General features: G+C 35.6%; 1 protein-coding gene across 6 annotated transcripts; it reads right to left on the bottom strand.

Annotated features, from left to right (window-relative positions):
* Positions 1 to 3,043: 3,043 nt before the first annotated feature.
* RICTOR (RPTOR independent companion of MTOR complex 2) lies at positions 3,044 to 124,008 on the bottom strand. 6 transcript variants are annotated; one of them, XM_047093281.1, is made up of 39 exons: positions 123,923 to 124,008; positions 123,704 to 123,751; positions 83,996 to 84,093; positions 71,650 to 71,714; positions 70,235 to 70,366; positions 64,437 to 64,500; positions 60,196 to 60,322; positions 55,211 to 55,380; positions 50,615 to 50,682; positions 47,225 to 47,292; positions 46,128 to 46,210; positions 44,636 to 44,723; positions 44,020 to 44,110; positions 43,846 to 43,912; positions 43,620 to 43,700; positions 41,090 to 41,190; positions 38,275 to 38,440; positions 37,871 to 37,972; positions 37,698 to 37,744; positions 36,138 to 36,273; positions 35,548 to 35,747; positions 35,188 to 35,314; positions 34,655 to 34,819; positions 34,384 to 34,460; positions 33,856 to 33,934; positions 28,250 to 28,359; positions 27,672 to 27,759; positions 26,429 to 26,521; positions 25,968 to 26,074; positions 24,621 to 24,850; positions 21,408 to 22,416; positions 21,054 to 21,125; positions 17,721 to 17,898; positions 16,890 to 16,974; positions 15,903 to 16,136; positions 9,866 to 10,021; positions 9,409 to 9,532; positions 7,737 to 7,875; positions 3,044 to 7,622 (listed from the first exon to the last, which is right to left on the bottom strand). In XM_047093281.1, the coding sequence occupies exons 1-39, from the start codon at positions 123,969 to 123,971 to the stop codon at positions 7,548 to 7,550; spliced, it is 5,199 nt and encodes a 1,732-aa protein (XP_046949237.1). In that variant the 5' UTR covers positions 123,972 to 124,008; the 3' UTR covers positions 3,044 to 7,547. The 6 variants fall into 6 exon arrangements, with proteins under 6 accessions (XP_046949237.1, XP_046949251.1, XP_046949244.1 ...); XM_047093295.1 differs by having other exon boundaries at positions 15,903 to 16,022; XM_047093288.1 differs by lacking the exon at positions 21,054 to 21,125.
* Positions 124,009 to 124,280: the final 272 nt, after the last annotated feature.

Genomic DNA, 124,280 nt, shown 5'->3' with positions numbered 1-124,280 from the left:
TATATTCCTGTTATGCTAACATAATGAATAAAGTGCACCCCCATCGTTGGGCATGGTTTAGACATAATTGTAAAAAGCTCTATACAGGGTGGGGAAATTCTGTATTCGCTCAGCAGCGGCTTTGTCTCCTTGAACCAGTATGTACAAGGCACCGGGGGCATAGCGGGCATTCCACACGTGCCCGGTCCTTTCTCTGCCTTCTGCCCATCGGCGCTTTACGTTTATTTACCATGTTTTAAGCAAGCATGTTTAGGAACTCCTCGCTTGCTGTGCCGGAAGCGACAGCGCCTCCGCCTCTGGTACCGAACGCCCTGCACTGTGTCATCGGCACCACACAGCCAAGACTGAGAGCAAAAGACGCACACCTCCAAGTAAGGTGACTGCCAACTGGCCGAAATATACCAGCACAAGCAGGGCTTCTGTTCAGGCTTTTCAACCTTTTCCTTACACTGAACTGAACCTTTTGCTGGAAAACTGGGCATGTATTCCTAACACTGTAAAAATGAGTATCTTGAGTAATCTAACAGCTTTGAGAAGACTTTGGGGGCCAGTATTATCATCACTTAGACTCCTTGCTCCTTTCTCATGCAACTATAAAAGAAATGGCAATGGCAGTGAAGACAGATTTGTAACTAGTGTCTTTCATATGGATTTTCTTTTAAAAATCCACAAGACCTTGAAGTCATTTTTGTTGCAAAAAAGCCTTAATTAAAATATTTCGCAGCTGCATTTTGTGTGTTCTCCACCTCAATGAAATGAAAATCTAACAGTAAGTATAGCCAGTAAGTCACCTCATGAGCTCACTAAAAATGTAAATTTGGGGGTAACACTCCAAACCTCATCAGAATCTCCATGGCTTGAGACCTGAAATATGTGTGTCATCAGCTCCCTTGCAAGCATTTGGATGCACACTCAACCTTGAGAACCATAAAGCAAAATACCAACAGGAAATGTGGGGCTACATAACTTAATGCTTACAATATCACTATGACTGCAGTTTTGGCTATATTCTCCCATGTCCGTAACACCAAACGCGGTCATATTTAAAGCGTTTGTCAATACTACGTGGCGTCTTAACAGCATTGCTTTAAGCAATGTTCTTCAGAAACTTTGAAATTTGTATTCGTGTGTCAGAATTATTAGGATGAAAAAAATACTCCTGGAGAATTTCAAATGACAGAAAAGTATAGTAAGTTTAACAAACCCTTATGTATATCATCAGCCCCACAGCCACTAACCCACGGCTGTTTCAGTCCATCCGTGCCCTTATCCGCCCTCCCTCCTGATTTTTGGAAGTGAATCGTATGATTTCATCTGCAAATATGTGCGTTCCTCTAGATAAGCTCTACTTTTCCTAACATAACCGTAAATACCTTTAAAAAGAACTGTACCTAAAGCCGAATTAGTAACACTTCCTTAGAAATATCAGGGTATTTTGATGGTGGGCAGCACTGGTGTTAATGATCTATAAATACCACATCAAACTGGAGAGCAGTCCTCAGCTGCCTGCAGGGGACCGTGACGGTTCAGGCTGGGTGCAGGGACGCCGCCACACCAAACCACGGACTTGCCACCAAAGGTGCTTGCTCCCAGTCTAACACTTGACTCGCGCTGATTCTAACGAAACCGATTCCCCGCTAGAATGTGTATTTACTGAGAAGATCAAGTTGAATTAGACAACATCTAGTATTTCTTGTAAGAGCTCCATGGAAAGAAAACTGGCTTTCATCGCAAAGAATTTACAAAACGTATTAAGCATTTTGCATAAAGAACCTTTAAAAACCCTTGAAGAGATACAACAGAAGAGAAAATGCCTTCAGAATGAGCAGTTAAAAGATATACAGTAACTATTCAATTTAAAGCACCAAGCAAAGGCAGTTGACTTGATCCTCTAAGATAAGCATTAAAGAAACAAGCTTTAGTATTTTTTTTTTTTTTAATCAACGCAAAAGTAGTTGCTATGGTCTGAATGACTGTCCTCCTCCAAATTCCCATGTTGAAATCCTAACCCCCAAAGATAACAGTATTAGGAGATGGGGAAGGCGATTAGGTCACAAGGCTGGAGCCCTCAAGTCCTCGGGATGAGTGTGCTTATGAGACCCGGGAGGGCTCCCTATTTCTTGTGCCACGTCGGGACACAACGAGAATTCTGGGGCCTAGGAGACGGCCCTCCCTCGACCATGCTAGCATTCTGGCCTCAGCCGTCCAGCCTCCAGAACCGGAGAAATAGATTTCTGTTGTTTGTAAGCTACCCAATCTGTGGTGTATTATTATAGTCGCCCAAATGGACTAAGACGGTATTTTATTTTTGAGTATTTTTATATACCAAAGAGTCTTCTTTTTAAATGAAATAAACTTTCTAAAGTTTAGGTCTACAAAGATCAGCTGTATGATGATTAAGTATGCTTTTTTAAAGTTTATTTTGGGGCCCAAAACATGCACATACAGAAGGCAATGGGAAAATGATACACAGAAATATGCCCAAGAACCAAGTTATCCAAACAATCTGTTTCTGTAAGCGAGACTATCGTACCACACATAGTCAACTATAACCTAGCTTTGACCTGGCTTCGTCGTTGAATTTTACTCTCCAGCCTTAGTAATTTCCCTTGTGGTATTTTCTTTCGCCACTAGGTGGCTATATGATACCCTATCTGATGAGGACAAGTTTCTGCAGGAGAAATCAAATACCTTCCCACAAAAAGTCATCATCATACATACCATCATCACTTATATTGTATATTTCCTCGAAAAACTTAGAACTGTTTTAAAGACAGATCCAGTTTTTCAAACCCTTTACAATGAAGTTAAAAAAAAAAAGCTATAAAGTATTTGCTTAGATTATGAAGAATGTTTTCTAAGTATAGATATTTTAAAACATTTGGAGTAGGCCACTGATGTGTTAATGAAACTAGACTCTTATCTGTAGTACCTAAAAGTCATTTTTACCGGGCGTCACACGTATCAGCCATAGTGGCACTGATTCAAATCAACGCAATTCAATCCACTGACTGTTTTAAAATTTCAAATAGAACAACACAAGTTTTAAGAATTTTAAGTACATTTTATTAACAATGTATCCCTTTGATAAGATTATGCTTCAGGAGGCTTTTAATGCCCTTGACATAAACTGTACACATTATACAAAAACAAGAAAACCACACACGCGCGCGCACACACACACACACACACGCACACAATCAAGGTGAGCAAAACCATTTGGGGACAAACCTTCTTTAAATTATACACAACTCAATGAAATATTCTTACGGAAAATATATAAATACTTTTTCTTTCTATGTTACAGTTGTACAATATAAATCAGATTTCAATGTCTGTTCAGTGACCTACAAACACCAGAACCTCCAAATATGTAGCAGCTTATTACTAAATAAAAAAAGAATATCGTGTGGTTAGGGAGCATTAAGTCCGAGATTTTATTCACAATCCCTTACCACTTACCACTTTTCAAAACTAATCTACACCATTTGTTTTACAACGCAGCTTCAGGGTTTCTGCCAGGCCAGTAATGGAACATTTTTCAACTATTATCTACGAACAATTTTTATCTCCCCGCCTCTGCCCCAACGCTTTGTATATTTGTGCTAAATCAACCAACTTAGTGACAAAATTATAAGGTATACTTTTTGGCATAAATTATATTCTTCAAATTAAATATTTTATAAAAAGAATCAAATAAGATGTGCAATTAATGCGTGTTGTGGCATAGCTATCCACCTACATTACAAAAATACTCCAAAGGGGGGTGGGGAATCCACATTCTGTGTGAGTCATATAAACCTACTATGAATGAAATCTACTCTGGAAACCTGGAACTAAAAGAAAGAAAGAATGTTCCTAGAAAGATTCTCACAGATTTCAACGTTGTCTGAAAGACACTGCTATCCATTTCACTAGTAGGCTTTTATAAGGAAACTCTCACTGTAGTGATACTCTGGAAATGAAGCTGGTAATAATGGATCTCCTGAATGGGGAGACAAGGGAGACCTTCCCCAACTTACATTTTGGAAAACCTGAAACGTTCTTTCATCCCATCAGTTCTTCTCCCAAAACTCTCTCAGTTAGTTCTACCTTCTCTTTTTTCCCATGTGTATTGGATTGTTGATCTGAGACAACACTGGAAGCATAAAACAAAAGGGGGAAAACCTTCTTTCCAAAGGACTTTTCCCAATGTGGTTTACAAAGCTAATCTCACACAAAGTTAGCACCTCACTCTTACCATGCAAAAACGACTGTGGTTGTAATCTGGACAATTTGATGGGTTTTTATTGCTCAATGATCTGTGCTTTAATGTGGGGATAAAAGGCATCTTCTGAATGGAATGAAAAAACAATTTATATAAAGAGCAGTAGACAAATCAGAATAAGCACTGACGCCTCACTGTCGAACGCTTTACCACCGTGATGTGCCCTGAAGAACTCAGCTTTAATTACCTCAAGCCCTGGATAAAAGAGCTGAAGACTATTAAAGCTACTATTTCAAAAGAACTTGTACACATGATGTTAGAATAACTGGCATAATGATGTATATCGATACCTCCAGAGAGCCTCTATTTTAATGTCACTGTCTTACAGAACGTACTTATGCTACTAATCTTTATTAGAAAATTTTTTATTAGGGAGACATTTCCCCCCTTCAAATCTACCTAGGCATAAATAGGAAATAAAAGTATAAGAAATCTTAGACCATATTTAATTATCAATACTAATTTCTAATTTCCTTATCATTTATCAGTATTTACTTTAGTATGTGAAGCTGAAATCCGTTCTTGAAAAAAAATTTCAATTAGAAATAACAATTCACTTTATAATTAGATATTCACAGCTTACAACAAGCACAACTGCTCAAATTCCTCCCAATTATTCAATAATTACCAATAGTACAAATTTATGTGGACTAAGATTAATTCTAAAATCTCAAAAAACTACAGTATTGACATTATTTTGGTACTTTATAGTCTGGTAGTTATCTATTATTTATAGATGATTTTCTCAATTATTTCTATTACCACTGACACCATTCCTAATCTTTTCTGCTATAATTTAAAATTTTTAAATACTAAGTTAATCACTTGGCACTGCATGTCAGTATTTTGCATTATTAAAGTCTTTTATACAAATGAGTACTTGAAAACATATTAGACCCATCAGTGAAACATGGATAAACCAAATAGCACTATACATTTAAGTACAGACTTTTTTTTTCCTTAGATTACTGATAACCACAAAACTCTGTCTCCCCAAACTAAGTGCTATAGGCAATTACTATAATGCATACATACATGTCTTTCAAAGTAAAAGTCAAAAAACAACAACAACAACAACAACAACAACAACAAAAAACTGTTAGGCTAATAGTAACAAAGACTTCATTCCAGGATGGATGAGTGAAATGAGGTCCAGGATGGGGACAGGTGTGTGTGTGTGTGTGTGTGTGTGTGTGTGTGTGTGTTAAGAAAGAATTACTATTAACTTTTGAGGGATTAAACCACAGATTTTATACTCTATATTAACTGAGGTAGTGTTTAAAATGAATGTCTAAAATATGTCAACCCCATCATGAATGAATAAGATTACTAAATTACCTCCTTTGGAGTTTTTAACCACTATTTGGTCTAATATCTCTGACATTTGGTTTCTGGAAGGCAGTTCAATCGTCCAAGACCAAAGACCAAGGTGACAGGCAACCAACGTTCTTAAAAGTACTGTTAACATTTAAATAAACACTTGGGTTCAGTGATACATTAAAGTGAAAAACAATATTTTATTGTCACTTGGTTTTACGAGAGCAAATCCGAAGAACCACTTCTGAACACGAGCAGCAGCCTGCAGCCCTTCTCTGCTGTGACGGTGACGCTGCTGCTCGGTGCACGCGAGAACGCACCGGACGAAGCGCGGTCAAGAGGCGTTATGAAGTGAGATGAAGTGCTTCATCCCGGATGGAACTTTCAGTGCCAGTAAATTAAAAAAACAGAAACAAAACAAAACGGAACAAAAAACACAGTATCTCTGTGAGTTACGTTTCCTAGTTCACAGGGTTCTTTACAGAGATCTCAAAGAACAAGCCCGTTATAAAAACAATCTGTAATATGGGAAAATATTCATCAAGGTACTGTGTGGCAAAGCTGATGTGTAACTGTAAAAATGGTATAAACAAATGAATTAAAAAAGGGTCCTAATCAGTCCAGCTGGATTTTTTTTTCTATTATATATAGACCTCAAAAAAGATAATCATTTACAAGCATTCTAATGGTGATGGCCATGCTATTTTTATATACAAATTTGCATATATGTTTAATTCCTGTAAAGATTTCCAAACATCTTTAAACATATACAAATTAAACACACAAATAAACAAAACCTTGCCCTCATCAACTTAACAGCTTCACAAATGTGATAAAGGCAATTGTGTTGATAAACTCACCTATCACCGCATTTAGTTTGTGCAAAACAACAACACTGATCTAAAAAAATTAAATTACTGCTGCTTTAAAATTTGGTACTTAAGGCTTTTCACTACAATTTTTAATCATAATTAAAGTTGCATTAATGATTTTTTTTTAAGGAAATATGGCTCTTCTTTTCCCACGGAATGTGTAAATCGGAGGCAAACTTATCTCTTCCTCAGGAAATCCCAAGTGTCAACTTACTGCTTTCTTTTGCTTTAGGTCTCATTTAATAGTGCTCGCTCTGGTTCCTGTTTCAAATGGTGATATGGGAAGTTGATGCAAATGACAAGTCCACTGAAAACATGTGCAATTCTACAAATGGGAAATACTGAATTATAAAATGATGTTTCGATACGAATCAAGAACTGTAGTGAAAAACCTTAATTGGTTCGGATAGCCTATAACAACACACTGCAACAAAAGTGAAGAGACAGAAAACAAACAAACTGTGATGCAAGTCTAGTAACATCAAAATAACTTATACAAGTTCTGGGTTGTTGAGGCTCTTCTTTTGCTTTGAGGTTACAAACCTCTGAAGTAGTGTTACAAACATTAGGAAAGATGCGGAAGGGCCAAAGTTCCCGCTATAACACCAGCAGTTCTCGCACACCCCACTGTGGTAACGGAGTGCAGCCTCAGAGACACCGATTCCTGGTTTCCACGAATTAGTTAACAAACAAGGCATCTTTAGATTTACCCTAAAAAAAGAATTCAGAAATAACTGTGTGAAGGGTGCTTCTGCATATCCTATTATTGTTCCACTGTGGTTACGCTCTTAAAAGGAAAAAGTAGAAAACCTACGTAGGTATTCAGTGCTTGGCTCTTGCATATAATGGTAACTAAAATTCTTAAAAGTGTGGTAATGAACAGCGAACCCCCAGAGGGCTCAACAGGGACAAGAGGAAGTTGTTCCGGTTGGGGAAGTCCGCAGTTCCAACTGTGCGTGTACCAGTGATCGCTGGAACAGAAGCTACTCCTGTCTTTGCCGCCCAGTCAGCATTTTCTGAGGCTTTTTGTTAGGAACTCGGCAAGTCTGAGTATATATGGCGTCCATCTATGCACACGATGAGCACCGAGGTCAGGACTCAGCAGCTGTGTCCACTGCAGGTGGCTTTGGTGGTGCTGCCAGCACAGCCTCTGCTTCTTCATGCATCTAGGAGAGAGTGGTGACTTGCTAGCGTTTCAACAGATACAATCTGTCCTTTAACTTATCCAAACACAGAATTATTCTCGGAAGGTAAACTTCCTAAGTACGAGTGCTACTTACTTGTAAGAACTGTACATCTTGAAATAATTCTTGTATGAACCTCCGACACGGAAGTCTAAATGTGCAGTGTGAGAGCAAATGAGAAACCTCAGAATAAAGGCAGATGTCATCAAATGTTTGAGGATACTTCTCCTTAATTCTAAAACCGAAGAAAAGATGATGGTGGGATAAAAACTGTAAAAACAACTTACCTATTTTTCCGCCAAAATATCACTTTTGAAATGTTTTTCCTCTAGACTTTGATTCGATGGCATATTGGCCTAAGAATATAAAATATTAAATATCCCTAGCTCACACTTAAACTAGACATTTTAAGTTTGGGGTTACCAGAAATACTCTTTTTCACTAGCATGAGAAATTGCAAAATTTACTTATCCGCCTAGGATGACTTAACTATTTTCAAAATTAAATTTTTAAATAGAAATAAGTTTTTGGTTAAGTGTCCGACTCTTGATCTCAGCTCAGGGCGTGACCTCAGGGTCGTGAGTTCAAGGCATATGTTGGGCTCCACGTCCAACTTAAAAAAAAAAATAGAAAAAAAAATAGAAAGAAGTTTTAAAAGTTAGTTTGAAGTTATTAATATCCTTAACTGGGCTATCTCCTTTTATCTTCCACCTTCTAACAGTGGCTTTTAACTCAGAATCAGGGGTGGGGTATGCGGGGTAATACACAGGCTAAAGACCTGCTACTGCTAGAGAGTGTGTGGCCGGAAAGTCTGCAGTAGGACCTCTGTGTTACTGTTTTGTTTTTTTTTAATTTTTGAGAGACAGAGTGAGACAAAGTGAGAGTGGGGAAGGGGCAGAGAGAGAGAGGGAGACACAGGATGGGAAGCAGGCTCCAGGCTCGGAGCTGTCAGCACAGAGCCTGACGTGGGGCTCGAACTCACGGACCGTGAGATCATGACCTGAGCCGAAGTCGGACGCTCAACCGACTGAGCCACCCAGGCGCCTCTGTGTTACTGTTTTTTTAAAGGCCCACAGGAGACTCTGCACTGTGTTTCTTCTGAAGACCACTGCTTTTTAACAGTGCAGATCGAAGATGGTAATGGTTCAATGTAACTTTTCTTTTATCTTGCTGCTCTGCTTTAGAAAAACAATAAAAATTCTGCAACTTGTACTACGAGAAAGAGGAAAAATAGGGGGGAAGAATTAAACCAAGAAAATATCACTTGTTTTTGTATAGGTCCACTTATCTTAAATTGTTCAGTCTCACGATTCCCACCCTTTCTTAAAAATTATTCAAGACCCCAAAAAGCTTATTTTTGTGTGGGTTACAGTCACTGTTAATTACCATATTAGAAATTAAAATTGAGAAGATTTCAAAATATACATTAATTCTTTTAAAAAATAAGCCCATTACCTGTTAACATAAACACGTACATCTAATAAAAAGTATTTTCTAAAACTAAAAAGTGAGAAGAGTGGTATTGTTTTACATTTTTACAGATCTCTTCAAGTCCGGCTTAACAGAAGATAGATTCACATACCTACTTCTGCATTCCATTTGTTACTGTAATACATTATTTTGTTTGAAGTACACGAAGGAAATCTAGCCTCACACAGATATACCACGCAGAACTATGGATGTAAGCTAATAAGTCTAACTTTTGAAGTGTTTCAAGGATCTTTTTTACCCTAAAGAGCAGAACAGAGAATACTCATGGTTTACTTACGTTAAAAGCCCAGTTTCATGACATTTAGTTGAAACTGAACTACTCAAATTAATGACTAATCTCAGAACTTCTTTGCGAAGGAGTATGCGGCACATTGGTGTATCATCTGGAATTGTTTTAACACCTGAAAAGGCGATTAAAATATTTTATCTTTATCACAATAGAAAATGATTACAACTCATGAAATTTGTTCTTAAACTAAAGATCTAAGACAGAGATAAACTGCGCATAATCTACTGATCGTTCTGGAAATAAGATTCTAACGCAAGAAGCCAACTAAAAGGACACACCTCAGCAGCTGATTCAGGTGACTAAATACAGGTACTGATAAGGACACCTGACTAAAACAGGCTTGCCACAATTTTGAGATAACATCAATTAACATTATTTATCAACAACAACCACAAAACTAAGTATAGTTTTACTAACCATGTTTGGATTTGAATCTGAAACTTACCTAACAACAATTCTGTGCTTTTGGTGCTGCTGGCTGAGCCTTCTTGAGACACTCCATCACTGCATCCAGAAATCCCTGAAAACTTAGAAGGAACCACTTCTAAGGGATTATGGATAGTCTGCTCACACCAATCAGAATATGGAATGTCTTGAAGGTCTGAAGAAAAAATGAATTATTGCAATTAAAGTATCATTATAATGGCTTAATTCCTATGCTTGCATTATATACCAGAGAGGAGATGATTCCTTTTAATTTCTTTCCAATTTGCAACATTTTCCATAATGATCTTGGAAATAAATTCAGACTGTTCAGATAGTGAAATTTGTTAAATTCTAAAGATTTTATACATAAATTTTCCTAAATTACAAAAATAACATAAAACTATGTGATTAAAGAATTCAAATAAAGACATATATAGAATAAAACACGAAGGTACCTTATCTACTCCCTCACCCATGACTCCCACCCCCAAACTAAATTCCTCCCTAAAGGGAAATATGGTTAAAAAGTTTGACATATATGTATCTTTAAGATCTTTTGCTATTTTAAATTTCTTTTTCTTATTCTTTGGGTGTGGTAAGATTATGCTATACTATTATTCTATGATTTCCTTTCTCCCCATTTAATAATTACCAATATAAGAATCATACTTCCCTGGGCTTACATCAGTTCATTCCTTAGAATTAAACTTACTACCCTTCCCATGCATTGCTAAGGTACTCCTAGATGGGATTTTGAAGTCAACCAAACATCTCAGTGTTTCTAAGATGACATTAATTTTTTTATTTAAAATTTTCCTGAGCACTTAAAGTGATTAGGGCAAATGGAAATCAGAAAGTCTTTGGCTATCCTTTTAGGGAGTAACACGGGTCAACCTATAAAATCATACAACCTTCGTACTGTAAGACATACTGGAAATTAATTAAGGCTCTCATCTCATGAAAGAAAAGAAATTCAGAGAAAGGAGACACACACTTAGCCAGAAGGTAAGAGCTCTTGACAGATGGTCCAGTAGTCTTTCTACTATAGCACGTTGTCACAGTACAGAAAAAAAGCCCTATTTTTAAAGCCCAGGAAACCAAACCAATGTCAATCTCCCCCTATGGTTTTTTTCCACAAAACAGATATCACCCTCTCCTCTCACCTCTAAGCACTTCCTAAGATTACTATTTACATAATACTAAGCAGAAAATGCTTTGGTTCCTTGGAAAAGAATAGTTATAAATTGGCATAGTTTTAAAATTCTGGTTATTAAGGAAATCATGTGTCTTTCAGGCACTTAAAATAACACATGCTACTTCATCATTCATGGATTTAAAAAGTAAAACTATTGCCAAAAGATTTGAGAACTAAAGATGTACTTAAAAAGCAGCAGTGCCAAAGGCATCCAAATCGGTCAGGAGGAGGTCAAACTTCACTCTTCGCAGATGACATGATGCTCTATGTGGAAAACCCAAAAGATTCCACCAAAAAACTGCTAGAACTGATTCATGAATTCAGCAAAGTTGCAGGATATAAAATCAATGCACAGAAATCGGTTGCATTCCTATTCACCAAGAATGAAGCAACAGAAAGAGAAATCAAGGAATCGATCCCATTTTTATAATTGCACCCAAAACCATAAAATACCTAGGAATAAATCTAACCAAAGAGGTGAAAAATCTATACACTGAAAACTATAGAAAGCTTATGAAAGAAATTGAAGAAGACACAAAAAAATGGAAAAAGATTCCATGCTCCTGGATAGGAAGAACAAATATTGTTAAAATGTCGACACTACCCAAAGCAATCTACATATTCAATGCAATGCCTATCAAAGTAACACCAGCATTCTTCACAGAGCTAAAACAAATAATCCTAAAATTTGTATGGAACTAGAAAAGACCCTGAACAGCCAAAGCGATTTTGAAAAAGAAAACCAAAGCAGGAGGCATCACAATCCCAGACTTCAAGCTATACTACAAAGCTATAATCATCACGGCAGTACGGTACTGGCACAAGGACAGACACTCAGATCAATGGAACAGAATAGAGAACCTAGAAATGGACTCATAAACGTATGGCCAACTCACTTTTGACAAAGCAGGAAAGAATATGCAATGGAATAAACACAGTCTCTTCAGCAAGTGGTGCTGGGAAAACTGGACAGCAACATGCAGAAGAATGAACCTGGACCACTTTCTTACACCATACACAAAAATAAACTCAAAATGGATGAAAGACCTTAATGTAAGACAGGAAGCCATCAAAATCCTCGAGGAGAAAGCAGGCAAAAACCTCTTTGATCCTGCCTGCAGCAACTTCTTATGCAACACGTCTCCAGAGGCAAGGGAAACAAAGGCAAAAATGAACTACTGGGACCTCATCAAAATAAAAAGCTTCTGCACAGCAAAGGAAACAATCAGCAAAACTAAAAGGCAACCGACAGAAGAACAGGGGGTTACTGGAGGGGTTGTGGGAGGGGGGATGGGCTAAATGGGTACGGGGCATTAAGGAATCTACTCCTGAAATCATTGTTGCACTATATGCTAACTAGCTTAGATGTAAATTAAAAAAAAAAAAAAAAAAAAAGCAGTAGTGCTGAATAACCAGGTAAAAGACGAACATGTTATTTTAGACTCAGTTGATGAACTCCCCAGGGACTATGATGACAAAATATTCCAGCACAAGAACAGTAAGAAATTTAAACTATATTCAACTGACATGTTTCTGAAAACTTATAAACTTTTATATATTTCAGCCTTCCCTTTAGCCAGCGATGATGACTCCTAACATGTCTAACCTGTTAGAATCACATCCTATCTCTGAACATGTCATCCGTTCTCATTTAAAAAAAAAACAAACAACTCATTCTTCTAAGTACACTAGAACTATATAATTGCACGAACATCTGTGAAGGTGGCAGAAGCAGAACAGGATGTTAGCAAATACCCTCTTCCAACAGCCTTTCCTTTGAGCTTTACATGTTTGAACAACTGCCAGACCAGATGTTCTAAAGAATGAAATGAGCTCTAGTCTTGATGTTCCTTTAAAATGGTCATTAAATAGGACAGGGATTAGTTTTTAGTTATCTGCCATGGACAATACGGATGTCTTCTTTCTGATATACAAAATCTTCCAGGTGGCCTACAGGAATGCTTCTGAAACTGTACTGTGCACATGAACAACCTGGGAATCTCGTGAAAGTGCAGATTCTATGTGTGGAGTGTGAGATTCTGCATTTCTGACAAACTCGTAGGTGATGCTGATGCTGCTGGTCCTCTGACCATACTCTGGGCAGCAAGAGATCTGCAGGGCCAGGTCTCTGCCTGTCTCTCTAGGTCATACATCCTCTTCCGTCTTGCTTTCTGAGCTCTATTCACACAGGTGTCTTTTCAGTCCCTCCTACTTCCCACGTACACTCTCATAAGAGAAGACCTTTGCTCTGGCTGTTCACTCTCTCTTCAAATTCTCTATATGCCAGTCTTTACTTTGTTAGCTTCTATTCATTTTTTAGACCACAGCTCAATAATGACTTCTTCAGAAGTCTCCTCTTTGACTTGGTTGTGTTCTACTTGGTTGTATTCCTTTGCTAATACCATGTACCTACCCTTGATGACACTTATTACAAATGCAGTATTGTATTTACATAATCAATTGATCAAGTGACTGATCAGTCAATCCATTCATCCATTTCTTTCCCCCACTGAACTGAAGCTCAGAGAGTGTAAGAACAGTGTGTTATTTTTTGTTTTCCTTCCCTCACAAAAGTTTTCCTGGCATCTAGTTTAATGTCTGGCCCACGGTAGTGGCATAATGAATATTATGTCGAGGGCATGAATGAATAAAAGTTTGGTGACTTTTTAACCATTTGGCCTTCCTCCCTTCATGCTTCTGAGATGGGTATCAGTAACAAACTGCAATCATTTCCCAGTTCAGATTTTTCCCCTGCTGTTCCCTAGAAACACTTCACGTCACTGGCGCACCAGCCGAGAGGCTCTGACAGCTATGCCAAGGTGAGCACCTTTCTGCTTCCAGCAAGTGTTTCACAAGTCCCAAACCCCACGAGGCTCTCTGCCAATCACTCTCCCAGCTACAGGTCACAAAGGGATTAGAATTAGCTGTGACTATCTTCTGACTAGGTAATTGGAGGGCTGGTTTCCCTATTTCTTGTTTGATAAAATTAAGTAGAAAACAGTATAGTAAAATCCATCGTAACCGTTTCATAAGTGTTTGATGAATAAGTATATAAATGAAGCAGAACTTGCAGAAACTAAAATATCATAAACGATGTAGAGCCAAATGATTTAAAACCACACTATTTTCTACCGTGTATAATACATCAGAACAATATTGCCCAAACCTCTCACTCACAGGAAATGAGAATAATTACAGCACACTAGGGCCCTGGACGGCGCTGTTCACAGTGGAAAGTGCCTAGGCCAAGGGTTTGTCCAAACCCAGGCCCTAGGGGGCATGGAAACATTAAGGGAATTAATTAACTTAGCATACCCATATCTTATTTATGGTGCATCAGCATGCTGCAACCCATCAGTTGGAAAGCTCTGAATCAGACTATCAAGGAGAAATTTAGAAGAACTCAGAGAACTTTAGTTATGACCAGGTTTTTCTTGAGTGTGGCTAAATGATATTCACCAAGAAAGGATATCTATGGAAACACTTTAAATGCTCATATAAACACATATTAATTTGAAATTGCTAATACAGATGGTCCTCAACTGATGACAGGTCGACTTTATGATGGTGCAAAAATGATACACATTCAGTAGAAACTGCTTTAAATTTGGAATTTAGATCTTTCCCTGGGCTAGCGATCTGCGGTATGATCCTCTCTCGTGATGCTGGACAGTGACAGCGAGCCACAGCTCTGTCGGCCATGTGATCATGAGAGTAAACAGCTAATACACTACAACCGTCCTGTTCCCACAAAGCCATTCTGTTTCACGTTCAGCAGAGTATTTAATCAATTACATGACGTACTCAACACCTTACTATACAACAGACTTTGTGTTGATGATTCTGCCCAGCTGTAGTCTAGTGTAAGTGCTCTGATCATGTTAGACTAGGGGTGCCTGGGTGGCTCAGCAAGAGTTGAATGCCCAACTCTTGATTTAGGCTCAGGTCGTGATCTCGTGGTCGTGGGATTGAGCCCTATGTCAGGCTCTGCACTGGGCGTGGATCCTGCTTGGGATTCTCTCTCTCCCTCTCCCGCTGCCCCTACGCAACAAGCTCTCTCTCGAAAAACAACAAAAACAAAGACAAAAAAACACTTAAACACAGAAAACAAAATAGTGACTGCCAGAGGAGAGATGGTGGGGCCACGGGTGAAACAGACGCAGAGGATCAAGAGCACACCTATCACGATGAACACTGAGTAATGTACAGAATTGCTGAATCACTATACTGCACACCTGAAACTAACATAACACTGTACATTAACCATACTGGAATTTAAAAATATTGAAAGAAAACCAGAATTGTTGAATAGTTATATTGTACACTTGAAACTAATAGAACACTGTATTTTACTAACATTAGAGAAAAAAAGGGGGTGTGTGGGAGGCTCAGATGGTTAAGCCTCAGACTCTTGATTTCGGCTCAGGTCATGATCTTGCAGTTCTTGGGTTCGAGCCCCATGTCAGGCTCTGTGCTGACAGCGTGAAGCCCGCTTGGGATTCTGTCTTCCTCTCTCTCTGCCTCTCCCCCACTTGGCTCTCTCTTTCCAAAATAAATAAACATTAAAAAAAAACACAACAATAAAGGACAACAGACAGATCACACAAAGAGTCTTATGTGTTGGGCATGAATAGCCAGTTAAAGAACTGTCAACAGACTAATCCCAGAAAACAGTATGAAAGATGAATTGGAAGGGGCCAAAACTGGAGACAGAGACACTAACACTCCAATAGGAAATGATGAGTGACTGAACTAAGGCTAGGGTAGTAAGAATGGAGTAAGAGGGATGGTCATCAGAGCTGGGACATGACTTGTGACTAGGGCAGACTCAGATGACGTGGAAAAGCTTATAATCACTCACCTGAATGACTACATATTGCACTTAGTTGGTTACTGGGCTGGAAACCCAGAATTTCGATACAGACACAATAAAGGCAGTTATCATCTGTATGTTCCTGTAATCCAGTGTCTTCTGTACTTTCTAAAAACAGAGAAGCATCTGAATGGATCGAATTCATTATTTCTGTAAGACTCATCTGTTGTCGTAGCAAGTGAAAAGAGTTTTTTACAAGACCTCCAGTTCCAGATGGAAGACCTGTGCATAAGTAAACATGAAACAGAATCTGATAAAATCAATGACATCTCTTTTAAGGTACCTCAAACTATGTGAATTTTTGAAGAAGAAAAACTAGGGAAGAAAATCCGAAGTCTTTCTATGACTCAAAATCTAATTTGCTTTAAATTAGCAAATTAAAATTAGAAGATATGCTTATATATTAGTTTAATATGAAATTTTAAATAGAAGACGGAAAATTAAAATTATACAATTAAGGCATCATTTCAATTATTCTCAGTATTTCCATAAAGAAATGTAATAATTCTAAGTCTAAAGAGGTAATTGTTTAAAAAGAATCAAGATTATGAAGCTTTAATCTGTGGCTGATATGCATATATTCGTTAAAATCTTACAGTTCATAACAAACAGAGATCACGTAAAATATATTTTCATCTCTTTTCCCCAAACCTGTTTTTTAGACCTTTTGAAAGAATTAGTGTTGCAAGTTTTTCACGCATAATTTTTAAATCAACTGATCCAGTTTTTGTCTTCTTGAGAGGCTTAGTTGGAAGAACACTTTAAGTCCCTCATAAAAATAAAAACATACTGTGGTTTAATTTTAAATTAACGCAATTATTTTGGTATAATTTTTAAGCTGACCCAAAAGTAAGTATATCTGAATTTTTAATGTCATCCTACTAAAAATATTTTTCTTTAGATCAATTTTGTTTTAAAAACAATTTTCTTTTTAATATAAAGAGGAGTCTCAAAAGAACTTAAACCATGCATTACCTCCTGCATCATGGGCAAACACCCTGGCACCTCGATCATCATGTGGAGGTATGTTTTTTGTCTGAAAATAGGGAATATCCTTTACCTAAAATAGATAAATTATGAAGAAGTTCACTTTATGAATATTAGCAAAATTAAATTAAATGCAATTTAAATAGAATTACTATAGCACATGAACCTACCACAAACAGTTCACTAAAGAGGCTTAAATTACCAACATCTGACAAAATAAAATCCTTAAAGTCTTTATTTATTCTTGGTAATTTCAATAAATATTGAATGATTATTTTAGAATTTATCTAAAATGTCTTTAGACTCCTGAGCAAATGCGTCTTCTTCAGTACCATCTACCATGGAGATGTTTGTGAGTATCTGCTGGGATCAGGGCCACCTTATATACTGGGCACATGTGGCCGCCTTATACAGGATACATAGGTTTAAAAAAACCTAGGAATGTACTGTGAAACGTCCACAATGTTACATGTGAAAAAACACACAAGGGTAAGTCAAATGTGACTAAAAAGCAGTTAAAGTTTCACTAAACTTCTATAGAGAATATACTGATAAAGAAATAAAACAAGATGCTGATTTGGTTTGGGAAGAGAAGGAAGGATCATGTTCCGGGACTTGGAAATACTAAATTAAAAAGTACAGAATAGTAGAGAAAGGTGAAACAGTTTCCATCATGAAACGTCTTTAAACAAAACTTGCCTTAAAAAATGATCTTCCCCTAAAACAGTATTTGCTCGAAGATACAATTTCTAGCAAGGAGTCATAGAATATGAAATAATAGGAAACCAACTAGTAAGAAAACAAGACGACTTATGATACCTGGAATATGTCATTGATGTCTACTGGAAGAGCAAGACCAATATAGTCATCTGAACTACCATATGTTGCACTGGACACCATGGATCTCACTGATGAGGATCGCTGCAGGGTATTTTGATTAATAGGACTCAGTAAGTCTTCTTTATCTAATGACGCATAACTTAAAGCTTTCATGAACCTACAAAACCGTAAAAAAAAATGCACTTGCATTAGTTTCTTGATTTGTAATATTAATCATATATAATTTATATGAAATTATAATTTATTTTTGTAACTTCACAAAAGATAAGTAGCTAGTCAAGTACTAAACAGTGCCATCATTTATTAAGTGCATGAAAACACTTGAAATTATTTAGCTGTTACAAAATGACATACAAAAGATCATCAGTAATGAGACTGTTAGGAAAAACAACTGCTATGGCCTCCCAGGTAAAAGTGTCAAGGTGGGCAATTAGAACTTTCAATATCTAGAAGCAAAACAAAACAAAACAAAACAAATCTTAGAAGTCACAGGTATGATCCAAGGATTATCTTCACGATCCTTTCAAACTACAAACTTTGCTATAAGTTAACTAAGGGCATGTCTATTAACTCCATTTAACATTATTTTTATGAAAAATAAGAATAAACACTTATTGTGTGGCAACAAGATTTATGTAACACAGAAGACAGACACAAAACAGCAATAATGTTATCATCTGTAAATATTACAAGATAGTCTTATTTGAAGCACTGGTATTTCCTCAAAGCACGCCTTACTAGTGATGCCATAATAAATATGGTATGCTGATATTTCCCTAAGATACATCTTTCTCATACAGATTTCTTATTCATGCAACATCCATGCTAAAATATTTAGTAGGTGCCTGCTTTGTTTATACAAGGCACTACACAAGGCTCCATAGTTAATGTACACTGGCATTCGGAAACCCAAGTCATTTAAAATTTAATAATGTAACCTGATATTTAGAAAAAATATTTTATAATGCATACAAAATAAATCCTTCATAAATAGTAGCTATTAAGATTATCATAATAAAAACCACTAATTTCTAACGTCCGCTTAAAAACCACTCACAGTTGAAAATGACAAATTTCATAACATAGGTCCGCGGTTTTTAAATTGTATTCTGTTAAACCTCTCTTGCTCCATAAAACTCTTAAAGGAGTACTGCAGATAAAGCAAGGAATTATTGGATCACTTGCCCTCCCAATCCCTATCTCAACTAAGTAGATCCATTTTAATCTATTATCCATATTGGGTTTCCATAGAAATGTTTTTGTGAAGAAAGAGTTTCTCTACCTAAAACGCAACATTTGAAAAGCTTAAAGCCACTGATCTAGTCCAAATTCCATTAGATAAGGCAACTGAGGCCTAGATATTCCAAAATTCATGAACTTTACTACACAGATTCACAACAGTGAGCAACTGAAGTCTGCGTGGTTTTGTTCTGGATTGAGGAAGTTTGCAAAGCTGCTGAATTCCAGGCAGATGAGACATTATAGCATAATTTATGAAACCTTGTTCCTTGTTCAAGTTCATTCACTCAGTGCCAGGATTAGAATTTAGGATTAAGGATTCCTAATCGAGTGTTGTATCATGTCCAAAGGAGACATCTCAGTGAGACATGATTTTTTAAGACGGATTCGTGCCATCCATTATATCACAGGTATCTACAAGCCTACTTTTTTAATTTTATGAGAAAAAAAACAAAAAAACAAAAAACAAAGAATAATAATCCTTCTCAGCCTGGCTTCCAAACTGTTATTTTAAAGTAAACTTGTAGTTATCTTCCATCATTTTCATTTTCTCTGAATGAACTCAATAAAGGAAAGGGGTAGGAACACAATTTTACCCCCATGGAACCTGGTACACAGCAAGTACTCAACACAATTTGAAGAACAAATGAAAGATTTGATGAACATGAAGTTTCGTTATGCTGTCATGCCTTCGTACAAGCTGTTCCTGGCTCTCCTGTTTTTTTCTTGTTTTTATTTATTTCCCTCCCAAGAAATTAAAACACCTATTCATCCTTTATAACACCAATAACCTGACATTTTACTCCAGGAGTAAAATTCCCAAACCACCTTCTCCTGGTCTAATAGAGAATACAGGAAATAAGATTCTAAGAATCCAGACTGGTTTGGAAATAAATGATCTGGGGTAGCTGTCTTTTTCTGGTCTATTCTTATGAATATTTAAGCAGTACAACTTTCTAATCTGTGCTTTCAACAATTTGGATAGAAATGCCTGCTTCAATGACACATAATGAACAGGATGCTTCAGAGTTAATGGTGCTTCGGTTACTGCACTGAGCTGTCAGATGGTGCAACTCTTACTGCTTACTTTGTTGTGCTATGTTTACTGCCCCTGCTTGCTGTGCTGGTCTTTGAGTTTTCAAATACGTTATTGTAATATAAAAGTTTCCTCCTTTGCTATCAATTTTATCAGTTGTCTTTTCCTGTTAAGAGTGTTCCACCAGTCAGAAGCTTTTCATTTTTGCTTCCATAGGCCTGAAAACCTGATATCCCTGCTTGTTAGATTAAGTATCAACACACTCTGAATTTGGGTCAGAGGTACCTTATCTCTTTTGAATAAAATTCATGAACCTCACTGCATAGATTTAGACTAGTAAGCTATTAAGAGATTTTCCTGTGTTTGTTCTGATTGATGAGGTTGCCAAAGCCAGGTGAGTTCCTGGTAGAGGAGACATTACTGCATAATTTATAAAATTCTATCAAATGAAATACAATTTATTACCGCTGCAAAGGAACCCCTTCTACTAAATGCATTAGCATCACTGAAACAAAACTGCTTAATAATATCTTAATGTTCTGAAGAATTTGGCTGTATAAGAGCCAAATGGGTTACGTAAGGAAGTAACTACCCATGATGATGATGATGATAGGTGTCAGGCACTATTCTCAGCACTTGACAAATACTAATCCATTTAAATGAATGTAAATTAATAACCAAAAACTAAGAAAGTTTTTAGAAGTAACTGGCCCAACAACAACAAAGAATGGGTACAAAAATCTTTGCCAACAGTCAAATTTAACATTGCCTATCTTTTAAAGGTAAAATCAAAGCTGTTTATTTTGATCAACTTGATCTAATCTTTAGATATGGCACAGAAACTCCCTACATGTTCTTGAGTGTAGGCAAACTACTACTGCTGAATCCTCAGAGCCAAGGAATTCATTTAATGTTCATTAGGTTCCTACCAAATAATCACAGCTACTTAAGACAAAATGAAAAGAATTTCACTGAAATCTGTCGTTACTTAAAAAAATAATAGTAAGGTCAACTTTTGGAGCCTTAAATTGACCTACCTGAAAAGGTTGTTTGTTATTGTAGGTCTTAAGCTCCTGATTCCCCCGACATGCTTCTTTTTAAAATCGATCCTTGCAGAAGCGAGAAATAAAAAAAAGCTTGTGACTTGTGTGTCCTTGAAAAGCATGTATGTTTATTTTCAGGGCCTAATAGAATTTCTTTTCCCCCCTCGCAGCTGCAAGAATCCATTTCAAATCATATCGGGTAACTAGGAGCTTACAGCCTACCATAGTAAACAATTCTAATAGGTCGGTTCTGAGGCTGATGTAGATGTAAAACCTGCCTAATGCTTTCCATTTAAGCCTGTTAAAATGCAACCGTTATTGTTCATTTTTAAGTGTGTATCTGCTCACCTGCTTGGTGTTAACCTGGATTCAAAGCTGTTGGCCTTCATGGTGATGGTATCAGTAAATAGCACATCTTTTGCTGGAGATGCCAAAGCTTCAGAGTGAGATAAGGATGGATGCATTCTTTGCTGCTGTAATCTTTTCAGTGTAGCGTAGCCAAAGGCGTCTCTAGAACTTGTGTAACTAAAGTTACAATCTGCTAGACTTTTAATTGTAGCAATAGAGGGTGCTTTAAGGGACTGTGCTCTTCTAGGAAGCGTATGAGAAGAACCTGGAGGCACCAGGGACACTGAGTTTGATTTGGAGAGAGATAGATGGTTAGACTGTGGCGTCAGATAGTGGCTTGTCTTAACAGTTTTAGTACTTACCACAGTACTCATACTTCCACAGTCTGTGTCCACAGTCGTAGCATCCACACCTACGGTCTCTCGTGAAGGACTGGAGCTCATTGAACTTATTCCACTTGTTGTAGTGTCTGTATTAAAACTTTGGCTACGTATCTTCATATGTGAGCTTGTTGAACTTTCTACAACTAATCTCTCTCGGCTTGTGTTTTCTCTGTGATTCTCTGTACCAAGACTCTTGGTGAATTTTAAGTCATTCTCTCCAATGCTTGGAGTACTACCAGCGTCTTCAATGTGCTTATTCCCAACGAATGAAGTTTCTAATTGTAATGTTTTCTGTACTGTGGACATGGGTGTGAAATCATCACTATGGTTAAAGTCGACACTGGGCTCCGTAAGTGTTCTGATCCGCCTGTTGTTTGTCTTATTTTCAGATGACAGTTTCCCTCCTTTTGGATCACTGCTACTACGATGTTTTTTATTAGGCAAAGTAAGCGAATTTAAGATACGATTCTTCACAAGTTTACTAGAAGCAAAGAAAGGGAAGGAATTTTTATCCTTTATAGGTCCAGGCCGATCATAAAATGCTGGCTCTGTGTCTTCACTGATGTCAAGAAAAAATGTACTAGTAGAGCTGCTGCCAAACCGGTCGTCCTCCATTATGAACATACCTATGATCAAAGGATTGTTAATAAAAGCACAGAAAAAACAACAAACAAAAGCATAGCAGCTGTTAGTGATGTATTTCCAGAATTTTTTGTTTAACAGTCATCTGGGGAAAAAATGTCAAAAATAAAGGATTAAACTGCTGAGAAGCCACATAAGAACTTCTTGAGACCAAGTGTCTGAACTTGAGTGAGATGTGAAATTATGTCATTATGAGGATCTTCGGTTATTTCCAAAGAAAAATTACAGGATTCATTATGGCACAGTTTACATGAAGTGTGTTCTTGTTTGGCTGTTTATTTTTTTAATGTTTATTTATTTATCTTGAGAGACAGAGGGGGGGAGAGGGGGAAAAAGAGAGAGACAGTGTGCACATGCGTGCACACACAAGCACTGGAGGGGCAGAGAGACAAGGAGAGACAACCCCAAGCAGGCTGAGCTGACTGTGCAGAGCCCAACACAGGGCTCAATCTCATGAACCTATGAGATCATGACCTGAGCCTAAAGAGTCAGACATTTAACCTACTGAGCCACCCAGTTACTCCTGATTGTTTGTTTTAATGGCAGTGAATTTCTTAAATCTCCAAATATTCAGGATAAAATTAGGAGAAAAGAAGGAGGGGCCCCTGGGTGGCTCAGTTGGTTAAGCGTTTGAGTTTGGCTCAGGTCATGATCTCACAGTTTGTGGGATGGAGCCCCATGTCGGGCTCTGCACTGACAGCACAGAGCCTGCTTGGGATTCTCTCTCTTCCTCTCTCTCTGCCCTTCCCTGCTTGCGCGCACGTGCTCTCTCTCTCTCTCAAAATAAATAAACATTAAAAAATAAAAAAGATTTGACCGTGGACGTTCACTCAAGTTGGTATAGATTCCTGTTAGTTTATTCTTCAAATTACAATAGAAATGAATTCCTAGTCTTAAAATATACTTCCAAGGAACCAAGTCACAGCATTTTATTTTTTTATTTAAGTCACAGTATTTAAAAAAAAAAATTTTTTTTTAATGTTTGTTTATTTTTGAGAGACAGAGCATGAGCAGGGGAAGGGCAGAGAGAGAGGGAGACACAGAATCCGGAGCAGGCTCCAGGCTCTGAGCTGTCAGCACAGAGCTTGACGAGGGGCTTAAACCCGCAAACCGTGAGATCACGCATGACCTGAGCTGAAATCGGACACTTAATCTGACTGAGCCACCCAGGCACCCCTAAGTCACAGCATTTTAAATTCATGTTTAAACCAATTAGGTTTATTGTTTTCTTTTAGGCACTAAGGGACTCATCTAAATTCAGTGTCTAATTCTAGTAAAAGACTCAATCTGGGTGTCTAATGACATCTATGACATTTTATCCTATTTTTATTTTTAACTTTTTGTTGAGTAATTATAAACTACTTCAAATATATTTTGAAAGAAAGCAAAAAGAAACCCTAAATAAATTTGCATATTATATTTCCATATTTTGTTGATTCTAAGATGCACATTTTTCACACTTAATACCTCTAAAATCAGACTGCATCTTGCAATCAGTGGTATGTCCTAGCTTAATAGCAGCATTTTTTTTTCTTTTTTTTTTTAGTGGTATACTAAAATACTGGTGCATCTTACAATTCATAGAATCTTAGACCTGGTGAACCGTGGTTTGACAAATGTTGCAGTATTTTCTTAAAAAGAACGTCTTAAATTTTGTATGCCTAACAGCATTTAGCACAGGGATTAAAACCACATACCGTTTTTTCTTTGATTTTGACACTCTATCTTTTAATAATTTCACTATTTAGTTTAAAATATACCTCCTCTCTCAAAAATGAACATGTGAATATAATATCTCTTAACAGATACATGCTTGTTCAATAATCTCTATATCTGAAAAATGAGTGAACAAAGCATGTAAACAAAGAAGGTAAGTGAATAAATAATTTACTTGTTAGATTTTAGAATAAGCAAAAACGAGAATGATTCTTCTGGCACACAGCTTATTTCTTTAACTTTGTAAGTAGGATTTCCCAAAAGCTATTTAGAAGGCAAAGAGAGAGAACAATGTAGGCTGGTGGCTATCCTCTCTGTTGTGAGAAGAGAATATATTCTCCAAGACCCCGTTAGTGCCAAATTATCTTAGAAAAAAGTAAATAGGAATATAACAAATATATTTAAATTGTGACATTACAGATGCAAATGTTAATTTTAGCTACCTTCATGTAAGCTTGTCAACAATACTCACTTGAGGGTGCAGATTCGCTTTCACTATTATGTCTAGAGCTGGTTGACTCAGAGTTCAAACTCAGAGTGCTCGGGATAGATGAGAGTTCATTACAGAGTTGTTCTACATCATCTGGAACCACTGGCCACAGATGTTTGCGACTGTGCCTTACAGAATCCCAGTTGTGACATTTCAGAATATCACAGCCTTGTTTGGTTTTGGCTATGAGGCCAAGCACATATACACAGGTCCTGTATGTAAAAGATGTAGTAATGAACTGTTTAGATTTCCAAACTGAGATTTCTTAAAGCAACCAAAAAATATTAGTTTGCTATATGTACATTTGAATTTTTTTTAAAGTCATTAAAAATTGTGGAAAAAATGTATTTAGATGAGTTAGGAGTAACTTAGAAGCAGTAAATGACATGAAAACCTTTCTTTTCTAATGTTTATTTATTTTTGAGAGAGAGACAGAGAGAGTGTGAGCATGAGCGGGGGAGGAGCAGAGAGAGAGGGAGACACACAATCATAAGCAGCCTCCAGGCTCTGAGCTGTCAGCACAGAGCCTGACATGGGAAGAACCCACCAACCGTGAGATCATGACCTGAGCTGAAGTCAGACGCTCAACCGACTGAGCCACCCAGGAGCCCTCTAAAACCTTTCTAATATAGATCGTAATTTCAGTGAAGTAATTTGAAAGAACGTAATGTAATCTTAGGAAAAAATGACATATTCTACCTTTTCTGGGATCAATCTAGAACATTTGGGCTATTGAACTACTGCAATATTTGAACATATGCTACACTGTGACTGTTTATTTGCCAGTTACTAAACTTCAACATTACAATAAAAATGGAATTATAACATTAAGCAAGGAAGAGCTCCTTAAGATGTTTAAGTTAGTGCATTTAAAAATCTTTTTTTGTTTAAAAAATTTTTTAAAGTTTATTTATTTATTTATTTTGAAAGAGAGTGCACGTAGGGAAGAGGTGGGGGGGGGGGGTGGGGTGTGGAGTGAGCCTGACGTGGGGCTCAAACTCATGAACCACGAGATCATGACCTGAGCCAAAGTCAGACGCTTAACTGAGCCGCCCAGGCACCCCAAAATCTTTTTTTTTGTTTTAAAGTAAACTCTACTCCCGATGTGGGGCTCAAACTCATCACCCTGAGACCAAAAGTCACATGCTCTACTGACTGAGCCAGCCAGGTGCCTCCCCCACACTTTCTTTGTTTTTACCTTATATCATTAAGACTTTCAGTAAATTAACAGTTCTAATGGACTAAATCATAAAATAGTCTTCCCTCACAGCCATTTGTTAACAATAACATATATATACAATAGAAAGATCTATGAGTGAAATAACATACCCTCTGACTGAAAGAACCTCACACTGCTTTGCAAGTTTTAGTATATCTGGAATCACATTTTCTTCCTGTAGCAAATTGAGACCCCAATTTGACGAGCCAATATTTCCCTGAAAGAAAAGAAGTCACTTATATCAAATCGATTTAGAAGAGTAACTCTTTCAAGAAATTTGGAAAGCTACTAAAAACAAAAAATTAACCCCATCTTGGAGAAAAAATGTGAAAAAAAAACTCAAATAAGGAACTTCAGAAATCAGTGTTCCATTTGTCTCAGCAAGAAAATTAATAGTTTAATCATCTATCTTCCAGCCTAAAAATATTTAAAATGGGCAGAAACAATCTGGGTCTTAGAACATTAATCTCAGAACAAGTTCCAAATCAAATGATTTTTTTTATTATTATTAATGGGAAAATTAGAAATATCTTAAAATGATGAAGATCTTATAGAAGTGTTTATTACAAACCAAGGCCCAAAGAGATGCTTTCAGTTTTTTAATTTCTTCCCACTTATCCAAATCTGGTGTACGAACATTATGACAGAGTTCAGTAATAATATTCTGGAGAAAGAAAGAAAAAAACATAGGAGTAACAATATGTTTTTAATGTATTTTCTTACTGCATCTTAAAACCTATCATTTAAGGTTTGCATTTAGTAACTTTTGTATATTTAAAATTCTAAAATAATTTTATGCAAAATTTCTTAAGCAGCATTAGTACAGGGGCTCTGAGTTCATATTCTAGAGTTAGCACTTACTAGCTATGTGGCTTTGAGCAAGTTATCTAATCTCCCAATGCCTTATTTCCTAATCTCTAAAATAGAGATCTGTCTCATAAGGCTTAATGACTTAATTATCACATATAAAGTGTTTAACAAAGTATTTGGTATCTAGTATTATAAAAATGTTAGCCATAATTATCATTTTTTAAAATAGAAAATAATATTCGTGAATTAAAAACACTAATATAAAGATATGTGCCCCAGAAGTCTTCATAGACATAATATAAAAATAGGACACTACAGAGTATATTTATGCAAAACTTTTGCTCCTGAGATGAACACAAATACAAAAATGAACATAAACTGCTAGACTACTATTGTTCAGAAGACACACAGGCAAATACTTACAGATCTATTTCTAAAATAAGTAAAAGGTTACATTTATTGAAAACACCTAGTAGCAAGACATATTCACAGCCATAAATTTGGTGCGCTAAGCATGAAAGAATAACTGCTTGACTAATCCGGTTACATTTCATGAAGTACAGGGGAACAGGGAAGTACAGACAGGAACTGATACTTCCAGTCTGCTGCTCACCAAAGATAACTAAATCTGTCAGGTTCAGTTTAACTTCCCAACAAGAATGACAAAATTCACTTTTTCAGTATGTTTTTTGCTGAAGAGAGAAACTTCCCCAACTGTAAAGGACGAAACTCAGACTTTCAGTGGGTTACTTACTCTATGTAACCAATTTGCTATGCAAAAGGTAACACCTACCTCCGGGAAAGGAAAGGCATGCAAGGCAGTAATATGTCTAAGGATTACAAACACAGAATGCCTACATCAGTTATAAGACAGATGGCTTTTAAAGCAATTATGCCACTAACTTTAAGGCTTTTGAGAAGTTTTTGCAAAGATACTACTTCAGCAATATTAAGATTGTTTCCTACCACTGTAGCTATTTCAAATGATCAAATTATGTTTTTACCTGTACTTCCAACAAATGACAGCCTGTTTTGTGGTGTACCAGTTGTCCATACAGGTGTACAGGCAGGTAGACATGAGGACGCTGTAATCTAGTATAACAAAGAATATTGATATGCCTATCGGCTCACTTACAATATGCTAATTAAAACAAGAACTACTAATAAAGTACTAGATACTTCAACAAAGCACTACTTTAAAGTATTAATACTTTATTAGTACTACTACTAACGCACTAGATAAAGATATAATTTCTCGGCATACAAAAAAATATGAAGGTGGAGGAGCATGAGGATTTCTCTAGAAAATTAAGTTTAGCTGGCCTCAAACTAACAGACTAGGGTAAGAGCATGAAGGGTATATGAATTAGATCAGTAAGGTATTCAGCATGTTAAGAGTGACATGGGAATTTTTCAGCCATCAATGCCATGCTGTAAGATTTTTTTATGTCAGTGCAGGAAGTAAAATTTCCAAGTACTCAGAACACTTTAAACAATAGAGAGTTATTACAAACTGGCTTTAATTTTTTTTTTTTTTTTTTTTGAGGACCAGCAATAAATTATTCCATGAAGTAGTCTGTACCTTTGGTTACTTCGACGAACATAGTTATCACCATCAACTGGCTTTCGGTAAGTAGTAAGTGCTTCATTAAGTTGTTCTTCAATCAAGTCAACATATTTTGAATTATATTCCTAGAAGATATTGTTTTAGTTGTATATAGTATCATAACAACATTCACTACATTCATAATATGTTAGGTACCTAGCAAATCTTGGAAGCATAAATATGAGAAAAATGAACATCTGTTCAGGAAATTTAAGAAATTTTAAAAAGGGTAAAACCAAGTATTATGAATGCAAATGTTCTACCATACCCCAAAGCTTTCTGCTTATACTTTTTTTTTTCAGTCTATTTATTTTGAGAGAGAGAGAGTGAGTGAGTGAGTAAGCAGGGGAAGGGAGAGAGACGGAGTGAGAGGATCCCAACCAGCCTCCATACTGGCAGCTCAGAGCCCAAATGGGGCTCAATCTCATGATGCTGAGATCATGACCTGAGCTGAAATCAAGAGTTGGATGCTTAACTGACTGAGCCACCCAGGTGCCCTCTGCTTATACTTTTATCCCCATCTGCAATTAATATTTTAGAGTCCATATAAGTAAGTTAATAATTTTGTTTTTTATCTTATTTAAATTACTTTCCCCATTAAATATGAATAAACAAAAAACTAGCCTCTTAATATTAAACCCTGAAGGTATTCACTAGAAATTTAAAAAGGGAAATTAAACCATTAATTCAGTGCCTTTTGGTAAAACATATCCCTTTCCCCACTGATTTAAATCAAGTCAAATGTATAAATTTTTCCAACTAAAACTTGGAAAACTTCTAGTTAACTTCTTTAAACTGAGAGTCAGTCACTTGCATCTTTATTTCAAGAGATCACTTTAAACTGGTTAGAAGGAATGGGTAGGACCTCTCTGGAAGGCAATTTGGCAGTATGTATCACAAATTTTAATTCACATACTTTTGACTCAACAACTATACTTTCAGAAATGTATCTTAAAGGGGCACCTCGGTGGCTCAGTCAGTTAAGCATCTGACTCTTGATTTTGGCTCAAGTCATGATCTCACGGTTCATGAGACTGAACCCTGTGTTGGGCTCTGTGCTGATACCGTGGAGACTACTTGGGATTCTCTCTCTCCACCCCCCTTCCTCCTCCCCCCCCATGCACGTGTACTCTCACTCAAAATAAATTAATAAAAAAAAGCATATCCTATAGATAATACTTGTACAAGTATGCAAAGATATATGCAAAAATATCCAACAAACACTGTTTACAAAACAAAAAACGTTGGAAACAATGTCAATACAGGAGTGGTTATCAAGGTACATTCACAGAAAGCACTATGGAGCCATTAAAAAGAATGAGCTAGGGGGCGCCTGGATGGCTCAGTTGGTTAAGTGTCTAACTTCAGCTCAGGTCATGATCTCATGGCTCGTGAGTTCAAGCCCTGGGTTGAGCTCTGTGCTGATGGCTCGAAGCCTGGAGCCTGCTTCAGATTCTGTCTCCCTCTTTCTCTCCCTCTCTCAAATATAAATAAACATTAAAAAAAAATGAGCTATATTTATTTACATGTGTAGCTCTGAAAAGATGGCAGATATACTGCTAAGGGAAAACTTAAATAGCTTTATCTATACTTGTAAATAGAATTCATTTGTATTTTTAATTTAAAAATTTTAAGGTTTATTTATTTTGAGACAGAGACAGTGCAAGTAGGGGAACGGCAGAGAGAGAACTCTAGAGAGAGACAGAGAGAGAGAGACAGAGAGAGAGAGAGAGAAAGGAAGGTAGGTAGGTAGGTAGGTAGGTAGGTAGGAAGAAGCCCAAGCAGGCTCCGCACTGTCAGTGCAGAGCCTGACATAGGACTCAAACCCACAAAACTGTGAGATCGTGACCTAAACTGAAACCAAGAGTCAGACACCTAACCAGCTGAATCACCCAGGCACCATTCATTTGTATTTTTTAAATAAAGAATATGTACTTATAAATGTACAGAACATCTCTGAATGCACACAAAATGGTGACAGGTATTACCTTCAGAAATGACAGAATAAGGGCACAGGGAGATATTTTTCATTCAAAACCATTTTAGACAACTTGAATTTGGTGAGTTACTACCTTCACTCTCTACTTACAGCCTCTAAAAACTTTGTTTTTATGTTTTTCCTTAGGTTCCATATTTATTTTGTAACAGTAATACAAGGTTTTGATTATACCATACCATTATAGAACACCATCATTATTACTGCTACTATTACCACTATACTTTTATCATGCTCCCCTGTATATATGAAAATCTCAGTGCAAAAAAGTCTACTTAAGGCAGCTATTCTGAGCTTTATGCGGGAGTAGTTCTATTCATGTGGTTAATCTTTTGACCAGGGCACTCATTTGGAAAACACTAGCAAAGGTCAGGGGTATGGTTTATAGCTGTGAAACGCACTGAATTTCTGATGTGGGTCATCTTGAGGATTCTGTCCAAAAGGACCTATCTGGAGGGCAAGAAAACCCCAATTGAGGGGTGGACCTCTAGCTACTAGGAGGCAACAGAAGTAGGCTGCCAGAGGAGCCTACTGCCCTAGTCAAGGGAACTGCAAAGGAGAGATCCATAGTGGAGAGGTCTTGGAGAAATTCAAGAAAGTAACTCTCAAGTAAAAGAACTAACATTTGAAATCTGTCACACTCAAAGCTAAATACCCCAGATAACAACTGTACCAACTGAGTAAGTCTGTTCTTGGCCCCATGCAACCTTCTTCCTCCTCCTGCTCCAAAGGTGAAGAGGCCCAAACCGGAGAGGAGCACACAGAGTGATGAGATTAACCAGATCCTCCCTCTACTGTAGATTTCTAAGTCTGTATTAGGTCTGGGTGTTAGGGAGAAGTTTTAAACTGAAAGAATTTTGGGGGCATCTGGGTGGCTCATGGCTTAGTTGGTTAAGCATCCGACTTTGGCTCAGGTCACAATCTCATGGTTCATGGATTCGCGTCCCATGTCGGGTTCTGTGCTGACAGCTCAGAGCCTGGAGCCTGCTTCTTTGGATTCTGTGTCTCCCCCTCCCTCTGCCCCTCCCCTGCTTGTGCTCTCTCTCTCTCTCTCTCTCAAAAATAAACATTAAAAAAAATTAAACTGAATGAATTTTTAATATTATACTGTCCTGGATGTTTGATTACTTTGAAAAAGAGACAGACTTAGTTCATGTTGGCATGCCATAAGCTACTGGGAGGAAACCAAAAATAGTGGAAAAGAGTATGGGTTTGGAATCAAAAAGTATCACTGCTCTGCTATTTTCATGCTTTGTGACCTGGGATAAACTACTCCTCTGGGATAAAATTTACTCTTCTTAGCCTCCAAATTTTCATTCACAAAACAGAAATAATAAAATATATTTCACAGGGTTGCTGTGATTAAAGCAAGGATTAAAGGAGGTAACATCTGAAAAGCACTAAGCTCAATGGTAGGCAATCAGTAAGTTAGTTTTCTTCTCTCTCTTAATTAATTTGAGAGGACTATGTTGTCTTTATTTTTACATCGCCCATTTACTGCCTAATGAACTGTAATTGCAATTCAGGATGTGTTTGTAATTTTCTAATGAAAATGTTCTAGCGAAATTCACCAATGACCTAACTGTCAAATTCAACAGCCTATTTTCTACTATTCATCTTATGCGACCTCTTTAACAAATATGTATCACCGGCCTCTCCTTCCTGAAGCATCCGTTAGTGACAACATTCTCTATGACAATTTTCTCAGTGTCTTTGTCCTTCTATTCCCCTCATTAAAACAGAGTGTTCGCTAGGGAGCAATTTCCACTTTTCTTTCTTTTTTTATTCTTTACATTTTCCCTGGTGATCTCACTCATTTCAGATTTCAGAAGACTCCCAAATTGTCATCTTCAGCACATATCTGAGTTCTTGATCCCCAATTCCAAACATTTTCTGGATACCATAACTTGGTCATTCCACAGAGCAATACCAATTCAACATATTCAAAATTCATTATCCTCACCCTGCAGGCCACTTCTGTAATCACAATCTCTTAATGGTGATCCACTGCATGCTCAGTCATTGAAATCAGAAACTTTTAAGAGTCAGATGGACTCTTTATTCATTATATACAATCAGTCAACAAATCCTACCCATCTTATTTCAAAAATGCTCAGAAAATATACCCTGCCTATCCAATCTCAGCACTACTGGAGTTCACATTCTTACCAATTCTTGCTTCTAAACTGGTCTCAATATTTCTAGGCTTTACCTTTGATGATCAAACTTCTGCCTCTACCCTGCGACCTGTCATGTTTCTAAAGCACAGGCCTGATTATGATTAGTCTTTAAACACCTATAATAATCCCCCCACTTCCAATAAAACTGAAATACCTTAATATGACATAATGTGGTTAGTAAGGCCTATAATCTAGTTCTAATTTACCATTCCAGCCTCATCTTGCCAGTCCACACTTATCCTAGCCCCAATTACACTGGAATACAGATAGCTTTCTTCATAAATCTGAAGTGTCAAGGTGTCTATAATCTATATAGATCTATTCTGCTCCCTCAGCCTGGAATACCCTTCTTCCTACTTATCTACCTACCTCCTCCTCAAGACCATTCCAAATATCATATGCTTTCCTGAGCCCATTCAACATTGCTTTCACTAATTCTAATCCCTAAGGCAGAATCATTTGTGTTTCCTTATACACTGCACATGCCTTTGTGATTGCAGTTATATTTTATACCTACTATTTGAAAGTACCGTACCAGATATGCTAAGCAATTTTCTAATACTGTAATTTGTGTAATAAGGTGACCGATTTTACTATGGTAATTTGTTTAAATAACTTCTATTTATGAACTAGAACTATCATATCTTACCTCAATTCTCCAATTCATCAATTACTAACGACTTCATGCCTAAAGTATGTTTTATAATTATAGAGAGTTTTTTAAATGAGAGCTTCTTGTGAAATATGGTTCAATATAGACAATGTAAATGATTGACATGATGAAAAATCTAAAAATTATTTACATTTGGATTGATTACCCATGGGATTCTAAAATGCTTTGACAATTTATAATGCTTCAAACAAAACAACCACAGTGACAACCAACTAAAGAAAAGCTAGTAAGTTCTCTAATAACTTCAAATTATTCCCTCCTTCCTAGGTTTCCCCATTATCTAAAACAGCAGTAAGTCTGTTCTCAGATTACGTAAAAGTAGCACCCTAAAACGAAGTTAACTTAGATGATTATATCTGCTTGGTAGAACTGTTTTCTTCCTTCATTTAGGAAAACTGTTTTAGTCGTAGCTTCAAAGGGCTATCTAAGGGACCCAAGAATAAGAATAAAAGATTTATATCAGTAGATTGTATCAATTAAACCAAAAACAAAATTTCAATAGAATGTACACAAAATCAATAGTTCACTATAAAATGACTGCTCTCTAGCTTTAAAAAAATGGATAAATATAAATACAAGTAATTATACAGAATTTAAGACCTGACTTCATATGAATGTTTAAGTATTTGACCTCTTTCGTTTCAAAACACTGATATGAAAAATCCTCTAAATTCATAAATCTATTTCCTAGTATAAAAACATACCAATTAAAGCTTATTCAACAGAGAGTTACCTTGTGCCATTTTTCCAACTGTTTTGCTACATAACCCCTTTCATTCAGATAGGAAAATCCTTTTGGAATGGAAAGAAATCTGTAAATTAAAACAAGCAATAGTTTAACACAAAGTCTTACTACAAGTGTTTAAAGGAGCTAAGATATCTTAAACAATACTATATTTAAGAAGCTAAAAGACTTTAGGAATAGCTCCTTCCTGAAAGTAAAAGGTCAACTATACTATAATTTCAAATAAAAATAAATTTTCATAATCTTGGTAAAACACATGAATCCAATCACAGTAAAGAAAATGTCATGAAAATCATGAGAAGACACAGAAATGTAAAAGAAACATTAAGGAAAACAATGAAAAGACAGAGTTTCAGTATTAAAGGATGTCTAAGATTCTAAAATAGACCTCTTTCAGTAGTTAATACTAAACTCTTTAGAGTGCTTCCTGTTTGGATTTGAACTGAGCTTTAAAATACACCGCTAGAGAGAATACAACAAAAACACAACTAGAAGAAAAATTTACTTAATATTTACCTCAGGAGGAGAAGCAAACCCTTGTCCCCAAGGTGAGATAAAGCTGGCTTCATCTGAATAAGAGCATGAAGATTGGCCTAAAAGAAGTATTAGGCAAATTAACAATTGCAAAAGACAGTAAATTCTCCATTTCCAAAACGCCTGTGTTAAGTACATTATAATTTACATAATTTTCTACTAAAATGGAATATTTTAATAATTAAAATTAATTTAAAATAATTGAATAAAAATTCATGTCTAAGTATTCTATTATAAAATAATGAACCTTCACCTTGTCTTCACATGCTTCATCCAGAATATCAAGAGCTTCAGAAGAAATTGTTTTGTTTTTATCGTGTAGCTGGGTCACTAGTAATTCAATTCCCCAATTATTGAAGAACTCAACATTAGCTCTCAATAATACTCTTAAATGTTTTGTTGCATACAGCCTACAGGCCTACAAAGATAAATGAAAATAAAAAAATAAATTAAAAAAAAACAAACCATGGATCGTCAATTTGGGCTTTGTTTGGCAGTTTTGCTACCTGAAAATGGCAGGAAAATTGGAATTGATGGTCTAGTCCTTGATATATTTTTTTAGACTAGTAAATCAAATACTTTTGTCTCAATCTAGCTGCTTCTTCCCCTTTATAGAAAAAAAATGGGTACTACACATAGTTCCTTGAAGGAACTACTATTTTAAAGTAAACTCAAATTCCATCCCATATTCTTAGAATTAATAATTAATTCTGCTTGGCTAAAATTTATGAGTTATTGAATTAATTGATTATAAAAATATAGTTTTATTGCCTGTGTTACACTCACATCAGTAGCTGCAGTAAGGATTTTGGAAAGGATGACTCTTGCCAATCCATCTCTGCTATAATCCAAGCTAGAAACAGTCAGTTTCAGCAAGTGATCTTGATTTTTCAAGGAACAGAGGTTAAGGAGACTAAAAAAAAAAAAAAAAAAGATGAAAATATAAATAAGCATTTCTACAAAAAAGCATTTAATGATAAATATCACATAAAAAGGAATAAAAAAGCAGCAAGATAACTCTATTTTTTTTTTGGTATTTTAATAAAACTTACTAAATATATGTACACAGAATAAAAAGCATACCATTTCTGAGTGCATTAAAAATAAAGTTCAGGTGTATTTTGAAACAGAACTAGGGATATTCACCACTGAAATACGCTGCATTTTTCCAGCATTTTGACTCCATGAGGGTGGCAAGAAAGTGTTCCAATAAATAAAAAGTAGTGTTGACTAAGGGTAGTCAATAAACCATTATTCTGAAGACTTCGTTCAGGTTTCATTCCAGACGAGGCATTGAGCCACTGAACAATATCCTTTACTAGATCTTCTAAGTATCCTTGCCCATCCTAAAAGAAAATACATTGTGTTATTATTAGAAAAGCACTTTTGCTTATAATTAGAAAAATTAACTGTAATCAAGTCCAAAAAATTTAGAGATAATGATGAAGTTACTAACAACAGATACCAATCACTGAGTACTTCTTCATTTCACAATGCTGTATGAAGATGAAGATGATATTATCTTCCACTTAACAAGGAAGAAAACAGGTTTTCTAGAAGGCACGTAACTCGTCCAAAGTCACATAACTAGCTAGTGGCAAAGTCAGGATTCAAATCTAGGTCTGGGCTCATTCTGTATGCTACTAAACACAACTTATGCATACTCAGAAATAAAAGGAAGAGGGTTAATTCAATGAAAAACATTTGCCCAGGATAATATTCAAAATGCTCATTACCTCTTCGGACTCAAGAAGAAATTCTGTAAATTGACAACCCACAACTGTGAGCTGCTTAGACTTGGCAAAATCCAGATCCAGGTTGGCATATAATTTACTGCTGGGCTTGTAGAAGTAAAGTAGTCTTCGCACAAACCTAAGACCAAAATAAAATTAGCAACAAAGTAAGAAGCCAAACAATTACTTAGTCATAGCTTATCATACAAGATTTTGAGTATGTTTTGTGTTTAAACCACTATAGTAAATGGCAAGGAACAAACATATTTGGTACATTACACACATGCATGCGCGCACACACACACACACACACACCAATAAAAAAACAAAAACCAACCAAAAAAAACACCTTAGTTATCAAGAACAGTTTGTGAAATAATTTTATGGTGAGATGCCTGAAAGATGCTAGCCGGAAAAATGCAGATATAACTAGCTAGAAGATAAGGCTAGATATATATGAAGAAGCCACCTGAATATAAGCTTTCTTCTGTATTTTGTGACGATCTCTGTTCCATGACTCTATAAAATAATCTTACACTAGATAATTGTAAGCAAAATGTATCATACTACAATTCTGTCAGTTTTTCACAATTAGACAAAAGGTCAAGCATAAAAGTTGCAGGTAAAATTCAGGCAACTTAATTTATAAAGCAATGAATACAATTAGTGATCTTTCAGCTTTATAACTTTCAACATTATGGTCTAAGCTTCCATCTAACTTAGTTGAATATAACTTCATGCACTACAATTCAGTCCAATAAAGGTGCCAAACTCAGGATTTGGAGAAACAAAGTTGAATGAGACTTCATCTTTGTTCTCAAGCAGTATGAGAAGTTAGTGCTATGCTTCTTTATTCCAGTGTAAATTTATATGTTTCATATATATTCCACATATAGATATTAAGTTAAGCATTATGAGTAGATGAATACAACCAAATAATAATTAAGGACATGAACTTTTCAAAAACATGAAGGCCATTTTATTAAATGAGATCAGTACTGGTGGTTGATTAGTCTAAACTCAGGATAACACAAATGCACAGGGTACTAGAGAGCAGCACATAGCTTAAGTACTGCATATGCCACAAACATTAGCTTGTTTTATAAAAAGTGTGGAGAGCATCAACTTGGTTAAGGGGAATGTAAAAAGGAGGACGTATGAATAACCCTCCAAAGCCAGATGCAAATGCACGTAGCAGCAGAACAGTAAAAATGGCCATCATTTTGAGAGGGAAACACTATGTCCTTATTATGTCATCCTCACACATTAGGGTTAAGATTACCATATGGTTGATATTACCCCAATCTGAGAAAATTTTATCTGAAGTACATCAAGTGTTCTAAAACTAAAACCAAAATATAAATAACTAGAAAAAGAATTAGCTGATGATTTTGGGTTATAAGACTAAAACTCAAAAATGTATACATGTACCTACTAAATACCAACCACTAAAATGTATGTATGTATCTTTAAAATACCAATTATTACTTTTCATGGGTATTAGGCATAATATAATTCAAATCTAAGTTCTTTCGATTTAAATGCAAAACAGTTGTTACATACCTGTGCAACTGTTCATCTTTATAGTTTCTTAGATTTACATTTGGCCACTAGAAAAACATAATATGTTATATCATATATGTATTTATCAATTCCCAAACATTTAATTGTGATGAATTACAATGAATAATAAAATGAAGCCAATCAAGCCATGACCAAGAAGTATCCTGCCATACCTTAAGAATGGTCCCTATAAGATTCCAATTCCATTCAAGATTCTCTTTATGTTGAAGGACTTGGCTATCTCTAAGGTTCATTAAAAGAGCTTCCTCTGTATCCTAAGACCATCAGAAAGTAATAAGGAAAATTAAAGCAAATTATCTTCACATTGAGAAGACTAAGTTCAAATTTTAAAAATAAAAAGATTTTTCATTTAAGGATGAATTGTGAAGGCTTTTTAACTTTAAAAAGTTATAAAAACATAGCTCTAAACTACCTGGTCATTATAAAACTGAAATGCCATTTGAAGATCCATAAGCATGAATAAAACTGCAAACTCAAGCAAGTATATGCACATTAAAATCCATCAGCTAAAAAATTAGGAAACTAAGTTAAAACCTGCGGTATTTCATGTCAGTACCTTAAGAACAAATATATCTTTCTGGACTCGGAGATACTGATCCCGTTTCTGGTGTGTTGCAATTGCTTTCTGAATAATGTGATCTAAATGGAGGCTGTAAGGCTTAGGTCCTCGTTTCTTCATTTCATGGAAGCGTTTTAAACAGTTCAAGGCTGCACTGGCTCGCCTAATGAAAAAAAACTGAATTAGTTCTGTAGCAAAGTTAGCATTATGCTATCTATCTACTGAGAGAGAGAGAGAGAGAGAGAGAGAGAGAGAGAGAGAGAGAGAGGTTCTTAAGCAGGCTCCATGCCCAGCGCAGAGCCCGTTGCAGGGCTCAATCCCACAGCCCTGGGATCATGACCTGAGCTGAAATCAAGAGTCAGATGCTCAAGTGACTAAGCCACCCAGGTGCCCCAAAGCTAGCATAATTTTAAAGAGATCAATCTGGTAAATTATTCTAGTAAAATATATAAATTCAAGGCCAGAGATTGTTACTAAAAAGTAAATCATTTAATCAAATTTGGAACCACAAAGAAAAAAAATATCAAGAACACTGCTGATTTGTATGAAGAAACACAAATTATTTAGAGCCAACTAAATATGTATTTACTAATCATTTTTCCTGTGGCGGTGGGCACTTTTTATATTATTGGTTTTAAGAACTACAAAGTCTGAAATCTAGTGTTCTCTATTTTCTTATAAAAGTTTAAAAAACTCGCTTTTCACATGTAAATCCTTAATACATCTGAAACTGATTTTTATTTATGGTATGACACTGGAATATTTCATTTCTACTCCCTGTGGATAATCGATGATTCCAGTATCAACCTGTACAGTCTCTACTTCCCCCATTGATCTACAACTGTAAATGGTATCCTTTCACATATTGTTTTTAATTCCTTGTTTGTGGTACATAAAAGCACAGTTCTCAAGAATCTGGTGGCAATCAAGTCTCAACTACAGAAGTTCTGGTAAATACAAATCAGATTTAAATTTAAAAACCTTGAGATGTGTTCAGATTAGCAAGTATTTAGAAGTAAAGAGAGCTTGCTGAGCTAAGAAAAACAAAAACAAAAGCCATTATAAGACTGTTATTACTGAAATTTTGAAGGTAAATTTGAATTCTTCATAAACCCTAAAATTCATGGCCATAATCTAACCCAGAGAGTTTAGGTCTACCAGGCTTTGGGAAATACATTTTTCCATCATGTTAACTACTAAAATAAAAACTGAAAGGGGAGCCCTGGCTGGCTCAGTCAGTACAGCATACTGCTCTTGATCTCAGGGTCATGAGTTCGAACCCCACATTGGATGTAGAGATTGTTTACATTAATACATTTAACAAAGAAAAAAGTTGAAAGCTATCAGTACTAATGGAAACCTAGAGTTAGAATTGAGACAGATGATCCCTATGGCTTTTAGGGATCTTCAGTGTACTAAGTAATAGTATATTCATAGGTAAAATTAAAATTAATAAGTAAATACATTATTTATTTATAGTGAGGTCCGTATATGTACTTTTGAATTTAAAAAACTTTTTTTTTTTTTTTTTGAGAGACAGAGAGGGTACAAATGAGCAAGGGGCAGAGAGAGAGAGAGAGAGAGAAGCAGGGCTCACCCAGGGCTTGTGTTTTACCCAAAGCAGGGCACGAGCTGAGCCCGAAGCGGGGTTTGTGCTCACCCGAAGCGGGGCTCATGTGTTACCCAATGCAGGGCTTGAGCTCACCTGATGTGGGGCTCAAACTCAGCAACTATGAGATCATGACCTGAGCCAAAGTCAGATGCCTAACAACTGAGCCACCCAGGCACCCAAAAGCTAACTTTGAAGAAATGTGGAACTGTTCATAAAAATTCATAGTTCTGAATAGCTAATGAACTGCATTTTACTAACGTTACCAAAAAAAGTCCAAATATATAGATTTCTCTGATAATAGGCAGAATAAAAAAAAAAAAAAAAGGGAAAAACACCCCTGCTTAGACATAATCTTAACTAAATGAAAAGATTCCTACTAGCACTTTCCAATCAAGCTTCTTCATCTTTACCTTTTTTTTTTTTCTTTTTTTTTTTTTTTTTTTTAAATTTTTTTTCAACGTTTATTTATTTTTGGGACAGAGAGAGACAGAGCATGAACGGGGGAGGGGCAGAGAGAGAGGGAGACACAGAATCGGAAACAGGCTCCAGGCTCTGAGCCATCAGCCCAGAGCCCGACGCGGGGCTCGAACTCACGGACCGCGAGATCGTGACCTGGCTGAAGTCGGACGCTTAACCGACTGCGCCACCCAGGCGCCCCCATCTTTACCTTTTAAATTATGTGTTATTAGCACTGAAATTCCACCAGAGCTACAGCTGTATTACCATACTCTTGGTTAAAAATTCTGTTTGTAGTATCTACTTCAGTATTAAGAGTTTAGTTTACTTCAATGCCTACAGTATGAGTTACTAAATTTCAACATTTTTAATTACACACATAAAAGAATACATTGTTAATATTTGTGCTTTGTTAACTTGAAATATTTTAGACATTAAAAAAAGAGCCTGAATTGCTGCTGAAAACATAAACAGTCAAAAAAATTCTCAACCAACAATTTTAATGATGAAGTAGATGGATGTCCTTGTCCAGAAATATGCTAGAAAAACCTGATTTTACTAAACTATAATACTTGGTAGCCTAAAATACAAATTATTAAATAATACTATTAATTTTCCTTTACCTATGAGGCTTCCCTAAAAAAACAATTTAAAAAAACCTAAAAAATTTTTAAAAGAAGAGAAGGTCATCTAAGTGGGTATTAATATCAGACACAATCTTTGCTACAGAGCTCTGATACTTACAGTCTCTTTTCCTTGGGGATATCAAAAGATGCGGCCATATTCATTAGGGTTGGCAGGCAGTGCAAATGATGGCTATGTGAATGAGGAAGAATTGTATTTGCCTAAAATGAAACATAACATTTTTTAAGAGTTGATAAGTAGAAATATTTTACTCTAGAATATCCATAGATAAAATACTAAAGGCTTTACTCATGAAATTAACTTAATGACTTTCCAGTACACTTATTTATAATTTTTTATCTTATCTGCTTTCAACAAGGATGAGACAGAATAAAGATACAGACTCACATTAATAAAACTCCAAATTTTATAGATCCTATATTATAACTTTATAATTTTTAAGTAGTAATCAATTAAATTCAATTCTTAAATGATTTAAAAGGATTACATATCAAAACTTAGATCCAGTGCTATAATTAATCCTGCTTTCTAAACAAAACCCACCACTCAATTTGCTTTCTATCAATGAAGAAAGATAATAAACAATGAACTAACACCAATATACTTAAAATGACCAGCTTTTATATTTCAAGGGAATCATAGAACTCTGGTCAGGGAGGAAAGGAACAGATGAAATTTATTTTTAAAAAATCCTTCATTTAAAAGCAACTAATTCTAGATATTGATAACCTTATAGAAAATGATATACTAAGAATTAAAATAAAAATCAGATCTGAGAAACCTGTAATATTACTTAATTCCTCCATGGATAGGCTGAATGAGAATGCAGCACATGGCTGAACAACTCCCTGATAAACAAGACAGTTCTTTTTTTTTTTTAGTTTTATTTTTTTTTTTAACGTTTTATTTATTTTTGAGACAGGGAGAGACAGAGCATGAACAGGGGAGGGTCAGAGAGAGGGAGACACAGAATCTGAAACAGGCTCCAGGCTCTGAGCTGTCAATACAGAGCCCGATGCGGGGCTCGAACTCACGGACTGCAAGATCATGACCTGAGCCGAAGTCGGTCGCTTAACCGACTGAGCCACCCAGGCGCCCCAACAAGACAGTTCTTAAACTCTGTTAAATTCTCTTTATCTCACTCACAGAGCCCAGCTGCTATGTGGAAAAAAAAAAATACAAAACACTAGGGGTGGGGGAGGACTGAAACAACAGAAATAAAAAGTATTCTGCCAATAAGAGAAAACCATAACATAATTTTAAAAGATCTGCCACAGGGTTACTTCTTCCTTAATGAATTGAAAGTGGTTCCTTTTATTTAGCATTCTATTAACAAATAGGTGACCTAGAAACAGGAATTTCTATCTTGCAAACAATCAGTTCTCCCATTCCTTGATTTGCTGGGACTAGAGAATGGTCAGATCACTTTATTAGCTCCTTTTTTCCAGAAGTTACTGATGTCACAAAAATCAAGGCAAAAAAAAAAAAAAAAGATTCTCACCCTCTAAACCTCAACCCACAAGTGTGCAGAGAAAAATGTGTTCAAACAAGGGAGTTCTATTTAGAAAATTTTCACAAAGTTTTCTAAAATTGAGGCACTATTTGCAACAATGTGGATGGAACTGGAGGGTATTATGCTAAGTGAAATAAGTCAGAGAAAGAAAGATATCATATGTTTTCACTCATATGTGGAATCTGAGAAACTTGACGGAAGACCATGAGAGAAGGGAAGGGAAAAAAATTGTTACAGAGAGGGAGGCAAATCATGAGACTCTTAAATACAGAGAACTGAGGGTTGATGGGGCGAGAGGGGAGTGTGGGGAAAATGGGTAATGGGCATGGAGGAGGGTACTTGTTAGGATGAGCACGGGTGTCGAATGTAAGCGATGAATCATGGGAATCTACTCCCAAAGCTAAGAGCACACTGTATATGCTGCATGTTAGGCTAACTCGACACAAGAAATATTTTAAAAATATAATGAATAAAATTCAGGCACTGATTGCCATATTATTTCTACTGCTACCTGATAAAAATATCTAGTTTTGTAATTTCTTGCTTATTAGGCAGAATATCTTTCTGAGATACATTAAGATTTATAGGACTCAAAATGTCAGTATCAAAAGTGAGTATAAAAATCAATATTCAGTACTTATTAAAATTTTTTTTATTTTTAATGTTTTTTATTTATTTTTGAGACAGAGACAGAACATGAGCAGGGGAGGGGCAGAAAGAGAGGGAGACACAGAATCTGAAATAGGCTCCAGGCTCCAAGCTGTCAGCACAGAGCACGATGCGGAGCTCGAAGTCACAGACTGTGAGATCATGACCTGAGCCGAAGTCGGACGCTCAACAGACTGAGCCACCCAGACGTCCCAATATTCAGTACTTTTTAATTTTTACATTTGTTCCATTTATAAAACTAGCCTATACATAAATACACACACACACACACACACACACACACACACACATAGATAAATACAAGGCATCAAGGCTCTTTGCAATGTAAAGACAAATAAAAAATGAACTTTACTTTTTGAGGTACTACAAAGTAACATTATTAAAATAACCTTTTTATAAATTAAAACAGTAAATGGTATGAAACATAATCAGGAGTTGTGAACTTACCATATGGAGAAGCTCTCCTAAGAGGATGGTAGCTCTAACTGAGATATGGTCATCACTGTTTGTTATCACTTCAACCAAGCCCTTTGAAAATAAGAAAGAAAATATTATAGTTGCAAAATAGTATCTAGGAAGAAATGTATGCATCGTATATGCCTGTTGCTCTGAAAGAACTCTGTCAGAGAAAATTTTAAAAAATAAAATAAAGTTAAGGTTTATTAAGTCTTGCCTCTAGAAGTCCATTACGAATAAATGCAGAGAGTATCAGCGCCAAGTAATTATCCATGAGGTCTGGCCTAGAAATAAACACAGCACAGAAACAGTTTAAATACTGTTCAATATATTACATAATTGAACATAAAAACAGTAACTAATAAATTTGAACTATTTCTCAAAATTCTACCTGGATCTGGCACGATGAGGAAGAATAGTTTTTGCCTCGGCTGCTACAAAGCCATCTGAAAGCCTCCAACTGTCTTGGAATCTGCCTGGATCTAAATGGTTAAAACCAGGTGGTTAGAAAAAAATGAAAAAAATCACTAAAACATATCAGTTAACCATCAGCTAGTCAGGCTATAAATAATGTTTTAAAATGTTAGTTAAATAAATAGACTGAAAAGGCATACAGAAAAAACTGATTTCTTGATGTACACAGATCTAAACTTCTTTCATTTTGGGACTTAGGAATCACTTGGCTAAAACGAAATGAGAATAAGATAATCTAATCTGAGAATGACATCAGTTTCTTATCTCCTCTCTTCCTTTCAAATTTGTCCATCTTTCTATTAATTTCACTGTTCATATGCAACAGCTAGGGGCATGGGAAAAAATTTTTAATTTCTTATTTTTAGAAATTTATTTGACATTTTATTTTCATATCAATTCCATGATGATGCAATAAGAAGATGATATTTAATATTTAGTTCACTATTTTGCTTCTAAAGGACTCTGCCTCTATCAGATAAATCATTTAAAAAATTACAATATAGGAACAGATACAAATGTACTTCGATACTTACCTACACTAAGCAGTGCTTCTATGAATTCTTCAGTCACAACAGGTAGAGGAAGACGAAATATATCATAGAGTACTTCAAGCAGACCTCGCTACAAGTGCAAATAAATACAGTCCATTTATTTTTATGGAATGAATCATTTAAATTAAGAAACTAAAAAATTGAAAAAAGATTTTTTTAAATGTCCTATTCACAGAATAAATTACTGATAAAGACAAAACTACTGTCTGTATGTTAGAAAATTACCAAAAAAAAAAAAAAAAGAAAATTACCATATCAGGCCTATATTACACAAGAGATAACTACAGCATGCTTACTATATACACGACTTAATCTTTCCAATAAATCTTTTATTATCCCCATTGTAGTAGATATGGAGAAATAGATTTACAGGTTAAAAGTAATCTGCCCAAGGTCATGGAGCTATCAATACTAAAATCAGGAGTCAAATCTGAGTTGGCCAGACTCCCAAAACCATGTTCTTTCACCATCTGCTAAGTAAGCAGTCAAGTAAATTGCCCTAACCTTTAGCTCCCTGCTTATAGGTCTTTCCATCTACAATCACATCCTTCCACTTCCGTTCTAAATGCTTTTCACTTCACATTAAGCAAGGCACCATTGGCTAATATTTTCTAATATTTTTAAACTCCAGGTTTGGTTCAAACAAAGAAAAACAAGAAAAGGGCAAATTTATTCTTTTGAACACAATTAAAACAAAAACATTTAAGTGGAGAAGGAAGAATCACCAAAGAATTTTTTTCCTCCAACTTCAATTTGTTTCAGCTGTTTAATATAAATTGTTATGCATTAATAATTTAGGAATATATCTAATAAGCATATAAATATTAAACTAATTTTAAACAAAAACCGCCACTCATACACATTATGAAAACATAAGTTAGAAGGCATAAGATACATAAATACTGTATTTAGTTTTTACTAAATATATTTCTGTACTGCTTGAACCTTTTATGAGAATGCCCTTCCACATTGTTTGCATTTTTTAATGAATAAAGTACAATTGATTTCATATTTTAATCCAGTTTTTAATACAGCCACAGTTCCTAACAACATCAGTATTTCAAATTTTTCACATTATCCTTAGGGTTCAACTAAGCAGTATACATTTATTCATGTATTTGTTTAAAAAATTTTTTTAATGTTTATTCATTTTTGGAGAGAGAGACAGAGCATTAACAGGGGAGGGGCAGAGACACAGAGGGAGACATAGAATCTGAAGCAGGCTCCAGGCTCCGAGCTGTCAGCACAAAGCCCAACACGGGTTAGAACTCAAGAACCATGAGATCATGACCTGAGCTGAAGTTGGACGTTTAACTGAGCCACCCAGGGACCCCTATTCATGTGTTTTTTTAAATGACCTATGATATAGAATAAGGAAAAGGCAACACCTGAAATAGATTTTTTTTTTTTTTGAACAAATAATCTCCTCTGTTAAAAGCCTAGGAATAAAACAATTAGAGTAACTTTTACCTACCCTTATTTCCATATTTGGTATACAAAGTACTCCAATTAGAGACTGGATCCCAGAGTTTCCAGGTTTGCATAAATTAATAATACCTACAAAGGATAAAAAGGGAAATTACTGATTTGAATTTCAAAAAAAATCTATAGTATTCATAATATAAAATCTGCAGTATCTTTCCAAATAATTTCCAAAACTGTGCTATTATTTGGTTATCAGAAGTAACATTTCCCTGTTGACTAGAGATTATTAGTAACTTTATCATTTAAATTCCTTCTTCTATTTGTTTCATACCCAAAAATGTTCATGAATCTGTCTACTACTCCTGTTTACTGATGACTGGTTTTCAGAAAGTAATACCAGAGAGAGTAAGACAACATTCTGTCTTTCTTATATAATACCTTCTTAACCTAAAGTGGAGTGAAAAACTTGCTTGGCTTTTGTCTTTTAAAAGTTTAATTCTAAAATTTATTGAATGCACAAAAGGCTGTACCTGACAGACTTCAATTAATCTTTATAGATCAAAATTTTAAGTGAAATAATTAAATCAAACAATTTTAAGCACATTATTATGTCACAAAGGAAGTTATGTGAAGAGCCAATAAACACGGACAAAATATTCAATATTCAGTCATTGGGGAAATCCAAATAACATTCCCAATGAGATACCACTGTACACCCATCAGAACGGCTAAAATTAAAGACAACACGAAATGCTGGCAAGGATGCAGAGCAACTGGAACTCTCATACACTGACGATGGGGGTACAAAATGGTGTAAGTATGCTGAGAAAAAGTCTGTCAGTTTCTTACAAAAAAAACTAAACATGCATAAACATTGTGACCCAGAAATTCTGTTTGGGTATTTACCCAGAACAAATGAAAGCTCATGTCCACAGAAAGACTTTTTTAATTGCTCTGGTAATCATTAGCACACTGACTTACAAATAGACCATTTTAATAATTTTGTACAAATCCCTCTGACTCTAATAATAATGTATAAAGTTAAGACTAGGTTAACATCTAAATCAGATGATGCAATAGTAATTTAACATATGAAAAAATAATCAAGTTTTTCTTACTGGATGTTAAAGCAGCAGAGTAACTTACCTGCCCATGACCGGAATGTTGCTATGATTCCCATTTTACTGGCTAGAAACCTCGCTTCTCTGTCTTCTCTGTTTGAAAGTGGAGCAGAGACCCAAGAAATTAAATGTTAAAATAAAAAAGTGTGATTTTTTTCTACTGTATTAGAAAAAAACCTATCATTAACATTTAAATGTTCACACAGGAAATAACACGTTAAAAAAAAAAAAGATCTACCTCAAAGAAAATTACCCAATTATATACTGACTCCCACCCCAATTTAAAATTCCCAACATATTGGTTTAAAATAAGTTATAAATTCCACTTTTAATTTAGTTCGACTTTTTCTACTCTTTCTGAAAACTATTCTTAGATACCTCATTAACACCTTTAATTGAGCACTAGAGGGGTGCCTGGGTGGCTCAGTCAGTTAAGCGTCCGTCTTCGGCTCAGATCATGATCTTGCGGTTCGTGAGTTCAAGCCCGCGTCGGGCTCTGTGCTGAGAGCTCAGAGCCTGGAGCCTGCTTCAGATTCCGTGTTTTCCTCTCCCTCTGCCCCTCCCCTGATCACACTCTGTCTCTCTCTGTCTCTCAATAATAAACGTTAAAAAAAAAAAAAATTTGAGCACTAGAAGCAGCAACACCTTATTTAATAAGTATCTCTGTCACAAGGCTTAGCAAAGAAAATTACCTTTTACTTTTGCCACATGTAATCCTTTAAGTATTTATTTATTTAACCTCTACTCCTAACGTGGGGCTTGAACTCAAGACCCCAAGATCAAGAATCACATGATCTTCCGATGGAGCCAGCCAGGTGCCCCAACGTGTATTCTCTTTACTTGAAACTTCTTGCCCAAATTTATTTGAACATTTCTAACAAGCAAGCCCAACAACCCATATATGCACTGATATTATTAAAAAACTAGATATTAATATCAACAGCTGCTTTCTTCTCTTAAAATTGTATATCCAAACTGTCTCATTTGTTCTTTCCCATACAATAGTTCATGACCGCTAATTAAGCAATATAACTATTTACATTCATTATATATTTTCCATGTATGGCTTATGGCCAGTTTCAATACTTAATAGCAATCTTACACTATTTATGCCACCTCAACCCCACCTCTATTCTGTGTCTGTTTTTTTCTGTGCTATCTTTTTTCTTTCCTAATAAAATCCTTAAACAGGTCTGAGAATACAGAAATTGAGAACTTAGAAAGCAAAAACAGAGGGGATTAAAAAAAAAGACAGAAAATCAAGTTAAAAGAATGGTGAGTAATCAGAGTCTACAAAAGAGGAATGAAACACTTAACAATAAACACAAACAAACCACCCTAAGCTTGGCAGCATCAAATAAATGAGAATGCAACAGAAACTGAAATGAGGAGATGAGATGGTGAAAGAAATGAGAACTGGACAACTATGGGATAAAGCTGGTGCTCCTTCTCTTAAAAATGTTAGTGACAAGGGAGCCTGAATGGCTTTGTTGGTTAAGTGTCTGACTCTTGGTTTCAGCTTAGGTCATGATCTCAGGGTTCCTGAGTTTGAGCTCAGTGTCAGGCTTAGCTAACAGTGCAGACCCTGCTTGGGATCCTCTGTCTCTCTAGGGGATCTCTGTCTTGGGATCTCTGTCTCTCGAGAGGAAGAGAGAGAGGGAGAGCAAGCGAGAGAGGGGCCCTGCTCATGCATTCTCTCTCAACAAACAAACAAACAAACATTTAAAAAAATGTGAATGACACACCTATAGTGACTGCCTGGTAATCCATTCTTTAACATATTCAATAAATTTGTAGCATTTTTTTTAAAAAATCACTCATTTCCTTGTTTCCTGGCCATAATGTACCTATACTCTAGGAAATACCCATACTCTAGGAACTTAATGAATATGTAGAACCAAACAGGTAAGGAAGGATTTTGGTGGAATGTACTTTTCCCTCTCCAACTCTAAAAAAATACCCAGGCTCATCTCTCATTCATCCTGGTAGATAGAACTCTAAAAACGTCCTCCAACCCCTGAAGATTCTATGCCTTAATCCCTCGACACTGTGAATATGGTATCACTGCCACGTTGTGACTAATTTATGTTATACAGCCTGGCAGATCATCTGGTAGTCTTGATCTAATTGGAGAGCTTTCACCAGCTGGTGGTAGAAGAGAAAGTCAGAGAGATTCAAAGTAAAGGGTTCCAGGAATTTTTTTCTGTTTGAAGACAGAGGGAGCCATGTGCCAAAGAAAGAGAGTGGCTTCCAGAAGCTGAGAGTAGGCCCAGCTGACAGCAAGGAAACCGAGAACTCAGTTTTACAATAGCAAGGAAGTAAATTCTGCCAACAACCTGAATGAGCTTGGAAATGGATTTTTCATCAGAATCCCCAGATAAGAGTTGTGCAGACTTATGACCTACTGAGCTATGAGTTAATAAACTGATGTTATTTTAAGCTGTTACATTCATAGTAATTTGTCATGTAGCAATAGAAAGTGTATTTCTCCCATCAAGAAGGACAATGCTAAGTATCATAAGGAAAAGCCAAGAAAGGGGCTAAAAGAATCCCAATCCATAAGGAGTAAGGTTTGAGAAGTCTTAGAGAACATCTTTTTTGATTTCTTAGCTCAGATCATGAAATGTTAGGGTGTGATGAGTTCACAGGGATAGAAGTGATTAAAGATCTAAAACCACTATTTCATAAAAATGAAAAAAAAAATCTCCGTTTTGTAATATTCTAAAACTTAAGAATTTTAAGTTGTATACTATCTATCAAGTAAGTGCTTATTTATGTCTGCAATCAAACAATTCTACTAGAAAAACACTTCATAATATATTTAGTGTAATTATGCCCTCTGCAAAATCTTCACAGATAATACATTAATACATTGATAATACACTGATTCCCTGAATCAATTTACAGTTATCTCAGAATACCTAGTGAACATGTGCTTTTCTCTCCAAAAAAAAACTCTGAAAATTACCCTATTTCTAGAAAACAACCTTTTCTCTCTCTCCTTTTATTTCCTTACTAACTTTACTTTCAAAATTCTACAGAGTATATCTTTCTGCTTACTCAGTTTGTTAGGGTAGCTCTTCATTCTATTCCCTTTCATTTTTCATTCTTTTAGTCTTTCAGTGCAATTATGCTAAAAATACATACAAGAGAAAAACAAAGATCTAGGTTTCTACCGCAGCCCATCTTGTATTTTTTTCATTAAGAGCTTAATTCCAAGTCTTTAAATTTCTCATAGCTTATTTTTAATTTTTTAAACCACAGTTAATTATATTATGAGAACTATAACATAACTCCATGAAACAGGAAATTTATTTAAATTTACATGTTCTGGCTCTACAAGCAATCAGGCAAATCTAAAAGCTTTAACAGCAACACACTTCCTTGTAAGTTATTAGGAACCAGTGGTACTTACTTGAGTTGTCCTTCAGCTGTATCTGGACTATGTCTGTAGTGAAAATCGGTATAGGGTGCTAAAATTCGCTAATAAAAATAAAGGAGAAAAAGAAGAAGAAAAATGGTCCTTATCATAAAATGCATTCTTCCTGTAATAAGTTAAAGTTAATTTCACTTATCTATATCTTTGATTGGGTATACTATTTGAGAGACTTATTTCTCCAAATTCATCATTAAGGAATATACTTGAGTGATTTTTTTCATGTACCAATCGAATTTTTTAACTTTTAAATTGAGGTGTAACTAAGCACAAACTAAGCACATTCCTATAACTGGCACCAGAGGAAGAAAACATTAGCATCCTTAAAGTCTCCTTATTCCTTCTTTCGACTCAGTCACTACCTACCCCCAGATTATTATCCTGACTTTTAAAACTATGACTTAGTTTTGCTTCTTTTTGAACATTATTAAGTGGTTTTATTTTATAAATTCATTCTTCTTTTCACGCTAGTATAAAAAAATCCAAGTTATTTTGGTATATTGTTCTTGTATTCAGCAATCTTGCTAAACTCACTCATTTTAAACTTTTAACCACTGTATCAGGTTTACCATCCCTCCCATTGTGCCTCCTGCATTACTGTGGTCTAATTTTTAATATTAAACAGAATTTAAAATACATAAGACATTATTAAAATGACTTTTGCCAATCGGTATTCTTTTATATTTAGTCACCTCTGTGCCTTTTCTATCATGCATCATTCCTTCCAACATTTCCTTATCTGTCTTAGATCATTTTCCTTCTGAGGACTCCCCTTACTCTTTCATTCTTTGTGTGTCTCATTTTTTAAACAATAAATATTTATGATCTCATATGGTTTCTGTGAGTCAGGAATCTACTAGAGGCTTAGGTATGCAGTTATGGTTTAGGGTCCCTCACAAGACTGCAGTCAAAATACTGTCAAAACTAGAGTCACCTGAAGACTGTTTCAAGATGGTTCACTCACAATGTGCTAGTTAGTTGGCAACAGAGCTCAGCTCCTCCCACATGTACCTCTCCCCTTGGGCTGTTATAGTGTCTTCCAGACATAAGGGCAAATAATCCAAGAAAGCGTACTGTTTCTTTACATTCTCTTTGGTCTTTTCTTCATTTTTCTTAGCCTCAAACATCTGTATTTTCCCTTCGTTTTTGAAAGACATTTTCTTTGGGTCAGGCTAGCGTTTCTTTCTTTGGGTATTCTAAAGATACCATTTTACCATCTCCTAGTTTCCATGATTTCTGTTGGGAATCAGCTATCAGCTATTACGTTCCTTTGAAAGTGATGTCTTTTTGTTTTTTCTTTTCCCCCTGGAGCTGCTTTCAAGATTTTTATTTATCTTGGTTTTCAACAATCTTACCATGATGTGCATACATGTTGTTTTCTTCGTATTTCCTTATTTGGAGTTTTCTAAGCTTTGTGAACATGAAGCTTTATCACTTTTAGAAACAGAAGTTCTGGCCACTGTCTCTTTAGATATTTGCTTCTGCCCATTTTCTCTTTCTTCTCTAAAGACAAAGTTCTGTTTTATCACTTTTGTTGTGTTCTGTTCATTTCCTTCTTGTCCCCGCTCTGTGCTTTACCCTGGATATTTTTATTGACTTTTCCTCCAATTTACTAATAATATCTTCTTGTCCAAAATGAATTTTTCATTGAGTTCAGAATTTCAGGTATTCTATTTTTCGGTACGAGAACTTCCATTGAATTCATTTGTATATTCCAATTATCTGGTGAAATTCTCCATTATTTCATCTATTTTCTTCCTTCATTTTCCTGAACAAATTACTCATGGTTGTTTTAAAATCTTTTCCCTCTACCTGCACTATCTGGATCACCTGTGGGCATGTTTCTCTTTTGGGTTTTTAGTCATATGGTTGTATCTTTTTGCATGACACTCAAATTAATAAGTGAATGTCAGGCACTGTGAATATTATAAAAGGTCTAAGCGATGTTATCTCAACCAGAGGTGGTTTATCCTTTCCTCTGTTAGGTAGATTAATGGGGGCTGGTGGTGATCATCTTATCCTTATCACCAACCGAGTTAAATTGAGACTACCTTGTAATTCTGAGACTAAGTATACCTTTGGTTTTCCTATGTTCCTGAAGTATGATATTCCGGTGCTTTCAACAGAGCTTAACCACTATTTCTCTCCTCAGCAATAAGAGACTAGGGATCTTTTCTACATATTTCCTAAGTTTTGAACTTAGATCTTTAGCTATCCACCCAGAATGGCTTCAGAATTTGGGAAGTGTCAAGAACAGGAAATCAGCCATGAAAGATCCAATTCTGTCACCTTAGTACCACACAAATGCCAAAAGCTCTTTTGGTTTTCTGATCCCAGCAAAGGCCTACCTGGATTTTCAGCTTCTAATTATATATTAATCAATAAGTGGCCCCAAGAAAAAAAGTAGTTGCGTATAACCAGTGTAAATTCACGACTTTTAGACCTTCCAACTTTTGCCCACGGCTCCTCCTACAGGCCATCTGCAATTGCATGCACTGGGGGCTGCAGCATATTCCACCATGCTTTCCTCAGGACTGGACATCACAGCCTTTGCCCTGCACAGTCTTGTTTCAGCAAATGTCTAAAGGGGTAAATCAGACGTGGTCTGAGGAATTTTCCTGTTTCTAGGCTTGTCACTCCATACCTGCATGACTGCCAAGTAAGTCTGGTCTTCTACCAGGCCCACGTCATGTTCTTAGCCGTTAGCCTAGGCCCCAAATCTGCAAATGCTCCAAAGGCACCTCTAGGTGCTCAGGGCAACTCTCAAAGAATCTTCCTTGTCTAGAATTTTACTGCTTACACAGCTCTATACTGCTTTAAATATATGACTTTCCTAATTATTCAGCTTTTCTAGTTTCCATAACAGATGCTATGAGCTATCCCATTCTACTCTGAGGTAGGAGTTTAAAAAATACATTTTTTAAAATTTACTATAAAAAAATTACAATTAATTTACAACCCTGATAGACTGTCTATTCTGATAACACTATTATATTAAATCCATACATTTTTCTGTCTGAGGCTAAAACGTATCCCAGATAGTAGAAATAAATGCCAGGGTAAATTTAAAAAGGGATTTTTAAGAGGAGGAAGATTTGGGGCTAACAATAGAGACGGTAGCAATGAAAACAGTTCTTCTGTATGCAGTAAATGGAAATCAAAGTATCAAATTAGAATCACATTTTGTAACATATAATTAATAAAAGTGAGGACAATATTCTCTTGGCACACTATATAATGATGATGAATAATATCCAGGGTAACCAATATTCGGTGAATATTTACTATGTGCTAGGTATTAAATAAAACATTTTATGTACATTAGAATCAACATATATAAAGTACCCAGAAATACTGTCTAACTCATTATAAGCATTACATGAGTGTCGGCTGGTGTTACTACCACTACTATTATAGTATTTACTGTTCACAATAAATCTTTTGAGTTGAAAACCATGACCTTCATTTTACCTAAGCAAAAATGGGCCCAAGAAAGGCTTATAACTTAGCCAAAGTCATAAATCTAATAGGTCACTGAGCAAAAAAATCAAAACCAGATCTGTATAGTACAAAGTCTATGCTCCAAATTACTATGCTATTCTGGGGAAATCTTGTTAAAGGAAAAAAGAACTAACATTTGTGGTTTTAAAGAAGTATATACAAGCAAAGACACTAGTGTACTTAAATGTCTGCCATATTCTTTTGAGGGTTTTTTTTTTCACTTCAGTCTTTGCTAATCTGCTTTACAATTACATAGGAATAATAAACAGGCCTATTATATTACCTTCCTTTACTATAATTGTCTCACCAATGCTAAAATTATAGTTTTTCTACTTGATTAAAAAAAAAAACAGGCTAAACATATCAAAAGTGCTAGTTTATTCCCATTGGACTCCCATTAATAATGAACATATTTGAAATCACTTAACTAAGGAGAATATTGTACTTAAATATGTTAGTTAATTATAAAGGCTGTCACTTTTATAATCTCAAATATTTCTACTAGCCCTAATAAAACCAGACTACAAGATTTAAGACAACTTTCATAAAATAATTTAGACAGATACATGACAGAACAATACATCTTTTATACCTTGCATAATTTCATACCCAAATATTAAATTGTAAAGTATTTTAAAAACAAAGATTCGTACTCTATTTCTTTGAGTTGCTAACAAGTATTTCCAAGTTCAGAGAATTTTAGCATGGGTTAACAAATAAGTAGTATATAATTAGCAGGAGTTATTCACACAACGTACTAAAGTTCTTAAAAAGAAATGGTTCTCTTAAACAAATGTGTATGTAACCTGACTTGTGCTCAAATTTGATTAATAAAGTTTTCACAGATAATAAAAAAAAAACAACTTCACTTTACATGTTGATGAAATATTCTTGAGAAGACTATTTTCAATTCAGTCCAAACTGAATGAGTTATAAAATACTGCTGGGGATAAGCCAGTCTTCATTAATTTAGGTTTGGTAATTAATGCTGTGCTGCATCTGTTAACTTAAAAATTTCAAAGTATGTACTTAAAGTCATATCTTAAAACTAGAAAAGGATATTAAAGTTCCTACCTCTAATTCTACATCAGCTCGCACATATTGTCGGGTCTTTGGATGATTAAGGAGGTGCAAAATTGTAGTAATGAGGGCCTCATTTATTCGACTTAATTGGCAATCGATCACATTTTTCAAGATGGTGTTTAGTCCACCTCGAAGGGCCACCACCTCTGGATTCTGAAGTGCTAAAATAAAAAAGAAAAACTTAATAAATTTACGTAGGAGATAAATAATAAAAAGTAATAAATCGGGGATTTTATTTTGAAACTTAATTTCCTTTCTTACTTGAAAAACTTTCTAGTCAAAGACATTTAAAACATGAATAATATATATCTAATAAGAGTCACTGAATATACCTCCCCAAACCCTGAATTTTTTTAACATCTCTGAATTGCTTTTTTTGTGTCCTTTGTCCATATTTTACTGGAATAGTTCTTCTTCCATACCAATTGCAAGAAATTATTCAACCAATTTCAAACCTTTTATCTGTTTTGCAATTTAACTTCAGATTTTAAGCTCAGAAACAGCTCCCTTAAAAGATCAGGCATTTTCTGATCATGTGCGTACATATGTGTTTTAAATGAGTTCATTGACCACCATTTCAGTTTTCAATCTGTCAGGAAATTGAGTTTTGCATTGATAGCTCAATTTTTTTCAAATGTTTAATCAATTATCCCAGCATGTTTCCCAACCTGATTTTTATCCTTCTGATATACTAAAATTTTCTATTTACCAGAGTCTGCAACTCAATTCTTTTTCCTTTTTTCTCTCTTAATAATTTAGCTTAATAGCTTTTTAAAAAATAAATTAAAAATAAAAACCTTTCCATTCTCTTCCATTTATTGTCTCTCAAAAATGTTTACATGGTTGGATCTCTCCGGTTTATTCTAGCTTAATTTTAGAATTAGGTTTCTTCTATTTTTTCTAAATTGAGGCATAATTACATACAGTAAAATCCACAGATCTTAATGCTACAGTTCAACAAATTTTGAGTAATTTTTATTCTCATTACCAACATCCAATCAAGATACACAAATTTCATCATCCTAGAAAGTTCCCTAACACCACCCCTTCCACTACACAGACAACCAATGTTCTCATTTCAACCCATATAGGTTAGTTGTATATTACTGAGAATCAATTGGACAAATTCAAAAGTCAAAAGTAACCCCCCCCACACACACACAAGTCTTACATATTTCTTACTAAGTTTATTTGTTATATACAGTTTTCTTTTCTACTTTGGAAATAGTATCTTTTTCTATTATACTTACTGATTATTGCAGAAACACAAAATAAATCTATCAAATCTATACTGTCACATGTTGCCACTGTATTGAATTACTAAAGTTCTGTTTTTCAGCTGATTGAGTTTTCCAGATATATCATCTACAAAGAGTATCTTCTTTCCAACACATAAACTTCATTTATTATTTAAACTTACTAACTTGGCTGAAAGTTTTTAGCAATACAAATTAGGATTTAACGTTTGTAGTATTTATAGAGATCCACCATTAAAAATAATACAGAATGTTGGGGTGCCTGGGTGGCTCAGTTGGTTAAGCGTCAGACTTCGCTTAGGTCATGATCTCACAGCTTGTGGGTTCAAGCCCTGCATCGGTCTCTGTGCTGACAGCTCAGAGCCTGGATCCTGCTTCAGATTCTGTGTCTCTTCTTTCTACCCTTCCCCTGCTCACGCGTGCGCTTGCTCTCTCACAATAAATATTAAAAGAAATTTTTTTAAAGAATATAGAATGTTGATCTGAGATAAATATTTTAGAATGTAAACAAAGGAGGCTTCTAATTATTTTACTTTATGTATGTGTATAGGTACGTGTGTGTATACGTGTATCTATGTGTATATGTATATAAAATGATAGTTTCATTAAAAAATTGGTAGGTTTCCATATTTTAATACTTTCATTTATATTATACTATATTATACTATATAAGAACTCTCTCTGTTCCTTGAAACAATTTTTTTAAGACAAAACTACCTGAATGAGTCTTTTTGGAGGCAATTATTTCATCAAGTACTTTTATGGTTTTTGATCTACTATTTTCTATTTTTAGTTGATTGAAATCCATTCATTTCAAATATACATAAAAATTATCTCATAATTAAAAAGCTCCTATTTTCTTCTTCATTTGTATATTAATCTTTTGTTTCTATGTTTTTCAAACAATAGTGTGTATATGTTTGTGTACCTGTGTATGTTTCTCTTCCAATTAACAGATTTTTTTAATGTTTATTTACTTTGAGAGAGAGAGAGAGAGAGGGAGCGAGAGCGAGCAAGAGCACGTGCACGCAAGCAGGGAAGGGGCAGAGATAGAGAATCCCAAGCAGGCTCCGCACTGTCAGTGCAGAGCTGGGGGCAGGGCTCGGATATCACCATCCATGAGATCATGACCTGAGCCAAAATCAAGAGTCCGACACTTAATTGACTGAGCCACTCAGACGCCCCTGACATAGATTGTTTAAATAATTTTTTTCTTTATTTTTTTTTTCAACATTTATTTATTTTTGGGACAGAGAGAGACAGAGCATGAATGGGGGAGGGGCAGAGAGAGAGGGAGACACAGAATCGGAAACAGGCTCCAGGCCCTGAGCCATCAGCCCAGAGCCTGACGCGGGGCTCGAACTCACGGACCGCGCGAGATCGTGACCTGAAGTCGGACGCTTAACCGACTGCGCCACCCAGGCACTCCAATAATTTTTTTCTTTAATTAAGACTCTTCATTGTTGCTTTTCTCCTGCTTACCTTAAAATTGATTTTCTTTCCTTCTTTTTCTATTTCTTGGGCTCACGTACTCATTTTCAATGCTTTTTGCTTAATTATAAAAGCATCTTACAGTAAGTTAACTCTAACTATAGCTTTCCCAAGCATTCCATACACTGACATGTCAAATTTTCATTATTTTCAAAATGTCATTAATTAGGGAGTGCCTGGGTGGCTCAGGCAGTTGAGCATCAGACTCTCGATTTCAGCTCAGGTCATGATCTCATGGTTCATGGGATCAACCCTGCACTGAGCTCCGAGCTGGCAGTTGCCTGGGATTCTCTCTCTCTCTCTGCCCCTCCCCCAGTTACACACTCTCTCTTAAAATTAAAATAGACTTTTTTTAAAAAGTACTTAATTTAAAAAAAAGTCCTTAATTAAATTTCTGACTGTCGTATTTTTCTTACTTTTATGTTTTTTTGCAAGAGTGTGTGTGCAAGTGGGGGAGGCGCAGAGGAAGAAAGAGAATCTTAAGCAGGCTCCACGCCCACTGTTGAGCACCCCCGAGGCTCGGCTCAACCGCACAACTGTGAGATGACCTGAACCAAAATCAAGAGTCCAACACTTAACTGACTGAGCCACCCAGGGGCCCCCTGACTTTGTCTTTAAATTCACAGGTATTGTGAACGTATTTCTAAATCTTCAATAATAGGGTCTGATTCTCTTATTTAGTTTAAATTCTGTCATTAATTTATTACACCAAGAGTGAATGTTAACCTATACCAGCTCTAATTTTGGTGGGGAAAAAAATTATCTTACCATTTAAAACTGTATTTTTTGGTTTGAAGTGAGGCTGAACTTTTTTTTTTTCAATATATGAAATTTATTGTCAAATTGGTTTCCATACAATACCCAGTGCTCATCCCAAAAGGTGCCCTCCTCAATACCCATCACCCACCCTCCCATCAACCCTCAGTTTGTTCTCAGTTTTTAAGAGTCTCTTATGCTTTGGCTCTCTCCCACTCTAACCTCTTTTTTTTTTTTTTCCTTCCCCTCCCCCATGGGTTTCTGTTAAGTTTCTCAGGATCCACATAAGAGTGAAAACATATGGTATCTGTCTTTCTCTGTATGACTTATTTCACTTAGCATCACACTCTCCAGTTCCATCCACGTTGCTACAAAGGGCCATATTTCGTTCTTTCTCATTGCCCTGTAGTACTCCATTGTGTATATAAACCACAATTTCCTTATCCATTCATCAGTTGATGGACATTTAGGCTCTTTCCATAATTTGGCTATTGTTGACAGTGCTATAAACATTGGGGTACAAGTGCCCCTATGCATCAGTACTCCTGTATCCCTTGGGTAAATTCCTAGCAGAGGCTGAACTTTTTAAATATGTTTATTAGCCATGTATTTCTCTGAGAATTATTTATTTTTGCTACTGATCTGTATATGAGTAAGTTATTTGCCAATCATGTCTGTACCATTTCTTTCTTTCTTTCTTTGTTCTAGTACTGCATGTTTTCTTGTCTCCTTACAATCAAATCTATAGCTGCTGAAATCTGTTTGATTTTTTTTGATAATTCAAGACTCCTCTTCCTTACAATGATCAGATAAATATTCATCCATTTTTTACCCCGTTTTTTCCCCCATTTAACTCTTTAATACTTCTGCATTTAGATTCTTCTTCCTTCTTTAATGTATGATGGAGTTTGTTGTTTTAACTCACATCAAGATACAGTGTGGTTAACTAATGTCTGAGACCCAGACTTTAAAGGATTTTATTCTAATTACTGGAATTTGGACAATTCCTAAAATCCGATAAGCTAAATTTTTCATATCTTTGTATCAATGACTAAGATTTCATGTATGAAAGGCATTTGAAGAATATCATATTCTTATATTCTTTCTAAAACACTACATTTGTTGGGGCGCCTGGGTGGCTCAGTCGGTTAAGCGGCCGACTTCGGCTCAGGTCACGATCTCGCGGTCCGTGAGTTCGAGCCCCGCGTCGGGCTCTGTGCTGACAGCTCAGGGCCTGGAGCCTGTTTCGGATTCTGTGTCTCCCTCTCTCTGACCCTCCCCCGTTCACGCTCTCTCTCTCTCTGTCTCAAAAATAAATAAACGTTAAAAAAAAAATTAAAAAAAATAATAATAAAACACTACATTTGTATTACTTGAAGAAAATTCTGACCCAGTTCACATTTAAAAATGTTACATTCTTATATATATACTTTCTAAAACGCCTCATTTGTATTACTTGAAGACAATTCTGACCTAGTTCACAGATAATGGCAATGCATGCTCGGACCATTCTGTCTCTTTCTTGAAGTCCGTCATTTCCAACTGCTATTAATGAGTTGGCCACAGAGCTAGGAAACAAGGAAGCATTCACAGTAATCATCTGGAACAGGGAGGAATCAGAAAAAGAAGTTATTTATTTCATAACACATGTTTAAAACCTACTATGTTCAGATTGAGGTGTTCACAACCATAGAATATTTATAAGATCCAAGCATCAATTTTAATCTTCTTCTTCATGGGTACATTTCAAAGGATTACTAGATCTAATAATTAATGCAACAGATATTAATAATCATTACTATGGAAAAATGTTGGCTTTTTTTCCCTAATAGTTCAGACTATGAATCAGTTAACTGACAGGATGTAATGTTTCTGAGATTCTAAGCTCCTGTGGAGTAGGCACTGTATTTTACACAACATTTCAGAACCCAGACGAAGGAAATCAGTGGTAAACAGTTGTCAACACACTGCTGTACTATAACATTCCTGACTTCCCCTCATATAATCACCACCAAGGTATGTTCCACCAATTTACCTCATTATGCATACTCTTTCTCCCACCAAACTCTAATTTTTCACTTTACTGCCAAAGATGCCTAATAATCTCCCTGTCTCTACCCATCACTTGTTGCTATGCAAACGGCAAAGTTAGTAATCCATAATCGATCTTTAATACTTCAAGAATTATGATGCAAATAGTATGTATCTGGTGACAAAACTTTTTGGATGAATCTTCCTTTAAATGAAAAGTTTAATTGGAATACTGAAAATAGATTTGGAATCTATTCCAAATTTGCAATACTGAAAATAGATGACATATTTTCAGTTTGGAAATCAGAAAGAAAATAAATTATGTAGTTAATTACTGTTTAATAAATAAAGACTATTTGGTAGATGAACTATTTCAAAATAACAGGTCCCTGGAGTGGGAATAATTAATCTGTACTAGATGTTATTGGATTTATAATCCTGTGTATCAAGGGCAAGTGATTTGCCTAAATGAATCCCTTTCAATTGTAAAAAATCTGTGATACGTTAATCTCTTATTACATGAATAAAGAAATAATACATGAAAAAAATTGATGGCTTCATTGTGGCTTCAATTAGGCAATGAGTAGAATTTCAATTGGATAAAGAATAAGAACAGCTGAAAAGCAGGAAAATTATATAGAAAATGAGTGAGACAAAACCCAGGGAAGATTTCCTGGATGGGGGGGGTGAATATCAAGAGACATTGAAAATGAACCAGCAAACAAAAAATCTTCCAAATGAATGAGACAGGTGAAAGAGAAGGAAAAATAACATGGATATTCCTTAATTATTCATGGAACAAGGTATCCTAAAACAACAAATGTTTCTTGCTTTTCTTTAAAAATAAAGAAGATTAATACTTATACAGAAAATTTTTAAACTTTTAAAATGCATATAAAAAACGACAGTGACCTAGCCATTGTAATATTAATATTAATTTCTACTAAGTCAGTTGCCAAGATGTTGCTGGAAAAAAAAGAAATACGTACTTTGGTTGTTAAAATTACCAAGGAAATTACAGTTCCTCTAACCAATACTGGCCACTATTCACTCAGCAAGTATATTTTCCTTTCAACTCTACCTGCTTTTAGCTAAACCAAGGAGGACCCCTGAGCCATCATTCTTCCTCTGAGCCTGTATCCTACCACCAGGTATAAGCAATTTTCCTGCTCTTGGATTCACCAATGATATCTGCCTTAAATAACTCTGTTATTTCAGAACAGAAGAAAATAGTATTTTTCTTATAGCCTTACTAAATTGTAAAGGGTATGTTTACTTTTACTGGGCTGTTTTATAAACTAAATTGTAACGTGCCAAAACCTTTTACAAAACTGAAATAAGATATTTACTGAATAATTCAGAGAAGCTGAATTTAACTGTTTGAATCTACCTGGAATTGTCTTTTCTTCTGAATGCAATTTTTAGAGCAGCAATTCCCAAAGAATGGTCCAGAAAACTAGGTCTCTAGGATATTTTCAGAGATTCTGTGAAGTTAAAACTATTTTCATAATAATACAAAGACCTTATTTGTCTTTTTTACTCTCCATCTCTCACAAGTATATACTGAAGCTTCCAGAGGCTCCATAGAATGTGAAATCACAACAGATTGAGTGCAGAGGCAAATATGACAATCTAGCTACTACCTTCTAGCAAGACAAACATTTAAGAGATTTTCAAAGATCTCAAGTAATGCCACTGTGTTCACTAAGTTTCTTTTTGGAAAATATGGTTATTTTTATAAAAATGTTTATATGTGATGGGCTTATTTTTAATATGCTAATATATATTTTAATTGCTCATGCATAATTCCTAGTATGACAAATATTGACATATATCAACTCAAATAACCAAAGTTATTTTTGTTCTTCAGAAACAAATTTGGTTTTCTTGAATTCTCAAAATCATGGCAGAAGGAGAGACTGTATGAGTAAGTAAAAACCATACATCTAATTTTTAAATTTAAATTTGAAGAGTCAAATCACAGTCCCAATGCAATAGTTCACCTGTAACAAAAATATTGTAATCTATCTTCAATATCACTCTTAACTAGAATTGTGAATTTTTTTTAAGACACTCATCCATTTACTTCTTCCTTACTATGCTCACCTGTGGGTACCATTACTAACTACAAGCTGGACAATTGGAAGAAAAAGGAGAAAGAGGAGATCTAGTTAATGTACAAATTCTATGTTGCACTGAATTCAAAGGTGGGTAAAGAGGAGAAGGGTTAAAATTTTTAATGTTTTAAAAATAACTGAAATAATTTTAGATGTTTTTACATTAAAACAACTATATACTGCATGAGTCTCATAAATGTTTAGGATAAAACATAGTACCTAGGATGAAACATGAAAAATTCTTACATAAGCTGATTTCTAACCAAGTTAAAACTCTTAGTTCACGGTGTTCTTCTGCCTTGAAAACCTCTTATTAGAAGTGTTACAGATTATCCTTAACATTATTGCAGAATTTAGATTTTGACCTTTTATCCTGTAACATGGTCTGAACTGCTTATTGTAACTGCCTATGGATTGTATCCAAATTCATCTCCAAAACAACCAGCTTGTAACGAGTTGTGACATGCATTTAAATGGTATTAATTCTAAGCATACAAGTAACAAAAATCAGAGTGGGGAACAAGTAATTCTCTTTCTCCAATAACATATCAAAGCAGTAATTTCATTTACATGTCTATTACAGGAAGAAATACAGTAGTTCCTCCCTACCCCCTTATCCATGGGGGATATGTTCCAAGACCCCCAGGGGATGACTGAAACCACAGATGGTACTGAATTTTATAAGTAAACTATACTAAAAGCCTACTTTTGACTGGAAGTCTTACATAGTCAATCAACACATATTTTGTATGTTATATGTATTATATACTGTGTTCTTACAATAACATAAGCTAGAGCAAAGACACTGTTAAGAAAATCATAAGGAAAAGATAATGCATTTATAGTTCTGTACTGTATTTATCGAAAAAATCCATATGTATACATATATTGTCTGTGTGTGTGTGTGTGTGTGTGTGTGTGTGTGAACCCACGAAGCTTAAACCCGTGTTGTTCAAGGGTCAAGTATACTGTTTTTTACTGTACCTACATACCTATGATGAAGTTTAAATCATAAATTAGGCACAACAAGAGATTAGCAACAATAACTAGCAATAAAATAGAACAATTATAACAATATATTGTAATAAAATTTATGACTGTGGTCTCTCTCTCAAAATATCTTATTGGACTGTACTCCCCCTTCTTGTGGTGATGTAAGATGATAAAATGCCTATGTGAGGACGTGTGTGAGGTGATGCTCTAGGTACTGTGACATAACATTAGGCTACCACAGACCTCCTGACCATATGGCAGAAGGCAAACCAAGCTTGACCTCGGGTAATCAAAACTGCAAATAAGGGGGGACTGATGTATTCTTTACAATGAACATTTTATCAAAAAATACTGTGCTAGCTGTACCCGATCACATAATCACACAAAATATTTATGCTTACCTCTAGGTTTAATAGGCCTATTTACCTCATATAAGTTTAACCAAGCAAAAATGTTTAATGAGAATTTAGCCTTTTTTCTAGAAAGATTTCATAAAACAGTCTAAATCTAAAAATGTAAAATATTTAGCATGAAAACCAAAACTCTGCCTTTTCTCTCAGACATAGAGCATACCTTTCTGACTAATCGAAGTGCTTGTGTCCTCTCTACCTCGTTGCTCTGCTGTATGTCAATGCACCTAAATAATACACAAAATATTTAATTATTGATAAAAAGTCTTAGTAAACAGTTTTTTGTATAATACCACCAGATCAGACCCATCTTCATAATGTTATATGATATTTTAAATTTTAACACATGTGATTTTTCAGTACCAGCAGATATTTAGTTAACTTACATCTCTCTAGCGATATTTGTTATAATAGAGCATTTCAAAACTACTTCATTTAAAACTCCAGAAAAAAAGAATATAGTAAATAATTTACAGAATTATGTACATCGATAGAGAAATAATGAACTTATAAAAAAACTAAGTATCAGAAATCTACTGAAAAGATTATTCATCTATCTTTGATAAAATTCACAATTTTATAAAAACTGTGAAGGAAAAACTTTTCCAGCTTATGTTTTAGTTTAAATGTGATTTTTAACCAGAGCCTACATTTTATATATTATGACTAAGTTAAAAGTCATATACTAGCCACAGGAATTCTATTTTTCCAAATATAATTTAATATCTAAGTGCACTTCAAAACTTAATGCTGAATCAGATATCACTTATCTAACAGTTCTCTGTAAAATTTATTAAATTACTCAATTTCTTAAGAGTCATTGGTTTATGTAGCAGAATAACTCATTTTTATTTACGTTTAGGTAGTTCACTATTCTAATCAATACATATAGATAGTTTGCTACTGAAAAAGCATTTCTTCTATCTGAATACAATTAAATCTAAGACAATTTTATTAAAAAGTAAATAAACACAGAATCTCATTTCTGGCCACAACAAAGTAGCTGGATCAGACCAACCCTCCAGCCAAAAACAACTATAAAGATTAAGTAAAATACTTCCTTAAAAAAGTATTTTAAAATACTTTTAAAATGTTAAAAGGGCAATGGATGATAATCTCTGAAAAGAGATGGACAAGCTCCACATCCAACCAGGCTTTGTCCCGAGAGGCACGTGTCAATCCCCACTTTTAGGGAAATAGAGTCCTAGCAGAAAACAAAAGTCTTGCAACACTGGAGTGACAGGTTGAACTTTGGTGCAGCCAATGTGGCTGTGACTTAAGGGGAAAAATCCCAGAGGAAAGAAAACATAGGAAAGTGAATGCAAATCTTCATGCAACCTCCTCTCCAAGGCACCTATCAATTCCTGTGTTGTGCGGAAGCAGGGTAAAAATCCAAGAAACCAAACAAAAAGCTACTGCTGCAAAGCTAAGGAATTAAGCAGAAATTTCGGCAGGTGCATAATACTCTACAATAGATAGTAGGACTCAAGGCTGGTCAAGGTGAAGAGGTTCTGCTAAACATCTACAACTATTACTTGAGATCCCAAATATAGCCACTCCATAGAGCAAAGGCAAAGCTAAAAGTAAACTTTAATGAAATCAGTGTGATAAGCCAACATTCTAGAATAAAGCTCAAGTGTCTTAAGAGGAAAACAGCATGATCCAAAGGCAGATATCCTGAATACATAATTTTTACATTCAATCATATAATAATATGAAGTATGCTTTAAAACAAAACAAAAGGCCAAGTCACCAAAATCCAAGAAAAGAAAATTACAACCAAAATAGAACACTGGTGATTCACATATTGTTGTTGTCCTAAGAAGGCTATAGATGCCTATGATAAATATGGTCAAAGTAAATAGAAGGAAACATGGAGAAATAAAGCAGCGACCTAGAATCTTTAAATAAGAGTAAAACAAATCATAGAAATACAGTAACAGAAATTAAAAATTCAAGAGACTGATGTACTAGCAGGACAGAGTTAAAAAACAAACAAACAAACAAAACAGGTGAGTAGAAAGTAACCACACTAAAGCACAGAGATTTACAACAGAAGTTGAAAATACAGTAAGGACATCAGAGACCTGTGGCACAGTGAACAGATCCAACACTTCTCCCAGACATGGGAGAAGAAAGAACAGAAGAGAAGAAAACCTTTTAAATAGCCAGAGAAAAAGATGTATCACTTACAAAATATCAACAAGAGACTACTTACTGTTCAAGTTAAAAAAAAAATCCAGAAGACAGTAACTTATTTAAAGTATTGAAAAGAGGAACCAGTCACAAAAATAGCCTTCAAATATGAAGGCAAAAAGAGAAACATTTACAGACAAATAAAAGATGAGAGAGAATTCATCTCAAGAAGACCTGCATTACAAGAAACAGTAAAGGAAATTCATCAAACAGAAAGTGATGCAAGATGAATGAAAATGTGCAAATACAAGAAAAAATGACATCAGAATGAGTAAATAATGTAGGTAAATGTCAACAGTTCCAGTTTAAAACAGTAGGGTTTTGTAGGGTTACAAATATATGTAGGAATAAAAACTATAACAGTAATACAAAGAGCAGAAGGGAGATGATATAAACCATTAGAGGTTTCCTGCATTGTTCTGGTTGTAATAAAACGCTAAACCTGAATATCAAGGATATGAGTTGTAATCTCTAGGGCAACTGCTAAGCGAAGACTTTATAACCAAGATATTAATAGAAGAGGAAAAGAAATTGTGCACTATTGCAAAAGAAACAAAAAGGAGGAACACAAAAACAAAGAACCAGTGTGACAAACTCAACATAGCAAACAAACTCAAATGTATGAGAAAATTAACACCAAGAAAAACTCATAAATAAATAAATATATATTTATATAATTACATTGCATAAAGTCCACAGACCATGCATATTAAAATACACTAGACAGTCTAGATGTTCCAATTAGAAGACAAAGATAAGATAAACTAGATTTAAAAACAAACAAAAAACCTATATGGTGTTTACAGGTGAGAAAATTTAAATGTAAAGACAAAAATAACAGAAAGTAAAAGGATGGTAAAGGATATATCTTGCAAACCCTAAATCAAAGTGAGGATAGCCATATTACTATGAGGTAACATGAACCCTCATAAAAGATGTACTCCTAGGAATAAAGAGGGACATTTCATAACTATAAAAGTATTAGCCCAATGTGAAGGTTTAACAATTCTAAATATGAATGGTTCAAAATATATAAATGATTGGCAAAAGGAGGAGAAAATCTGAATAGTACTATAAGTGTTAAAGAAATTGAATCCGTAATCTTAAAACTACTTAAAGAAAACCCTCTGCCTAGATTCACTGGTAAATTCTGGGGGAAAAAAACCAACAACAATAACAGTATCCACCTTACATCAAGTCTTCTAGGGAACATAAAAATAGGGCAACGCTTCCCTAGTTGTTTTACAAAGCAAAAAACAAAAAACAACTTCTTGGTTCCAAAACTAAACCAGGACATTAGAAGAATGGAAAAATATAAGCCAATACCATTCATGAACTTAACTACAAAAATCTTCCACAAAATATTATCAAACCAAATTCAGTTAATATTTAAAAAGGACAAAACACACAACGAACATGTGGTGTTTACTTCAGGAATGCAAACAAGGAATATAAAAGTCCATGAAAAGCCTACAGCAAGTATCACAAATAATGGCAAAATACTGAATACTTTCAACCTGAGTTCAGAAGCAAAATAAAGTTGTCCATTATCACTATTTCTAGTCAGTGCAATAAGGCAAGAAAAAGAAAGATACTAAACTTAGAAAGGGAGAAATAAAACAGTCACCATTTGCAATTAATGATTACGTACATAGAAACTGTAAGAGAATTTTGACAACAATTAGAATTGAAAAACTGAATCTAGCAAGATCACTAAATAAAGTTGACTATCCAAACCCAAACCCAAAAACTCATAATTATTTTTCATATATTAGCAGCAAAAAATATGAGAAAGAAAAAATTTAACTTACATTAACACTATCATTAAAAAGTACCTTAGAATAAACATAACAAATATGTGCAAGACCTCTGCACAGAAAACTACAAAATACTGTTGAGAGACATTACAGTTCCAAGTAAATGAAAGTTTAGAGTATGCAATATTAAGATATCAATTCACCCCAAATTAATCTAAAACTTCAGTGCAATTACCACTAAAATCCTAGAATGTTTTAAGGAAATGGACAAGTTGGTTCTAAAATTTATATGAAAATACAGGACATAAAATAGCCAACACAGTCTTGAAGAAAAGTTGGAGGACTTACACCAACATATATTAACACATATCAAGCTGCAGTCATTAAAACAGTGAGAAACAGGGGCAAGAACAGACAGACAGACTAACTAAAGAGACTAGGGAATGTAAAAACAGATCCGTAACTATCAGTTATCTGGTTTACAACAGAAGTGTCACTACTCTAGACAAGAGAAGAAAATCTCTTTAATAAATGCTGCTAAAATGTACTGCATATCCATAAAAATGAATCATGACCTGACGCCTAATTAAACATACAAAGGAATAAAACCTTTCGGGGAAAACATAGCATAGTATCTTCTAAGAGTACAAGAACATTAACTATAAAATCAGATTCTATTGTTTAGGAAGAGACAAAAGGCAAAACAGACGGACTTGGAGAAGATACTGTCAATACATACTCCTGCTGAAAGGAATCATATCCAGAACATCAAGAACTCCTATATAATGAGACAGACAATTCAATATACAATTCAATATACAAATGAGCAAAAGACAAGGATGCCCAAATAGCCAACAAACAAATGAAAGGTGCTTAACATCATTCCTCATTAGGGAAATGCAAACTAAAACCACAAGGAAACTCGGGGCGCCTGGGTGGCTCAGTTAGTTAAGCGTCTGACTCTTGATTTCGGCTCAGGTCATGATCTCATGGTTCAGGAATTTGAGCTCTGTATCAGGCTCTGCACTGACAGAGCCTTTCTCTCTAAAAAACTAAATAAACTAAAAAAACAAACAAACAAACAAACAAAAAACCCCAAAAAACAAAACCCACAAGGAAACTCAAAATGAACTCTACACCAGAAAGTCTAGAAGTAAAAACTGAAAGCAAGTGCTGATGAAAATGTTGAGAGACTGGAACTTTCCAACATCATTGGTAGGAATATAAACCAGTTCAATCACTATGGAAAAATGGCAGTATTTAGGAAAGCTAACTAGACATAAACCTATGATCCAGCAGTTCCTACACATACCTAAGAGAAAGTAGTGCATATGTCCACCTATAAGAATGTTCAGGCGCTCAATAGGTTAAGCGCCCAACTCTTGATTTCACCTCAGGTCCCGATCTCACGGTTCCTGAGATCAAGCCCTGCATGGGGCTCTGGGCTGACAGCATGGAGCCTGCGGAACCTGTTTGGGATTCTCTCTCTCCCTCTCTCTGCCTCTCCCCCGTGCAAGCATGTGCTTTCTCTCTCTCTCAAAAACAAAACAAACAAAAAAGAAGAAAAAGGGCAGCTTTACCCAAAATAGCCAAATACTGATAACAACCCAGAAAATCACCAATAGAATGGAAAAAATGAACTACAGTCTATTCATAACATGAAATATTACACAGCCTTTAAAATAAAAACCAACCTGGATAAATCTCACAAGTAACACTGAGGAAAGAAAAGAGTAACCATGTAATTTTCCAATATATGATGCTCAAGAACAGGGAAAACTGGTTTACAATGAGAAAAAGCACAATAATGTTTAGTATTGGTTGCAGACAAAAGGGAACCTGACTGGGATGCTGAAAATATTCTCTTATTTAGGATAATGGGGTACTAGTTTGTATATATTTATAAAAATTACCAGGTTTTACACTAAAAATTTGTACACTTCATGATATGCATGTTAAAACTTAATACATAATTAAAAAAGAAAAAACACAGCTCTCTTAAAATTACCTTGCTATTAAGTAGTCCACTTTCAATTTTAGCACCTTCTGCAGAATACTGGAGTCTTGGATGAGATATCGAAGAGCTCGCAGCCCTGCTGCCCGCACTTCTTTTGCTTCATTCAATAAAGCTAACCGCAAACTGCAGGAAAACAAAAAAGTTTTGCTGCATGAGTTTCAAATACACATAAAACTATGGTACCAAATTCTTCCTTAATTTGAAATAAGCAAAACTACTAGTCATTTTACATATATAAAAATCATTCACTGTAATATGGAACTTCAGTAATCTGTGCTGCTTGGTATATTCTTAAAAATCAAGAAAATGTTATTTTGTCCTACTTTCTGTAGTTTTATATAAGCAGTGGGAAATTAAATATGCTTTTTTCAAGGTATATCACATACACCTCTACAATTATTCCTCTCTGCCTACCTGGTTCCACCCCTCTCAAGGAATCATTGGCTTAGGGGTACCTGGGTGGCAGAGTTGGTTACGCATCTGACTCTTGATCTTGGCTCAGGTCACGATCTCACAGTTTGTGAGCTCATGCAGCACACTGGCTCTGTGCTGATGGTGCTGAGCCTACCTGGGATTCTGTTTCTCCTCCTCTCTGCCCCTCCCCCGCTCATGCATGTGTGCACTCACTGTCTTTCTCTCTCGAAGCAAATAAACAAACTTAAAAAAAAAGAATCACTGGTTTAAACCAATAGACACTTTATGGCAGTAGGCACAGACTATATATATGTTTTAATTCCTAAGCACACCAAAAAGATGGCTCTTGAGATTATAACATTATGTCTCTGTCAGTGGGCTTGAGAAAATAAAGTCTACCATCAGCACACTCTATCTTAAGGGAGGTCTAGAGATAACTGTACAGGTTCTTCTTGTTCTTAGGAATTAAGAGCTCTTGTTCTATGAATTTCAGATTTAATTTAGGAGCTTAAATAGTAGAAATCCATGTATTTTCCATCATTAGCTTTGATTAATTACATTTGATAATTAAAAAGTATCAGTAAGAACAACAGGATAACAATTAAAAAGTACTGGAGATCCGGGGCACGTGGGTGGCTCAGTCGGTTGAGCCTCCGACTTCGGCTCAGGTCATGATCTCAGTTTGTGAGTTCGAGCCCCGCACTGGGCTCCGCACTGACAGCTCAGAGCCTGGAGCCTGTTTCAGATTCTGTGTCTCCCTCTCCCTGCCCCTTTCCCGCTCATGCTCTGTCTCTTTCTGTCTCTCAAAAATGAATAAAAGTTAAAAAAAAAATTTTTTTTAAGTACTGGAGATCATAAATTTTTCTAATGTTCAAACAACTGTTTCCACAAAATTAAATATAAGGTGTCACACTATCTTTTTGGTTTAGAATTAGTAAAACTGGAATTACTAAAATCCAGAGAGGTGAAGGAGAGAACTAAACTATACTTACCAAATTATGATATCCTCATAGTTAAAACCCAATCTTTCTTCACTATGGCCAATATCACAAAGAAGCTGTCAGAAAACAAAAGTATGTGAATGTGTTATGTATTTTTGTCTATTTATGTATACATTCCCTTTTAGACTGAAAAATATAGTATTTATCTCCAACAAATATCAGAAAATATATGATTTTATTACTGTTCAAGTATGCATATTTATTTCTACTGCATTACTGTGTTTTTATTTGACCTGCCAGTTTTAGGTTTCTTTAACCCTCCTTTTTGTTTTCATTTGAATCAACCAATTATGCTTTATTATTCTTTATCCCCCCTCAATAAGTTTACAGTTTTAAAACTATCTTTTGATGGTTACCATTGAGATTACAATGTGCATTGTTAACTAGTAACAGTCTAACAGATATTATTACTTTACCATGTCCTCAACAATGCTAGACTCTTAAAACACTTGAACTTCATTTACTACCCTCACCTTTCACTTTACTGTTGTTTTTTCTACCGATGTTTCAAGCCCCATAACACATTACGGTTATTTTTACTTTCAGTTAATATTTAGTCAATATCAATTTATATTTGCCAACAATTTCACCTTTTCCATTATTCTTCATCTCAGTGTTATCTTAACAGGATATTCTTCCTTCTGTCTAAAGAATCCTTAGTTTGTTGTTGACTTGTTTTATTGGGTGTTTTTATTTACTTAATTTTTAGCCAAGGTTGCTGGTAACAGATTCTTTAAACTTTTGTTTACATGGAAATTTTTTTTTTCACTTTATTTTTTGGAGGATTATCTTCCTGGATTTATAGATTTATGGGTTAGCTGCTATTTTCTTAAAAGCTTCAAGATGGTTTCTATTATCCCTATTGAAAAGTCTGTTATCAGTCTTACTATTGGCTCTTTTGAAGATTTTTTTTCTCTTTGTTTTTCAGCAATCTTAGTGTTCAGGTGTGGTTTTCTCTGTATCTACCCTGCTTAGGAAAACAGAAATTCCCAAATCTCTGGTTTGATATATTTTAATTAGCTTTAGAAAATTTTGTACATGATCTCTTCAAAATTACTTATTGTCCAATTCCCTCTCTTCTCTTTCTGGTAATTCAAATGTCAGATCTTTTGGTGTGTACTGCAAATCTCTAAAACCTGTTTTCTATTTTCTCCATTCTCTTATCTCAGTGCTTTGGCTAGATATTTTCTATTTATCTATCTTCTGATCTGGCTAATCTTCTACCACACCCGTCTACTGAGTTCTTGATTTTTAGACACTGTCTTACCATTCTTGAATCTTCATTTTCACCTATTCTCTCCATATTTCCTCTATTTCCTTGACATGTAAATAATAATTTAAATATTTGAAGTGCTTATTATATAAATGTATGTGAATGATGTAGATTGCCTGTAGATCCGTTTCTACTATGTTCTTCCTTTCATTGTAGTCATGCAGTCCTGTCTCTTGGTATACCCTGCAATCTTTGTATATAAAAACTTGTACAGACTCCTGATAATATCTTTCTCCACAGAGGGTTTATCCTCTTTGTTAGGTCACTGGACAAAAAAGTTGCTGCTCTGTTAAGTTTCAATCTACCTCTGGTTTTCCCTTTTCCTCCCCACTCCCCAGGTTTTAACTGAAACCTATTTTCAACTGAAACCTAAGTTTCAACTGAAACTTATTTATTGTTGAGGGAATTAGTCCCAAGAGGATGACATACCTATTTCCGTCTGACAAAAACACTACAAGCTCCATCCTTATTTTCAAATATTCTTTTGCTTTAGATTTTTAGGTTTCCCATCTCAGATAGTCCCAGGATTCAACAAATGTACTGAGACAAGAATCTCCTTCTAGTAGATTGCCCCTAGGTCTCCACCAAAAGTCTGTGCTGTTTTTTCTGCTGAGTACTCCTGGGCCTAAGGTCTGAGTCCCTAGCTCTCTGCCCACACTCTAAAGTAGCCAGTATCTCCTGGCAAAAGTTGTTGGAGAAGTAAACTCACCTCCACAAGCTTCTCCCTTCTCCAAAGCTTTGGCTCCTATATTTCTTTTTGACTGAGCAGTTTCCTGCTATACCTTCAAACAGGCTTCCCTTGTTTTCATTAAGAACACTGATCTAATACTAACTACTTCCCTCCCACCTGGATGGTATATACCACTTTAGTCTGAGTTTTGAAAACTGACTTTTACCTAAAAGTTACATAGAAGTTTCTCAAGTTATTTGGAGGGTCTAACTCAAATGAATTCAAGAGATTGATCATTTAATTAACACTGAAGAAACAGAAGGGATTCCAAGTGCTATTATTCTTCCTCAGTATGAAGTTATGAACATCTTAACCATACAGAATAAACCAACCAAAGTGGTGGCCATCACATCGGTCTCTGTGAAAGGAATGGACCCAAGAACGTATTTTAAAAGGCACAAAACTGTAGAAATACAAAGCTAATCCTATCTTATTGGTAGGCTCCTTATAAAATTTCCTATCCAGTTTCTTCTTTAGAAGGAAAAAAAAAAAAAAAGGCAAAAAAGAAATGTTCCAAATAGAAGAAGGAAGAGACTAGGAATAGAGTAGCTATAAGATAACGCAATATTTTCACAGCAGGGAAGGACACTACACAAATGATCACTTTGTGTGGTAAGGAAATGCTGTGTAAATAAGCAAATAGGCAAAACAAGCTGAAAAGTTTTTGTTCACAGGTCTTTATCCAAAATGTTTATATTATAAAATCCTCAAAATTCTGAAATATGATGAACAAAGAAGCTACAGACCTTCAAACGGCATGAAATTTTGTCATTTTTATTGCATTTTGTTGCGATGTTAAAAGTACTAAAAAATGGGAGGATGAGGACATCTTTATACATAGATATAGATTTAAAATACAATGTAAGATTTCCTAAGCTTTGAGACAAAAGAGAGGAAAGTTTATATATCTCTAAAAAGCCAACTGTATACCTAAAAGTTAAATGACATATTAGTCAAAAATATTTGTAAAACTATGATAAGCAAAAGGTTAAGGGCTTGTATTGGTTTGCTAGGGCTGCTATAACAAATACCACAGACCAGGTGGCTCAAACACAGAAACTTATTTACTCATGATTCTGGAGGCTAGAACATCAATGTATCTTGACAGATTCTTTGTTTTGAGGTCCTCTCTCCTTGGTTCTCTCTGTCTTCATATGGTTGTTCCTCTGTGTATATCTTTGTACTAATCTCCTTGTTTTATCAGGACACTGGTCATATTGCACTGGAGATCACCCATATTACCTAATTTTACCTCAACTGCCTCTTTAAGGGCCGTATCTCCAAATGCATAAACATTTTGAGGTACTGAGGGTGAAGGTTTCAACGAATGAATTTTCGGAATACATAATTCCGCCCTTAACATTCTAGCCTCACATAGCAAAGTAATATAAGCAGGCTCTTATAATGTGAAAGGCCTAAACAAGTTGGGGAAAGATCACTGAGAAGAGGCCAAGAAAAAGTAAAAAGAATTTAATAACATGACGTATTTCCTGTTTCCTAAATTCTGAACCAAATACACTGAAAAGTGCCGTTTGAAACAAAGTTTACCAAACTAGCAAGAAATTCCTTTTTAACATGATTATTCCAAATAAGATAATACATTGTCGGCATTATAAACTGAAATTATAAACCGAAAACATTTTGTAAAATAAATTGGAAAAATGCAGGGCACTTGGGTGGCTCAGTTGGTTGAGAATACGACTCAAATTCCACTCAGATCATGATCTCAAGGTTTGTGGGCTCATGTCAGGCTCTGCCCTAATGGCCTGTTTGGGATTCTCTTCCTCCCTCTCTTTCTGACCCTCCCCTGCTCCTGCATGCTCTCTCGTGCATGTTCACTCTCTCAAAAAATAAACAAATAAGTGAACATTTTTTAAAAATTGGAAAAATGTACTATGGTCAGGATCTGCTTTTGGTGATTTATATGAACAAACTAATCTAAAATGTAAAGTGGTTCAAGCATAAGAGGCTCATGACATTATTTACAATGGTAAAGAACTGGAAACAAAATATTCATAAAGGAGGAAACTTAACCTATTAATATTATATAATATTTAAACATAAGGAAAAACATGCATGATGTACCCTGGTAAGATGGAAAAAATTCTAAAAGATGTATTTTTTTTTAAGATACATATTTAAAAAGTCTATACCATCAATATTTTAACACCAAAAATGAAAATGCAATCATAGGTAATTTATTTTCCTCTCTATGCTTTTCTGTATTTTAGAAATGTTAATATATATTGAATATGTATTACATAATCTAGGGATGGTTAACTATATAAAGAATTCATGAATAGGAACAGAAATAACATTTATTGACTATTAATCTTGTTAACCCTAGAAAATAATATTTTTGTAAATGAAGACAAATGAGGCTTGAAGATAGTAGGTAATATGACTTCCCAAGGCCAAAAAACTATTAAGTGGTAAAGCCAGAAATCTGACCAAGCCAGTCGGGGTCCAGAGTCCACTGTGAAAAATGTTACTACAATTTTGTATTAAAATTAATCACACAGGGACAAAGGAGGAGGGGAGACTGGATATAAAAAATAAAGAAATAACTGAATATTACCATCTTTATTTCATATCTCCAGCCTCAAAAATGGTATGACTCAAAAGTCTGGAGAACTGTACTCTGGTCATAAACGCATAAAACAAGTAAGTGAAATTAACTATTATTTTTTCCAAAACAGCTAACTAAAAACACACATAAAAACTGCCCATTTCAAAGGATTGAAACACACATAAAAACTACACTTAACACTATTAAACATAAGTTAGTATTTGAGATTTCCAGGTATTTGAGATTACTAGCATTGTCACTGTATGGTACCATACATTATTTAAAAAAAAAAACAAAAAACAACTGCTTATCATAGTATTATGCTCACTTAAACCTTGGACATATTCCAACTCAAACAATAGAAAAATGAAGCTTACAAGTTGTTTATATCAACATATATAAAATATTGTTTTTAAAATGGGAAAAATGTTACTTTCTTAAACTGATTTGTTTATCTCAATTCCTAAAAAGGCAGTAATTCCATTTTTTTTCTGCTACAGTAGCAATGGATGTTAACAAAATACTTTGAAATCCTAGAAATAAAGTAAACAAAGTCTTGTCAAGGGTTGGTAGAGTACTTAAGTAGCTTAAGTATGCACTTGGTTCTCATTTTTTGTACTATCTTTCACACTTGCCAGGTATCCTTGTAGAAAACTATAGATTCAGAGAAACACAATTCCCAAATTACTCACCTTTTAGACACAAAATATATGACTGTCCATCAATTCTAACATGTTAGAGTTACCAGTTTTGATGAAAAATTAAAAAAAAACCTCTCAAAGTTATTATTATGATCTCCAAAAACCACAACTTGAAAAGTATTTTGAAAGGACTATCATTTTCTGCTATCTAGTATCACTGCAAGATAAAAATTTCAACTGCAAGAAACATTTCTTTTTCTTTTCTTTTTTTTTAACTGCAAGACATACTTCTGAGAAAAATGTCCACTCAGTTGGAAACTGGAATATCACAAGTAAAAACTAAAAAGAACAATTTATAACAAAACAGCATATTTGTCATTTTCAGTGCCTAATTCCCAAAGATAGTAATAAATGTTAGGGTGATGCTTTCAATGTGGTTAATTAATGTTTTTGTTTCCAGAATTATAGAAGATGATCTTCTTAATTAGTCTTAAATGAAAATATCCTTTTTGAATTAGAATTATCCCAAGTAAAGACTAAGCTTTCTATATGTAAATAATTCACATAAGAATAAGAAATCACAGAAGACACTGGTAAGATTTTGGAATTTTTAATTATCAAAAAAAATATACTTTCACTTCCCATCACCAAGAGTTCACCTATTAGAAGTTTCAAAATATTAGGAATAAACTATTCTAGTATAAAATTCTTATAGTGACTGACTCACTACTTTACTAATAATCTCCTAATTTAAATAACCAAACCCTAAAGTACAAATTAAACCCCTTAAGTCTTACTCTAGGAATAGGCCAAAAACAGCAAGAAGAACCCTAAACTGGTGCGTTTAAACAATGAGAATCTTATCCTGCTTCAACAACTGATTGAATTACTAATTAATCTTCTGTCATTAAGTAGTAGTTTGTCCACTACTATCTTAGCCATTTCTGGTAATTTCTTGTCTCCTGTAAAAGTTATTAAAATGTAACACTGCCTTCTCTATCACGTAAGTGTGTTAAGAATAAAATCATGAATTATGCTTAGAAATCACTGAAGACCTTTCAAAATATAAGAATCCGTATCCTAACAGATACTGATGCAAAATGCAAAATTATTAGACATCACACTTTTCACTGGGTTTCTGTAGCTCCCATCCCATGTGTTTTTATGACTATCGGTTACGATGCCTAGCTGAATGTGACCAAAATGAGAGAACGTACAGTAGACGATAAGAGAGGGCTACCCTCTCCTTTTAGGAGAGCTGTAAAGATGATGTATCTTAGCCAAATGATAGGTGTTTCAGAATGAAGCTAACTTTAAAAAAAAGAGAGAGCTGTGAAATGGGAGAGACAGAATGCAATTAACATTTTTTCAGCCCTTGAATTGTTTTGTTTGAAATTAGGACACAGCATTTGGTTTTCCTCATCATGAGAGCAAATAACTTTTTTTTAACTCTAGCTCTGTTGGATTAAGTTTGTTGAATTTGTTTCTTATAAGGCTTTCTTATAAAAACTGAGATATCCAAAAGGAGCAATCAACAATATTATATTCTGACAAAGGTAAAATAGAAGTCTAAACTATCTCTAGGTAATTAAAATATCTGAGATGCTTATTAAAAGTACAATTTTTTAAAAAGATAATGATCAATTAAAACAGGGCAGTTAAATGCTATGTTATTCCCATTTTACTCATATTGCTCTGAAGGTTAAATGCATAGTTCTCCCAAATAAGCAACAGATCGAGTAATCCAAACTTTAAAAAATATATATGTATATATTATCACAGATAAGATTTCCACAGCGTGGTCTTTTCTGAGTGCTTTTTTTTTTTTTTTTTTTAGAGAGAGAGTGCATGCATGAGCAAGGGAGAGGGGTTAGGGGGAGAGACAGAGAGAGAAAATCTTAAGCAGGCTCCATGCTCAGCATGGAGCCCAATGCAGGGCTCAATCCCATGACCCTGGGATCGAGACCCAAGTCAAAATTAGTCACTCAACTGACTGAGCCACCCAGACACCCACAGAACACACTGTAAAAGCTGGTTTTAAAATAAGAAATACAAAGGCTTTGGCTAAGTAATCACACTTCAAAAATTCTATTCAGCACAAGGAAGTACACAAGTGTTACTATACATGATTTAAAATAGCAAAAAGGGAAAATATTTTTTAATGATGGAATGATCAAATTATGGTATATGTTTGTATGTATGTGTATGAATATACATATTTGTATACATATACATATATTTTGTGACTATATCTACACACATACATGCAGTTATAAAAACGTAGTAGATCTATATTTATAAAAAGGAAAGGATTCTATGATATATTGGAAAGTAGAAAAAAGCAAACTATAAATCAACATATGTCATGATCTTATTTGAAAAAAAACCTTTGTGCATACATATATAATAAGTGGTAAATAAACTGAGCACTATATTAAACACAACTTTTTGTTTCACTCATTTAATTCTCACAACTCAATGAAATAAACACACACACACACACACACACACACACACACACACAATCATATCAGAGAAGGGTAAATACTTCCTAGTGGTTACCTGTAGAGAATGGTATTTTTGTCACAGTGGTGAGGAAGATGGGAAGGGTATCTGAGAGAAGACTTTCACTTTTTACCATATATTGTTCTGTGCTGTTTTAATTTTTTATATTTAGCTTATACTATTTTTGAAGTTTTTTTTAAAAACAGTACCAAATAAAGACTCCTTTGGAACTTTCAATATGAATAGGAGATGAAATATAGGAAAAGAGAACTTTTAGAATGTAAAGACCTGAAATAGTTTCATCTTTAAACAGGTCTTTAGATTATAAGCATGTTGTCAGTTTTAAAAATAGGATACTGAGATTATATTCATCAGCAGTCTGTTATACACACTACTTTATCTAGTGCAATGATGTCAGAAGGCAAGCACGGGTGTGTGACATTCACATGGTTACAGGATCACATCACTAGCACCCTCTCTTCATGCCTTAAAAGGAAGTTTATTTCTGCAGATGAGGTCTACTCTCTAAAAGATTTTAGCCCCACTGATCTACTAAATTAAGTTAATCCTAACAGCAAGCTTCTACTTCATAACAAAACAACTAGTAGCACGACAAAAACTCAGCTATGTAAATGTTTACGAACTTAGCTCTCCAACAAAATGGAATTCAAAGGCATATTATATTATGATTAAATTTACAGTAAGCATTTATTTTGCACAGGGTGCTTGAAGAAATTTTATAATAAAATCTACAGCCATTTATTTACAGTGGTGGTTCTTAACCAGGGGCAATTCTGTTCCCAAGGAAATATTTGGCAGTGTCTGGAGACATTTTTATTTGTCACAGCTGGTGGAGGTGTGCTACTGGCATCCAGGGGATAGAAGCAGGGATGCTGTTAAACATACTACAATGAAGAAGACAGCCTCCCAAAACAAATAATTATCTGGCCCAATATGTCGGAATTACTGAGGTCAAAAAAACCCTGTTACAGTAACAGCTTACCAATCTGCAATTTGTAAACTCTTAAGCAGACTCATGTCCTTAGAGTCAGCCAAAAAAAAAACAAAAACAAAAAACAAAAAAACAACTATAAAAATGGCAAAAAATACAAAAGCAAACAAAAACAAAGGCACTACCTGTTACGAAGTACATATTGTGTGCCAGGCATTGAACTGAGACCTTGCCTCTTTACCTGAGTAAAGAAATCTGCCCGAGACTGCCTTGATAGTTAGGGTCAGAGCTAGGCTGTAAGTCTCTATCTATTTGATCTAAAGCTCATGTTTTTCCCATTGTTATCATAGGGCAGAAAACTGATTTTATCAAGTCCAGCGTTCGTGGACTTTACTAATGGGAGAGCCCCTCAGACCCCAACTCAAGGTTTAGTGCCTCATATTGTAGACAAATTCTAGTAAGTCTGGTTTTCTGGTTTTAAATCCATAAATAATTTATAATAGCAAATAGAAGGTTGCTATAAGCTAGCACAAGGGCCAGACGGAAATGTGAAAATTACAAAGAGAGGATATAGCAAAACAAAAAACAAGAATACAAGAAGCCCCAAAGCCTAGGGCCTTTATTAAGGAGATAAATCATTCTGTTACCTACAGTGGTACAATGGGGGAAGAGACAGGGAAAGGAGAGAGAAATGAGGGAAAGAGACAGAGGGAAGGGGGTAGAGAAAGGTGAAAAGAGAGGTGACAAAGGGAAAGAAGGAAAGAAAGAGAACAGAGAAGGAGAGAGTGAAGGGAAGACAGGGGAAAAGAGACTGGGAGAACACATATCAAGGAAAGACCAAGTAAAGAAAACAACTTAGTGAAATACTGTGGGTAAAATTCAAAGATACAGAAACAGTGAAATGGAAAAGGGAAGAAGGGAGAGGGCAAGTGACCTTAACCCAGAGGACCTGAGATTGAGAAAGAAATAAATGGAAAATAGAGAAAGGAAAAAGGTGTCCAACAGATTCCTAAAATTAATGCTTTAACTACTATTCCAAAAAGCCTATATATGTACTGTCCATTATGGTTGGTATTTACTAGCCACAGGTTGCTATGAGCACTGTAAATGTGGCTAGTCTGAATTAAGATGTACTACATGAATATACATATTTGATTTCAAATATTTTGCATAAAAATATTAATAAACATTTCATCATTAATGTTTTATACTAATTATATCAAATGCAATAATCTGGATATACTGGATTAAAGAAAATGTATTGTTAAAAATAATTTCACATGCTTCTTTTTCCTTTTTTGGTGTGGTACTAGAAAATGTTAAATTATATTTGTGGTTCGCATTATACTTCTACTGGATGATGCTGCTCTAGATTTTTAAGATTGCCTTAAGATCCATACTAGTGCCAGAGTGAAAAAAAAAAAAAGAAATCACTGCCATCCTTACATCCATTCCCAACTTTCAGAATCCCAGCTGGCAAAAGATGTGGAACTACGTATCAAGATGTCAACCTGATTATGACAGGAACCATGAGTTCAAACAGGACATAAATCTATATGAAATTTGTTTTAAATGGTTAAATCTAGGCAAATGGTTAAGACTTATTCAAGATGAGTGAAGAATGTGAGATAAAACTGGGAAATTTAATAGAAGGGAGTGAAACCAGGAGATACCATTACAATCTTGAAAGAACTTTGGGTCTAAAAGACTTGACATTAGCTGATGAGCACACTGAAGAATGCATTTGAATATTTTCATTACATGCATTAAAAAATGAAAACATACCTAGGGATATTTTTGAAAACTCTTTCTCAAGCACTTATTCAATGTTTTTGGAAGTTGCTTTAAAAATATTACGTTCTGGGGTGCCTGAGTGGCTCAGTCAGTGAAGCATCCGACTCTTGATTTTCAGCCCAGGTCATGATCACGGTTCGTGAGTTCACACCCTGCATCGGGCTCCGTGCAGACAGTGCGGAGCCTGCTTGGGATATTCTCTCTCTCTCTCTCTCAAAAATAAATAAACAGGGGCACCTGGGAAGCTCAGTTGGCTAAGCATCCAACTTTGGCTCAGGTCACGATCTCGTGGTTCATGAGTTCAAGCCCTGCGTCGGGCTCCATGCTGACAGCTCGGAGCCTAGAGCCCACTTCGGATTCTGTGTCTCCCTCTCTCTCTGCTCCTCCCCTGCTTGCTTGCACTCTGTTTCTCACTCTCTCTCAAAAATAAATAAACATTAAAAAAAATTTTTTAAATACATAAACAAATTAACTTTCTTGCCCCTCATATAATTTTCTCATGTTATATAAAAATACGTGCCAGGGGCACCTGGGTGGCTCAGCTGGTTAAGCTGCTGACTTTGGCTCGTGTCATGGTCTCGCAGTCTGTGAGTTTGAGCCCCACATTGGGTTCTGTGCTGACAGCTCAGAGCCTGGAGCCTGCTTTAGATTCTGTGTCTTCCTCTCTCTCTCTGCCCCTCCCCTACTCATGCTGTCTCTGTCTCTCAAAAATGAATGTTACAAAAGAATAATAGTAATAAAAAAAATACATGCCAGAATATTCCAAACTTCACAAAAGAAAAATTAACATGTATGTGCTTACTTCTCTAACTATGAAAAAAAATCTGCTCTATATAGAGCATTATTTCACATCACCATACTGAAAAAACAATTTTGGTACGCAGTGACTATATTTTATCCGTTTATACCTGTGAAATAAAGTCCAAGCCATATCCAATTATTAATTAAACATTTTGGAAAGATTAAAACAGTGCCACTCAAACTTTAATGTACACACAATCTATTTGAGAATCTTTATTAAAGTGGAGATTCTGGTTCAGTAGGTCTAGGGTGGAGCTAAGCAGTACATTTCAAACAAGCTTCAAGGTGATGCCAATGCTGCTGGTCTGTGGGTCACACTTTGAGTAGTACAGGGCTAACATATATAATTATTCCCAAATTTAAAATGTAGCAGAACAATGTATATTTAGTAAACTAAAAAAAACAGTAATTTTTCCCAAAGGAACCATTCTGTTTCCTATTTATGGCATCACCTCAAATAACAGGCATTTTAGTGTTTCCAAGAGTTGGTTGTCCAGAATTACTTCAAAAACCTACCATCGATCAAAGTCAAGAATTCTTGGATTCTAACAAAGATCAAGTCAGTATTTATTGGGGCTGAGGGCCCCTATGTTTATCCTAGGCTCTAATTGAGATCCAGAAAATGGACATAGAATATCAGGGAAAAGAGAGAGGAAGTTTTATTATTTCTCTAGAAATTATGGTTGTGCCTATGAAATGCCACACACACACACATATACTTATTAATTATAAACATTTATCATATATTATCACATAAAAATGAGTTATTATTAAAAAGGCAAAAGAAACACACATGAAAAATCCTGAAGACTGGAAGATGGACTTCTTAGTGACTGTTTTCTTTATTCTTTTCTGAACCTACCAAATTTTCTACAAGCAGCACATAATACTTCCATTATTCAAATACACTGTAATTAGTAACACATAACAAAATCCATGAGCAGCAGCAGAGGAAAGCACTAATATTGGGTGATTCCCCAAGAATTTGTTAATGGTAGTTAAAAAGCATCGGAAATAAGTATAAGGAACAGAATTTTAGATGATCATATTAATAAAGACTCAAGTTACTTACCTTAGTAAAGTTATTCAGATGGCCTAGTTTTCTCATATTTGATACTCCTTGCAATTTGGCCACATTTTGGAGAATCTCCCTTAAGTTGTCAGAAGGTTCTAGAAGAAAAGATAAGAGAATTTAACATAATTTTAAAAGAGTATTTTCCCAACCAAACACGTAAAACATGCAGTATTAAAATTCCACAACTTTGGCTCTTGGCTTAAAGTCTTACTCTCTATCTCAAATCCATCTACTTAGATGACTTCAGAGTCCATGTGGATGACTCATTAAATGACCTTCATGCCTCTACTCCATTCATACCTACGGTCCAACTCTGTGTATCTTCACCTGGAATTATTCATAACTACTAAATCTTAAATTTCAGCATCCCAACTATCACTTTTGGCTACAACATACAACAGACACCAAAAAAATACTGTCCTATTCAAATCAACCAAAAAACTGAACAAGATATATGAAACTACAGTTCTCAAAACATGGGACATCAAGAAGTAAAGAACAGTGATCCCTGAGAGATGAGAAACACACAAGTGTGCCCTACAATTGCCCCAGCTTACTGTCTTAAGAAAGTTTCCAGGCCGGGGTGCATGGGTGGCTCAGTGGGTTAAGCATCCGGTCTTGATTTCAGCTCTGGTCAAGATCTTGCTGTTCATGAAGTTGAGCCCCATGCTGGGCTCTGCGCTGATGGTGTGGAGCCTGTTTGGGATTCCCTCTCTCCCTCTCTCTCTGCCCCTCCACTGCTCGTGCTCGCTTGCTCGTTCTTTCTCTCTCTCAAAATAAACATTTAAAAAAAGTTTCCAGGCCTTGCTGCTGAGAGGAGAAATCCAGGCAAGTATTCTAAGCTTTAAAGACAGAGCTCAGAATCCAAGGAAACCAAAAAGAATTAGAAAACAGGGCCTGACACAGAGAGAAACTCTGAAGATCGGCAAAGGAACCCCTGAGGTAGTAGGTATAGCAGTGACTGGTGCATGTGTGTGAAGAAATTACTACTCAAAAGAATTAAAGGGAAGGGACCTTGCATGCACACATGACAGGGAGCAGTGCCTGTTCCTAACGGCCCGACTGAGAATCTGTATGGTTCACGTGCAGTGGTTAGAAAAGTCTTGGCTATGTAGTAGGGAACAATCAGATAATAGACTAAACACTTCTTTTATCCCACATAACAAATCTTCAAAGCTAGACTTGAAAGAATTAAACTATTTCCAAATAATTAAACTGTCTCAAACCAGAACTCAAGATTGATAAGAATTAGAAAAAATATGAAGCACCTAACAAGGAAAAATTTACAAGGTTTAACAGTCAGTCAAAATTGATCAGACACTCAAAGAAGCAGGAAAATATGACCTATCATAGGCAGAAAAATTAATCAACACAAAATGACCCAGAACTGACAGAAATGTTAGAATTAGCAGAAAAGAACATTAAAACAATTTTTATAACTATAGTGTACATGTGCAAAAACTTAAGGAGAAGCATGAAAGGTGTAAAAATCACTCAAATTGAATTTCTGAAGATGAAAAGTAAGTCTAAATGAAAATATGTCTGATGAGAATAAATACATAATAACTTATAGATGGCAAGAACTGTCAACTTGAAATTATCCAAAATGTAATACAGAGAAAAAAGAAATAAATGAAAGAACATCAGTGAACTGAAGGACTTCAAGTAACACAATTACAAAATATATAACTGGAGTCCTCAAGGAAAGAAATGGGGGATAGAAAAGTTATCTGAAGAAATAATGGGTGAAAACTTTCCAAATTTGATGAAAATAAGCCAATAAACTCAAGAAGTTCAACCAATCTCAAGCACAAAACAGGAAGAAAACTAGACCACAGCACATCATAATCATTGCTCAAAACCACTGGCAGAGAAAATCCTAAAAGGAACCAGATTAAAAAAGACAAGTTACATGAAGAGGAGCAGAAAAGACTTCTCATGGGAAACAAGGCAAATGAGAAGACAGTAGAGTAACATCTTCAAAATACTGGGGGGGAAAATGCTTTAAATATGTAAAAAACATTTTTAGCTCACTTGCTTTACAAAAACAGGCAACGGCCAAATATGGCCCCATGGTTGGTAGTCCACCAACCAACTGGAATAGAGTGTCAATTTCCTCAGGTTGCTTGCTACAAGCTATTTTTCTATGAATATATTCATCATCCCATTTGTTTAAACAAAAGCACAATCTACAGAAGAAAAAAAAGAGCATCACATCGCTGATTTTTAAGAGCCATTATGACTGCCTTTGAGATTTTTATCTGTTAACACAACACCAAAGAACTATTTGTTTTGAATTACTGTTTTCCTCAGCAAATGAAACTGCATTGTCTTATTTTACATTTAGCTTGCATCTGCCTACTTTCCTCCATTCTGTTATACTGGGTGTTAGCCATGACAACCACAAATTGGTTAGTGCCAAACCACTAAGCACACTACAAATCCCAGCTATTTCCAAGCACTTTAAAATTGCTACATACGGAGATCATTCATTTGATTTTAGAGCATCTCCTACAAATTTTGGATACTTTTTTTTTAAATTCCAATATAATTCAATCTAATTTTAGCTAGTTTAGTATACATCTTTATAATTAGTGATTCTTTGAGGTTATCTTAAAAGTGGAATGAAAACAGCTCCCCACTGGGTAGAATCAGATCTACTAAAAAGAATTGCAAGCGACTGTGAATAAGTCAATGGTTAGTATTTAGTAGTATCTTTTCATTATTATAAATGGTACCTGGAGAGTTTAGGAAAAAATTGTAAGCCAATTGTATTAAAATGATTTAACTACATTTGAGAACTTTATACAAATATAATAACAACCCTCAAGGTAATTTAGAACCTAGAGCAGTTTGCAAAATCAGAGTTAAGATCATTAAAGCCAGTGTGAAATTCACCTAATGGAAACATATAATCTAACCAGTTCACATCAATTTATAATTAGGTTTTCAGGCACCAAACAAAGCTTCACTGAAGTGACTATACAGTTACTACTATGTAATGAGCTGACAGGACCCACAGTTAAGACCATCAATCTGGAAAGATACGTTCTTCACAAAAGCTTGTGGATTTCTAATTATTACCTATTTTCTAGGTACAAACCGGAGACATTTTTCAAAAACCACAATCTTGCTACAAAAATAGAATCTCTTATCTGAGTTCATTCATTCAACAAATATTATTTAAACATCTATTACAGTCAAGTACTATTTTAGGTAGTGAAAATACATCCGTGAGGAAGAGCGATCCCTTTTTAATGAAAACTGACAACAGCAACAAAAAAAAATCTCCATGCACGCAATGTAAAAATTGACAGGTGGTGAGAAGTCAACACTGGATCAAATGTTTACCAAATGAATAATGATATAAATAATGATATAAAATGAACCTAACACACTAATAATATAGATATTACAGATCAAAATGAACTAGCCTTTCTCCTTCCTCACTGCTTTCTTTTACATAATTAATTCCCAGGAACCCCAACTGCAGACAACTTTCAAAGTTTCTTCATAACATATTTGCTGAAAAACAGAAGCTGTTTCCTCCCAGATACTATGCTACTTCCCAAACCAATTCAAAATAGTTTTGGGGCATTTCAGATAAAACACCATGTAATGTCATGTGCTAGAACTTTCTCATAGAAAGATCAGGTTAGGGGCACCTGGGTGGCCCAGGTGGTTGAACATCTGTCCAACTCTTGATTTTCACTCAGGTTGTGATCCCAGGGATTTGGGATCAAGCCCCCTGTCAGGCTGAGCGTGGAGCTTGCTTAAAATATTCTCTCTCTCTCTCTCTCTCTCTCTGAACATATTCTCTCTCTGTCTCTTTCCCCCTCTGCCCCTCTCCCCAGCTCACTGCATCTCTCTCTCTAAAATTAGAAGGAGGAGGAGGAAGAGGAGGACAGGGAAGGGGAACGGGAAGGAAAAATATCAAGTTAAAGTTCCCCCCGGAAATTAAATGAGAAATCCCTGGTTTCTTCCTTACCTGCCAGATCAGGAATCTGCAAACTTTTTCTGTAAAGATCCAGACAGTATTTTAAACTTTGCAGGCCATAAAGTCTCTGTTGCAACTACTCAACTCTGCTGTTGTACCAAGAAAGCAATTGTAGAAAATACATGAATGAATGAATGTGTTTATTTCAATAAAGCGAACTTGGCTCACATAATTTGGTGCTGTAATTTGGCAACTCCTGTGCTAGATAGTCAGAACTTAACACTAGAAAGAATAATAAGCAAGCTGAGATCAATGTGTTGCTTCATTGGGGATTGGGGAAGATGGAGAAGAAGCAAAAAGAAATTTAAGGAGTTTACCTCTTTTTATTTATTCCTACTCTCACTTAATGTTTCCAATTTAACTTCTCCAAAACTACCTACTGATAACAGTGCTATGTGAGAAGTATAAAGAACAAGTGAGATAATTTACTAGTATATTCCCAGAAGCCTTGATGTTTAGGAAACCCACAGCAGTGTAAGGGGGAAAAATGTGGCTAGCTGACAATGATGACAAACCATTCAAAAGCAAGGAAGCAAAACATAAAAAAAAAAAAAAAAAATTAGTAGAATTACAGTGGCTCTTTTCCTCTTATTGTGTAACTGGTAAGTCTTATGAGTGTTCCTGACAAATCTCTCTGGAGGTAATGAAATGACTGCATTCAACTCTAAGTATCCAGCAATTTAGTATTATATAAACCCATATACATAGAGATACATATATACAGAAAAACAATAAACAAATCTTTTACCTATATCTATATATCTACCGACAGGTATATACACAATCATTCCCTTCCAGTTCAATTCTCCATACAGGTACACATGTATGTACACGCACAAATGTATATGTATTTACATGTGAATAAACATGCATTTATTTTTAAGTGTTTTCAATATTTACTTTGAAACATGCTGCAATAAACTTTATATACATATATCTTTACCTGTCAGTAAATACACAACATAAAACTGATTTTTAATTTAGGTTTGGGGCACCTGGGTGGCTCAGCTGGTTAAGTGTTGACTTGCTCAGATCACGATCTTGTGGTTGGTGGGTTTCAGCCCCACGTGGGGCTCTGCGCTGACAGCTGAGAGCCTGGAGCCTGCTTGGGATTCTGTGTCTCCCTCTCTCTCTCTGCCCCTCCCCCCCCCCCCGCCCCCGCTCACACTCTCTCTCCCTCTCAAAAAAATAAACACTAAAAAAATTTAAATAGGGGCGCCTGTGTGGCTCAGTCAGTTAAGCGTCCAACTTTGGCTCAGGTCATGATCTCACGGTCCGTGGGTTCAAGCCCCGCGTCGGGCTCTGTGCTGACAGCTCAGAGCCTAGAGCCTGCTTCAGATTCTGTGTCTCCCTCTCTCTCTACCCCTCTTCAGCTCACACACACTCTCTCTCTCTCTCTCAAAAACAAATAAACTTAAAAATAAATAAATTAAATTAAATTAAAAATAAATAAATTAAATTAAATTAAAAATTTTTAAATAAATTTAGGTTCAAATGCACAGTAAATTAATGACCAAAAACTACTGGGATCCAGCTATTTGGGTAAAGAACAACTATAGAATAAAAAAGAACTAGATTCAACTCAATTTATTCACCTACAAACCATGTAGGCTAAATTACTTAATCTCATGGGCATCCATTTTTTCCTATGTATAGTGAAAATACTAATTACCTACCTTGAAAGCATTGTTACAAGAAGTGAGGTGTCTAGCCCATAACAAACACTTAAGAAACATAGCAACTATAACTGAAAGTTACTATTTTTTCAGTAAAAACAATTTTTATGGGTCATACAAAAATTATGCAGTTAGCCCAAGCAAATGTTTAACTTGCACATTAGCATGTCTAAATTAACGAACTTTTGTTTTATGTTTTAGAGCATTAATTTTATGATCCAAGATTTGCTCATTTTTAAAGTGGAAACTTATTTTATTTGCCTTTTTGAAATATCAAACGGGGCGCCTGGGTGGCTCAATCGGTTGAGCAACCGACTTCGGTTCAGGTCATGATCTCACGGTTTGTGAGTTCGAGCCCCACATCGGGCTCTGTGCTGACAGCTCAGAGCCCGGAGCCTGCTTTTGATTCTGTGTCTCCCTCTCTCTGTCCCTCCCCCACTCATGCTCTATCTCTCTCTGTCTCAGAAATAAATAAACATTAAAAAAAATTATAAAAAAGAAAATATCAAACAGGAATTAGAAGTGGGAGCAGAGTAAAACAATATTCTCTGTGATTTATTTGTGAATACACATGAAAAATGCTAATAAGCAACTAGCTAGAAAAGTTAGGTGCATAAGAATTTAATATAACAAAATTAAACATGACTATATGAATCTTTTATGTACTTAATATCTTTATTATTATCTATGATTATTGAAAGCAGACATAATGATTAAAAATAATGGGAATTAGTATAGTTGGTATTTTGCAAAAGCCAAGGGCAAATCTGTCCCCCTCCACTAGCCAAGACACTGGGAGTATATCTTCTCACCCCTACCCACAGGTCCAAAAGTTGAGGAAGAACTGCTTCAAGTTCTCTAACATTTCCTGTAACTCTAACAATTATTAATATCAAAGAGATAGAATTTAGTAGGGAAAGGATATATTCTGCTAACAGCATCCTGGGAAAAGGACCTTCCTTTTACCTGTACTGCAGAGGAACTCAGAACTTCCCAAAAGAGCCTGTTGAACCTTTGGATACTTTTTCTTATACCAATGACAAAATATGCCCCTTTCGAACTTTCATCATTTGTTCTGGTATAACCGTATGGAATGCAAAACAAGTACTACTGTCTTTCACATACTGAAAACAATCATATTTCCTCTCTGTAGCAGATAATAATCTTTTAATCACTGACATATTTTGAATATAAAAACTGTAGTAGAGATGTGCAAGGAAAATCTATCAATTACTACTGCCAATAAATCAGTTTAATTATAATCTTAACTGTCAAGTTTATCATACTAAAAACTGAAAGTTTTCACTTAGGGCTATTTTACAAGTATGATAGACACGAAGCACCTCTTGAAAGGGAATGATTTGGACAGAGGCAGGAGTACAGTGGTCAGCAAGATGACACTAGGTTTCTTTAGCCTGGCCTGGACTGGCCTTTGTCTACCCAACTTGGGGAAAAATCCTTCTCCCTCTCAAAGTCTGGCTCAGATGTATAAAGATTTTCCCTAACCTAAAGCTCCCTTCTTTATGTTCCCATGACACATTCTTCATACCACTATCGCAGCAGTTACAGCAGCCTATCTATATCTGATCTGTCTGGCTTCCAATTTACACCTATTGTTCTACTATAATTATCAATACCACCTCCTTTCACTCTGTAAAGGATCCTATGTTATATTATAAATGATATGATTACTGTAATTATAAACTTCAACTATTGTTAATAGGATTTCCTTACAACTAGATCTGTCCTCTATTTCTCTTTCCAAGAGAGTAGAATAGTTTTGCTGGGTTCTTGTTCCGGTGTCCTACTTGTATCGTGATGGCAGGAAAAGCAAAGGTGACTTCTTCTGCTGTAACATTCTGAGATGGTCTTCCCAATGGCCCAGGGATTCAGATCTCTTTCCCTCCACTTCAATTCTGGATTGTCAAGTTACCTCACCTCACACTTTTCTCTTCCTATTTATTCAAAAATACATCTTCCTTTCTGTAATTCCAAAAAGAATTGCTCATTTTGAATGATTTCAAGGGGAAAAGATTTATATATTATTGAAGGAGAAGGGAGGTTCTTGTTGAAGGTTATCATTGCTACCATTGACTTGATAAATTAAATACATGACATCTACCAGTTCACTGATGTGATTGGTTTATAATGTTAGGAACAAAAACCATGTTTTTGTTGGTTTCTTACATGTTTAATTGGTTTATTACAAGCATGTTATAACTGTAAGATATAGGCCAGGATTGATTAAGGTATAGAACATGAAAAAGTCGGCTAGAAAGTGTCAAATGATTCATTTGAACAGAACTTCTATTAAAAGATATATGAATATATAATCTTAATAATTAGAATTATATATTCTACAGACTTTATTTCAAATCATTCTTTGAATAAACTATAAATAAAATTAATATAAATCACTTAAATTATTTTTAAGTTAAACTTTAAATAATAGCCTATTCTTCCAAAAGTTCCCAAAGAAAAAAAGTTCTAATATTAAGATTATATAATGGGAATAATATAGCAGGAGCACAGGCTTCTCCTTTAGATTACATTTAGCCATTTTATTACTTACATAATTAAAAATATAAATGTATTCCATAAAGCATAGCTTTGACCTATCCTGGAAGTAGTTCTGTATGTAGATTTCTAAGTTTCATTCAATTGTACATTTCAGTGATCACTATATGCCATATACTGTGCCAACTGCTGGGTGAGGAATGTTAATAAACATAAGATATAAGATATGGTCTCAGCCCTAGAGACCAAAATTAAATGAGAAAATAAAGTAATATAACACAGAGGTTGGTAAAGTAATATAACACAGAGGTTGGTAATAAATATTATGGGAACAAAAGAAGGGTGCCTGACAGGCTTCACTGGACGGTGAGACAAGTGAGGACAGGAAACCTATCTTTTTCACACATGCAACCCTGGCCTCTGACACAATCCCAGACACATGGTGGGTTTTCGATAAACACTGGTTGAAAGAAAGACTGAAAAAGGCAGACGGATGGCAAAAAGTAGTATGTGAGGGGTGCCTGGGTGGCTCAGTCAGTTGGGCATCTGACTTCAGCTCAGGTCATGATCCCACAGTCCGTGAGTTCGAGCCCCGTGTCAGGCTCTGTGCTGACAGCTCAGAGCCTGGAGCCTGCTTCAGATTTTGTGTCTCCCTCTCTCTCTGCCCCTCCCCTGCTCATGCTCTGTCTCTGTCTCAAAAATAAAAACATTAAAAAAAAATTTTTAAAGTAGTATGTGAACAACATGGAAACATGAAGAAGTGCTATTTTCCTCAAGGAACAGCAAGAAATTCTATACTCCCAGAAAACAAGATGATCGGGAAGAATAAGGGAAAGTGAAGATGCATTACAATGGCCTGTTGAAATATACTAAGAAACTTAGATACCTTTGGACAAAGGGTATTTACTAAGAAAAACACTTATGCAAGTAGATGGCATATCAGCTCTGTGTTTTAGAAAGACAACTTTGGGAAACAGACTGTAGGAAGGAGAAAGGCAAGTATAAACAGAGGTTACAAATTCTTCCATGCAAGAAACTTCATCAGTAATGAATCAGATGGTCAGAAAGGTAGAGGATTAGAGACAGGAGGAAAGGTAGAGGAAGGAGCTAAGAATAAATCCAGGTTTCTCAAGTGGGTAACCTAGAAAATCCTAGAGCAAGTGCAGATTTAGGGAATAATTTTTTACCATTTGTAGTAATAAGTGTATGCACCAAAAACAAGCAACAACAACAAAAAATACCTCATAATGTTGTATGTTAAAATGATGAAGCAAAATAACTGGCTATTTGGCCTGCATACAAAAGAGACTTACAGGCCAATGGTTTTCAAACTTGTGTTCTAAGAAATACATGAGTTATAATAGGAAACACTGATTCCAGAGCCAAGTATGCCTAGAAAGGGACCCACAGTAATGTGCATTTACAAGAGGTATCCCAATGATCCTTATACACACTACAACATGCTAGAAAGACTGCCAGAATGTTATGTGACTCGATTCTGATACCTTTTGGATTATTTGATCTGAACTCTAAGAGATAAAAAGCTACTTTATGAAATATGCTTCTGTATCATTTTCAAATAAGAATGTTACAATATGAAACAAACAACACCCCCCCCAGACAAAACAAATTACTAATACATATAGAGAACATGCAATATCATACTATATTTTTACATGAATAATCTCTTTTAATGTCCACACCAATCAGATAAGGTAGGTTACTATTATAACATCTTCACGGTAAGAAATGAGTCTTAAAGAGACAGTAGTTGCCTCAAGTTACATAAATACCAGAACTGACAACAGAATTTGAACCTAAGCAATCTAATGTCTGCCCTTATTCCACAGTATACATACAATCACTCTACAGTCATTATACTGCCTTTTATAGGATAATGTCTGTTCAGTATACATAGCGGTTTGTAATTACACATTTATTTATCTGACTGATACTTATCTCCCCACACTCTAAGTCTGCTTTAGTTCACCACTGTGTCATCCTAATACCTAGAACAATGGTTGACACACTAGTAACCACTTTGAAAAAATTACTGAATATACTGTTCAGAAAAAAATTCATAAAAACTTTAAAATATACCAAGCTCTGTTTCTTGATCTACGTACTAGTTTCACAAGTGTGTCAATCTGTGAAAATTCACTGAGCAATACACACGTAATGTATCTATTCTCTCTCAGTATAATTTAACAAAGTTAAAAAATAAAAATAAAAATAAAAACAAAAACAGATTTGTTATATTATCAGATATCACAGACTACATTTATTCTCCATTAACAGTAAACAGGAATTTGTTACCTTGATTTTTCACAATCTGCCATTTATAACAAAAGAAGTCCTCATGTCAGAACTGTGAATATTAAAATGCAAGAATTTACAAGGTAATACTATCTTATGATTAACTGTAGCAACAGCTATAGTACAGATGTTTGTAAAAGAGGAACAAATAAAGAAGATCATGTTGCTTTAAAACATAGCTATTTTACAACTCTGAGGACAAAAAAAAAAAAAAAAAAAAAAAAGGAAGTTATTCCCTTTAACCTAACCAAAATATCTTGCTATTGCTCTGAAGAGGAATCTGTAAGAATCTATTTAATACAATTGACAAGGTAACTATCTTTTTTGCCCATTCAAATTTGTCAAATACAAATGTTTTAAATGACATTGCCTAGGAATACAAAAACAAAGAAAAAGGTAGATATTCAAGCCTGTTCTCTCCCTTCAGAAAAATCACCTTCCTGGTTCTCCTCTGCTCTTCTCCCCACACTTCCAAACACTGTATTTATATTCATGGCAGTGTTAGAAATCACACTCTGGGATGCAATAGTTGGATAAACATCTAAAGCCTAACTATTTACCTTCCCTAATAGTCCTCTAATCATTCCATCATTATCTATTTTTACATGGTAAATGATTTGTGAATTTATAAAGATTTTCCCGTAAAGGCGATTCAGGTGTTTGAGGTAAAAAAAAAAAAAAAAAAAAAGGAGAAAGGCTGCTTGACAGGGAAAAGAAAAAAAAAGTATGATGTGCTTTCTTAGAGTTCATCTCTTTCCCTTCCTCACAATAAAATTCCACATCAGTGGAATACTTGGGTTTATAACACAGTAATGAGGTATGTGTGGAAGAGAACTGTAACCATATTCCCAAAGCACTTTACTTTGTGCACAAGTACAAAGTATACACAAGTATATACCATGCACAGAAGACATTCACCAGTCTACAGAAGTGGCTGTCATTCAAAGATTTCTGTCGTGACATTTACTTTAATGTCATTTTTTTGTCAGAAAAATATGAAAAATACTGTCTGCAATAGAGCATTTTCTAAGATAGTAAAACTAAAAGCAATAACTATATTAAAAATACAATCACTGGATGTTGTACTGTAATTTCTATGTCTTAATTTACTATATTTACAAAGATATTTGTAAAATTATTAGATTTCCACAGTACCCTAATGAGGAAATCTTTTATTATATGAGAAAGATCCTGTTTGTCTTTGAAACAATTCACTATGTAAATAAGCCTGTAAAAGAAAAGAACAGCCGGGCCTAAGGCGTAGACAATTAATTGTGATATACACCCAGCCTGTTAGAATTATTTAGAAGTTAGTTGTACATTTTGCTTGTACGGCTACTTTCATGTTTCTATTTTTCTCTACAAAACATGACTATTTATAGTTTCAGAGCAATTGTCTGACAGGTGGCTTCTATGAATGTAATGAAGGGCTTCTTCACTCTCAGAAACTGATAAAGGAGCAAAAGGGTAAAAATTCACTTTGGCTGCAGGACATTTTAGTGTGGGTTAGAAATCTATTGCAGTGTTATTACCTAACATTTCCATTTGTATTCCTGATTCTCCATTTTATCTCATTCTAGTATTTCTACCATTAGTTACTATTTCTCATTCATCTCTTTCACTAACTCTTTTAACCTATCTTCAAACAAAACAAAACATGCTTCTGCCACTCTTCCATTTTTGAAGTAACATAACTTCTTTTAACATATCTCTGAACTTCAAGTTAATTTATTCTTACCTCATTATCTCCTAAACATCATCAATCTAGGTCAGTGTTCCACTAAAAGTTGTTCTCAAGTTTACTACTTGCCCTAATGCAAGGGTTTTTTCTCAGCTCTTCAAACTCCTTGACTTTTCCATTACAGTACTGGCCAATATGATAGCCAAATCTACCTTCTGTCCCTTGGTTTCTATAATTATACTGTCTTGGCCCTCCTTCATAACTATTTCTCACTGCTTCTTGTGTGTCCCTTTGTCTGTATTCTTCCTCCTGCTTCATATCCTTTAACATGACCTAAAGTTGTATCCTTTGCCCTCTGGTTTCTCTTTTCATCGTCTCCCTAACTATAACAAACTCAGTTTTCATTTTTTTTTTTTTTACTTAATATGAAATTTGTCAAATTGGTTTCATACAACACCCAGTGCTCAGTTTTCATTTTTTAAGTAAACAATGCCCCAAATTTTCAATTCTAGATTTCATCTTCAAATAGAGCACCATAGCTCAGTCTCTGGTGGTCTGTCTACCTCAAATTCATTATGTCCAATAATCAAATTAATTTAAACATCAAAAAAGAAAAAACAAAAAACTTCCCCAAATTTCCTTTTTCAGGAAACAGTAATAGTCTTAACTAGGAAGTTATACCCAGGTAGTTACCAAATATCTTAAGTGTATGTATCTTAAGCATCTCTTATAGAGACTATCTCCCAACAGACTCCTGTTTTCATATACTACTAAGTTCTGAATCAGTGATTTGCAGATATTGCCATATTTAGCAGTATGTTTTTATGGTTAAGTAAAATCATTTCTATACACCAAACAAGACACAACTCACCTAAAATTATGAAAACAAAAACATACTGGCTAATCTGGAGTCCCATGCATGAAAAGAAACACATGAAAAATTAACCTTTTCATCAACATTGATGAATGATAATTTTAGGGGGCCTTGGTGGCTCAGTTGGTTAAGTGTCAGACTCCTGGGGTGCCTGGGTGGCTCAGTCGGTTGAGCGTCTGACTTCAGCTCAGGTCATGATCTCACCACTTGTGGGTTCGAGCCCCGCGTCGGGCTCTGTGCTGTTAGCTCAGAGCCTGGAGCCTGCTTCGGATTCTGTGTCTCCCTCTCTCTCTGTCCCTCCCCTGCTCATGCTTTGTCTCTGTCTCAAAAATAAATTAATAAAAACATTAAAAAAAAAAAAAGTGTCAGACTCCTGATTTCAGCTCAGGTCATGATCTCACGGTTCATGAGTTCAAGTCCCACATCAGGTTCTGCGGTGACCGTGAGGAGCCTGCTTTGGATTCTCTCTCTGCCCACATACACTCTCTCTCTCTCAAAATAAATACATAAACTTAAAAAAAAAAAAAAGTTTAAAAACTGATCATTTTAATCAGGCAAAAATAAAATACATAATTAATGTGTATAAGTGTAAACAAGTCCTCTAATTACAAGTTTTCTACTTGTTATTCTTCCCTACATTGCACTTGAACATTCATAAAAAATTACATAATACCAATAATCAAAATCTAAAAGCAAATTTACAAAGTCTCTTTGAATTAACCTTTCAAAGCTTTGACCTACTATAAATGAAACCAGTATACTGTATCTCTTTGGTTACATCTTGCATGAACAGGAGGTTTGAATATGATCTACTAACTGCTAATTCTTTTTATATTTATTTATGCATTCTGATAATGCTTTTGAGACATCTGTTTTCCATATTTCCACTAAAGGACCACAATGTTTCACTTGAAAACCTGGGGTCAGATAAAGTTAGGAATTCAAATATTTTTATTTTAAAATGTAGTATTTACCAGAGATGCACTATCCCCGGAAAGGTCAGAGGCAACATTGCCTACTCCCCCACGGTAGGATTTTTTAGGTGAAAGATGTGAGCAGACACGCTGAGATAATACAAATTCTGGTCAGGTATTGTTGTCAAATGAGTTTAGGTCAGGTTAGGTTTCCTCAGGTCAAGTTATTCATGAAAATGAAAATAGTTTTCACTTTGAGAATTTTTGGCTTTTCAAAGTTGTGGCTAAGAGACTGTAGCACTGTACAATACTACCAACATTCCAGACCCTGCACTCTTTTCTACAAGTTACTGCCACTATCACTTTTTCCATCTTCCCAACAACACAAATTTGTGGTAATACTGATGTATAAATTTTCTCTTTACTCAAGTTTGATAAAGTTGAACGAGAAATAAACCATATTACTCCAGAAATAACTACTTTTGGTCAGCACAGGGAATTTAACCCCAGAAAAAAAAAAGAAAAATCCTACTATTCAAAATAAAAACTTGTTGTTTAGGATAAAAATACAAATGAAAAGAAGGACTTCTAGCCTTCAGAGCAACTACCTGGTTATTGAAGTGTATCTGTGAACTACCGACACATGTACTACCTGAATGCTGTTAGAAATGCAGAATGTGGGGCGCCTGGGTGGCGCAGTCGGTTAAGCGTCCGACTTCAGCCAGGTCACGATCTCGCGGTCCGTGAGTTCGAGCCCCGCGTCGGGCTCTGGGCTGATGGCTCGGAGCCTGGAGCCTGTTTCCCATTCTGTGTCTCCCTCTCTCTCTGCCCCTCCCCCGTTCATGCACTGTCTCTCTCTGTCCCAAAAATAAATAAACGTTGAAAAAAAAATTAAAAAAAAAAAAAAAAAAAAGAAATGCAGAATGTTGGGCCCTCCTATACCTACTGAATCTGACTCTTCATTGAAACAAAACCCTTAGGTGCTTCATTTGTACATTTACACAGAAAAAAGTGAACCTAGCAGGCCTGACTGCTTTTCTTTAAAAGCACTGCTGACCTTCCAAAGTTGGCCCTTGGCTGGCATCTGGAAACAAACGTGGGGAAGGTTCCCACCACCCTACCTGATAAGAGTGGCTCACTGGGCCTAAACTGTTTACACAAGCAATATGGTTTATGCTGAATACCTGCTTTCCTTCTGTGGGTCTGCAATGTTGCTGCGTGCCAGGCAGAAGGTGCCTACTTGACAAGTCCTCAAAAAACCCTGGGTATCTAACAAACTCCCTGGTGGACAATATTTCACTTGCTCTCATAATTTGCTGCTGCAGAGAACGACTTCACCAGAAGATACTAGAAGCTTGTACCTGGTTTCTCCTAACTTTACCCAATGTAGTTTTTCCATTTGCTGATTTTGCTTTGGATCCTTTTGCCATAATGAGCTCTAGCAAATTATGAAACCTGTGAGTGATCTTGAGGACCTCCAATACAACATTAAAGTTTGAGAAACACTGCTCTAGAGCTTAAGTGCAGGACTTGAGGACGATGGCTTACCCTTGGGCCAGTGAAAGATAAGAAATCCATCTTGTACAAAATCAGATCTTAGAAAAGACTACTCTCCTATGGGGGTGCCTGGATGGCTCAGTCAGTTAATCATCTAACTCTTGATTTTGGCTCAGGTCATGATCTCACAGTTCGTGAGTTCAAGCCCCACATCAGGCTCCGTGCTGACAGCACAGAGCCTGCTTGGGATTCTCTCTCCCTCTCTCCCTGCCCCTCCCTCTCTCTGTCTCTCAAAATAAATAAACGTTAAAAACAAAAAAAAAAGACTACTTCCCTAGGAAAAAGTGTGAATTGGAAGAACACGCAACCAACAGAGATAGATAGCAAAAAAAAAACCCACCTCTGGGTAAACATAGCGTATGTTTTGAAAACAAAGATTTCTCTTGAGATTTTGAAGCCGCTGTACAAAGCTCTGGAACTTAGATAGATGTACTTCTGCATTGTCCAAAAAAATCCCAACATGAGAATTTTAATTTAAAGTAGCCCCTTGTTGAATATACAATGGGAAAAAAACAGTCTCTTCAACAAATGGTGTTGGGAAAACTGGACAGCTACCTATGAAAGAATGAAACTGAACCACTTTATTTCACCGTACACAAAAATAAACTCAAAATGGATTAAAGACCTAAATGTGAGGCCTGAAACCATAAAAATCCTTGAAAAGAACACATGCAATAACATCTCTGACAATGGCCATAGCAATATTTTTCTAGATATGTCTCCTGAGGCAAGGAAAATAAAAGCAAAAGAGACTATTGGGACTACATCAAAATAAAATGTTTCTGCACAGCAAAGGAAACAATCAACAAAACTAAAAGACAACCTACTGGATGGGAGAAGATATTTGCAAAGGGCATATCCAATAAAGGGTTAGTATCCAAAATATATAAAGAACTGATACAACTTAACACCAAAAAACCAAATAATTCCAATTAAAAAATGGACAGAAGACATGAACAGACATTTCTCCAAAGAAGACACACAGACGGCCAACAGACACATGAAAAGATGCTCAAAATCATTCATTACCAGGGAAATGCAAATCAAAACTACAATGAGATCACCTCACACTTGTCAGAATGGCTAAAATAAAAAACACAGGAAAAAAAGTGTTGGCGAGGATGTGGAGAAAAAGAAACCCTCTTGCACTATTGGTAGGAATGCAAACTGGTACATCCACTGTGGAAAACAGCAGGGAGGTTCCTCAAAAAATTAAAAATAGAACCACCGTATGATTTAGTAATCATACTACTGGGTATTTACTCAGAAAATGCAAAAACACTAATTCAAAGGAAAATATACACCCTTATGCTTATTGCAGAATTATTTATAATAGCCATACTATGGAAACAGCCCAAGAGTCCACTGATAGGTAAATGGATAAAGAAGACAGAAGATATATATATATGTATGTGTATTGATATAATGGAATACATATGTGTGTATATATAATGGAATATTATTCAGCCATTAAAAATGAAATCTTGTCATTTGCAACAACATGGCTAGAGCTAGAGAATATAATGCTAAAGTGAAATAAGTCAGAGAAAATTACCATATGTTCTCACTCATGTGGAATTTAAGAAACAAAACAAATGAGGGGCGCCTGGGCAGCTTCATCAGTTAAGAATCCAATTCTTGATTTTGGTTCAAGTCATGAGCTCACAGTTGTTGAGTTTGAGCTGCATAGAGTCTGCTTGGGATTCTGTCTCCCTCTTTCTACCCATCCCCCCATAAATAAACATAAAAAAGGAAACAAAACAAAGGAGCAAAGGAAAATAGAGAGAGAGAGAGAAAAACCAAGGAACAGACTCTTACCCATGGAAAACAAACTGATAGTTACCAGAGAGGAGGAGGGTCACAGAGTACACTTACGTAACATCATGAAAAAAATAAAATTTTTAAAAATTTGAATGAAATAAACTAGTCCTTGGTCTCCTGTATTCCCAGGCAACAGCCAAAGCAAACCCAACCATCAACCAGCCCCATAACCCAACCACCCAACCAGGTAATCACCATCTGCCTGGGTAACCTAACAAATTTAAGTGCACAAGCAAAAATCACAAACACAGAAGGAAACCTGAAAATAAGCTATTATAAACAGAAACAAACAGCAAAACAATATAAAAAGACTTAAAATGTTAGAATTATCATATACATACTAACAATGAAATAATAATGTTTTATATATCTAAAGCACGGGGTAGGGGGTACTGGCAAATTTGTTCCATAAAGGGTCAACTGCAAATATTTTAAGCTTTGAAGGCCACTCGATCTCTGTCACAACTGCTTAATTCAGCAGTTGTAGTATCAAAGCAGCCATAGAGCATGACTATATCATGCAGCATTTGCAAACCATATTTGCAAGATTTGCAAGCCATAACTTACAAACCTCAAATTTAAAAAAAAAGGATTGAAAATACAAGATTCAAGAGAGCACTTATTAAAAATAGTTAAACATCCAAGCAGAATTTCTTGACATAATTATCATGATTAAAATAAAAATTCAATGGGGAGAATAAACAATAAACACAACTGAGGGGAGAATTAATTAACTGAAAGACACATCTTAAGACATGATACCGAATGTGGCCCCTAAGAGAAAAGGAGAGGAAATACATGAAAAAGCTTAAAAAAACAAGATAATGAGAATGCCTAACATGCATTTAATAAGAGTTCCTAAAGGAAATAAAAGAAAAATGCAGGAGATGCAAAAAGTCAAATATTGAGAATTTTTCAGAATTGTTCAAAGACATGAAATTCTTAGAATCAGGATGCCCAATAAATCTTTTTTTTTTTTTTAATTTTTTTTTTTCAACGTTTATTTATTTTTGGGACAGAGAGAGACAGAGCATGAACGGGGGAGGGGCAGAGAGAGAGGGAGACACAGAATCGGAAACAGGCTCCAGGCTCCGAGCCATCAGCCCAGAGCCTGACGCGGGGCTCGAACTCACGGACCGCGAGATCGTGACCTGGCTGAAGTCGGACGCTTAACCGACTGCGCCACCCAGGCGCCCCAAAATTTTTTTTTTTTTCAACATTTATTTATTTTTGGGACAGAGAGAGACAGAGCATGAACGGGGGAGGGGCAGAGAGAGAGGGAGACACAGAATGGGAAACAGGCTCCAGGCTCCGAGCCATCAGCCCAGAGCCCGACGCGGGGCTCGAACTCACGGACCGCGAGATCGTGACCTGGCTGAAGTCGGACGCTTAACCGACTGCGCCACCCAGGCGCCCTGAGATGCCCAATAAATCTTAAAGTAGGATGCAAATAGCCACGTAAACGTATTTCATTAAAAGTATTTCAAGTCAAAGCAAAAAACTGCTAATACTGAAAAAAGACAAAGTATCAAGAAATAAAAGCAACTTGATGAACAGTGTACTTTTTTTTTTTACATATTAAAAAAACTAATCAAAAGTGTATGAACCTTGTATGAAACCTAACTTAAAATGTTACCAGTACGATAATTTACCTGTACAATAATCAGGAAATTTGAACATTAACTGAATATTAGATGAGATACAGAAACTACTGTTAATTTACTTAGTTGTATTAATGGTACTATAGTTACAGATTTTAAAGTCCCTATTCCTTGGAGATACATACTGACATATTTACAAATTAAATATTATATGCCTGGGATTTGTTTTAAAATTATCCACTAGCAGGGCGCCTGGGTGGCTCAGTCGGTTAAGCGACTGACTTCGGCTCAGGTCATGATCTCACGGTCCATGAGTTCAAGCCCCACGTCGGGCTCTGTGATGACAGCTCAGAGCCTGGAGCCTGCTTCAGATTCTGTGTCTGCCTCTCTCTCTGACCCTCCCCCATTCATGCTCTGTCTCTCCCTGTCTCAAAAATAAATAAACATTAAAAAAAAAAAAAAAAAAACCTTTAAAATTATCCACTAGGGAAGGAGGAGGATATACAGCTGAAATAAGATTGGTTTACAATGGTTGAAATGGAGTGAGCAATTCATGAGGGTTCCTATACTTTTGTCTCTACTTATGTCTATATTTAATAATTTTCATAACATCGTATTTTTAATAAAAATCTAATAATCCCAAGTGTTGACAAAAGTAGACTCAGGAGCAATTCTTACATATTGCTACTCTGAGGATATAGATACAGGAGATAATAGAGATATACAGAGATATATAAGCAGTGATTCTACTACATCAAGTTCTATTAACTCAGAGAAATTTAAGTATTGAGTACCACAATTCATGTATAAGACTATGTATAAAATCAGGGGCACTTGGGTGGCTCAGCCGGTAAGCGTCTGACTTCAGCTCAGGTCATGGTCTCATGGTTTGTGAGTTCGAGCCTCGTGTCAGGCTCTGTGCTGACAGCTCAAAGCCTGGAGCCTGCTTTGGATTCTGTGTCTCCCTCCCTCTCTCTGCTCCTCCCTCACTCACACACTGTCTCTCTCTCAAAAATAAATAAACATTAAAAAAAAAATTTTTTTAAAGACTATGTGTAAAATCATTGTCTATAATTGTTCATAATAGCAAGGAACTACAAACAACCCAAATGTCCATGATCAAAAGAATGGATAAATAACTATTATTAATTTAATAACACTCACCCTCTGGATTTTTATCTAAGCACTTGATAGACACGAAGCTAAAGTCTTTGAACAAATTTTCTCATTTAATACTTACAATAATCTTGCAAGATGCACAATATCATATCCCTTCCCATGTATGAGAAAATTTAGGCTCAGAAAATTAAACAGCATGTCAAAGATTTCCCTGCGTATTATGGAGCAAGAATTTGAATCCAGGTCTTCCCTACTACAAACACAATTTTCATTTCACAGTAATAATTAGGAATGTATATTTTCAAAAAAAGAAACAATGTTAATCTTCTAAGCAAAACAGCTTAAACTGATATTAGAAAAAAATACAGTAACACAAAAGTAAACAGTAGTTAGTTCAGATCTGTACAAATTACCAATAAGGTTGGGAATAATGTTATTTCACATAATTTACAATTCTTATTTTATGTGTGTGCATGTGTGTAAGCATACAATAAAAACAATTGTGGGGGGTGTTTCTGACCAGTTTATCTCAATTTCATAAGTCTCCTCAAAGTACAGTAACAGCTGATCTACCTTTATATAGAGAAAGCCCTCTTCTTTTTTAAAAAGTCTCACTACATTAAGTCATCTCGAAAGTTTCCACCAACTTTAAACTCTAGGTTTAGAGTTCAGCTTATTCAGCTTCAGTTTTAAGCTTCCACACCATTAAACTTCAACTACATTAGTTCCTAACCCATGAAGTCTTTCTTTAGTGTAAAGTTTGGCTTACTAAAAATGCTCAGTTCAGGATCAAGGGATAAATAACAAATGAAGAAATCACAGTATCAGTTAAGAATCACATGCATGGTACTTCTAGCGATTAAACTGACATAGCATGTAAAAGTGTTCAATTGAGTGTTAATTAGGATTACACTCAAATACTCAAATAAACACTCAATTATTTTTTAAAGGCAGATCACTCATCAAAATTTTTCATAATATTTCTCTTAATTTATTTTAGGCTATTACCATGGCTTGCTCCAATACTTTCTCTGGGAAATGCTAACAGTAAAAAACAATAATACAACTTAATAACAGTTAAGTCCTCCTTCTCTATTTGCTAAAAATGAAAAACGTCCCTCAATCAACAAACCAAAACCCAGACATTGTATAATCATATTTGTTATGGCAAAACACGTTTCAAGTCTAGTGTCAACCCTAGGGTTGCCAGGAATACTACACTGAGGATTGTGCAGTCTCAGTAGTCCTCACGGGAAAGAATGCCATGATCCCTGAGCAACTTCTGCCATAGCACACACATTCATTTGCCAACCTTAAAGTAGGGTTTTACTTTGCCAAAGGCACAAATGTAGTTATTCCATAATTTCTTTTAAAAATATTCAGGGGGCGCCTGGGTGGCTCTGTCGGCTAAGCATCCAACTTAAGATTTTGGCTCAGATCATGATCTCGGTGAGATCTGCCCCATTCTCTCTCTCTCTCTCTCTCCCCCCCCCCCTTTTCTCTCACTCTCTCTCAAAAAAAAAAAAAAAATCAGGACTCAGAACTCTACCTGGCAAATAAAAAAATATTTATTAAATAAATAAATGTTCCCGCACAGGGGCGCCTGGCTGGCTCATTCATAACAGCACGTGACTCGTGACTCTTGACTTTGGCGTCATGAGTTTGAGCCCCACGTTGCATGTATAGATTACTAAAAAATAACAATAATAACTGTTCATGCACAGAATTAAAAAGCAAAATTAGGGTCCCCTGGGTGACTCAGTCACTTAAGCTTCTGACTTTGGCTTAGGTCTTGATCTCACGGTTCATGACTTCAAGCCCTGCACTGGCCTCTACTGTCAGTATGGAGCCTGCTTCAGATCCCTGCCCCCCTCTCTGTCTGCCCCCTCCCCTGCTGGTTCTCTCTCTCTCAAAATAAATAAACTAAAAAAAAAAAAAAAAAAAAAAAGCAAAATTGGGTAAAAAGTAAGGATTTTTAGCTTGAACAACCAGCTGAAACAGCTGAAAATCTAGATGCTAAAAGACAGCTTATTGCAGGGACCAAAGTTACTTAAAAAAAAAAAAAAAGGACAATTTTAAAAATACATAAAAGTTATGATGTAAGACAAGATTTCCCCCCAAAATTTACCTGCTATCCTGCTTATTTATCAGAGCCCATATTCAGAATAAAAATTTAAAACACATTAAAGAGAATAAAGGTAAAATTAACTTCTCCCAAAAATAAAATTAACTTCTCCCATTCCTCTATTTTCCTTACTTTTTATACTTCCAATCATAGATTCAACACCTAAAGAAAACATCTAGCAGCAGCACCAGGAAAGTGAAATGAACGGAATCATATTTTACAGAGGTTACGCAAGCCTAATAACTCCCTTCTCAATCTCCTAATTTGTCAATCAAGCTTAACTATCCAACCAGTCTACATTTTTTTGAATGACGAGCAACTAATTTTAAGAGCAAGATCTGATTTATCTTGTAATCTCCATCTTAAAACTTCAGAAAACTTATCAGAATAAAGTACTCTGCCTATGATATACAGTCAATAATTACCTGAATAAATGAATACATTTCTATTCACAGTCACAAAGAACTGTCATTATTAATGACAACTCAGACATTATTTGCTACCTCAAAATACTAAAGTGATTAGGGTTGGACATGTGTCCAACAGCCTATTGAAATAGGTCACAAAAAAGTGACCTATTTAGTGCAATCATCATTTCTGCAATGTAGGTTTGGTGGCTTTCTCTTGAATACTGAAGTTTCACGTGATTCAAACTGGATATAAAGTGAAAGGATTAATTCACTCACTTATTCATTCAATTAACATTGATTTAGTGGCATGTGTCATGCATAGCCTTCTCCAGGGACCTCAGTCCATTATCCAGAAAACAGCCAGAGTGATCCTTCTAAATCAGGTAACGTCACTCCCCTGCTTAAAACCTTCTAATAGCTTCCCTTTACAAGCATACCACAATCTCCCAAGTTATTACTTGCCTGCCTCTCTACTCTCCTACTCCCCACTCTTCCTCTCATTCATTCAGCACTAGCCATTATTTGTTCTTTCCTTATTTCTGGGCCTTTGTACCGTATGTTCTTCGACTTGGAAGAAGCAGACATTCCCCCATAGATCTTCACTTGGTGCTTCCTTGTTAGTCCTAAATCAACTAAGTATCATTGCTTCAGAGAAGCTTTTTCCGACAATCCTCCCAACCACCACTCAACTCTCTTTCAAATATCCAACTGTACATTATTCAGAACATTTATTAGTAATTAACATTCTATGTTCACGTGTGTGTCTGCATTCTCCCCACTGGAATATAATCTCCTCAAGGGCAGAGACTCAATCTCTGTTACCACTGAATCACCAGGAAAGGAATGGTACCCTGAACATAGGAAAGGTCAATAAATACTTGTCAACTGTGACTGAGGAAGGCACAATATTATAAACAAGGTAACACAGAAAGTTCTATATACTATAAAAGCCCAAAGAAGGAAGATACTGAACCCTGCTTTGGAAATTAAAATTAACTCTGTAGAAAACTTGTTGCTAGCTACAGTAAAGAGAGTAGGTTAGATAAGGACAGAACTAGAATAGAGAGACTAGTTATGAAGCCAATGCATTCCTCCAGGAAAGTAAATGGGGGCCTGAATAAACGTATGGCAGCAGAAATAAAAATAACAGATTTGACAGGTATTTCAGAAACAAAATCATTATCATCTGGTCGCAGATTTGATGTGTAAAATAAGGACAAGGAATGAGGCTAGGATGTCTCCTGGGTGTCTGCTTTGGCCCCATTAAAGTACTGCTCTTAACCCAGATGAGAAATATAGAAAGATTTTTGTAATAAGATAATTATTAAGTTTGAAACATAGTGATAGAAGTGACTACATGGCCGAGATACTGAGTGAGCAATATGGAGCCTTCACACTAAAATATAAACTTGACATCATTTATTCAGCTAATAAATATTTAATCAAGTACATAGAATGTGCTGGGGTTGTTCTAGGCACTGAGGATACCATGGTGAATGACAAAAGTGTCCTCACAAAACTTATACTCTAAAAGAAAAACAAACAATACTGTAATAGCAGTAGTGACAAAGGCAATGGAAGAGGAAACAATATAAAAGAATCGAAAGTGGCAGAGATGGGGGCTACCTGCAATAGAATGATCAGAGCAGGCCTCACTGATAAACTGATACTTGAGCAGAGAATTAGGTGAAGTAAGGGAGCAAGCCTACAAATATTGGGGGAAGAACAATTCAGACAATGTAACAGAGGTACAAAGATTCTGGCTCTAAAAAGAGAGTATGAGTAGGAGTGGATGGCAAGGAGACTGTTTTGCCAAATAGAGTAAAAGTATTAGGAAATGAGAATGTATACAGAGGTAGCCAGAGACCAGATTACAATGGGAGTCATCACATAGAGTGGTAGCATATTTTTTAGAAAAATTTTCTTGTCATACACATTCCAGTATTTAATACAGCGCTGAGAATATAGCAGGTGCTCAGTGACTTCTTTCCAAATTAGTGAAAAAAAAAAAAATCAATGTATTAATGAATCCCCATTTTGTTTGAGCCCAATTTATAGCTGATCAGTTCCCAACCTCCAATTCATCCCCAAAGGATAAATCAAATAGCAATTTAAAGGACTATATTATAAGTTTTAGCAATCTTCAGAAGCACAATTCTTAAAATGTTTTGAACAGTGACATCATCACTAGAACAAGTATATATTCTTCCAAGGGGACTGCTTAAAGGAAACATCTAATTCAAAGTATATGATTTTTAGATTATCTGCTAAACCAACACATTATTTGATAACTTCACATTTTGTAATGTTTTAATAATCATTTTAGACCAAGCTCTGATCGTGCTGGACAGCCAACAGTTTACTGTATTACTTCAGTTCTATTCTAGGAAAAATCATTTAAAACAGTTGGAAAGTAAATGATGTACCGTATGTACAAGAGCAGTAACATAATCCTGAAAAACATGGCTAAAAATATAGATTTACTGCATTTTGTCATTCTTAATTGATAGAATCAATCACTCACAACTGACCATTAAAATCAAGTATTCTTCTGATAGCAAATAATCCACACTCAGTGAACTAAACAGTCTAGATTCAGAATCAGCAAGGATCTTCCAAGGCTATTAAATGTTCCTGCCTTCAGGGAATTCCAAACTCATTGTTTTCCATACTTTCAGAGTAGATACATGAAAATTTAAAACATTTTGAATATTTAAAAGAAAGTGAATACTAATATTTTTTAAATTATCAACATTTAGAAAATGCACTTTATCAGAAACTTCTCCACCTCCAGTATAGTGAATACTTGTTTCACTTTCACATTTACTCTTGTTCTTGCATACTGAAATAAGTAAAATGTTCTTTATTCTACTAACCTATGCTTAGCACATATTGCTAAGTTGCTTTCAAGTGTTTAATCAATTTCCTATGCAATACTCAGTTCTAATTTCTTGGAGACAAGCATCAAGAGATGAGCAGTGAAATTTTTTTCTATCAAAGCATCACCAACTCTCAGGGGAAAATAATCCCCAAAATCTAATGAAGGATTAAGTAAAAACAAAAACAAAAAATTCTTTAACAATTAAAATTTATTTTAAAGCAAAGAACATAAAACACTATCAGATACAGCAAAAAAAAAAAAAAAAAAGTCCATTACTATGGCATGTCCTATTACATTAAAGAGTCACCAGAAGAAAGACTAGAAATAGAAAAAGAAACAGAAACCAGTGAGAGAAACTGAAAAATACTAAGGGAAAGACAGAAAAACAATCACATAAAGACACTTTATAACTGTCAGTGAGGTAGGTCCTAGACACTCTCACTTAGTCTCATCAAGTTCTAATAAATCTACTAAAAAATTCAATCACATTATTGCTCCTTCATGTGGGAAACCTGGAGAAGAATCAGACAGAGTTCTAAGGGTCTCTTTTGAGCTCTTAAGAAAGAGAATCAGAAAAGACATTTAAACACTTATGCTCTTTGAAGAAGCATCTCTCTATTGCGTACTCTAACAACTTGTCAACTTTGATGAATACCTGAAACTGCATGTTGTAAATCTAACACATTAACACACTGATATTTCCATATAAGAATATTACTGAAGTGAGGACCAAAAAGGGTTTATTATCCTCCCTTTTTCCCTGTAGAAATACCAAACCAATTTCAGTAATCATCCCACCAATTTTATTAGGTCAATGCAAAACTTTTATTGAGTTGAAATTCTAATTTTTCCAAATTTTTTCTCACCTGTAGCTTTGAGCAGCTTATTTTGATCTGATTATACTTTTTCTTAGAATAATCCTTAAAAAAACAAAACACAAAAAATTCACCTATGTGTTAACTGGCTACAAACTATTGAAGCAAAAAGTCAGTCTAAAGAGGCAAAAGACTGAGATATTCAGAAAATGATTTTAATTTTTTAAGGAAAGTTGGAATTAATCTCATTATGCCAAACCCTGTCCACTCACATAAATCCACTCCCCTTTCAAAAGGAAAGAATCCATCCACATCATGACATACCTGATATACACTTTATATACAACATGGTGATGTAACACCATCATATGCCCATTGATCACTGGGCATATGAAATCAGATACAAGAGTACATACTGTATGGATGTATTACAGAAAGTTCAGAAACAGGCAAAACTAGTCTATGGTGTTAGAAGTCAAAATAGTGGTATCCTTCATGGGGGGAAGTAGTGCCTGGAAAGAGACACAATGAGAGCTTCTGAGGTATTGCAATATTCTGATTCTTGATTGGGGTTCTGATCATCCATATGTTCAATTTGTCAAAATGTACTGGACTATACAATTATGACAAACATTTTTTGGATCCATGTTTTCTTTAAATAAAAAACAGGGGCGCCTGGGTGGCTCAGTCAGTTAAGTACTTGACTTCAGCCCAAGTCATGATCTCATGGTTTATGAGTTTGTGCTGCGCGTTGGGCTCTGTGCTGGCAGCTCAGAGCCTGCAGCCTGCTTCTGATGGTCTGTCTCCCTCTCTTTCTGCCCCTCCCCCTGCTCATACTTTGTCTTTCTCTCTTTCTCTCTCTCTCTCAAAAAAAAAAAAAAACCCTAAAAATTTTTCAAAAAATAAACTAAAAAATTTAGTAATATTTACTGCTCTCAATATATTAGGCATTTTAACATGTAAAAAGAGGGTCTAACATCTCCATGTAGTTTTCAAGGCCCTCAATAACTTACCCCTACTTTACAAATCCAGTATGAATACTAAAATTCTTTATCCTTATTCATCTCGCAGTAAAATTTTTAATGTCTTTATTCACACTCCATGCCTCTTGATTTAACCACATCCTGCTCATTCAAAGCTGTAACAGTGTCCCACTTTCTTTTATTTTTTTCCCAGCTCATACCTCTCTCTCCCTTCTCTCATCTCCCCTGCTTTAAATTACCACTAAAGAACACCCAATATCTATTTATTTATATCTATGTGCCAAAATTATAGTAAATATTTTATAAACATTTCATTCATTTCTCAAATAAGTGTTATTCCAGCAGAGATGAGAAAACATGCTCAGAGACGGCAACTTGTCCAAACTCAAAAAAATTTCTAAGAGGCAGGATCAAGATTCAAATCCAGATCTGTCTGACTCTAAAGGCCATGTTCATAGCTACAGAGCTAGATTGTCTCTATATTATGCAATTAGCACATTATTTAATGTTATTTTGTTCATATTAGTCATATTTTGTACCTTAATGTCTATCTTTATATAATCCTACCATCCATATTGTATACATATATTCTAACTCTATCAAGTCATACCTTACCTGCTTTAAACCATGCTATGAGGCAATGCTATCTGGAAAACAACTGGGATGTAAAAGTAAGCACTCCGAAAAATGGCAATGAAGACTCAAAGTATGTATCTTCAACAGGTTTAGTCATTACAGGTAACATATATTATTGTCAGTAGGGCTCCTTAATTCTTCATAATCACAACATATTTATATTTGTTTTCCATATAATATTAATAACTCCAGTTAGTTTCTATTTTACTACACTGTAAAAGTAAAAAAATAAAGGACTGCTAAATGTAAGAATGATAGTTGCAATGTAAAGTGATAGCTGAGTACAAGGACACAGCACATAAGATCAAAAAGAGCAGTCCAATGTCATACAAGGTATTAATAAATTGCCCCCTCCACCTCCCACACAATAATCGACATTCATTATGATGACCCCAGCTAAAGATAAAAAGTTAAAATATAGTTGATATATCCTTCTTAAGAAAGGGGAGAAGTACATAATAGTTACAGAAATAATTTTATCCAAAATGGTTAAAATGTACATTTTAGATCTCAGCCAATAGCCTGCTTGAGGGCTCCAAATTGACATTACTACAATATATGGCATACTTATTTAGTCACTAGTTATTCCAGCAATATCATTTATCTTCTATTGTCCTTGTTTTTAAAAAGATTATAAAGGGTTAAATGCATAGGTTTTAGAATCAAAAATAGTGAATGGGATCTGAATCCTGCCTCTCTCTTTTACTGGCAGTTATGACCTGGGGCTAGTTAGGCATCCTCCGGGCCCCACTTTCTTCATCAGTGATATAAGGATATTAAGAGATATGTTTTAGAAACGTAGGAAGACTAGGGGCGCCTGGGTAGCTTAGTCGGTTGAACGTCCAACTTTGGCTCAGGTCATAATCTCCCAGTCCCTGTGTTCGAGCCCCCCTCTCTCTCTGCTCCTCCCACCCCCCAGTCTGTCTGTCTGTCTATCTCTCTCAAAAAGAAATAAACAAAAAAAAAAAAAAAAAAGAACTGTAGGAAGACTACATTAGATAATTTAAGTAATGTTTTTAACAGTTTCTAGCATATAGTAAAGTTCCAAATATGGTGGTGGCTATTTTTTTTTGTAATCAAAGACCATGTCTTAAAAAGCTAGCAACCAGCACAACGCTGGACACACAAGCAGTACTCATTAGTAGTTGGTGATTGGCCTGTATCACAGAAAAGAGTTAAGAGTCTAATAGCGCATGGCAGCATCCAACCTGAGTACACCTACTACTTTTATGTGTAAATACTTAGAAAATAAAAAATGAAGGAACTAGGATCGATCACTGAAAAACGATTCCTTTATTAAATTTTGGCTAATTTCATAAGAATTTCATTAACAAACATGGCTGCTCAGCAAAGAAATAAACAACACTGAATAAGATACCTATAAGTGAAAGGTTTGAATAATGATGGATGACATTTGTCAGATAGCAGAGAGAAGATTCCTATTTTGAATGAGAGAGAGCTAATAAAATAAAAGTAGCTTCCAATATAGTTAAAATAAACATAATGTGTATATACACACACCTCCCCCAAATCCACTCATATTCCAGTACCCCAAGTGAACATTTACTCTCATTACTTATTTTAAAAACAATTACACTTTTTCTCTACCATACCTTTACAATATAGAAACAATTACTGATATAAATGAAATTTTTTTCCTAGAACTCAAAAATAAGTCTAAACTTTTAAAATAAAACAACTATTAGAAGAATAATAACAAGAAAAGACAACTGCTACAGTTTATCCAAATCCCTTACTCTTCTCCTTTATTATTTCCTTTTGAAGCATAATCAGCATCCTTTTAAATTTCTTCCATTAATGTATATTTCTTCCAATAATGTATATTTCTATATTCAAAACAATGCTGAAACATGAACATAGAACACTGAATTCTCCCATGACAAAGGAGAAAAAGGCTATTTTAAGGTTCTTATTAAAATACATAAAGTGATTTAAACATTTTTAAGGTTATGCTAATCTAAAATTTAACTCACTAAAAAGCTGTAAAAACTGATGTTGAGAATTATCCTCATATGACTCACGAAATCTTACAGAAGAATTAATCTGACCTGTTTGGACCAAGTTATGCATGCCATTCAAAAATAACACTGGAAATACAAGCTACAGCAATAAAATAAAACCACAAGTCATTCAAATTAAACAAAGTAGAAAACAGCTATTTGTATTCAAATAGTCCATTATCATGATTTTATACTAATCATGTGACAGATATGATTAAAAACTTATCCACAACACATGTAAATAAAATGTTCCACAATATTCTACCAGCCACCTGGTCACACACGCAGAAACTGCCATATAGCTAAATGTTAAGAGTTCACAGCTCACCTACCTCCAACCACTGGAGTCTTCTCTCTTTCTGCAACTCTATTCCCCTCAGTTTTTTTTCTTTTTCCTTTCTCTCTCTCTCTCTCTTTTTTTTTTTTTTTTCCCTTGGGGGAGGGGGCTGGTGGTGACGGTAGTGGTGTGGTGAAGTTTAGGGAGTGTATTACACAGAATTATGAGTGAAGAAAAAGCAGGGCAATTAAAAGTTTTAGTATATGAGGATGAACATTAAGCATGGAAATAATTAGTATACTATCTTAAGATGTGATTTCTCAAAGTATGAAACTACATATGTGTGTGTATATATATACATATGTATACATATATATACATATACATATATACATATAAAAACATCTAAAAGCAGTTAAATACACTTTTATCTGGTAAGTTGTTCCTTCTAAGTAACTGAAAGTAAATTACTTGGTAGTCTTCTTTGTTTACAGCTCTATGTCTCTTCACTCTTTATTCATTACAAGAAACACATGAAATTACACTAGATTCTGAACAAAACTACTAAAATCCCTGCAAGTGGCAATGCAACTCTCATTTTGCTGCTTTAGTAAAAGCAATAATTTCCCCAGTACACCCTTTACCCAAATAACTAGAGGCCTGGGTAGGGTGTCTGGATTTAGCAATGAAACATTCCACGCTTTTCAGAATGATTTTAATTTCAAATATTCTATCTCACTGTAAGGCCAAACGTTTAATTCTGAGATCAAAAAAATGGTCATTTTAGTGTGGAAAATAACGAAAATAATACCCATCTCATTTATAATCTCTATCTCCATATTGCATACATCTAGAAGTTTGGTAACAAATTTACAGAGCCCTTTGAACATGCAGTATTAATTAACGATGGGGAAAGGAAACACATATACTACAAAACAATGGAAGAAAAAAAATCATTTATATTTGGATTTAGAGTAACAGCCAAGCATTTATATACTCATAGTCACAAGCACACAATTATTTCACAATATGCCTATAAGCTCTCAGTCCAGTCCCAAACTACCTTCAAAGTCAAAAGAGCCCTACTTTGAAATGTAATCAATCTTGAATAATTAAGACATTTACATACAGAACTCATCACCAACTTTTTCTCAACATTACCTTCAAATACTGAATAATATTCCAGGAATGTGTTAGTTCACAAAATTAAGTTACAATTTTTAAAACACTGATCCAAAGTTCTACCTATTCAAATGCTACCCTTTTAAGCAAAGGTCTTATAGGTGTCAAGACTATTGTGAGGTCTTTCCTCTAAGCTATTCCTTACCTGTCTTCCATTTTTTTCTGAATTCCTCCAGATTCTGATTCCTTTATAAGGACAACTGACAGGCTCTTCAAATATTATTATCTTATATTATGCCCTGATATAGGTATATCCCAAACGTAATATAAACTTGAAGCCAAGAATTGGCCTTCCTGATTCACAGTAACACTTACTAACACAATTATATAATATACTGATCAAAAATATGCTGACTGACATTAACAAACCACTATAAATCTAAATCTTCAACATAGTGGGGTAAAAAATGGCCAAGTAATTAAAAGAGCCAAATTTTTAAAAATCCAGGTAATTAAAAAACTATTTTTGTATTTCTTAATAAACTCAACTGAATCCATAAATAAGATATTTTGAAGTCTCAGCATATCCTCAATTTCATTGTACTTTATAGAAATTTCATCATTACCAGGTGCTCTGCTCAGTTTATGCAATCTGTCTGGACCAGACTTAATAATAAGAATGAATTTTAAGAATGTACTTAGGTTTAGGTTCTCTTTCAATCCTGTGACTTTGGACATATATTTAGCTAGTTTTACACAATTATTTTCAACTTAGTTTGGCATCTGCATAATATTTAAAGTATATTCATTGCAGAGATAAAATAAAAGTAGCTCATCAGTTTTAACCTGGCCACACTAACAAAAAAGCACAGATAATACAAAACAATGGATGATCCAAAAAGCATTAACAGTCAACTCTCAATTATTCATATGTGGATTACCTAATATATATTTTAGCCTATTTATGTTTGCTATTCTAATAGTATTTGCTCATGAAATAAAAATTGATGCTAATCATTCACATAAAAGACACACCAATCTACTGCAGGGGAGGAAAGCATACAAAATCTTCCCAAACCACATATAAATAATGCTATTTAGATTATGTAATTTAGCACTCTTCCATCATTATTCACCTTTTTATTAAGTGCAGGTAAATGAGAGTGGACTGTATTTAGCTTGGTGATAGTCAGAGGTACAGATACACAGGCATGCAAACCATTCACTCACCCCACTGTGCTTTTCACAGCCCTATTTTCAGTAGCCTGAGACCTGGGAGGGGGAGGAGGCAAGTCACTGCAGATGATCACTTAAAAGGAAATTGAGAGTTGACTATAATTTACATTTAAAGTACTATGAAATACCATCACTCCTACATGTATTCATTGCCGTTCATGGGAATACTTCTCACAGTGATTTAACAAGGCTGTAATGCTTTCTTTTAACCTTTCAATATCCCAGAAACGTGATAGCTGAGAATCACAAAGACGGAAGTGACACTATTAAACATGTAACTTAGTATGCGTTTTAGAAATTCAGGAAACTGAAGCCCAGAGAGGTTAAATAGCAAGCCAATATCCTCAGATTAAGTAAAACTGAGTATTCCAGACGTCAACTTCAATGCCACAGTTTCACCGCCTCTTCAACCAAAACTCTCCTCTTGGCTTCAGAGATCATAGTCTTGCTAGTTTTCTTCTCTTCTGTTGGCCACCTTTTTGTCATTGACTCCTACACTATGACAGACACTCTCATCAGCTCATCCTCTAATACTCAAGTCCTTAGCTCTAACTACATTTACATTCTTCTTCTCTCAATGACCTATACAGGAAACAATCAGATCACAACTTCAGAACCATTCTGGTACTCACAGCTACCTTTTATACATCTTTCATAGACTTAATCACCTGATATTCAAGTGTAAAGCTGAACTCATTATCATCCCTCCAAAATGAGTTTCTTCATTTCATGGCACCCTCAATCTCACTGTTCCTCAGGACTACAAACTTAAAATGTTTTTACTTCTACTCTCCTTAATACGGTACTACTCCATTTCCCATCTCTCTCTCCATTCTGCCATTCAATAAATACTTCAGTTATTATTATATGATAGATGCTGGGAAAGCTTAAGATCTGGTGAGGGAACAAGTGGACAAAGAACTTAAGGCAATGGGAAGAGATATTTAGAAAGGAATAAACACAGATGTGGCAAAGTAGAGGAGGAAGCAATGAATTCCCACTGGAATGATTTTTAGCAGTAGCACGTGACCCAGACCTTAAAAAATTAGGATTTCAATAAAGAGTGCTGAAAATGAAATTCTAGGCAGAGGAAACAACCTACCCAAGGTCAATAGAACTGTATGCCAAGTACAAGGAATAAATTATTTTTGCTAAAGCAGATTCTCAACCAGGGGTATAACACTATCTGCACAGGGAAAGAACAAGAATGGGGAGGAAGGTGCTTTAGAGTAGCAAACTCTCATCCTCTTTGAGAAGCACTGTGTGTAAAGAAGGAAGAGAGTGTATTACAACAGATAAACTATGCACAGAGGTTGACAGAATAATACGATTAAGACAGTACAGAAGATAACAATTCTGAAATAAATCATAAAAGGCCTTCAATGCCAAGCTAAGAAATCTGGACTTGATTCTGGGAGCAAAAATGAGGCAGTGAAGTGTAAGTGTTTTTTTGTTTGTTTGTTTTTGTTTTTTACTTAAGGGAATGATGATAAGATCAGATCTATATTTCAGAAAAATAATCTTGGCGATCATATAGTAGAGAAAGTGAAAAAAGATTCGAGAAGATTTTACATCATCCAAATGAGATAATAAAGATGTGAACTAAACCAATGACAATGGAATATGAAGAGACTAGATTCATTAGATATTTCAGAAGCAAACTGGAGGACCATGGCAACTGAACAATAAGCAGTAGGTCTCTAGCTTGGTTATTAGGAAGGATGGTGGTGGTAAATAGAAAGGGAAATGGGAATATGCAAAGTCTTACACATTGGGCCTTTTAGAGGAGTACTAGACAAAAAATGCTAATATGTTTTGCAAGCTTAAGATAAAGGGTCTGAATAAAAATATAGTTAACATAACCATCGCAACTCTTGGATTTTTTTTCAACTCATGGATTTTTGAAGCCATCAGTGAAAAGACTGTTCAGGGACTCAGCATTATAGGAGACAAGAAGATCAAGGACAGAACCTTAGGGTTCACTTGCTTACGGAGCTGCAAAACCAGTCAGTGAACAGAGAAGGAGCAGCATGAGAGGTAGGAAAAGAAGTAGGAGAATATTTCACAAAAGTCAAGTGAAGAAATAGTTGCAAGAATAGCAACAGTGTGGTGGCTACAAGTGCATGATCTGAAGTTAGTCACTCACTAACCCTAAGATCCTGACTGAGTTACTTACCTAAATTTCAGACCTTCAGAATTTTAAAGGCTATATCTTCCACTATAGGGATAAAAAGAATACTTCAAACAGTTATTAAGGATTAAGTGAGATAACATATTTTAGTGCCTGGAACAAAACTATTAATACAGTAGTAGCACTAAAATAGAATGGGGAACTTAAAAATGCCAATGAATTTTGCATGAGATTACCAGCATCCTTCAAAAACCTATTTTCAGTACAGCGGGAAAGCTGTGCTTAGAAGACTATAGTGTTAAGGAAGAAAGCTACAGAGTGATGATAAACCGTTCTTTCTATAGAACCTATCGAAAAACAACTGTTTTGTAATCTTTGTCTTTATCTTTCCACACCTCCCACCACCATCCCATGCCTGGTTTAGTACCTGACCCATATGAAGGATACAAGAAATGATTACTGAACATGACAAAAATTAGCCAATAGGAAGGAAGAAATGAAAAAGCAAAGGATCTTAGTTCTACAAAGAATCTTAGAGAAACAGTATCAGGAGCATAAAATGCCTTTCCAGGTTAGCCTTAGAAAGGAACAGAGATGCTTTATTCCCTGACTCAGGGAAACTGAAGTATGTATGAAATATAAAAAGTTGGCTCAGTAAGTAGAGCATGCAACTCTTGATCTGGGGGTCATGAATTTGAGCCCCAGGTTAGGCACAAAGATTACCTTAAAAAATAAATAAAGGAGAGAAGAAAACGGAATTAACATTAGACAGCTTCTACCTTCTTAATAAAGAAATGTTAAGTACTCTGCACAAAGTAAGAGAACTCCAAAGTCAGTCTGAACTCTGAAGAAAACAAATTAGTTGGTAACTGCATTTCAAAATATATTCACCTTCATTTGTCTCCAACACCCTCGTCTAGTCTCCCACCATTTCTTAGATTACATCAGCAGCTTCCTAGGCAGCTCCTCTTCACGCAGACTTTACCCTCCCCAAGGTGTGGTATATTCTCTTGAGAGCCCACGTTTCCTTTCACTATGTTCCTCACTATTCTTATAAGTCAACCACTCTGTGAAGCTTCTCTAATCCTCTAACCATCAAACAGTTCATCATTTTCTTCTCAAGGCTACTTCTAGTCCTTGTGCAGTCTGATTACTTAACTCATCGTTCCATATTGCAGGCACTTTATTATGTCTATTCCAGTAAACTCCTAAAAAGAATAACATCTTCCTTATCTTCATTCCTTCAGCACTTAATTCAGCATTTAGGATATAATGGCCATTCATTCAATGTTTGTTTTGTCTAACTGAAGTCAGCAATTAAACAACATAAGTAATCTGCTGTCTAGAAAAAATCAGGAAACAAAAAGTACTGTTCAAATCTGCATCATTCAGATAACCTTCCTACTTTTCTAAGTATTAAACAGCAACTAAGACCATTTTTTTCTTCTTACTAATGGAAAAGTAAAAGCGTTGGATAATCAAAAAATATAAAACTCAATACTTTTAAATAAATTATATTCTAATAGTTACATTAGAATACAGGTTTGTCCATGTCCTTAAATTCACTCTGAACATAATGATTAAATTACTGTATAGTAAGAAGGACGTACACAGGAAGAATACTCTGTGTCTTTTCAAGTTATTCAGTAGCATAAGAGATAACACTACTGGACTGATAAAAAAAAAAAAAAAAACAACAACAGGCTATCCTTGCAGTGGAAGTGACTAAGGGAAGCATTTTGGTTTCAAAATAGATATTGGCATGCAAAACAGAGAGAGTATTTAAATGATATCAATAGCAAATATCAGGGACTTTCACAAATTAAGTAGAGTAGTTGTTTGAACAAAACTGAAAGCAACAATTACCAATATGTTTACTGTGAGATCTACTGCAATGAAGTTCCTAAACTAGATCAAAATTAACCCATCAACAATTTCTAGTTGACACATACTATGTATGAAGGAACTACAGCACTAATAACCAATACCAAAACCAAAGTGCCATATAACTCTCCTGAGCCTCAAAAAGCTTGCAAGACTAGTTAAAATATTATTACTAAGAAATTTTCTGAAGTCAGAGAAAAAATTCTAAGGTTCTATAAAATAAAATATTACATTTTACTTAACTGCACATAATAGATTACTCTTTGCTTAGACCTAATTTACTGGTAATCTCACAGATTATTTCTTTACAGTAACTATATTCAAAAACTCTACTTCAGACAGACTATACCCAATTAATAGTAAGTCTCAAAAAAAATGAAAGCCTCAATACCATAATTCCTTATTAACAAGTTTATGATGTTCAAAACAATTCTGAAATATTTTAAATGTGATATAATTTTGATTCCATAGTGTAGGAAGACAACTAACATTTAGTTAACATCACTCACAAAAGTATCAGCTCCTGTGCTGAGTATTTTAAGCACTAGTTCTCATATTCTGAATAAGCCTCTGAAGTTATCTCTCTTGGATATGAAGAAACCAAGAATCAAGCAAGGTCAAATAACTTGCCTCAAATCACCTATTAGATATTCCAGCTAAGATTATAATCCAGAACTATTTGACTTTACGGTCTCATCTCTTTTCACTACATACTGATGGTTTCTTTTGGAATAACAATGAACTGTGTGAGACAGCTACACAAAGAATTTCTCAAAGATTACATAAAAACAATTAAAAAGAGAGCAAACACTGCCTTCACATTAAAAACAAGTAGTTCTGGTTACCCAAACTTAACCTAAAACATACAGTAATCCAATCCACAAACAGCCGCCCTTCAGCTGCAACTCAGACTGCCTATAGTTCTCAAATTATTACTAAAGTATAATTCCTCCTGAACTTTCTTCACATTAGATCCACGAGACGTCTTTAGATCCACAAATCTTCTTTTAACAATGACATGACTGTCAGAATAGCAGTTTCTTGAACAATAGCTTCCCTATATAATGAATCTGAGATTACTTTTTTTATTCTAAACTTCCTTAGGATTTAGGAATAAATCTCATATAACCTCTCTCACTTGCATACGCCTTTTGCAATCAGATTCAACTGGCTGTGTATATTTCAAACTGAAGTATATTTTGTCAAGGCAAGCAGAAATAGCATTTTCTACTTTTTGCATTATCTTGAAAATACCTATTGACATAGGTGTTCACTAATTGTCCAGAGAGCATAACATTTTAAATGGCAAACATACAGAGTTATCTGTGTACTTGAGTAAGACTGAAGTAAATCAAAGGTATCAAATTTGCACATAAGCTCTCATACAAACTAAACTTCTGATACCAGCCGCAGAAATCACTATACACAGAAGTTCTGCAAACTCAATTTAAAGCACAAATACAATTTATTTCTAGTACCACATCCAAACAGGTTTTTAATGAGAACATTAAGACAGAAGATCTATCTAATAAATGCTCTTTTCACCTCCATCTAAACACATATGCTCATGTAGAAATTAAATCAATAAAGTATACCTGTTACAGAACTCAAATGCTAATGTTAAGCCCTGTAGGAATTTTGTTGTTAAGAAATTTACTAGAAAATCTTTTCCCACATATATTTTCAGATTTTCCAAGTGTGTTTGTTATATATACAGTCAAGTTTCCAAACTGTTACACAAAAGTCAAAAGCTTTACATCTTTCTACACTAACACTCAAACCCAATTCGCTGGGGAAAAAATGTTGCAATTTAGTGCATTAGTAGAAATCTTTCTGCCTGTTCATACCAGTGCCTAGTTCACCCAAAACAAAGTCCCTGAACTTTCAGAATAAAATACTCTTACAAAAATGCACTCTTGTAGCTAAATGAAAAGTAGACGTTTAGTTAATAAGTTATCTTACACTTTGACATACAAAATAAAACAAATTAGACAATGCCTTAAATACCAGAGATGAGCCTCAACAAGGAGCCCGCGTCTGACAAATACTTTAGATAAGTCACTACGTCAAATAGAACGTAGGTTAAATTTTTTATTTTTTATAGAATGTTTATGACTTTTCTTTGTAACATTCTAAAATGTTTTTCGGATCTCAAAAAAGGAAACTGACTCTGTACAGCTGAACCACTTTACACTCTATGCTACAGCCGGTGTGAAATATGACTTCTTCGGAATCAGCAGACCAGATCCTGTTTACCGTGGAAGAAAAAAGAAAAACCGTGTGTATAACTACTAAATCTTCAGCCAGGTATTGTCGAATAAACTCCAGTACGGTGCCTAACGGAAGATACACTGGCCAGCAGCAGGATTAGGTCCTTAAAAATACAACCGGGGTTCGCCCAGTTCCGAAGGTGTAAACAAACCCATCGCCACTGCAGAAGGTAAACAATGAACCTGCAGCGAGGGTGAGGGGGCGGTCTTTGCCAACTACAGTCCCAGCCGCCCGGGAAAGGGAAACGGGAATGAACTACGGCGTAAACCAGACACTTAGCCACAGTCACTGACTCTAGGTTTCACTACCGAGTTATCAATGCTCCGGGTCCCCCAGAGCGGTGGGCAAAGAGAAAAGCAGTCACGCAGGCAGCAGAACCCAGCAGGTCCGGCTTCTGCTCTGGGGGACGGGTAGGGCAGGATGTGGTCGCTCTTCCCTCAGACATCCTCCGGCAACCTAAATAACAGCCTCTACCTCCCGCCGGCCGCCTCCGGGCGAATGGCTGCACGAGCTCCGGGATGGGAGTTAAACGCTCCCTCGGGGGTCCAGGCAACCCAGAGGGTCACCGACTCCGCCGAGTCCCGCTCGGCGTTCCCCGGCACCCGCCGCACCCAGAGGCCCGGAGAAGGGCGCGGGGCGAGGAAAGCGGGCATCGGGAAGGGGGATGGGTCCCGGGAGGCGGCCCCGGGCTCCGCTCCTGCGGGCCAGCAGGCGGGGCTCGGGCTCTGCCTCCCGCACCCCCGCGGGTCCCGTGCGGGGCCCGCCCCTGCCCCCTGCCCCCGGGCCCCAGCTCCTCCCCAGCAGCGCGCCCTCGCCGGCGCCCGCGGCGCCCCACGTTACCTCGGGTCAGATCCAGCGGGACGTTCTCCTCGCCGCTGTCATTCCGCCCTGCACGAAACAGACACACAGCTCCAATTAGGATTCGTTCGCAGGCCAGCGGCGGCAGCCCTGGCTCCGGCCAGCGCCCCTAATCGCTCCGCCTGCCCAGGGCCAGGGGGAGGCAAGGGCCAGGGGTCGCGGGCCCCAGGCGGCGGGGGGTGAGGGTTGCAGCGGGCTTACCTCGTATTCGGAGGTTCTTTAGCGAGCGGCCGCGGCCGATCGCCGCCATATTGACGGGTTTCAGTCACAACACCGGAAACCTCGCCCAATCGCGCGAGAACCCCTTCCCCTCCCCGCGCGCCGCGCCCGCCCCCCGCGGCATCTCCCCCGCCCCTCCGCGGCGGCAGGCGGCGGGTGGTGCCGATTGAGCCCCGGGCGTGGAGGGAGCGCGGGGCCAAGCTGGGGTCTCTTGTGCAGCTCGCGGCGCGCGCACACGTCCGTCCACCGGAGTGCGCGAGGTCGCGGCGACGCGCGTGGCCCTCCGAGAGCATGTCGGCTGGGAGATGGCATTTCCCACGAGGGGAATCCCATTGATGAG

Source organism: Lynx rufus, unplaced genomic scaffold, assembly GCF_022079265.1.
Source record: "Lynx rufus isolate CCGP_SWC_20201006 ecotype Redwood Valley unplaced genomic scaffold, mLynRuf1.p SCAF_1, whole genome shotgun sequence".
NCBI classification, from domain to species: domain Eukaryota; kingdom Metazoa; phylum Chordata; class Mammalia; order Carnivora; family Felidae; genus Lynx; species Lynx rufus.
The sequence above is the reverse complement of the archived record's forward strand: the minus strand, read 5'-3'. Positions and strand labels throughout refer to the sequence as shown.

Bases quoted from the DNA above. Each gene is read 5' to 3' on its own strand.
- RICTOR (XM_047093281.1), bottom strand. From the start codon at position 123,971: ATGGCGGCGATCGGCCGCGGCCGCTCGCTAAAGAACCTCCGAATACGA. The intron at 84,094-123,703 runs GTAACGTGGGGC...CTTTTCTTCTAG, and splicing joins CCCGCTGGATCTGACCCGAG to AACCTTCTGACAACTTAAGG. The intron at 17,899-21,053 runs GTAGGTCAATTT...ACGGTTTTGTAG, and splicing joins ATAACAAACAACCTTTTCAG to GTTCATGAAAGCTTTAAGTT.